General features: G+C 52.9%; 1 protein-coding gene and 1 long non-coding RNA gene across 2 annotated transcripts; both read left to right on the top strand.

Moving 5' to 3' along the window:
* Positions 1–48,790: 48,790 nt before the first annotated feature.
* Positions 48,791–49,428, top strand: LOC144246572 (uncharacterized). Its single transcript, XR_013340228.1, has 2 exons — positions 48,791–48,973; positions 49,226–49,428. It is a non-coding gene; the product is annotated as an uncharacterized LOC144246572 (long non-coding RNA).
* Positions 49,429–65,240: 15,812 nt separating this feature from the next.
* On the top strand, positions 65,241–113,959 carry TCERG1L (transcription elongation regulator 1 like). Its single transcript, XM_077784750.1, has 13 exons — positions 65,241–65,513; positions 66,962–67,096; positions 68,049–68,229; positions 76,888–77,049; positions 93,762–93,887; positions 96,683–96,780; positions 97,880–97,968; positions 98,993–99,147; positions 102,991–103,060; positions 104,324–104,459; positions 108,820–108,909; positions 110,763–110,881; positions 112,695–113,959. The coding sequence occupies exons 1-13, from the start codon at positions 65,241–65,243 to the stop codon at positions 112,849–112,851; spliced, it is 1,791 nt and encodes a 596-aa protein (XP_077640876.1). The 3' UTR covers positions 112,852–113,959.
* Positions 113,960–140,980: the final 27,021 nt, after the last annotated feature.

Genomic DNA, 140,980 nt, shown 5'->3' with positions numbered 1-140,980 from the left:
GCATTTTTCACAGGCACCCTGCTGTGGGGAAGGAGCCAGAGTCCCCCGGGCTCGGGAGAAGCAAAGGAGGGGATGTGACAGTGCTGGGAACGGGCAGTTTGGGGTTTGGCTCTATTTACGTATTAAATACTTTAATAATCCTGAAAAAAGGTGCTGGGCTGCTGCATCTGCTTTTGGAGGGTGCTCAGAGGCAGCTCTGAATGGGAATTCCATTTGTGGCACCTGCATCCCTCAGGGAACCTGTCCCCAAATGGGCACTCTGCCCTCTCCTGCCATCCCCACTGGGATAACCCATCCTGGCTGTGAGGAGGAGCAGGGAGAGCCCCATCCCATCCCCTGGGGGATCCCATCCCCATCCCATCCCCATCCCATCCCATCCCATCCCATCCCATCCCATCCCATCCCATCCCATCCCATCCCATCCCATCCCATCCCATCCCATCCCATCCCATCCCATCCCATCCCATTTCCTGGGGATCCCTCCCTGGCTCTCCCTGCCTCTCCCCAGCCCCAGAGGAGCACCCAGCGGGGCAGGTCCTGTCCTGGGGGCAGCAGCTCCTGCAGGAGCCCCGGGGGTGTCCTGGGGCTGCCGCTGGGCTCCCGGGCTGTCTCACCACCCTGGAACCGAGCTGCTGCCTTGCTCCTCAGCTTTACAACTGAAGGACATAAAATAAGTCTTTGCTGAAGTGGAGCAAATGTTTTGCAGCTCGTACAGCCCCCTGGGTTCAGACGCTGTGAGGCTGTTGATAATTCGGGTTCGTTTCTTATTGTCCTTGTACTGGAGAGCTCAGAGCCCTCTTAGTGGCTTTCAAGCACGAGCAGATGGAATGGTAAGAGTGGCTGTGGCAATGAAACTTATGATTTGTGACATAAAAAGGTGGCAAATATTCTTGTTCTGGGCATCTGATAATGATTAATTTATCCTGCTTTATTTTCTGCCTCAGCCCGTGGTGAGGGCTGTGTGAGGAGCAGAACACGCTGTGCAGCACAAAATCGGGTGTCAGGGGAAAAGGAGTGGAGCCTGAATCGTTTTGTACAATCACTTGATGGGGTCATGCTGTGTTAAAAACCCACACGTTTCATTCCCTATCAATTATTCAGGGCTTTAGCAGCCAAAACTCACGTGTAGGTGAGTCCCAGAGAGCCTGAGCCCCAGGATTTCCTCCTGCTGAGCCAGTGCCAGGCTGGCACCCCCCTGACACCCCCCTGGCACCCCCCTGGCACCCCCTGGCACCCCCCGGCACCTTTCTGTGCTCTCTGGGGCTGATGTGGGGTTGCTGCAGGGCAAAGCCACAGATGTGCCAGATGTGCCCCTCTGTAACTGCCAGGGACAGGAGGGGAGGGACAGCCCCAGCTGGGCAGGGCAGGCTCAGGGTGGAACCAGCAGGAATTTCCCCATGGAAAGGGGCTCAGGGATTGGCACTGCCCAGGGAGGGTTGGATTCATCCCTGGAGTGGCACTCAGAGCTGGGGATGGGGGCTCCCTGGGCTGGCAGGGCTTTTCCAGCCCCGGTGGCTCTGGGATAAAATGACTGTGAGTGATCCCAACAGGAGGCAGGGCGAGGATCAGAGTGGGGAGGGGTGCCCGCCTCTCTCCCAGCCCATCCCATAAGCTGCCAGCCCCTGGAAACTCCCAGGAGGTTCTGCCCTCCATCGGAGCTCCCCGTGCCAGAGCTGCTCAGGTTTTGGATCACACAACTTTTCCTGCTGCTGTTGAGGACAGGGAGAAGAGCAACGCTCCCAGTCCTGCCTGTTAGACCATGTTTTTCCTGACAGATACTTTGAGTTTTGACAAACACTGAAGGAGAAACAAGTATGGGCTCCCTTCCCACTTCCCCCAAAGATGTGATGTCTGCAGGATTCCTTCTGGGACTTGGTGTCACCAGCACCCAGCTGAGGAGTCTGAGCCTGCAGGAGGGAATGAAAACTTCACAGTGAATTCCAAGGGGCACAGGAGCTCAAAAACCATTGTCTCCCAGCTCGTGGCATTGTCTCCCAGCTCATGGCATTGTCTCCCAGATACTGGCAATGTTTCCCAGATACTGGCAATGTTTCCCAGATAAAGGCAATGTTTCCCAGATAAAGGCAATGTTTCCCAGATACTGGCAATGTTTCCCAGATAAAGGCAATGTTTCCCAGATAAAGGCAATGTTTCCCAGATACTGGCAATGTTTCCCAGATAAAGGCAATGTTTCCCAGATACTGGCAATGTTTCCCAGATAAAGGCACTGCAGCAGCTGAGGGGGGCGCTGCAAGGAGACCCCATCAGGAGGGGCTTCCCCACATCCCCCAGCCCGGGGTCACTGCACATAAATCACTGCACATCACCTGGGCCCAGGGCCATTGCTGGAGATGGATTGTCAGGATGTGTGGTGAGGGCTGCAAAAAACACAGGGCTGTTTTCTGCTCAGCTCCTGAAAGGTGAAATTGAGGTCCTGCCAGAGAGCTCCTTGAACAGCCAATCTCAGCACTGCTGCCGGGCTCTTGCCTAAAGATGAGAATTCCCATCTCGGCAGTGCTGGAAACTGGAGCTAAACCCGGGAGGGAGCTGGGGCTGGGGCTGCTCCTGCTGAGGCTGAGCAGGCAGGAATTGCCTGGCACAGCTCCCCAGGTGCTCTGCGGGCACCCCCGTGCAGCCAGGTCACCTCCTGGGCTGCCTGGGCTCCCTGCCTGCCCGAGGGGGTCCTGGGGTCCCGGGGCAATGGGGAGGTCCTGGGGCAATGGGGAGGGAGGGGAGAGAAGGTTCATGGCTCTCAGGTGAGGCAGGGCTGGCTCCTCTGGCAGGAGCAGCAGGTGAACTGGGCTTGTGCAGCCAGGACAGCCCTGGAAAATGGGTGGAAAATGGGAAGGGAGGGGAGGAGAAGGTTCATGGTTCTCACCTGAGGCAGAGCTGGCTCTCCTGGCAGGAGCAGCAGCTGAGCTGGGTTTCTGTGGCTGTGCTGCAGCCAGGACAGCCCCCATGGGACACTGAACCCCAGGGCCCCACGGCCACCCTGGGGCCACCAGAGCAGGGCCAGGAGGGCTGGGGAGTGTGGCAGTGCCAGGCTGGGCTGGCAAGCAGAGTCTTTGCTGTGGCCTGTGTGCAGCTGCTCCACACAGAAGGGACACAAAGCACAGCCGGGCTGTCTCAGGGCAAGGAGACACCAAAGTCACCCCGAGTGAACCCCTCAGGAGCTGCCAGATCCCCCCAAAAGTGAATGAAGCTCTGCGTGGCACCACGAGGAGCACGTGGGCTCCAGGCAGTGCTCTCTGCTCTTCATCCCTGGCGGTTCCTGAGCAGGATCCTGAGCAGGGCTTTGTGCTGATGGAGGGGCATGGAGCAGCCAGGCAGCAGGAGCGCCTCCATGCATTCTGGAGAGCTCTGCTGCCTCTCCAGCGTGGCTTCGTGCTCGAGCAGGAGTGGTCCTTCCCGGCCTCTGCAGGCTTTGTTCTGCGAGTTGTTGGTGCAATTTCGTGCCTGGCTGCAGGAGGCTCCTCTTGCCCCGCTGCCTTTGTTGCTGCATCCTCTCCCTCGCTGCTTTTCCAAGGGGGAAGATCTCTCCTTCCACAGGAGGGGCTCTGTGCCACCGCAGGGCAGGGGAATCTGGAATTGCAGGACGCCAGGGGTGGCTCCTCCATCTTTCAGCAGAGTAAAGCACCTCTGAAATGCCGTTTATTCAGGGCTGCCAGGGCTGCTGGTGCCTCTCCCTCCACCCTCACCCCAGTGAAAGATAGAGGCCATTTGGAGGTCTCTGCCAAATAATGCTCCCGCTGCAGTGGGGAAATAGACCTTTGACTAATGTGGCATTTCTCTGTGCATGTAAGTCACAGAAAGCTCCCCTCCCTGCAAGGCTGCTCAGGAGAACTCAAAATACCGTTCCTCTTTCCTGTAAATAAATGCTGCAGCTTTGACAGCCGTCACGGACCTGACTTGGAATTTATTCTTTGTATACACAGTTTATCAAAAAGGGTTAGAAACATCATTTAAAAACAATGCTTTGCTGCTCTCGGAAAACACAACGTGTAAATAATATTTCCTCAAGCATTTCATTTATACTTTGGCTTTGGAATCCAGCCTTTGGAACCTGACCTGTGCTGTAGCAGGAATTCATCTGAGGGACCTGAATTGCCTTTTTGTGCAGAGCCTTTCCTGCTCTGAGCGTCTGGGGAGCTGGGAGGAGGAGTGCTGGGGCTGGGAGAGCGTGGCTGTGCCCCCTCTCTGTGCCAGGGCAGGGCTGGTGCCCATCCTGGGGGATGCAACAGCTCTGGGCAGGTGCTGGCACCTGGGGACAGGGGCAGGGCTGGCCTGGGCAGGGCTGGGTGCCCATCCCTGGTGGCATTTCACAGCCCTGGGCAGGTGCTGGAACCTGGCAACACGGGACAGGGGCAGGGCTGGGTGCCCATCCTTGGGGCATTTCACAGCCCTGTGGATGTGGCACGTGGGGACAGGGCAGGGCTGGCCAGGCTGGGGTGGCTGTCTCGGAGGTCTGGGGGGATTTCCAGGCAGTTCTGTGGTTCTCTGTGCCGGGCAGCAGGAGCTGGCCCTGCTGGGGCTCCCTGCTTGCCTCGGGCTCTGTGTCTGTGCTGCTCCAGCTGCTCCCAGCCAGGCTGGGCAGGGTCTGCTGCTGCCTCCTCACGTTGATTGCAGTCCTGCCCTGACAGGGGCTTGCTTGGTTTAATTTATTTAATTTTTTAAATTTGCTGCATCAATACTGGCAGAGCTTTCCTGTTCTGTTCTCCCTGGGAGGATGCCTGGCTCTGCAGCAGCCCTGTGCCCCACCTGGCTGGTCCATGGGCAGCAGAGCAGCCAGGGACTGGGGCTTCAGCTCCTCCTCATCACCAATTTTTCAGCCACTGGAGCCCAACCTCCATCCCATGGAGCCACGATTGCTCCTGCTTTGACACGCCCCATCTATTAGCTTAATGAGAGAATAATTTCCTCCTATTTAAAATCACCTTCCCCTCTGCTCCCTTTCCTTCCTGAGGGATTTATCAGGTTTCCATGTGGCCTGCAGGGTGCTGGGTGTTGTGCTGGAGTCAGAAGTGAAGGGGTCGAGGGTGATGCATTTGTTTGATAGTGAGAGGTGAACACGTGTGGTATCACAAGCTGATGAAAGTGGCAAAAGCTGGCACCCCTTGGAGTGAGCAAACACTGGCAAAATGGCATCCTGAACCTCTGGCACAGGGTGATTCCCAGCGCTGGAAGTGCACGCTCCTAGCACCCCTTGGAAGAGAAACTTTGGAAGTTTGGAAGAATCTCCAGGTGTACTGACAGCTGTATCAATACTGCCCAGAATTCTGCTCTGGATTGCTCCCTTGGGATTTGTTTTTCTTCCTGTCGAAAGCAGCGGGAGCAGCTGCAGGGCTCTGGCTGCTGGGGTTGGGTTGTCCTTGTCTGAGGACAACTCAATCCCAGGAATAAAACCTGAGCTGGTTTTATTCCCAATGCCCTCAGGCCGGGTCTGGGGGCTCTCCCCGTGCCCTGCCCTGCTGCCAGCCCGGGCTGCGGGTGGTGTGCCCTGCCAGGACCCGCTGGGGTGGGTAAAACATTTCCCCCAATTGGGGCACTGGACTCAGGTCAGTGTGGTAGAACATACCTGTGAGCAATTTGAACAGAAACCAAGGTAATCAATTGTTTATGTTCCTCTCTGACTTCTCCCCAGGCTTAGCCTGGCACAAATCTCTCTCTTCTCCCTGACTGAACTGAGAACATCCACAAAGCCCAGGTGAGGCTGCCCTGGCCCACACCTTTATCCAGGGCTGGGTCTCCCTGGGCAGGGCTGAGCCTTTCTGGCCACCCAGGTCCCCCCGGGAGGTGGGAAGGGGCTGGAGGCCCAGCAGCTCCAGCACCTTCCCAGGAAGGCTCCTGTCGCTGTCCAGGCAGGACGGGAATGAGAAGACTCAGAAGGTTGTTGAGAGTAAAACTCCAATTTATTCAAAATACCCCACTCTTATACAGAGCTCCACAAGGACCAACTCCATTGGTTCTGAAGTGAAAACAACGCACAGCATTGGTGCAGAGTGCTTGACGCACAGTGATAGAACTTAACTATAAACAATGTGAAAAACAAGAGAGATAAAGAATTATTTACATTCTTTCCCAGCTCTTTCCCAGACTTTTGCCTGGCTAGAAACTCTGTTTCTTTCTTTGACTGAATCTGAGACCCACACTCCTCCCTAATGGTGAGTGTTGCCCTGCTTTTAAAAGTGTTTTCTTTTTCTTTTAGAGTTATTTTGAAAGTTTTGAAGTTCTTTTAAAAGTTTTCTATGCTTTCTGATGTTTACATATTTCTACTGGAGTTCTCACACAAGTTCATGTAAATAATTATGGTTTTGCATCTTCTCTGTGGGAGGAGAGAATTGATGGGCTGTTGGTTTGACCAGTGTGGTTGGAGACGTGGCACTTCCATCCTCCAATCCATTGTCACTTTTAAAATTCTATATATTGCGAGGTCAGAAACAAAATTCTCTCTTTTCCTCTTGTGAACTGACCAAGCTCTGAGCCCTCGTTTCGTGTCCCACAGCGCCAGGGGAGCTGGGCACTGAGGTCCCCGGGTGCCCCTCCAGCAGCAGGGCACTGTGCTGCTCTTCTCCCCGGGTTACAACAGAAGCTGCTTCTCCAGAGGTGCTGCCCTGCTTCCCCTCCAGCACCATGAACCCCCTGCCAGCCCCTTCCCTCTTCTGCGGTGCATCCCTCAGAAAATGCAGAATTGCCTCTGGGCAGCCCCTGGATGCAGGCAAGCCTTGAACATGTGCTGCCTCCTTATGCACTCTGGGGATAATCTGAAACTCGTACGCTTCTCCTGGCTCCAAAATTCACCCAGAAATTCAATGTAATCCCAAGTGCTGGTTATCTGAATCCTTCAGACATCCCTCCAGTCACACAGCTAATCAGCAGCGTTGGGATGCAGCCTTTAAGCATCCGAATTTCATTCAGTCAGGAAAAATGTCACTAAAGAATAAACCCCATTGCATGGCAAATCATCTGGATCCTTTTAGTAGGGTTTAACGTTCTCATTTGCTCTGTTTTAGCATTTTCCACTAGGATCAGTGAAAGGATTTGACTTGAGCACTCACGGACACCTCTCTGGCGAGGAGTGGCAATTCAAATCTGCTGCCTTCAAAAGCTGCTCCACAATTACATCGCCCCAAAGCCCTCTTGATTCTGAGCAGGGCTCTGGTTTCTGGGAGCTGATGGCAGTGGGTATTAGCAGGCAGACATGATCCCGAGCTGGCTCTGCTGACTGGCAGCTCATTTCACAGCTTGCTGCAGCTCTGTGAGCATCTGCCAGTGCCAGGGAGGGGCAGGGCAGCGGGCTGGGTGCCAGCTGCCCACAGTGAGGGACAAGCCCCTGCCACAGGGCCTTCCTCCCCCAGGGATGTTCCCACTGGGAGGAACACTTGGGGCAGGTGGGCACCCACCTGGGGCAGTGAGCACCCACCTGGGGCAGTGAGCACCCTCCTGGGGCAGTGATCACCCACCCAGGGCAGTGAGCACCCACCCGGGGCAGTGAGCACCCTCCTGGGGCAGTGAGCACCCACCCAGGGCAGTGAGCACCCACCTGGGGCAGTGAGCACCCACCTGGGGCAGTGAGAACCCTCCTGGGGCAGTGAGCACCCATCTGGGACAGTGAGCACCCACCTGGGGCAGTGAGCACCCACCTGGGGCAGTGAGCACCCACCTGGGGCAGGTGGGCACCCTGGTGGGGCAGTGAGCACCCACCCGGGGCAGTGAGCACCCTTCTGGGGCAGGAGGAGCAGCAGGCTCAGGGCTCAGATCTGTGTCCTGTGGTTTTGTGTTTCCCATGGACATTGCTCCAGGGCTGGAGCCCCTCTGGAGCCAGCCTGGCACACCTGGGGGCTCACCTGGGCAGGAGCAGCTCCAGGGAGAGCTCAGAGCCCTGCCAGGGCCTGGAGGGGCTCCAGGAGAGCTGCAGAGGGACTGGGGACAAGGGATGGAGGGACAGGACACAGGGAATGGCTCCCACTGCCAGGGGCAGGGCTGGGTGGGAGATTGGGAATTGGGAATTGGGAATTGTTCCCTGGCAGGACCCAGGGAATGGCTCCCACTGCCAGGGGCAGGGCTGGGTGGGAGATTGGGAATTGGGAGCAGGGCGTCACGGCCTCCGATGAGTGACGTGTGTGTGGAGTTTTGCTTCTCTTTTCCTCTCTCCTCCTCCCCTTCTCTCCCCGTTATTTTTGTGACAGGACCCCAGTGCTCAGCTGGGTTTTTGGGCTCACCTGGTGCTGTTGGAAAGCTGCTGCAGTGCCAGGTTCTGTCCCCTGCCCCCCAGGCACCGCGAGGCTCAGGAACTCACCTGGGCACACCAGCAGAGTTCTTTCTCTCCAGCACATCATTTAATCCAATTTCTCGTCTCTGTGTTTGCGAGGCAGTGATGGGAAGCAAGGAGCTGCAGATTGGAATAACTTAGAGGCATCACAGCACAGGAGTGCGTGGGGAAGGGGGGGACTTGCCCAGCTGTATTTTGCTGTCGTTTCTCTAATGATAACACTTAAATGGGCCCATTATCCATTCTGAAATGCAATTGTGGCGATGTACAATTTCCTGCTCCGCGCCGAGCCGGGGACTTGACCTATTTAAATCTCCGAAGGAGAGAAAGAAAATGATGGAGTGTCGTTCCCTGCACCCGGGACTTGCAGACTTGCAGAAACTGCTCCTGGCTGGGGCTGCTCCCATGGGCTCCCCCAGGGACCTGAGCCCCCTTGTTCCTGCCACGGGGAGCTCAGGCAGCCATGAAATGAAACAATAAGTGGAATAAATAAAGAGACTCCACAACTCGATGTAGTTCTGAAGTGGGTATGGATGTCAGTGCCCAGCACAAGGAGATCACCCTCCAAAAACTTGTGCCCCAAGCCTCAGTCTGACCCAAACCTTTATTCCCAAAGGTGTTCCATGTGCAATACCTTACACAACTTTTCTATGCATATCCAACCCCTGGTCCTGCCTGTCCTCCTCTCTCATGCTAAACAGGTTCACGCCCTTCTGGACATGCCTGGTTCTCTGTGGTGGTCCCGGGGGTCTCTGGTGGTCTCTGAGGCTGAAGATCGTGGTCTTCCTCATGGTTGAACTTTTGAGCTTTTCCTCTCTGTGCATGAGCTTTTGGTCCTTTGGGGTCTTATCTGAGTATGTCTGTTAGCCTTGACATGATTGAAGATTAGAGGGGTCTCCTTATCTGGGTTTTTTTCTTTCCAGAGACAGATGGGCCTTTGTCTGGGTTCTTTGCATTCCCTGGTTTTCCCTGGTATTGTCCTTTATGCAGGAAGCTCCAAAGATTTACGTTTCCCTCTGCCCTTTGTACCATGGCAGAGGTTTCTTTCGTGATACATTCATCTTGTTAGCTCAAGTGATCTCTGAAAATCTCTATTTCAGCCAAACCCCTTCCCAAAGGCACGGGGCTCTGCACTGCCCCAGGACAGGCCCTGGAGCTCCCACAGCTGCGATTCGGGGGGGTCGGAGCTGCAGTGGGGTGGGGCAGGAAGGGAGGGATGGACGGGATACTGGGATGCTGATTCAGAGTCGATATTGGGCAGGAATTGTTCCCTGGCAGGGTGGGCAGCCCTGGCACAGGATGGAATTCCCAGAGCAGCTGTGGCTGCCCCTGGATCCCTGGCAGTGCCCAAGGCCAGGCTGGACACTGGGGCTGGAGCAGCTGGGACAGTGGGAGGTGTCCCTGCCATGGCAGGGTGGCACTGGGGGGATTTGGGGTAGCCCTGGGTGGATTTGGGGTGGCACTGGGGGGATTTGGGGTGACACTGGGGGGATTTGGGGTGACACTGGGGGGATTTGGGGTCCCTCCCACCCAAACCTGGCTGGGATTCTGCAGCTGGGTGACATTTACAGATGTCCAAAGCAGCAGCTCTGTCCCAGGAGGGGCAAAGCTGCTGCCCCACAAAGGGAGGGCCCTGCTGGGTTGGGGGGGTTGGAGGGACCCCCTCTCTTGCCCCCTCTCCTTTTGGGAGTGTTCACAGGATCACAGCCTGGGCTGGGCTGGGACAGGCCTTAAAGCCCCTCCAGATCCACTCCCCCGTGCAAAATCTGTGTTTTCTGTGCATTTGGTAATGACTGAGACTTTATGGGAAAGAAAATGGGAATTTGTGAGGTTGTTTTCATGGGGAAGGGGGGGAGGGGGGAAGGAGGAAAAAGTGATTCTTAGTGAATATTCCATTATTAATTTTTGAGCTCCTGAGCAGAAAAGTCACATATTGCATAGCTCTCTTTGGCTCCAGCTGTTACAGCAGCATGGGAAGGTGGCAAATCTTTGATATTTGTGCATTCTGTGGCCTGGGTTCACCTTTTGCCAGTGTTCTAAGGGAAGATCATAGAGTGCTGAGCTCTCACCAGGAAATTTATATGGAGAGCTGGGAAGATGAAAGTGAACATTTGTGTGGTGGAGATAATCACATATGGGTGGGGACTCTGCTGCAGGATGACATGAGGGAGAATTTTGAAATCACATGTGTGTTAACAGATGGTTCAACCTGACACCAAATGTGAATTCCTCAGTGCAGAAACCAGCAAGAACAATTTTAAAATAATGGGTGTGTGGAATAATGAAGAAAACGACCCCATCCTTTAATCCCGGGTTATAAAATACCTAATTGGAAGGAATTAGGCTGTTTTGGAGTGCAGTGACCCCGGGAGCTGCACAGATGGTGCCGGGCTGGTCCCAGGGCTGGCCAGGGCAGCAGTGATGGGCCGTGCTGGGGTGTCACTGTCACAGCTCTGCCCTGCCCCTCGCCAGCATTCCACTGCCACAATTGCAATTTTAAAGTGTTTTTTTCCCCTAGCCTGGAAGTACAAAGATTAGCGCACAACGTTCACGGTGCGTTGTGGCTTTTCCTGCTTTGGAGATGCAGAACAAACCTGCTTTAAACCCAGCAAACACCAGCTGAAGGCTCGCATGGTTACACAGCCTAATTATAAACATTCCGCACATTCCAAAAGCACAGCGGAGTAAATAAATGCATCACCCAGCTGAAGAACGCATCCCTCAGTGTCAGACGGCGAGCACTTCGGAAAGTAATTAAAAGCAAAGTGTCCATCGGAGTTCTGCAGCTTAGCAGAAGTTCGGACTTCAGAAATTGGGATGGCGTGGAGGGCAGCCCCCCATGCAAACAATATCCATGAATATTCATGTCTCCGGAGCTGGAAAATGAGCGGTTTCTGCGAGGAGAGAAACAAAGTGGGGTTTTCGGGGTGCCTTTGAAGGGGAGAGGCTGCGTGCACTGTAGAATGTGCATCATGGAAATAACTCTGCTGTTCTGCTGCACAGGTCATTGCTCGGGCACGGGATGGGCACGGGCTGGGCACGGGCTGGGTGCCCCTCCCTGGAGCTCGGGGACTCCGGAATGCATCCATTCATCTCTGGAAGTGCGGCTGGCAGCTCCTGCCCTGCCCTGAGCAGCTCCGCCCGTTTTCCCTCTGGATCATCCTCGGTGCCGGACAAGGTCCTGAAATAGCCGGTGGTATCCCGAGAGGCTGGAAGGGTGTGAGACCCCCGGCTTGCTCTGGGGTCCTGTGTGCTGGAAAAGTCTCTCCTCCAGCCCTGCTTCCAAAGAAAGGCTCAGCAGTCTCTGTTGTTGGTCCCAAGGCAGTTTATTGCAAGTTATCTCAAAGATTTTCTCCTTGGGCTGCTGTGGTTTGCTCACAGCTCAGGCAGAGGCACACACACACCCTGACATCCTCTCTGACCCCGACTGCTTCTTCTCTCCCACCCAGGGCTGCTGCTCTCTTTTATACGATATATTACCTGTTACATGTTTAGTTTTCCCCAATGCCTATTACCTATATTAAATGGTGCTTTTCTATCTTTTATATGGTACATCACGTGTTACATGGTTACAGTTTTCCCCAATGCCTATTACCTATATTAAATGGTGATTTTCTACTCTAAACCAACCTGTGAGTGCCAACATCACCAAGAACATGGACGTGAGGAAGAAGAAGGAGGAAGAGCAAGATCAGCCCACTTTCCTCCATCTTAGAACTTCTGACCCCCATGTACAAAGTAAAAACCCCCTGCACAGGTGCTAAAAACCCCCTGTACAATACTAAAACAATTTCCCTCTGTTTTGTAACTACTTTTACTATCCCATCTAACCCTTTGTGACTGCTTGTTCCACCTCCAAAGTTGGTAACTCATTCCATGGCTCAAACCCAAAATCACAGCTGTTTGCAGCTGCCTGCCAGGGTCTAAAATGCTTCTGCCCAAGGCCTGGAACCTCCAAAAATGTCTGAGGGACATTTTGAGCAATAGGAGATGATAGAACCCGTTTATTTGGGTCTCTCCAGCTCTCCTGGCAGTGCAGTGTGCTCATCACCGGGCACCCGGCCTGGCTGTGCCACCCCGAGCCGTGGCTCTGCCTTCCTGCTGCTCTGAGTCCTGCAGAGCTGCTGGGCCACGAGGGCACAGCGTGGCATGTCCTGCCTCTGCTGGGGTGTACCTGCACTCCGTGTGCCTCAGGTTTGCCTTTTCTCTTTTCCAGGGTCTGTGCTGCTTTAGGTGTGGGTCTGGGATTTATACCAGGGAATGCTGAGCTCTGCACAGAGCAGGGACACAAAACAATTCCTGCTCCAGCTGGGCACCAAGGACAAATGATCCAAACCTCAGCCCAGGAGCACAAACCCCGTGGGCTGGAGAGAGAAAAACCAGCAGGGTGGGACTGCCTGGGCTGGAACTGGAATGGGACAATGAACTCCAAGGTGCCAATGGAGCAGAACTGATCCCAGGGAGAGCCCCGGGAGCGCTCGTGCATTTTGGGACCATTTTGGGTCATTTGGGTGCAGCCCTGGCTGGGCTCTGGTGCTGCCCAAGGTGGATCCATGAGGAGATCCTGGAATAAATCCCTGCTTTGTTCTGTGACTCTGCTGCAGGGCAGCCTCAAAGGCAGCAGCAGCACCCGGCTGTGCCCACCCTGGGCCGTGGTCCCCCCCATGCTGCTGCGGGCGGGGCAGAGCATCCCCATCCCCAAACCAAGGGCCCAGCCAGGCTCCCCATCCCTGCTCTGCCCAGGAGAGGGTTTGGCTCTGGAAAAGAGGATGTTTGGGATGGGAATGGCTCCCACCAGCCCCCTTTTGATTATGGAATGCCAGGAGCTGATTGCTGGGTGAGACCTTGCCCTGGCTGTGTTCTGGCTCTTTGGGAAGGCTGAGGTCACTCCTGGCCCTGCCCAGGTGTGGGGGCTCCTCCTGGCTTTGGAGACACCCCAAACCATGGGAGGGAAGGAAACCCATGGGAGGCCAAGCCTCCACCTGCCTTGGCCCTTGCCCAGCTCCCCTGGATCCCCGCACTGGGGTGGGGCTGGAGGTGCTGAAGAGCCAGGGGCTGCTGCTCTGCTGCCCTGGGGGAATTCCATCCCCAAACCACGCCCTGGGACAGCAGAGCACGGTGGTCACTGACACAGGAGGTCAGTGCTGGCCCCAGGTTTTCCCTGCCAGTTTTCTGTTCAGCCCTGCTCGGTGCTCGCCAGCGGCAGGGTTGGCATGGCAGCACAACCACCCCAAATCTGCCTTTAACAGCACAGAAATACCAAGCACTGCAGAGAGGGATGAGCACTTAATTAAAATTACAGCCCAAAGCCACCCACCTCCAGACTCTGAGCTCTACATGCCTCCATTTGTACCCAGCTCCAGAATGGAATGCATTATTTAGTTCAAATGGAGCCTCCTGTCAAAACACCTCCTTACCTGCTCTGGGGGAGTCTGCACGAGCTCCTCGTCCCTGACCTTTCCTGTTGCTTTCTGTAGCTAATGGTGCTTCTAACGAGTAGATTTTAATTGTTGCCGTTCGAGGCTGGGAAGAGATTTGTAGAGATGAAATTTGAAAGGCTGGGAAATCAGAAGACTTCTCAGAAGGGAAGTATCTCAAGGATGAGGCACGAACACCAGCCTGAGTTATTTGGTTTTTAAGCCATTTTCTGCCATTCTCCAGCCCATCCCAGGTTAAGCTTTCCAGGGCACGTCAAAGTGAATTGGCTCAGAAAGCAGACGGGAGCAGGGCTGGGGCTGCCTGGATGGTCCTGGTGGGTCCTTCCAGCTCAGGACATTCCCTGGTTCCATCGTTCAGTGCTTGGGAAGCAAAACCCCGTGGGCTGCTCCTGTCCTGAGTTGGCTCTTCCCATTCCACGCTTACCTGCACAGGCTCTGCTCCTGGCAGTGGGGCTGGGGGATCTGGGGGGCTCTGGGGGATCTGGGGGGCTCTGGAGGCTCTGGGGGGTCTGGGGGATCTGGGGGGCTCTGGGGGGCTCTGGGGGCTTGGGGGGCTCTGGGGGATCTGGGGGGCTCTGGGGGATCTGGGGGGATCTGGGGGGCTCTGGGGGATCTGGGGGGCTCTGGGGGGCTCTGGGGGATCTGGGGGGCTCTGGGGGATCTGGGGGGTCTGGGGGATCTGGGGGGCTCTGGGGGGCTCTGGGGGCTTGGGGGGCTCTGGGGGGCTCTGGGGGGCTCTGGGGGATCTGGGGGGCTCTGGGGGGCTCTGGGGGATCTGGGGGGCTCTGGGGGCTCTGGGGGGCTCTGGGGGGCTCTGGAGGCTCTGGGGGGTCTGGGGGATCTGGGGGGCTCTGGGGGGCTCTGGGGGCTCTGGGGGGCTCTGGGGGCTCTGGGGGACTCTGGGGGGTTCTGGGGGCTCTGGGGGACTCTGGGGGGCTCTGGGGGGCTCTGGGGGCTCTGGGGGACTCGGGGGGCTCTGGGGGCTTGGGGGGCTCTGGGGGCTCTGGGGGCTCTGGGGGCTCTGGGGGCTCAGCCCTGGCTCCACCTCAGCTGCAGGATTGTCCCGAGACCCCGCAGCCCTGAGAGCAGCACACGTTTCCCACGTTAAATGTTCCAAATACCGCACAGGTTCCCTCACCTGGCTGTGAAATTGCAGAAGAAATTGCAGTAATTACCTCAAAGTGCCACCTCCAACCATGCTGTGCCATGGATTTTCTTGAAGTAAATCTGTATTTCACTTTACAAATACCTATGAATGTTTTAATTCTCCCCTTCTACAAAAGAGACGTGTGGGCTGACAGAAATTATTCACCATTTGGGATTTCTGTGATCAGGCAAACTATTTAATTTTCCAAGTGTAGATTTGAGGTCTGACTTTGAGGAGGTGAAGTTTTAAATATTACATTATTTCTTTATTTTAAAAGTGCATGCAGGGACAGTACCACACTGCTGGTGAAAGCCTTCAGGACTTTGTGTGGGGGGAGTCTGCACTTGGCTCTAGGTTATCTTGGAGAAATTAAAACTTAATTAATTAATCCAGATATAGAGATATTATATATAAATATATGTATTGAAATATAGCTGTGTCCATCTGAGCTTCCATATCTGGCTGAACCAAGGCGGGCTCTGCAGGAAAACTCCTCCTAATTGTGCTGGATTTCTTTTCTCTGTCTTGCAATTCCATCAACCTGACAGAACATACCTGAGCCTTAATTGGGAATTTTTTTATGGCCTTGGGTTAAAAAACCTTTATGTGTTTTAGGAGGAATTTTTTTCCCCATGGAAAGGGGGCTCAGGGATGGGGCATGGCTGGGACTCCCTGGGCTGGGAGGGCTTTTCCAGCCTTAAAGGTTCTGGGATTCTGTGCTACAGTTTCATTTCTTTTTCCTCCAACCCACGGGAATTCTGTAACTCTTAGACCTGCTGGCTGAATAGTGTTGAAATTATGCTTTTATTTTCGAGGAGTTTTGCATCCTGCATCTCATTTTATTGTGAGCATACATCAGCTATTACAGAGCGTGACTCCAGAACTAATTTTTCTTCTGTTTTCCCAGTTTTTTCTTGCCTTCGTGCTGATTGTGTTTTCCAGCACACCTTGCTCGCTGCCCTTTCGTTATAATTTTAGGGGATTGTCACATATTTCACACTAACTTTCGTGGTGTTGCTGGAGAAAGGTTAAGTAGGTTCTTGATTACTGCTGTAGTTTTGGGGTTTATGGCCCTGTTGAATTAAGTGCACATGATTTGTGGCATGGCTAGAGCACCAAATGTATACATTGAGTTGTTTCTTTACATCTCATTGGAGCTGGCAGTATTCCAGAGGGTAAATATATATGCAAATTACCTATATTGAGAAAGCTTCCTACACTTTCTGTTTATAGAAGATGGATTTATTCCTTTGGAAATACATCAACAAAAAGACCCAAACCTTTCCAGTTTTTAGAAGCCATTCCAGAGTGCCAGGGGAGAGGGGCAGCTTTACAGCCATGGCAGAGGGTGGTTTACATGTGAGTCACTTTTTTTGTGTTATACTGAGCCCAGATACTCACACACGCTCTGATCCCTGTTCTCAGTTCACATATTTATATTTATTAATTATTTATGACGTTCCTTGTTACTGTGTGACTTTGTTCCTTGTCTTGCCTAATGCGCCTTGGCATGCCAGAGCTGTATTTTTATAAAAACCCCAAAATTCTAATCAGAAGATACTTAGTGTGCTGTGAAAATTGTGTTCCCAAGACAGAGGGAGTAGGGGGATGCTTTTTCTGGGCTTACAGGAGTTACAAAGCAGACTGGGTTGGCTTTTTAAGAATGCAAATGATTGCGTGTGAGCAAGATCCGTTGGTACCAAAATAAAATATTTCACATCCTGCTTGGGAAATAATAATCCATTTCCAAGCAACACGTAGTAGGTGGCTGAATAAGCCCCTGGCCTCGGCTTGCTGCAGAGCATGAGGAGCTGCATTCATTCGGCAGCGATTGAAAATCCCAGTGGCAGTGGCAGCCAGCAGAGCCACCTCTCCTTGCTGGGTGGATGTGCCCAGCTTGCTCTGGAAGCTCCAAATTCCAGGCCCCTTTTCCAGAGGTTCCCAGCACTGGAGTTTGAGCTGCTGTGTCCCACGTGAAGCATTTCCTCTCTACCCTGCTCTTGATGGATTTGGTAATGCACAGATTCCTGATTATAATGGAAGGGGTTTTTTAGTTCAAGGCAAACTTTGATGCTTCTTTAACTTGGGGAAGTGAAGGACTTGTTCCCTGGCAGGGTGGGCAGCCCTGGCACAGGATGGAATTCCCAGAGCAGCTGGGGCTGCCCCTGGATCCCTGGCAGTGCCCAAGGCCAGGCTGGGCACTGGGGCTGGAGCAGCTGGGGCAGTGGGAGAGGTCCCTGCCATGGCAGGGGGGCACTGGGTGGGATTTTGGCTCCTTCCAACCCAAACCAGGCTGGGATTCCATAATTCTGATCCCATAATTCTGTGGTTCCACGAATCTGATCCTAAGCCAGCAGAGCCAGTCTTTATTCCCATGAGGTTTGAGTCCTACAGAGGCCAATCCCCGTGTTTTTTACCAGCTGGAGAAAAGTGGTGAGAGCAGAGGTGGTGAACTCTGGGAGTCCCAGCCTCCATGCCAGGGTTCCTTGGGGTTTGTTGTCTCCGTTTCATTGCACTCAGCTCCCGTAAATCCACAGCTCCAGGGTGGAGAGCTCCGGGAGAACCGAGCTGTCCCTGAGCCGGCCAGGGCAGCTCTGCCGAGCCAGGCGGAGCCCTGGGGCTGGGCTGGGAGCCCTGGGCTGTCCCAGGAGTGCTGTCCTGGGGGATGGAGGGAGGGATGGATGGGTGAGGGATGGATGGATGATGGATGGATGGATGGATGGATGGATGGATGGATGGATGGATGATGGATGGATGATGGATGGATGATGGATGGATGATGGATGATGGATGATGGATGATGGATGGATGGATGGATGGATGGGTGGATGGATGATGGATGGATGATGGATGGATGGATGGATGATGGAGGGATGGATGGATGATGGATGGATGGAGAGATGGATGGATGGAAGGATGGATGGATGGAAGGATGGATGATGGATGATGGAAGGATGGATGGATGGATGGATGGATGGATGATGGATGATGGATGGATGGATGGATTGATGGATGGATGGATGGATGGATGGATGGATGGATGGATGGATGAATGGATAGAGAGATGATGGATGATGGAGGGATGGATGATGGATGATGGAGGGATGGATTAATGATGGATGATGGAGGGATGGATGATGGATGATGGATGATGGATGATGGATGATGGATGATGGATGATGGATGATGGATGAGGGAGGGATGGATGGATGATTGACGGACGGATGGTGGGACAGCTCGGAATTCCCAGTGAGCTGCCGCGCTCAGGAGCCAGGCTGGGAAGGGAATTAGTCCCTCTCCAGTCAAGGAAGGAAAGTGCCAGCTCTGCGTGTTGTTTTATAAATAAAGCCCTCACAGGAGTGCAGTGAGCCACTCCTTGTGTGCCGTTCCTCATGCACGGAGCACGGGGGGTTTATTATCATATTTTTGATGACTTGCCATTGTTCTCTGTTTACTTTTGCCCAAAAATATGTCCTTGCTCTGCTGTAGCAATTTCCAGGTTCCCTAATTTGTTTTGTTTGAAGTGTATTTCTCACAGTCACACACTCCAGCATAACGCTGGCGTGGAGCTTGTTATTTAGCAACTCATTTAAATGAAAATAGACATAATTTAAATAGACGGAAATGTCCTTTAATACTATTTTTAAAGACTAATGGAGGAGCTCTGCGGGCTGGCGCGATGCGCTCCGGAATACAAAATAAACAGAGTTGTTCAGATGCATTTAGATGATTCTTCCAGCCCTTCATGGGGTTGTTTCTACTGCACAGTGGTAAGATTTATCAAAGGCATTGGGAATCACTTTGATACAAAAGAGATATTTATTTCTCTGCGAGCTGGCGTTTCCAGGAGGTGATGGAAGGCTTTTCCCTTTTGTTGAAATATTGCTTCAGAAAATGCCAGTGGTGAGGATCCTTTCTGTGGCTGCAGCTTCTGCTCTTTCCTGTACAGTGCCCAAACAATGAGCGATGGTTTTAACTGGGGAGGTTGCTGGATTTCCCTGTGGGGTGGCTTGGAGGGGGGGCACGGCCTCAGGCCGGGCCAGGAGAGGTCTGGATGGGGTGTTTGGAATTATTTCTCCCTGGGAAATGTGCCCAGCCCTGGCACAGCCCTGGGGGATTCCAGAGTGTGGATGTGGCACCTGGGGACATGGGACAGTGGTGGCAGTGGCCCTGCTGGCAGCGGTGGGATCTGATGGTGTCAGAGGGCTTTTCCAGCCCCCCAATTCCCTGATTCCGAGCCAGGGAACGCAGCAGCAGCCAGGGCACTGTGCTGGGGGATGTTCCCAGGTAACAGCACCTGGCAGCACTGGGGCAGGCTTAGGCTGGCTGTGGGTTTTAGGGGTTGGGATTAGTGTCTCCAAATGCAAACAGACCTTTTACAAGCAGGGCTTTATAGATCTATTTCTATATCATGGAATAGAATGAAATATTTTTAATATATAATTGTTTTAATTTATAATATAGAATATTTTAAATATATAATATATATAATATATATGTTATATAATATATTTTATATATTATATATAAATACATTTTACTATATAATTTAATATAATGAAATATTTTTAACATATATATAATTACATATGTATATGTATTTGTATTTGTATTTTTTATTTTTTAATGTAAGAAAGGCTCCTGCTGTTTCTGGATTCAATGAATCTAACAGAGTATCTGGAGTTTCATGACTGAGCAGCAGAGTGCTGATGGGTGCCTTTGTTCTCTCTTCCCTCCCTCTTTCAGGTCTCAGGAGCAAGATGTGGTAAATTCAGGCAAGGAATAGAAAGGTTAAGCAAGGTTTGGGTGAAGTAGAGAAAAGAGTTCATGAAATCCAAGCCTTTCATTTCCTCCTTTTTGCTGAAATCAGTATGGCTGGGAGGGAGTTCACGACCTCTGTGCCTGAAAGGGATTTTTAAAAATAACTACTGAACTATTTTAAGTGAATGTCTGCATTCCAAGAGGAGGTTTCGGTGCTGTGCCATGGCAGGGACACCTCCCACTGTCCCGGGTGCCCCAGCCCCAGTGCCCAGCCTGGCCTTGGGCACTGCCAGGGCTCCAGGGCAGCCCCACCTTGTGCTCACCTTTGCCTCCCCATGGGGAGGAAATCTGTCCCACGCTGCAGACATGTCGTTGTTAAACCATGGCAGCTGTATAAATTCATTTTTATGACCTGCAGTATTTAATCTTATTAAATAATGACTTTAGAAGCCTGTTCCCCGGTGTAAGAGGATTAGGCTGCTCCACACTTTGTTTGTACTGCGGCGTGGAATCAGCTTAACACGAGTTCGATTGAATTTTTTTCCGGCGTGTCTTGGGAGAAGTGGCTAAGCAGAGCTCATTGCCAATTAATCTGCTGAGTTCGGGTGGCACGAGTGCTGCAGGGCTGGGTTGGTGCCCTGGCTGCTCAGGGCTGCCCTGGTCCTGCTGCCCCTCTCCTCACAGCGAGCATCTGCAGAGGGGCAGGAAAGCAAGAGAATTCCAGAGCGGTGTGGGTGGGAAGGGATCCCAAATCCATCCATGCAGCGACGTGGCAGGGACCCCTCCCACTGCTCCAGCTGCTCCAGCCTGGCCTTGGGCACTACCAGGGATCCAGGGGCAGCCACAGCTGCTCTGGGCACCTGTGCCAGGGCTGCCCATCCTGCCAGAGAACAATTCCTGATTCCCAATCTCCCACCCAGCCCTGCCCCTGGCAGTGGGAGCCATTCCCTGTGTCCTGTCCCTCATCCCTTGTCCCCAGCCCCTCTGCAGCTCTCCTGGAGCCCCTCCAGGCCCTGGCAGGGCTCTGAGCTCTCCCTGGAGCTGCTCCTGCCCAGGTGAGCCCCCAGGTGTGCCAGGCTGGCTGCAGAGGGGCTCCAGCCCTGGAGCAGCTCCGGGGACCATCTCCAGCACCTCCATGTCCTTCTTGAGTTTGAGGATCCTGGGCTGGCTGCAGAACCTCAAAGAGATGTCCAGGTGGACAGAACCTTGTTAAAGCCTGAGCAGGTGAGAGCCCTGGATCCCCCAATCCCAGGTGTGTGGGGGATCCCTGGATCTCTGCTCCCCAGGTGTGGGGGACCCCCGGATGGTATTTCTGGATGTGTGGGGGATCCCTGGATCTCTGCTCCCCAGGTGTGGGGGACCCCTGGATGGTATTTCTGGATGTGTGGGGGATCCCCAGATCTCTGCTCCCCAGGTGAGATATTTCTGGATTTCCTGCTCCCAAGCCCTGCCCTTCCCTGCGGCTCAGCACTGTGTGGGGTGTAGTGGGGTGCAGTGGGGTGCAGTGGGGTGCAGTGGGGTGCAGTGGGGTGCAGTGGGGTGCAGTGGGGTGCAGTGAGGCAGCTGGTAGGGAAAAAAATACTTAAAAAAACCCCAGAGGGAAATGGCATCAATTAAGAGACATTGAGAGCTCCCATTTCTTTATGCTCGTTGTTAATGTGACTTTCTGCGCTTCTTTCTGTCTAAACAGATTGAAATTTCTACCAGGGTAGTATTGGCATAATAGAAGGAAATCAAACTCTTTCAGCAAACTGTTGCTATAGAAAATTTAAAAGCAGGAAATTGATGTTCTTTGAAGTGTTGTAATTGTGATTAATAGAGGGGTACATGGGGGATTAAAAAATATATATTTTACTTACTTACTTTTTGCTCACCTGAATTCAGTTTTGAGGCTAAAAGCAAGACATTTAAAATTCTCTTACTGCCTCCAAATACAACCACTCCTCTTTGTATTTCTGGATCACACTCAAATTTGCTTAATTAGGAATAGAAATAGGGCTGGAAAATGGAAGAGACAGCAGCGTGAAGAAATTAACTTTTTCAGGTTGCAGCAGTGCTCTTTGTTCTCCCTGAAACTCAGATTTTAGGGAGCCTGGGATATTTTAGAGATTATTAGCATGGAGAGATTTGTTCATCAAAGGCATGTTTTAATTGAATATGTAGAAATATTGGACTGTGTAGATAAATAAAAATCAAAATTCAGTTCCCTGGGTGGGACATCTCAGCTTGCCCAGGGTGTGCTCAGGGCTTGGGCTCTGCCCCTGTTTGTGGAGCTGCCCCAGGGGAGCCAAACTGGGGGAGCCAGCCCGGCACACCGGAGAGGAGCCAGGCACAGCAATGACCTTGGCTCAGAGCGAGCCTGGGTGCATTAACCAGGAAATGGGGGATGGCAGGGAGCAGCCAGCTGCCCATTTTTCAAATGCTTCTCCCATTCTGTTTTGTAGATTTGTCAATTTATTGGCCATTCCATCCAGCCCCTGCTGGAGCACTTGCTGCCGAATCGATATAAAGATAATTTTAGTTTGCTTGCATGTAAAATTTATTCAAATATTGATAGTTCTCCTCACAATATGGCCCACATAGATTTGTCAGGACAAGGCAGCCTATTTCTGAAAGCGATGGCTAAAATTAACTTCAGGATTTCAGAGCTGGACATGCATTACTTGGAATCATTTTAGCACTTCAGGTTTAGAATCAGTAGCCCTGTTTATAACTTAAATAACCATAAGTAGAATTCAGCAATAAGCACCAAAGCGCCTTGGCTGATGTTGGAAAGCTCTGTGTGTGTCCCTAAGGATGGTCACCAGAAGGAGGCAAAATCCTCAGCTGTATTTGGTGTCCCTGTGCTTTCCTCTCCTGCTGTCTCAGATGTTTTTTCCTTCCTCCCTCCATTCCCGTGCTCCGTGCCTGGGGGTGGAGCGGGCTCTGCCCGGGTTTGGTGTGCCAGAGCCCCGGTGGCACAGAGCCCTGCCAGGGGCTGAGCCCACTCTCCCACCTGGCTTCTCCTCCCAGGGGGCTGAGCCCACACTCCCACCTGGCTTCTCCTTCCGGACAGGGCAGGCTGAGCCCACACTCCCACCTGGCTTCTCCTCCCAGGGGGCTGAGCCCACACTCCCACCTGGCTTCTCCTCCCAGGGGGCTGAGCCCACACTCCCACCTGGCTTCTCCTCCCAGGGGGCTGAGCCCACACTCCCACCTGGCTTCTCCTGCCAGGGGCTGAGCCCACACTCCCACCTGGCTTCTCCTGCCAGGGGATGAGCCCACTCTCCCACCTGGCTTCTCCTTCCGGACAGGGCAGGCTGAGCCCACACTCCCACCTGGCTTCTCCTGCCAGGGGCTGAGCCCACACTCCCACCTGGCTTCTCCTGCCAGGGGATGAGCCCACTCTCCCACCTGGCTTCTCCTGCCAGGGGGCTGAGCCCACACTCCCACCTGGCTTCTCCTGCCAGGGGATGAGCCCACACTCCCACCTGGCTTCTCCTCCCGGACGGGGCAGGCTGAGCTGCCCCAGGAACTGGATTTTGCACGTGGGCAGGAGCTGGTGGGCAGTGCAGAGGGCAGAGCCTGCTGGTCCCCGGGCTCATGGGCTGGCCTCTGCAGCTCCCAGCACTTCTTGGGGATCCCCTTCACCCCTGGGTAGGTGTGCTCCACAAAGCCTTGCCTGGGAGGAGAGCTGAGCTTTGTTATTTATCTGAGCATGAGCTGCTTCCTGGGACTTTCTGAAAGCATTGATTCCTTTTCTGGGCTTTACCTTTCAATTCCAGTTTCAGGTTTCACTGTGCCAGTGGGACAGGAGTGGATGATCCCATGGGATAAGGTTTGGGATAGTGGCTTTCCCAACGCTTCCCACCTCAGTCCTGCAGACACAGCCAGGGTTAGGTTTCAGGTGCTTCCTGAGACTGATTAGACAGAACCAGATTTATTTTTTTTCCTTTCCATTTCCTTTTATATCTGGAACAAATTCAAATGCATGAGAGGGAAAGAGGCACCAATCAGTATTAGATGTCAGATTAGAAGCTTGAAATAGGCCTGGAGGGGAGGCAGGAGCACTTACACAACTCCCTTTTTGAGGAATTCTCCTGGGAAGAAGAGAGATCCTCACACAGCATCACTCTGAAGGCAGAATTACCTTTTTTAGCTGGCCGATGAAAGCAGATGTGATGGCTAAAAAACCCTCTCCCCCCTCTCCAATGCCAATTAACAGCTGAACACAGTTCATATGGAATTTCCCACCTTGCAAAGACACCTCTTTGAACCTTCGGGCAAATGTGTTTTGAAGGGTTTTTTTGACCAACACTTAAAATATGTTCTTACCTGTTTTTCCCCCCAAGTCTTGGTTGGTTAAAGTGAAAATAACAAAAAGAAATGCTTAAACTCCTCAGCCCTTCAGGTGCCCTGTCCTGCACTGAGGGCACAGAACTCCTGAGCTTCCTCAGGGTGTTCATTTACTTGCCGAAGATCAAAAGGTCAGGCACTTCCAGCTCGGTGAAGCTTCCAGTGAATTACATCATGCATAAGAATTTGCTATTTCCGAGCTGCCCGAGCCCTCCTGTGAGGATATCTTGCTCGCCTGAGCAGAAAACAGGCTGTGTTAGCAGCTTTAGTGAGCGATGCTCTGCGCCAGCGCGGGGCCCTGCACACACCCTGGCTGCAGCGCTGCCCGCGGGGCCACCCACGGGCTTTTAATCCCATTTATTCTGCAGGAAGCCCAGGGAAACGGGCTCCCACCCAGAGGCGAGGTGGGCACAGCGAGGGCCTGTACTGAGCTGTGCACAAACAGCGTTTGAGCCTCTGCTTAAGTGCCCCAAACCTTCAGGAAAGGCTGGGCAGGCAGAGCCGGGGAATCATGGAAGTGTTGAGCTTGGAAAAGGCCTCCAAGATCATCAAACTCAACCTTCAACCCAGCCCCACCGTGCCCACCAGCCCGAACATCACACCCAGCTCTGATCCCGTGGGACCCTCCAGGGATGGGGGCTGGCAGCCCCTCCAAGGCCTGACCCCCTGAAGTGAGGAAATTCTCCAATATCCAACCCCGGCCTGCCTGGGGCACCTGGGGCCGATCCCCTTCGTTCCCTCTCTCCTCTGTTGTTTCCCTCACTGGGTTGTTCAGCGATGCCCTCAGGTGTGGCTGTCCCAGCCCAGCACCCAGAACAATCCTGAACCAGCCCAGCACCCAGAACAATCCTGAACCAGAACCAGCTCAGCACCCAGAACAATCCTGAACCAGCCCAGAGCCAGCTCAGCACCCAGAACAATCCTGAACCAGCCCAGAGCCAGCTCAGCACCCAGAACAATCCTGAACCAGCTCAGCACCCTGAACAATCCTGAACCAGCCCAGCACCCAGAACAATCCTGAACCAGAACCAGCTCAGCACCCAGAACAATCCTGAACCAGCTCAGCACCCAGAACAATCCTGAACCAGCCCAGAGCCAGCTCAGCACCCAGAACAATCCTGAACAATCCTGAACCAGCTCAGCACCCAGAACAATCCTGAACCAGCCCAGAGCCAGCTCAGCACCCAGAACAATCCTGAACCAGCTCAGCACCCAGAACAATCCTGAACCAGCCCAGAACCAGCTCAGCACCCAGAACAATCCTGAACCAGCCCAGAGCCAAGGACACGCTGCAGCTCCAGCCCCAAAAAGTGCAACCAGCAGGAATGGAGGAGAGCAGCCTGGGAGGGTGGGACTGCAGCACCTGGGGCTGGAATTGGGCACTGAGCCCGATGTGGGAATGGAGCAGAACTGATAAAAGTGTGAGAGCTCCTGGGCCGGGCTCCTGCAGGGCCCAGGGTGTGTCCTGGGAGGGCTTTTCATCAATCCCTGCTTCGTTCTGTGCCCGTGCCCAGCCCCTGGCACGGAGAGCTCCCAGGTATCAGCAGGACGTGCTGGGCACCTCTGCTGAGGGAAGGGAGCTCCCCAGGGCTCCTGGTGAGATCAGGGCTGTGCTGCTCCATGAACCCAGCCCCAGAGCAGGGGCTGTGCACGGCTGTGTTTGGGCAAGGCCCAGGGATTGGGGATTTTGTGCATTGTGGAAATCTGAGCATTCCCAGACTCGCATTTCCCATTATTGCCAAACTGCAAATCCACAGGAACTGGCACCCAGGCAGCACTGGTGGAAAAGGTGTGGGAAGTGCAGTGGAGGTGGAGCTGTGCTTGTGGCGCAGTCCTGAGGCAGGGAGAGCTCCCACAGCTGCTCCCAGGGTGATTTCCCAAAGCTCCCGCTGGAGCTGGGGCTCGGGGCAGCCTGGCACAGCAGCAGCCGTCCCTGCCCGTGGCTGAGCCTCAAGGTCCCTTCCCAGCCAGGCCATTCTGCTATCTTGTGATTCTGTGTCATTTTGCAAAGTCCTTCTGGATTCTGCAAATTCTGTCCTGAATCTAGGAAATAATTTTAAATTAATCCATTAAAAAATGAATTCTGATCAATTTTAAAAGGAAAAATGAGACTTAGCATGAAAACATCTTGAACCATAGCAACAGTATAAAAATTATATTTTGAGGGGGCTCTTTTACAACTTAATTCCATCCCTATTTTCTATTTTTAACCTTTAATCAAAGCCTCTGGCTTGTTGAGAAATACAAGAAATCTTTATATCTCCAAAGCTTTTAAAGTGTTCACCGTGCCTGCTGCTCTCTCTCTGACAGGAGATTATCCTTTTGAGTTAGAAACTTTCTATTATTTGTGTCTGAAACGCTTGAAAGCTGAAGTGGGGCCTCAGGTCCCAGGAACAGCAGCCCTAACGAAGGTGTGGCATGTGTGGAGGCTTTTCAAGGCAGGGAGAAAGTCCCACTTTTGTCCTATGGCTGCTTTTCTTTTTTGTTCCAGCCCTGCTGTCCTCTCCCAGCCCTGGCAGGGGACCTGGGGCTGTTTTCTGGGCTCCCCAGAGGTGCCTTCAGCCAGCGCTGAGCCTGCCTGGGTGTCCTGGCACGGGGACGGGTTCTGAGCTGGTGCCAGAGCTGGGCCAGCACCATCCCCACCCCTGAGCAGTCCCAGGGACTTAGGAACCACAGCGTGGCCGAGGAGGGGAGCATCCCAGGCCATCAGTCCCAAACTCCACCCAGATCCCACTAACACACCCAATAAACCCCAGCACAAAGTCCCAGCTCTGCCTGGCTCTGGAACACGTCCAGGGAGGGGGCTCCACTGTGGGTGCCAGGCCTTGAGTCCTTTTCCAGGGCAGGAATTTCCCCAGTATCCAGCCTGAACCTCTCCTGGCACAACTCGAGGCCGTTTCCCGTTCTCCTCTGCCTAGAGCTGGGACAAGAGGCCAACAATGGCATTAACTCCTCCCTAGTTCATTATTGATAAAAATGTTTAAAGTCATCCTGAGTCATTCATTTTAAGGCACTGAGTCCCAGGATTTCCTGCCTGACTTTTGCTGCTTGCTATTTCCCATCTGCTCAAAAGTTGCTCCAGGACTTGGGTTCCTCCTTTTTTTCCCCTTCCCACTTTTAAATGAATCCCTTGTGTGTCTCAGCCTGCTGGATGCCCAGAGGAGCTCCAGGAAGGAGCAGAAGCCTCCAGCTGCAGGAGGGCTCATCCAGCACCGTTTCCTTGGCTGGAAGTGGCGAGGTGGGGCTGCTGGAGCCAGGCTCTGGGATGGGGATTGACATTTGGGGATGGATGTGCTGCTGTGGGAAACCTCATCCAGGTAATCCCTTGTGGTGTTGCATTATTTGCTGAGACATATTCCTTTTGGGATGGCTGCTTTTTTCTGGAGAGCCAAATGTGAATAATGCAGTTATCAGGGCATTTCAAAGGATTTATCAGGGTATTTCAGTGCATTTTGGGATATTTTCAATGCATTTTTAGGGTATTCCAAGGCTGGGGCACTCCAAATGATCTCCAAATGATGGGAATCAGATCCAATTGTGAGAATTTAGAGAAGCTGCTGCAGCTAAAACAGGAGATTGTAATCCCTGAGTGAGCAGAACCATGGGGGGAGTGGGAGGACAGAGGCCCTAAGCTGCCTCTTGAGCCACGTTTATTAAATCACTTCTGTCACCTGGAAATTCCCATGGACGGTTCCCTGATTTTGTTAATGCTGCGCTTAAATTTAGCTTTAAACTCTTGTGACTGTCAAGCTTTGCTTACGGATTTTGAGCACATGTGAATTAATTTCAGGCAATTGCCTTAAAAGTAGGAAAGCACGGCATTTGTGCAAGGCTTCTACAGTATTTTGTTCTGAACTTAGATGTCTCACTGCTTCACACAGACATCAACACTTGGAGTGAGTAATTCTCCTAAAAATAACTCCTACCTGAGAGGAAAGTGAGTCACCTTTTGCGTGAGTCACCCGTGCACCTCGGAGCGCCCAGGATTTCCTGCTGGCAGAGCTGGGGCTGTGTCACAGTCCTGGGGAGATGGGGAAACACAACCCCAGCCTGCTGAGGGCTGGGAGGCACCTTGAGGGGCTGGAAGGAGCTCTGGAGGTGCCCAGGGCCAGGCTGGACGCTGGGGCAGTGAAAGGGCCCTGCCCGTGGCAGGGTGGCACTGGGTGATCTCCAAGGTCCCTCAGTGTGGCTGGGATTCTCCAAGGTCCCTCAGCAGGGCTGGGATTCTCCAAGGTCCCTCAGCGGGGCTGGGATTCTCCAAGGTTCCTCAGTGTGGCTGGGATTCTCCAAGGTTCCTCAGCAGGGCTGAGATTCTCCAAGGTCCCTCAGCAGGGCTGGGATTCTCCAAGGTCCCTCAGCGGGGCTGGGATTCTCCAAGGTCCCTCAGCGAGGCTGGGATTCTCCAAGGTTCCTCAGCAGGGCTGGGATTCTCCAAGGTCCCTCAGCGGGGCTGGGATTCTCCAAGGTTCCTCAGTGTGGCTGGGATTCTCCAAGGTCCCTCAGCAGGGCTGGGATTCTCCAAGGTCCCTCAGCAGGGCTGGGATTCTCCAAGGTTCCTCAGCGTGGCTGGGATTCTCCAAGGTCCCTCAGCGTGGCTGGGATTCTCCAAGGTTCCTCAGCAGGGCTGGGATTCTCCAAGGTCCCTCAGCATGGCTGGGATTCTCCAAGGTCCCTCAGCAGGGCTGGGATTCTCCAAGGTCCCTCAGCGTGGCTGGGATTCTCCAAGGTCCCTCAGCAGGGCTGGGATCTGGAACATGGAACTCCGACACAGTCTCGAATTCAGCATCGCAGCCCAACACTAACACAACACTTCAGCAAAAGAGGCAAACATGCAATTTTTGCAGCCTGAAGTCTGCAGAGCACACTCAGGACAAGCATGGGGGGATTTGGGAGGGGCTGGAGTTTGCTTTTGGTCTGTGCTGGTGACAAAGGCCTTGAAGTTTTCAATGTCACTCGGAATACTTTCAACGCGATTAATCAATACCTTAATGACAGCTGCCCCTTTGTGCCTGCGAGGTAATTGGGTTGAAATTCCCCAGCTGGCTGGCGCAGATGTCCCTGCCAGAGCTGGAGGGAAGAGGGAGAGGAGCAGCTGTGATTCCCCAGAGTGGGAATGGGCTCCGACTGGGAGCTCTGTTCCCAAAATACGGGTGTTGTCTCAGGTGTATGTAACGGAGTTTATTCGGATATCATGGTGGGACAGGGCACAGGGAACTGCCACTGCCAGAGGGCAGCATGGACGGGAGATTGGGAATGAGGAATTGTTCCCTGGAGGGTGGGAGGGGCTGGGATGGGGTTCCCAGAGCAGCTGGGGCTGCCCTGGATCCCTGGGGGGGTTTCATGGGGCTGTGCAGGGCCCGGAGCCCCACAGCTGCCATGGGAAGAGTGATTTGATGGAGATCTGACTCTTCCTTGGCTTCTTTCTGCGCCTCCAAAGCCTGAGCTCCATAATCTGGGTGGCTTTAATTTGATATTTAATTTGTGCTGATCGATACTGGTAATATCTGTTCATAGGGAGATTTTCCAGGAGCCAGGGCATTTGTTCCACACTCAGCCTAAGCCAGCACTGCAATTTTGTGTGGAGATTAACTTGAGGCTCGAGCCACACAATATTTTCCAAAGCCCAGCTCTGTGGAGCGTTCATTGCCTTTAGCCTGATATTGATCATTATTTTTATTATAATTCTTATCCGCAGCCTCGGCAGCGACCTGAGCTGGAAATCCCAGAGCCTGGAGGCCAGCTCCTGCTCGGCCAGCCCTGGGAGGCCGGGATGGACAGGGATAGGGATGGACAGGGGTCGGGATGGACAGGGATGGACAGGGATCGGGATGGACAGGGATCGGGATGGACAGGGATCGGGATGGACAGGGATAGGGATGGACAGGGATCGGGATGGACAGGGATCGGGATGGACAGGGATGGACAGGGGTCGGGATGGACAGGGGTAGGGATGGACAGGGGTCGGGATGGACAGGGATGGACAGGGGTCGGGATGGACAGGGGTAGGGATGGACAGGGATCGGGATGGACAGGGATGGACAGGGATCAGGATGGACAGGGATAGGGATGGACAGGGGTCGGGATGGACAGGGATAGGGATGGACAGGGATAGGGATGGACAGGGATCGGGATGGACAGGGATGGACAGGGGTCGGGATGGACAGGGGTCGGGATGGACAGGGGTCGGGGTGGACAGGGATCGGGATGGACAGGGGTCGGGATGGACAGGGATCGGGACTGGGAGAGCCGGGATGGGGACTGGGAGAGCCGGGATCAGGACCTTGGAGAGCTGCTCGAGGAGAGAGAGCTCCCCGCTCCATCCCTGTGGAATGGCAGTGTCCAAAGCAGGTTTTCCCTGCTCCATCCCTGTGGAATATCAGTGTCCAAGGCACATTCCCTGTTCCATCCCTGTGGAATGTCAGTGTCCCGGGCAGGTTTTTCCTGTTCCATCCCTGTGGAATGGCAGTGTCCCGGGCAGGTTTTCCCTGCTCCATCCCTGTGGAATGGCAGTGTCCCGGGCAGGTTTTCCCTGCTCCATCCCTGTGGAATGTCAGTGTCCAAAGCAGGTTTTCTCTGCTCCATCCCTGTGGAATGTCAGTGTCCCGGGCAGGTTTTCCCTGCTCCATCCCTGTGGAATATCAGTGTCCAAGGCACATTCCCTGTTCCATCCCTGTGGAATGTCAGTGTCCTGGGCAGGTTTTCCCTGCTCCATCCCTGTGGAATGGCAGTGTCCAAGGCACATTCCCTGTTCCATCCCTGTGGAATGGCAGTGTCCCAGGCAGGTTTTCCCTGCTCCATCCTCACACACTCAGGGTTGGGCAGGGTCACTGCTCCCCCTCCCAACAGCGGCGGTTCAGGTTGTGGAAAGCACCCTGGAATTGAATTTCCCTGCCACATAAATAATTGTGCTGCACTGAACAGCTACATTGGGAGCTGAAGTATTTCAGCAGAGACGTGTCCTCTACCTTGAGGAATTTGTTTTTCAAGTAGGAAATTTGCCTCTCCCTGCCCTAAATTATAGAAAGGAAGTATCATTGCCGAGGATAAATTCAAGTAATGACACTTTGTAAATCCCCAAGGCCGTGGCAGTCAATAAGGTGAAGGAGATCCTGGTTTTTGGGTTATTTCCAGCCCAGGCAATCTGACAAAAAGCTGCTCTGCAAGTTATCCAACACCTTTTCTGGGAGGTCTTGCAGAAATTTTGTGCTTGGCTGAGTACAGACATTTAAAGCTGTTAAAGCAATTATTTCTGGCTTTCCTCTATAACATGAAATCCTTACTGTAGCAATTCTGAAAAGGATTTTTTGTTATTTAATCCTGCAATATCTGAGTGGAATAACGGGGAGCTTTGGGGGTTTGGGGCACTAATTTTAGGTGAGCACCATTTGCTGCCAGCTCACAATCACAGCAAGGAGAGCTCATCACTGTGGCACCACAAAGTCCTCAAAACGCTCCAAGTTTGTGGGAACAAAGCTGGTTTTGGTGTGTCCCATTGCAGTGGGGTCTGTAAGGGGAGTAATACTGGTGAGGCTTGGTCGGAGGTCGGTAAATGGCAGAACAGAAATGCTGCCGTGCAGGGGGAGTTTGCTGCTGCTTCTAAAACCTCTGGAGGCCAGGAAATCACTTCTGGCGACAGGAGAGGGCTGGAATGATGCTGGAATGACGCTGCCATGGGAACTGTGGGCATTGCACGCTGGGGCTGAGGCTGGACCTGCTGGCTCAGACAAAAGCCAGAAAAGCTTTGGCTGGGGCTCTGTCCAGCCCCTTCCATCCAAGCGCTGAAAGTTCACCGCGTTTCTCCCAAACAGCAATTAGGATAATTATAACACAGCCACACGTCCCCGCTGCTGGCTGCAGACCATCCGCGCTCGTCCCATTACGATTCAAATGAAGGTAATTTGAATTTGGCGTTGTAATGCAGGTAAATAAAAGGAACACTGCGTTAGGTGGCAGCCCCCGCTGCTGCTAATGGGTTTGGCAATTACTGAGATGGATGCGGGGCTGGTTCCGCGGGGCTGGGCGTGCTGGCCTGCGGGATGCTGGCTCCGGGCTCCTGGCTGAGCCCCGCAGCCCCGGGGCACGGGGAAACTGAGGCAGGGCTGCCTCCTTCCCAGCTGGGCCAGCGGGCTGCTCCGGAGGGCAGGCTGGCACTGCCACCCCACTGCTCCAAAGGACAGGCTGGCACTGCCATCCTGTCTGCTGTGTCCCACACAGCATTTTCCTGGAGTGACCTGACCTGGCACAGCTGTGGCTGCCCCTGGATCCCTGGCAGTGCCCAAGGCCAGGCTGGACACTGGGGCTGGAGCAGCTGGGACAGTGGGAGGGGTCCCTGCCATGGCAGGGGGCACTGGGTGGGATTTGGGTCCCTCCCAACCCAAACCAGCCCATGGTTCCCTGACTGTGTGTGCCCAGGCTTCCCCAGGCAGCACATTCCAGCTCCTGGCTGGGTTTAGCAGGGCAAGGCCTCAGATCCAGGCTGCTGCCCTTTCCCCGAGCAGGGACACGGCCCTGCTGCCAAAGCAGGACCAGCAGCTCCTGGATTCCCTGCCCTAAGGAACTCCAGGATTCCCTGCCCTAAAACACCTCCAGGATTCCCTGCCCTAAGGAACTCCAGGATTCCCTGCCCTAAAACACCTCCAGGATTCCCTGCCCTAAAGAACTCCTGGATTCCCTGTCCTAAAGAACTCCTGGATTCCCTGCCCTAAGGAACTCCAGGATTCCCTGCCCTAAAACACCTCCAGGATTCCCTGCCCTAAGGAACTCCAGGATTCCCTGCCCTAAAACACCTCCAGGATTCCCTGCCCTAAGGAACTCCAGGATTCTCTGCCCTAAAACACCTCCAGGATTCCCTGCCCTAAGGGACTCCAGGATTCCCTGCCCCATTCCGAGCAGCCCATTCCGAGTGGGGTGAGCACCATCCCTCGTTCCCGTGCTCTGCTGTTCCCTTCCTGCAGCTCCAGCCCAGCCTGGCTTTTGGCTCAGCAAATCTTGGGTGGGGCTGGTTCAACCCTGCCTAACTCTGGAAACTCAATTGGAGGGAGAACTCTCACTCAGAGAGAGCTGGGTAAAAGTAAAATATTCTAGAGTGTGAGGATCTCCCCTGGGCAGTTTGTAGGGCTGGGGAATCCATTCAAAAGATGAATTATTTAATATTTATGAATGATTTAGTATTGACACCCCCCTCGCCCTACGAGCAGCAGAAGTGGGTGATGTACAGCACAGGCACGGGCTCTGCCCTCCCCTGCAGCCAGCACTGCCAGTGTTTATTTATTGCCAAAATCCTCAGCAACGCACGGGGCTGCTGCTCACAAAGCGCTGGGATGTTTCGAGATGAAATAGAAGATGGATAAAAAGGATCTTTATCCTGTCAGTTTGATGAATAATTACAGGATGGCAGCGACTGAAGAGCTGTGCTTGGTGCAGTTCCACCGTCAGAGTTAGGGCTGACAGAAATGGGGTTTTTTACTAGATTAACAAAGGCTGTGCTTACAATCCAAAAATTGACTGGATGGCCCCAGTCCTTTATAGGGGTATTAATGCACGTTTAATTCAAATATATGGCATTGATCTGGGTTGTGCTGAACGTAATGGAGCTCCCAGCACGATGGGCCTCTCGGAGAGCCTCAGCCTGCAAGCGCTGGCCTGGCTCCACGCCTTGCAAGTCTGTTTTTCTGCAATTAATGACAATCTCTGCGCTTCCCTCGGCGCCGGGGCCGTCATTGGAAATCAGTGCGGGTGATGAAGCTGTGCCACAGCACGAGAGGTCCCACTGGGGCTGCACCTCCAGCCTTTGCCGTGTCCCTGTGTGCTCCTGGAGCTCCTCTGGCTGAGTGAAGGTCCCGATTCGCACCCCCAGAGATCCCAGCTGGAAAAACAACCCTGGAGGTGAGCTTGTGTTATGGTTTGACACTGGCACAGTGCCAGCGCCCTTATGAAAGTGTAACTTGTTAATTGAATGTTGTGAAATGCGATTGAGAATAAAGTAGGTTAAACTTAATTATAATTGTCTACCTTTAATTAGTCACCCCAAGTGTCAGTATCCAAACCTAACCCCTAAATAAACTGACCTCTTCCTTCCAAGAAAATTCTTTTCCCGTGCCAAACCACAACAGCCTGGAACCCCTCGGTTCTGTAGGGAAGGGAGGAAAACCCCAGTGGTTTATCCCTGAGCCTGGAGGGCACAGGGCCACCAGGGGATGAGGGGGAGCTGAAGGAGGGCTGGGTCTGTATCCCAAAATCCTGCCCTGTGCCCTGGCACAGAGCAGCGCCGGGCACCCCCTGCAATGCCAGGGCCAGGCTGGGCAGGGCTTGCCCCAGCCCCAGTTTGTGTTCCTGAGCGCTCCGAGCCCTCGGCTCTCTGCTGAGCCCTGACTTTGCTCTCGGGGAGCAAGAAATGGGCAGAATGCCCCCGAAAGCCCCCGGGGTGGGTGGGCTCAGTGGGATGTGCTGATGCCTCCCGCTTCCCGAAGAACATTTCCTTTGGAATTTAGCCCGGACGGTGCAGCTGCCCCGGCAATGTACACCTCATTGGCTCAGCCTAAGGAGGGAGGAATTGCAGGTGATTAATTAAGGAAAAATAAATTAGTCTCGCTTTACATGGACTGCAAAGGCTGCTTTGCCCTGGCTCAGAAAAGCTCTCGGGGCTGTCTGGCCCTGGATCCCGGACCGAGGGGTGAGTGTGGGTGTGATGGACTGCCCGGGAGCAGAGCAGCGTTTGGCTGGGGAGGGAAAGGTGCAATACAGCTCTGAAGGGCTCTTCCCCCGTGCTGCCCTTTGTCTTCCCAAAAGGTTTTGTTCTCACTTCATTCTGTGCTAAGGTTGATGCTAAATTTGCTATTTTTGAGACATAAGAGTCTAAAGGAAAGTTAATCGCCCCTGAGAGTGGATAAAACCTTCCTGAAAGCATATTTATTTGGGGGTAAAAAAATTATCATCTGATGGTGTTTGTGCTCTGGGTGGGGATCCTGTCTTGGTGCTGGTGTAGATCAGGAGCAGATCAGGGCTGGTGTTCCAGATGAACACCAAACACCTTGATGATCTTGGAGGTCTCTTCCAAGCTCACTATTCTGTGATTCTGTGCTTCCCTGGGGAGCTCCTGAGGGGGATGTTCCCGCAGGGCTGTGTGTGAACACTGTTATAAATGAGAATTTATTCAGCCAGATTAAAAATAAAAATAATTTTATTAGCGGTCAAATTCTATCTAGCCAGCCACGGAAAAAGACAGAGCCGAGCCCGGGATCGACCCTGGGTGTGCAACAAGGAGTCAGCCTCAGGAGAGGTTTCCCCTATGCCCACACCTCCAGCCTGGCACAAGTGGTTTTTATAGGGAAAATTCCACCTGAGGCCAAGATTGCAGCAATCAGTCTTTTCTTCTATTCAGAGTCCATAGGTTGATAAGATTTTCCTTTTTTTTGGTGATGAGGAGGAATAATTCAATGTCTGGAGTAGGTGAATTCCTGATGAGATTTACGGGAAGGCTGCATTCACATGGATCTGTGTGAGGATTTCCGTGATATCCATCTCGGGCCGTTTATGGGATGATCAGCACCCGATGATCAACACCTGGAGCCCAGCCATGGCCCATCCCCATCTCCTGGCCCAGCCACATCCTTTTACTTGTGACTCAGTTTCCAACATACACCCAGTCTCGCCTGCAAGGGGGGAACTTATACGACGGGCATGATCTAAGAAGTATCCAATATTCCATATTTCATACAAGGAATGGCGTGAATTATATTTACTACACATAACACTCCGGTCTGCAGTTCCCTGATGCACCAGCCCTGCCTCCTCGGAGGTGAGGCTGTTTGGTTCTTCATCAAGCACTGCAGTCTTCTCGGCTTCTTTTACATTTTAATGGGGCTGGATTCTGTCCGTGGTTGGTTGTTCTGTGCCACTCATTACAGGGAAAAGCTCCTTTGGAGAATGCATCCAGGCTCTCCTTTGTGGGACACCAAAGGTTTGAGTTCATTTTGATACGTCAGAGTTAGGGGAAAAAAAAGAGTTCTAAAGATTAAAAGACTTATGACCATCTCCTTTGGACTTTGCTCTCCCTTCAGCAGCAGCATCTTTATCGGCTCCAGCAGCAGGAAAATATCCTCTGAGATAATGAGGCCGGCAACTTAAATCTAAATAAGCTTTTGCTGGGAGCAGGGCAGGGCAAATGTCGTCAGCTCCACTGCCTGACCTTCAAACTCACAGGAGAAATCCTCAAGGTCACCCTTGGGTGAGGATGAGCAAGGGACGGGGAGAGGAGGAAACGTGAGGCTGATGAAGCCTTTTGAAGTTAGCTTGGTTCTAGCCAGCCTGAAAGTTGTTTAAAACTCAGTCAATTAAGGTAATAGGCAGCACACTCGTGCTGGGGACAGCCATAAATGAGCAGCACAAGAGAATATTTCCTTCTGTGAAGCCACTCGGATGAACCAGATCAACAACGCACCTGTGGCAGGGGAGAACAGCCAGCAGCAGCTCAGAGCTCCGGGTTTGGACAGATCTGTGGGCACAGGGCACAGGCAGAGCTGCTGGAGCTGCTGGAGCTGCTGGAGCTGCTGCTGTCCCTGCCCCTGTCCCTGCCCCTGTCCCTGTCCCTTCCCCTGTCCCTGTCCTTTCCCCTGTCCCTGTCCCTGTCCCTGTCCCCTGTCCCTGTCACTGTCCCTGTCCCTGCCCCTGTCCCTTCCCCTGTCCCTGTCCCTGTTCCTCTCCCTGTCCCTGTCCCTGTCCCTGTCCCTGTCCCTGCCCCTGTCCCTGTCCCTGTCCCTGCCCCTGTCCCTGTCTCTGTCCCTGTCCCTGTCTCAGTCCCTGCCCCTGTCCCTGTCCCTGTCCCTGCCCCTGTCCCTGTCTCTGTCCCTGTCCCTGTCCCTTCCCCTGTCCCTGTCCCTGTCTCAGTCCCTGCCCCTGTCCCTGTCTCTGTCCCTTCCCCTGTCCCTGTCCCTGTCTCAGTCCCTGTCCCTGTCCTCTATCCCTGCCCCTGTCCCTGTCCCTGTCCCTGTCCCTGCCCCTGTCCCTGTCCCTGTCCCTGCCCCTGTCCCTGTCCCTGTCCCTGTCCCTGTGTCCCTGCCCCTGTCCCTTCCCCTGTCCCTGTCCCTGTCCCTGTCCCTGTCCCTGCCCCTGTCCCTTCCCCTGTCCCTGTCCCTGTCCCTGTCCCTGTCCCTGTCCCTGTCCCTGTCCCTGTGTCCCTGTCCCTGTCCCTTCCCCTGTCCCTGTCCCTGTCCCTGTCCCTGTCCCTGTCCCTGCCCCTGTCCCTTCCCCTGTCCCTGTCCCTGTCCCTGTCCCTGTCCCTGTCCCTGTCCCTGTGTCCCTGTCCCTGTCCCTTCCCCTGTCCCTGTCCCTGTCCCTGTCCCTTCCCCTGTCCCTGTCCCTGTCCCTTCCCCTGTCCCTGTCCCTTCCCCTGTCCCTGTCCCTGTCCCTGCCCCTGTCCCTGCCCAGCATCCCCACCCCAGCTGCTGGCACAGCCAGGGAGGGTGGCTGGGAAGGGGCACAGAGCCATGAGGAGCCAGGAGCCGTGTGCCAGGCCCTGGGTTTCACATCCAGCCCCAGCCTGGGGGTGAGGAGGGGCGGCTCCATCTCTCAGCACACCCAGCACTGCCGTGCAGGGAGCAGCAGCTCCGAAAATCCATCCCCAGCTGTCCCCTGCAAACCTGGGAACAGCAAGTGGGGCTTCCTTCAGGTGGAGGGGTCATTGCTCTGGCATTCCCGGGCATGGGGGTGCCAGGAGGACATCTGGGGGCACCGGGATGGTGCCAGCAGCCCCAGTTTGGGAGCATTTTGGGGGCAGTGGGACAGTGCCTGTGCTGCCGGGCTCTGGGGCTGTACCTGCCCCTCCTGCCAGGACCTGGGGCTGTACCTGCCCCTCCTGCCGGGCTCTGGGGCTGTACCAGCCTCTCCTGCCAGGCTCTGGGGCTGTACCTGCCCCTCCTGCCAGGACCTGGGGCTGTACCTGCCCCTCCTGCCGGGCTCTGGGGCTGTACCAGCCTCTCCTGCCATCTCCCAGGGTTTTCCTGCTGCAGGACCTGGGCTGGGAACGCTCTGGAGCGAGCAGGGGAGGCACAGGGGCTGCAGGAGGGATGGCAAAGCACCCAGGGAAGCAGAGCTGCCTTTCTCTCCTCTGCTCTCCAGTTCTTCCCAGGATAACAGGAGCTGCTGTTTGCAAAGCAAACAAGGGCTGGTTCAGGTGTGAGTTCCCTGTCCTGGGGCTGTGCAGCTTCACTCCCAGCCAGGCTGCAGAGGAGCAGCTCCAGGGAGAGCTCAGAGCCCTGCCAGGGCCTGGAGGGGCTCCAGGAGAGCTGCAGAGGGGCTGGGGACAAGGGATGAGGGACAGGAGGGTGTCCCTGCCCACAGCAGGCAATAGGTGACCTTAAGGGATCCTTAAAGGATCTCTTCCAGCCCAAGCCATTCTCTGGCTCATTTCCTTCTGCTCTGCAGCCCAACCTGAAGAGATGCAGCTCTTTTTCCGTCTGAGTTCTGCTAAATGAAATTTGATGGCAATAGTGCATCAAGAAGCTCGCAGGGTTTGTGCTGAAGATGCTTGGCAGAGCTGAGTGATTCCTTGGGGGGATTGCTCTGCACTTTGCAGCCTCCTCCATGAACCTCTCCTGGGGCTTAAAAGGGAGAAACAGCAAAGGGGAGGGTGGGATTCACCTATCAGCGACTTTATCACTTACTTCCAAAGCCATACAAAGAAATTGTTTTATGGGTGGCTCTGCTATCTGCTACTCCATCTTCTTATTACAAGAAATTTCTTAGCGGAATGTTTTAATACCACTTTTTCTTTGCTTATCAGAAAGCCTAACGCCGAGCAAACAGGCCCCAGCTGCTCGGTGGGGTTTATCTGGCCTCAGAAATGCAGTGTAATAACAGATCTTTAATAATGCAGCACAGGGCTGTGCCTGCCTGAGTGATGAACCTCGTCGCTGCAGCGAGTCCCGGCTAACGGGGATTTACTGCTCCCCCTGCACCAGCCACGAAGGGCTGAGAGTTAAAAGAGTCACCGTTTGTTTCAGCAGCCTTGGGACAAATCTGTCCTGCCCTGCCAGGGACCTGGGCACTGCCCGTGGGCCCAGAAATAACCCCAGGGCAGAGCAGCTCTGGGGTGTCTGGTCCGAGCTCAGCGCCCAGCACCCCTCGTGCCACCCCAAACCTCCTCCCTTCCCCACCCCAGCACCTGGGAACGGGGCAGGGCAGAGGGACACGAGTGCCAGCACCCTGGTGAGGCAGGAGAGGCCACCTGTGCCCTCTGTGTCTCTTGGCCGGGTTTGGCACCCTTTGGAGCCCTTCCGGAGCCGATTGCAGCCCAGGGTCTGCCCCAGGCTGGCAGCCCAGCGCTGACCCTGGCCGGGGCAGGCTTTGGTGGGCAGGTTCCACCCCTGCAGCTCCCAGGGAACACCAGCAGGGCTTTGGGGAGAGGCTTTGCAGCAGCTCTGGGAGGGGCTGGGAGGGATCTGAGGGGCCCTGTGGGACCCATCCCGCTCCAGCCTTGCTCTGATTCCACCTCGGCAGCGTTTTAGAGACCCTGGGTGCTCGGGGTGCGTGCAGCCAGCCGGGCTGAGCCCGTGGGACCATCCATCCTCCCTGTGCCACTGCTCCTGACAGCCCACAGCAGCTCCAGATGGCACCGGGGGAGCTCCTGCCCTGGAGTGGCAAAAAACCTGCAATATTATCTTTGAATGGGCCACATCCAGCCCTTTCAGGAGAAGGGTCGGTGAGGTGAAGGGGTTAAACCTGGTGCCAAACTGGGACATCTCAGGATCTTGGGCCTTTCCATCTGGAGGGGAAGGAAGGCTGCAAGTGGAGATTCAGGACCAACAAGGATTTGGGGGTTTTCCTGGAAGGAGCTTTTAAAACACCTTGGATTGTGCTAAAGCATTTGTACAAAGTGATGAGTGGGGAGGTTTGTCAACATCTTCAGTCTCAGCTGCCTTCAGAAACCCAAATGTCACAGCCGAGAAAAACACAGTGAGAATTGTCTGAAGACGCTGAACTTTTCAGGAGAAAGAAAGCAATGAGGACATTATCTACAAATTCCCCTAAAGGAGGTGTTCCCAGTGCTCGGGGCTCTGGAGGAGGAGGCGTCCCTGCACGGAGCAGAAGGGAGGTAACTGCTGAGGGGGTGACAGAGCTCTTAGACACACTGGGAGGAGAATTCTTCAGCACCTCTTTTCATTCCTCAAATGAACAAACGGCAAGGAACTGGCGTTGACACTGGCAGCCCATTATCCTCCCGCTGTCACTGCTGCCTGCTGGCAGAGCAGGGCAGGCTCAAAGGGCATCCTTTCATTCTGCTGCTCCTGCTGCCCTTGGAAGGCAGATAAGGAAAACGAAGCTTTCTTTTTCCCCGCGAATACCTGCTTGTCCTCGTTGGCATGTCTGCTCTGAGCTCTGGAAGGCGGTGGGAGGATTTCTCTCGCTCCTCCCGGGGTGTTGCACAAGGGAACGGTGGCAGAAGGCAGAGGGTTCTGGCACTGCCTCCTCAGCTCCGCGGGGAAAAATAGAATCCTGCAATCAGGGAGCTGGAAAAGACCCCGAGGATCATCACAAACAGGCAGGCTCCTGCGAGGGGGGTCAGGCTGAGCTGGAATTGGTGGAGTCATGGCATGGGTTGGGTGGGAAGGACCCCAAATCCACCCAGTGCCACCCAGGGACACCTCCCACTGCCCCAGGGTGTTCCAGCCTGGCCTTGGGCACTGCCAGGGATCCAGGGGCAGCCCCAGCTGCTCTGGGCACCTGTGCCAGGGCTGCCCACCCTGCCAGGCAACAATTCCCAATTCCCAAAATCCCATCTCAGCCCAACCTGTGGGTCACTCCTCCTCCGGACACCTTGCTGGTGGCTGTGCCAGCATTCCCTCAGGCACGTGCCCGCTCCTCTCCCTCCCCCAGCCCCAGACATCCCCCCTGCTCCTTGAAAAGCAGTTTTATACCCTTGGTTCCAGCAGGAGGGCTCATTCCCCCTGCTAGGCTGGCTTTTCTCTCAAATACATGGTTGAGAGCTTTAATCTGCTGCAAGCAGGTGCCACTGCAGGTGAGCTCTGCTAAGAGCATATGTGTAATTATGCTGCTGAAGTCAGAAAAAGCTGTTATTTTAAAAAACTTCCTTTAATAGTCTGGGTAAGCGTTGGCAGCCAAACATTCTCAGCTGCAGATGTATTCAGTTTATTATTCCAAAACAAATTTTAGACTTGCAAAAACATTGAAGAAGCTTAAGTACAAAGGAAAAATTAGAGAGGTTTCATTCAGGGAGCTGTGGTCGGCTCCCAGAATCCCTCAATTCCCAGGAACTGAACAGAGAAGCCTCAGCCCTGGAGGGAAATCTGGGATGAGAAGCTCTGGGTGAGTGGCTTTAAGAGATCAAAGAGTGAAGGGGTGTGTGCTTGAAATCCAAGAACGCAGGGACTCCAGGCGCCCCGGCACAGCTCTGCTGAGTCCCTCCAGGCTGGGGACTCCCTGCACCCTCCCAGTCTCCAGTGCAAAGCTCCGTGGCACAGCCCCAGGCTCTTCGGGAGCAGAACCCACCTGGCTGCAGCCTCCTGCCAGGAGCTGCTCTGCCAGGGCACCAGGGCTGGGGGCTCAGGGCAGCCCTGCACCCCAAACAACCGGGATTTCCTTGCTTTGCTGGGAAATCACAGCTCACACCTGACTCTCTGAGAAATGTGTGTCTGTGGCTCCCAGGCAGCCTTGGGAAGGGTCAGGGGCCTTTGGGAGGGGCAGAAGGAGCCTTTGGAAGGGGCAGAAGGAGCATTTGGAAGGGGCAGGGGCCTTTGGAAGGGGCAGAAGGAGCCTTTGGAAGGGGCAGGGGCCTTTGGAAGGGGCAGAAGGAGCCTTTGGAAGGGGCAGGAAGGAGCCTTTGGAAGGGGCAGGTGTTGTGGCGCGGCATGGGCCTTTGGAAGGGGCAGAAGGAGCATTTGGAAGGGGCAGAAGGAGCATTTGGAAGGGGCAGAAGGAGCATTTGGAAGGAGCCTTTGGAAGGGGAAGAAGGAGCCTTTGGAAGGGGAAGAAGGAACTTTTGGAAGGGGCAGAAGGAGCATTTGGGAGGGCCAGGAGGAGCTCAGGGAGGAGATGAGGGGTGAGAGGATGCGCTGGGTGGGGATGAGGGGCAGGAGGACTCAAGGAGGGGCAGGAGGAGCTCAGGGAGGGGATGAGGGGTGAGAGGAGCTCAGGGAGGGGATGAGGGGCAGGAGGAGCTCAGGGAGGGGATGAGGGGTGAGAGGATGCCCCGGAGGGGATGAGGCACAGCCCCAGCGAGGGAGGGTCTGACCCTCTGCACTGGGGTCGCTCACCCCAGCTCCGGGCAGTGCCCAGCCAGCAGCTCGGCTGTCGCTGTCGCTGTCGCTGTCGCTGTCGCTGTCGCTGTCGCTGTCGCTGTCGCTGGCACGACACGGGACTGCAGGCAGCGGCACAGCCGTGTCAACCCGGGATTTCTGGCCTCGGCGTTCTCTGGTCTGCGTTCCTCTGCCCCGCTCTGCAGACAGGGGGATCAGCGGCCCCACCGCGGACTCTGCAGGGTGCAGAATGGACCCGGAGCTCTCTGCGATCTCCGACCTCTGATCTCTGATCATCTCCGATCTCTGATCTCTGATCTCTGATCATCTCCGATCTCCGACCTCTGATCTCTGATCATCTTCGATCTCTGATCTCCAATCTCTGACCTTCGATCTCTGATCATCTCTGATTTTCAATCGCTGATCTCCCATCTCCAATCTCCGATCTCTGATCTCTGATCATCTCTGATCTCTGATCTCCAATCTGATCTCCGCTCTCTGATCTCCAATCTCTAATCTCCGATCTCTGATCATCTCTGATCTCTGATCTCCAATCTCTGATCTCTGATAATCTCTGATCTCTGATCATCTCTGATCTCTGATCTCCAATCTCTGATCTCTGATCATCTCCAATCTCTGATCTCTGATCTCCAATCTCTGATCTCTGATCATCTCTGATCTCTGATCTCTGATCTCCAATCTCTGATCTCTGATCATCTCTGATCTCTGATAATCTCTGATCTCTGATCATCTCTGATCTCCCATCTCCATCTCCATCTCCCATCTCTGATCTCCCATCTCCCATCTCCATCTCCATCTCCATCTATCTCCATCTCCATCTCCATCTCCATCTCCATCTCCCATCTCTGATCTCCCATCTCCCATCTCCGCTCGGTGCCTCGCTGCTCCTCTGGGGCTGGGCTGACCTGGGATGTGTGGGATGGTTTCCAGCCCTGCTCCGGGATGAGGGACACAAACCCCGTGCTCCTGTCCGTGCCCTGCTGCCCTCCGGGCACACCTCGGGCCGGCCCCATCGGAGCTGCGGGCTCCGGGTGGGATCACAATTGTGTGTAGAACCAGAGAACCCCAGCCAGGTTTGGGTGGGAGGGACCCCAAATCCCCCCCAGTGCCCCCTGCCATGACAGGGACCCCTCCCACTGTCCCAGCTGCTCCAGCCCCAGTGTCCAGTGCCAGGGATCCAGGGGCAGCCCCAGCTGCTCTGGGCACCTGTGCCAGGGCTGCCCATCCTGCCAGGGAACAATTCCCAATTCCCAGATCGTGTTCCTGCAGTGCCTCGGGGGGCAAGGGCCCCGTGTGCCCCCCCAGTGTCACCTCAGCTGGCAGCAGTGCCCGGGAGCAGGCAGGGCTGGAGCCTTTCAGCAATCATTCCTTTAAAGTCCAGCCTCTCCCTCCAAGGCAGGAGAGCCCGAACCAGATGGAAGCTGATGAGGTAAACATGGAAATAAAAAGCTCAGAAATGGCTTTAATGTTTACTTTGAAGCAAAGTTATTTTAATGAATTCCAATTACCATTTTTTTTAAAAAAAACCCACTTTTGCTGGATGGTCCCTATGGTTAACAAGGAATGCAGATGTTTTCTGCACTAATTGTTCTAATCTAAGTGTTTCCCTGCTTTGCATTCTGAGTGCACCAGCTCTCAGTGCCCCATGGTATTTAAACAGGAGAAAGTGATTCCATGATGCTTTATTTCCCCAAAAAGCAGAAAAAAAATCCTGCTATACTTTGCATTTCAACGCTATATGGCAAATTTGATGACCTTCTAATAAAAAAAAAAAAAAAAAAAAAGAGAGCCAGTATTTCAAAGCCCCTTTGCAACACAGTAACCAAGATAGTCCACTTTAGGATTTTGTTTACTGTCAAAATATTTATTTCAGCAAACTCTTGTCCTGTACCCCAAAAACTCCTCACCTGAATCTCCTGTTCAGTGAGGTTCCTCAAAGAGATTTGATGCAAAGAAAAAGTAAACTGGAGGTCTGGATCTCCAGTTGTTGAAAAGCCATTGTAGGTGGTTAAAGAATTGGACTGGGGGGATGTCACAGCCCAGCCCTGGCAGGGTCACCTCGCACGTGCCAGGCTGCTCCGAGCCCATCCTGCCCGGCCCTGGGCACTGCCAGGGGCCCAGCTTCCCTGGGAATTCCCCCCGGGGAACGATTCCATCACAGAATCCCATCCAAACTGCTCCCAGGCAGTCTGAGTCCCTGCCCGGGAGCCAGGAGCACCACGGCTGCTCTGGGCACCCGTGCCAGGGCTGCCCACCCTGCCAGGGAGCGATTCCTGCCCAAAACCCCACTGAAATGCCCTCTCAGGTGTGCAGCAGCGCCGTGTGCTCTGGAAGCAGGGAATGCACATGGAATCAACGTGAATTCCTGCTTTTCCCACTTCAGAGCACGGCGTCAGTGCTTGAGCTGCTGCCATACCCGGGAAAAGCTAAACCAGCTTGGGCTGGGCTTCTGCTGAGCCTCAACCCCTCCCGGAGCTCTCGGGGCCGGTGGGGCAGGGCTGGGAGCAGCTCTGGGAGGGGCTGGATGGGGTCTGAGGTGCCTTGGCAGGCAGGAGGCTGCGATCCCATGGGATCTTCCAGGAGATTCCATGGCTTTTTGTGACCCCATGGGATCTTCCAGGAGATTCCATGGGTTCTTCTCTGTGATCCCATGGGATCTTCCAGGAGATTCCATGGGTTCTTCTCTGTGATTCCATGGGTTCTTCTCTGTGATCTCATGGGTTCTTCCATGAGATTCCATGGGTTCTTGTGATCCCACGGGTTCTTCCATGAGATTCCATGGGTTCTTCTCTGTTATTCCATGGGTTCTTCTCTGTGATCTCATGGGTTCTTCCATGAGATTCCATGGGTTCTTGTGATCCCACGGGTTCTTCCATGAGATTCCATGGGTTCTTCTCTGTGATCCCATCGATTCTTCTCTGTGATTGCATGGGCTCTTCCATCAGATTCCATGGGCTCTTCCCTGAGATTCCATGAATTCCCTGTGATTCCATGGGTTCCTGTGATTCCATGAATTCCCTGAGGTTCCGTGGGTTCCTCGCTGCCATTCCAGGAGTTCCAGGCAGGCTGCCAAGCCCGGTGCCGCAGCCACCCGGAGAATTCTCTGAGCTGCGCCTCATTAGCAGCCGGCAGCTGCCGGCTCATCCCCAATTAACGGCAGGGCTAATTAATGAACACAGCCCTGCGGGAGGGGCCGGAGCTGCTGCGGCTCCCGGCCAGGGCTGGGCTGAGGTGGGGCTGATGGAAACCAGGGAATTGTCCATCAGCAATGCTCCAAGCCTGGGTCACTCCAGCCAGGTCATGGAGCTGATGGAAACCAGGGAATTGTCCATCAGCAATGCTCTGAGCCGCCTGCAGCTGGGAATTAATGCCACAGAGGAAACAGAGGCCATTGCTGGCGTGATTTCAAACACTGAAACCTCTGAGGTAGATATTTTTGTATATATTTATATGTATATATATATGATGCTGTTCATGCGTGAGACAACCTGACTCTGCTGCTGCTGCATCAAAATTTTGCCCTGGAGGATATTTGGGAAAAAAAAAAACCCAAACCCAAACCCATACTCTCCCAAAATGGAACTCACTTCATTTGTTTTCCACTTCTGAAAATACAGGAGAAGAGTTTACAAATCCTTAACCATTTTCCTGCCTTTTAGGAATTCAGAAGGAAACAGCAGATCTGCAGTGAGGGCGTTCATCGTGTTCCAAACCCAGAAAACATAAAAGCCAAGTATTTGCTGGAGGAAATGTGTTTTTCTACAATTTAGGATGTCCATACAAATTACAACTTCTGTGCAAATTGCAGTTTTAATTCACGTTACAAATATTTTGCAGAGATGAACGGTGCTGTGGATGAGGGGAGGGCAGGAAAAGCGAGCAGCAGCCCGGGGCGAGGGAGAGGACGGGAGGACGTGGGGCGGGCTGGGGAAGGAAGGAGAGGGAGCGTGGCGGGAGCCGGGCGGCTCCTGCGTTCATTCCGGCACCACGGAAAGGTTGGAGTGCCTCGGGAGGGTGAAACCAAAAGGTGGAAATGTCCTGCAGGAGGTTCTGGCCAGGTCAGGCCCCATGGGAGCACCCCTGCTCCTGGACAGACAGAGCACCAGGTCACACCGGGTCACACCGGGTCACACTGGGGTCACACTGGGTCACACCGGGTCACACCAGGTCACACCGGGTCACACTGGGGTCACACCAGGTCACACCGGGTCACACCGGGTCACACCGGGTCACACTGGGTCACACTGGGGTCACACTGGGGTCACACTGGGGTCACACCGGGTCACACCGGGTCACACCGGGTCACACTGGGGTCACACTGGGGTCACACCGGGTCACACCGGGTCACACCGGGTCACACTGGGGTCACACCGGGTCACACCGGGTCACACTGGGTCACACCGGGTCACACTGGGTCACACCGGGTCACACTGGGGTCACACTGGGGTCACACTGGGTCACACTGGGGTCACAGGGGGGTCACAGCCATGGGGTCACACGGGGGTCATACGGAGTCACAGCCATGGGGTCACACTCACAGGGGTCACGCTCACAGGATCACACTCACGGGGGTCACACGGGGTCACACTCACAGGGGTCACACTCACTGGGTCACACTCACTGGGTCACACTCACAGGGTCACACTCACAGGATCACACTCACAGGGGTCACACTGGGTCACACTCACAGGGATCACACTCACTGGGTCACACTCACTGGGTCACACTCACAGGGGTCACACGGGGTCACACTCACAGGATCACACTCACAGGATCACACTCACAGGGATCACACTCACTGGGTCACACTCACAGGGATCACACTCACAGGATCACACTCACAGGATCACACTCACTGGGTCACACTCACAGGGATCACACTCACAGGGTCACACTCACAGGGATCACACTCACTGGGTCACACTCATGGGCTCACATCACAGGGCTCACACCCCCGTGCAGCTGGCATGGCACCACTGTGCCCCAGGGCTGCTGCAAGGTGTCCCTGGTGCCCTGCCAGGCCCTTGGCGTGTGCCCCGTCCCTGCCGTGTCTGTGCTGAAGGAAACCTCCCCTGGCACGGGCCTGGGGGGTTCTGGCTGCTCAGGGGGTGCTGCTGCCTTCTCCTGGGGCTGCAAGGCTCCACGGCCTCATCAGCATCAGCTCCAGCCAAAGATTTATGCAAATGCTGGAGCAACTGATGAACTGCTCCTTGTTTTTGGTTTCAGGTGGGATAGTTATAAATACCCAGAACAAAAATAGGTTTATTACAAAAGCGCTGGGCTCAGTAGGAGATTCAAGGCTGAGTTGATTTTTCCTGTATTAACATATATTAACTTGTCTGGTTTCAAGGGTCCCCAGGGAATAATGTTATGGCTGGGCTTAGACTGGGGGTCACAAGTGATGGTGCTGGTGGAAAAACAACATTTTTTTTTACGTTGTTAATACGATAAAACATCAGAGGGAAATTTGAGCATCCAACGGGTTTTTATTTTCCTTTTCTGTAGCTCTGTGCCTTCTCCTGACTCTCCAAACCCCTCTGGTTTTGGGAGAGGGGGTGAGGTGAGGAGGGTCCTTTCTCAAGCTGGCTGTTTAAGCTTAATGGAAAATAAATGTTCCAAATGAGAATGGTCTTTGCAGTGCTCCAGGTGAAGCACTGACCCCGATGTACCTGATTTGATATTGAACAGTGAAAATGTGCTGCAATTCCTTTGCTGCTGCGTGTGGGGAGGAGCAGGGCTGCAGGACAGCAGAGGGAAGGGCAGGATGAGCCAGGGGGGCTCTTGGCCTCACTTCTGGCAGTCAAAATGATGATGTTTGGAGGGACAACACAAGGATGGTTGGGGTTTTATTGGCACAAGGCTGGAGCTGCCCATGTCAGGTCCAGCCCGGACCAGGCAGAGTGGGGAGAAGCAAAAAAATGTCAAAACAGTGAAAAGTTAGCCTGGGTCTGTGCTCAAGGGTGCAGGAGAGGAGCCCTGGCTCCCTGGCAGTGCCCAGGGCCAGGCTGGAGCAGCTGGGCCAGGGAAGGGTCCCTGCCATGGCAGGGTGGCACCGGGGGCTCTGAGCTCCCTCCCAGCCACAGCAGCAGTGAGATCCTGAGCCAGGAGCTGCTAAAGATGCCCAGGAAGTTTCGATTTGCCACTCAGAACTGGCACCTTCCCTCCCGGGCACAGCCGCAGTGCTGCGCTGCTGGGGCAGCAGGGCACTGCCAGCTGTGGCTTCTGTCTGCAGCCCCGGGTGCCCTCGTTTGCAGTGCCATCGCTAATTGGGCGTCCCGGGGTAATTATGGACAGGTGATTCGTGCAGCCGGCACCCAGAACAATCCTGAAGCAGCTCAGCACCCAGAAAAATCCTGAACCAGCCCAGAACCAGCTCAGCACCCAGAACAATCCTGAACCAGCTCAGCACACAGAACAATCCTGAACCAGCCAGCTCAGCACCCAGAACAATCCTGAACCAGCCCAGAGCCAGCTCAGCACACAGAACAATCCTGAACCAGCTCAGTACCCAGAACAATCCTGAACCAGCCCAGAGCCAGCTCAGCACCCAGAACAATCCTGAACCAGCCCAGCACCCAGAACAATCCTGAACCAGCCCAGAGCCAAGGACACGCTGCAGCTCCAGCCCCAAAAAGTACAACCAGCAGGAATGGAGGAGAGTAAACTCCCAGCCCAGCCACAGAGCAGGGCTCAGGAGCTGCTGCTGCCCCCAGCCCGGCCTGAGGGAAGGTGTGGATCCTTTCCCAGACAGGTGTGGTTCCTTTCCCTGGAAATGTGCGGTTCCTTTCCCCATTCAGGTGTGGCTCCTTCCCCATTCATGTATGGTTCCTTTCCCTGGAAATGTGGGATCCCTTTCCCTGGAAATGTGCAGTTCCTTTTTCCCATTCAGCTGTGGTTCCTTTTCCCATTCAGGTGTGGTTCCTTCCCCATTCAGGTGTGGTTCCTTTCCTTGGAAATGTGTGGTTCCTTCCCCATTCAGGTGTGGTTCCTTTTTTCCATTCAGGTGTGGCTCCTTTCCCCCGAGGTGTGGCTCCTTCCCCACCCACGGTGCCTGATGACCTGGCTCCTCTCACCCTGGCTGCAACCAGCTCTGCCCCCATGCCCGAAATGAGGGCTCGGTTCTCCTGCAAGCCCGAGATGTGAGCACACAGCTGCCAGCTGCCCAATGAATATTAATCTGCTCATAATAAACTGTCTCATAAATAATTCCAGCTTCACAAAACGAGGGAGTTTAAGATACTGCAAAGTTAAATGAACCATTAGTGATGTGTCTCTTAAAAGTACCGCCGGTGACTGGATGTTGTTTCAGAGAGTTTTCCATCATGTACTTTTATTCATTTATGAACATGTGACAAAGAGCCCTCAGCTTTTGTTCCTTATCTATCTTTTCATTGTTTCTGTTGAAAGGTGAGATGGATTTATTTGGATTACACCGGCTATGGCCCGTTTCTAAGAATGAAAAGGCTACAATGCTAGCAGGCAGTGAAGAACACAAAGCAGGAGATGGCAAAGCAGCTCCATAAAGCGAGGGCCGAGGATGTCAGAGTGGAGATGTTTAAATCTGGAATTTCCTGCCTTAGCCAGGACAAGAATTGCAGTCATCCTCAGCTTCCCATATGATAAACCAAGGATGCCATTCCCTATTTTGTTAGAGAAATCCTTTCCTGATGAGAATTCTCGGGCACGCCTGCCCTTTCTGCACGAGTGTGGGAGAACTCACTCAGGGGAGGAAGCTCTGTTGGCGTGATTTTATTAATACCAAAAAAATTGGCCATGTTAAATCAAATCAGCTTACATAAGTAAAAAAATTAAGTAAAAACCAGAATGGTTTGTGTTAGAAGGGACCTTCAGGAGCATCTCATCCCAGCCCTGCCGTGGCAGGGACACCTCCCACTGTCCCAGGAGCTCCAAACCCCAATGTCCAACCCAGCCTTGGGCACTGCCAGGGATCCAGCCCTGCCCTGGCAGCCGTGCCAGGCCTGGCCAGCCCTGTCCATGAGGAATCCTCTCCTGTTCTTGCCATGTTCCCATTGTTCTCTTATTTTGAAATAGAACATGTTGCTGTAGGTGAGCGTTGGGTGGGTGAGCGGAGGATTTGCCTTTGAAATCACAGGAATAGTCAAACCACATGAGCTTAATTATCAATCACTAAAACTGCAGAGGAAAATCTGTGGAACTGCCTCCTCCAAAATAAAAGGTCTAATAAACTGTGGAAAAAGCAATTTTAAGGGAAATGTTTATCGCAGTGAGATGATTTATTCCCTGGGAACCACTCTCAGCTTGACTTTTCTGAATCTCTCGGTACAAAACAATAAATTGCTACTTCAAGCCATGAAAAATTTGGAAGTAGACAAAGTCACAGTGACAGTGGCCAACTTTAATCTGCCATTTAAAGCTAATTAAAAGCTACCCTCTCAGTGGGTGTAGGTTTGAAAGCTGTTGGCATGTCTGCTTGTAGGAATGTCTCCAGGCCTGCTGGGATTCTCCCTTTCTCCTGTAGGGAGGAAAGGCTCCGGGTGGTGTTTGCAGGGCCTGGTGCTGATGTGGAGAGGGGTTGTCCTTCAGTGGGCACGGAGGTGCTGTGCCAGCTGTGCCAGCTGTGCCAGCTGTGCCCTTCCGTGCCGCTGGGGTTTCAGGGGGGCTCAGAGCCTGGCCCTGCTGCTCTCACACCTGAAGAGCTGAGGAGGGTCCATCAGAGCCAGCTGAGAACCTCGCCCTGATGGGAGGCAGCTGCCTGGTGGCCATAAATCCATTTCCTCTGGGAAACGAGGTGAGACACCGAGCTCTTGGCTCCCAGGCCGTGAGTGCTTAAGGAATTCAGTTATTTATGAAAATATGCAAGCTGTACCGAGGGAGATAAGCCTTGCTTATGAATAACATTAGCCTAAAGTGCTCAGCTGAGCTCTCATCCCTTCCCTGCCACTGCTCTGCAGATTGGGGAGGAGATAGCTGCCATCTGTGAGCCGGGGAAAGGCTGCTGGAAGTTACTCCAACTTTCCAGCCTGGCTGTTCTTTTCCCACTTTGTGTTGATTTGGGCCTGGCTCCTCCCGTCACTCTTGGGGGAAGATGGTGCCACACGCTGGGGGTGCCACGAGCCCAGTGAGAGACCCTGGGGAATTTGGGTCGGGGTCAATCCCTCTTTCCAGAGGATTAGAGCTTTATCCTCATTATTCCTCCCTGGCAGGGTGGGCAGCCCTGGCACAGGTGCCCAGAGCAGCTGGAGATTTTGGTTAGGAAAAGTTCTGGGGATTTTTATTTTTTGCATTCTTACATTTTCCCCCCCTCAGGAATTTTGCTCCTATTCTTTCCTTCTCACTCTGAAATTGAATTGTGTTCCTTACTAGCAATCCACATGGCAAAAATGGCTTTCAATTAAATTACTTTTTTGGTATGTTTACAAATACAGGTAATTCTGGATTATTTCAGGAGAGATGATGGTGCCTAGATGTGAAATTTGGATCTGCTGGCTTCTGGGGACACAGATCCATTGGATGGGTGAATAAAGCATCTCCTGGGCCTTGGGACACCAAATTTCCCTGAAGAAATGCAGCACGTAAAGACTCAGGGTGTCTCTTTCTCAGATAGCCTGGGAGCCTGAGCAGTGAGGAGTTCCTGCTGCCCCGAGCCCCGCTGTCATTTGGGGCTGAGCCTGCCCAAATCTGACTGTGCCCAGGGGATGGAGGGGGGAGATGGGCACCATCAGCCCCTCCCCACGGGGTGAAAAAGGGAATAAAGGAGCCCCAGAGCACAGAACACACGGATTTGGCATTTGGGGCCTTTCCTTATCGGGAGGAAATTCCAGCACAGGATTCTGCCCTGAGGTGGAGACACCCGAGCTGAGCTTTGGCTTTGAGCAGCAAGGACACTTCTGTGGGTTCCCTGGAGAGGTCAGGCCAGGCTGGGCACTGGCGCTGGAGCCCCTGGCACGGGGGAGGTGTCCCTGCCATGGCAGGGTGGCACTGCCTGGATCTGGGCTCCCTCCAGCCCAAACCAGGCTGGGGCTCCGGGGTTATCCCCTGGTGTTCCCAGTGGAGCCTCTGGCAGAGCTGGAACACCACAAAGGCTGCTCAAGCCAGAGACTTTGAGCAGCTTTTGCTGCCCTGAAAACCTCACCAAGACGTTTTGTCTCGTGGCAATCTCGAGATCATCCCCGTGAGATTGTGGAGAGACATTGCTGCATATCATTTTGATCCTGAGGACAGGCATCAGTTAAGAAAAGAAATTAAAAAACCTATCTAATAGCCTGTAATAACTCATGATGTCAAGCCCTAAATTGTGTTTCTGTGGCACGGAGATTGGCATTGACATTACACAAAGAGGCTCTGGGAGACTTTGAATATTCCATTGTGTTGATGAAGACAAATCCTCCCCGTGCTCAGCTGCGTTGGGTTCACGTCTGAGCGTGTTTCCTCAGGAAGATGATGATAAATGGAATGGGCTGCTGGGGGGCAGACTTTCTTCTTTTCCACCCTTTGTTAATTCAGATATCACACCACTCAAACCCTTGTGACCTGTAATTCCTCATACAAAGTTGGCAGCTTTTTCCACAGGCTAAAATGGAAGCCATGGGTGTTTTTATTTTGTGCCAGGGTCCCCGAGCCCCTGGCAGGCTCTGGGGGCAGCCAGAGGGATCCCTGGGCTTTGAAGCTGGGGCAGCCCTGGTGCTGCTCCTCTGCACCAGTCAAGTGCCAGTCAGATGTTCATGGACTCATTTCTCCTCATGTCATCTCCTGCTTCTGTAGTGCCATCAAAAGGAGAGAGAGAGGCAGAAGAAAGTGATTCAGAATGGGTTTGACTCAAGAGAATGCTGCTCCTGCCTCAACCACAGCTTGGCCATCTATGGAAGAATTATGATCTATTTAGTTTAATATTTCAGCCTTCTTCACTTCCAGCAAGAGCAGCAGTAATGAGTCACTGACCCTGGAAAAATATCACTGATTTGATTAATTAGCACTTAAAAAGGACTCCTCGGAAAGGCAACTTTCAAAGGTTGGCAATAATGCTGGTATTTTATTTGTCCTTTCATTAGCTGGAGCACTAAGAAATTCTGACAGGAGCTTTATGTGATTACTTTCCAGTTGGTTCAGTGCAACCCCTGAAATATTCCTACACAGAGATCAGAAGGAAAATTCAAAGGGAAGAAGGTTGAATTTCTCTTTAAACTCAACTTTTGAAAATGAGGAAATGGGATTATTCAGGGTGGGAAATGAACACTTTTCTGCTCTGCTGCCCCACCAGAGCTGGGGATTTGGAGTGTTATGGACTGGTTGGGGTGGAAAGGGACATTAAATCCCATGCAGTGCCCCCCTGCCATGGCAGGGACACCTCCCACTGTCCCAGCTGCTCCAGCCCCAGTGTCCAGCCTGGCCTTGGCACTGCCAGGGATCCAGGGGTGCCACGGCTGCTCTGGGCACCTGTGCCAGGGCTGCCCACCCTCACTGAAGAACCTTCCCTGGAGAGCCCCCAGAGAGGCTCATCAGTGGATACAGGTGGGACAGGAGCTGCGGTGCTGCAGGGGTGGTGGGACAGGAGCTGAGGTGCTGCAGGGGTGGTGGGACAGGAGCTGAGGTGCTGCAGGGATGCTGGCACAGCCTTTGGGGGGCTGTGGGGGGCTGTGGGGCCAGGGCTGCACCTGGAGGTTGGAATTGCCCTGAGCGTGGGCTGAGCCATCCTCCCCCATCTCTGCATGGAGAGGGAGCTGAGCTGCTGCACCTCCCGACTGCTCAGCCCCCAGCTGGGTGTGGAAGCTTTTCTGGATGGTTTTCCATGGATGCCTGGATCCAGGAGAGCTGTGTGTGCCCTCAGGAGAGCCCTGGCACACGGGGGGCAGGGGCAGTGTCTTCATCCTGCCTTTCTTCCATCCCTCTGCTGCTGTGGAGGGGCACTGGGGGTTAAATCCTGCACTGGAGCTGGCACCAAGCAAACCCTGGGGTTTGGCACAAAGCCTGGAGGGCCCCTCGGAGCTGAGCAATCCCGGGCCCTGCAGGGGTCCCAGAGCAGCAGCGGGCACGAGGAGCTTGGTGGGGTTTGCTGAGCTCCTGTGGAGTTTGGCTCTTGGCTTCGGGGCAGGAGGCAGGGCTGGGGCTCTGCCTGTCCTGGGCAGCCGAGCCTCAGCCAGCGTGGCTCTGTGCCTGGGGACAGCACCTGGGCCAGGGGAACACCTGGGGAACACCTGGGACAGGAGAACACCTGGGCCAGGGGAACATCTGGGACAGGAGAACACCTGGGCCAGGGGAACATCTGGGACAGGAGAACACCTGGGGCAGGGGAACACCTGGGATAGGAGAACACCTGGGATAGGGGACCACCTGGGATAGGAGAACACCTGGGGCAGGAGAACACCTGGGGCACATCTCCCGCAGTGCTGGGGCCCTGCAGATCCCAGCTCCGTGTGCTGCTGGAGTTCTGCTGCAGGAGAGCAGCTCCAGGGAGAGCTCAGAGCCCTGCCAGGCCTGGAGGGGCTCCAGGAGAGCTGCAGAGGGGCTGGGGACAAGGGATGAGGGACAGGACACAGGAATGGCTCCCACTGCCAGGGGCAGGGCTGGGTGGGAGATTGGGAATTGGGAATTGGGAATTGTTCCCTGGCAGGGTGGGCAGCCCTGGCACAGATGCCCAGAGCAGCTGTGGCTGCCCCTGGATCCCTGGCAGTGCCCAAGGCCAGGCTGGACACTGGGGCTGGAGCAGCTGGGACAGTGGGAGGTGTCCCTGCCATGGCAGGGGGGCACTGGGTGGGATTTGGGGTCCCTCCCACCCAAACCCATCCATGATTCTGTAGGTCTGGAGGATCAGAGTGAGCTGTGTGGAGCCCAGGGCTGAGCTGGGCTGCTCCACCACGGCATCCATCAGGATCAGCTGCTCCAGGGACACCCTGGCCCCACCAGGAGCAGCAGTGGAGCACTGGGGGCTCAAGGAGCTGGTGGGAAACCCTCCTGCTCATCCCCATTCCATGGGAAAGGAAAAATCCTCCATGTCCTCTGTGCTGGCCCATTCTGCTGCTGCAACAGGCAGTGAGGAGTTGTTTTTTTTAAAGCTTTTATTGGTATTCAACAAACAATAATAATGTAATCGCAGCGATCAAATCCTCAAGCACTGTCAAATTATTTCTGGGAGATGAAAGCATGAAATGTACTGTGCTCCTGGCAGCTTGTGCTACAGAACCTGAGCAAAACGGGGAGCTCCATAATGCATTGATGGCCCTGCCTGTGAGAGGAGCTGCCTGGACTGCCACGTTTCCCTGTCACGGGGGCACCGGGGGTACCTTCCTCCCCTTTGAGGAGTTGGGGTCTTCTCTGCCGTGTCTGTCACTGTCAGCCTGGCACAAAGCCCTGCACGTCCCCAGCAGGGCAGCAGCTCCTCCTGCTCCTGCCTGGGGCAGGCTGAGCTCACCAGAGCCTGGGCAGGTGCAGGAGCTGCCCTGGGTGACACCTGAGAGACCTGGGTGACAGGAACTGTGCTGTGGGTGACACCTGAGAGACCTGGGTGACAGGAACTGCCCCTGTGGGTGGCACCTGAGAGACCTGGGTGACAGGAACTGTGCTGTGGGTGACACCTGAGAGACCTGGGTGACAGGAACTGCCCTGGGGTGGCACCTGAGAGACCTGGGTGACAGGAACTGTGCTGTGGGTGACACCTGAGAGCCTGGGTGACAGGAACTGTGCTGTGGGTGGCACCTGAGAGCCTGGGTGACAGGAACTGCCCTGGGGTGGCACCTGAGAGACCTGGGTGACAGGAACTGCCCCTGTGGGTGACACCTGAGAGACCTGGGTGACAGGAACTGTGCTGTGGGTGACACCTGAGAGCCTGGGTGACAGGAACTGCCCTGGGGTAACACCTGAGAGACCTGGGTGACAGGAACTGCCCTGGGTGACACCTGAGAGACCTGGGTGACAGGAACTGCCCCTGTGGGTGACACCTGAGAGACCTGGGTGACAGGAACTGCCCTGGGGTAACACCTGAGAGACCTGGGTGACAGGAACTGCCCTGGGTGACACCTGAGAGACCTGGGTGACAGGAGCTGTGCTGTGGGTGACACCTGAGAGACCTGGGTGCTGAAAATGCCCTGTGGGTGACACCTCAGGAATTTGGGGGTGACAGGAACTGCCCCTCCTGGTGTCACCTCAGGAATCTAGGGAAGCAAGCCCCACTGAGGATAAATGCTTGGGTATTTTTATGGAGTTTTCTCTGAAAAAAACCCATGAAAACCCTTAAAGGAACCAAGAAACAAGCCCCAGCCAAAGCCCAGAAGAGCCCACAGAAGGCTGGGATACCTCAGGGACCTTCCCCCCACTTTCTCGAGGGTCACAAGACCCCAGAACTTCATTAGCAATACAATTCCCGTGGCAGATGGAAATGTCCTCTGCCAGCAGGACCCTCTGGAATTGATTCCCTTTTCCCTTTAGGACTTTGCTCGTCGATTGAGCTTCGCCTGCATTGAAAGACTTCTTTTTTCTTTCAATTTTCATCTGCTCAGAAATATCCTAAAAAGAATCCGAGTTGTTTTTTTTCCTCTGCAGTAGAATGGCACTACCAGCAGTTGCTCAGGGTATTTTTAAATTGAAGAGAGCAGAGGAATTTTCTAATAGGAAGGGAGGATTTCAGTGATTATCAGTCCTCCTTAAAGCCCAGTCCAGAGCAGCAGATTCCCCATCCCCAGCTGTTCCACCTGCAGAGGGAAGGGACAGGTCTGCCACAGCAGGCGTGGGGCTGGTTTGGGTTTGTGTTTTTGTTGGAAAGCTTCTGTCTTAGATTTGCAGTGTTCAGGGCTAGGGGATCCAGTGTTTGAGGACAGTGTTTGGCTGAGCAGTAATAGAGACTCTTTTAGGTGCCTGTGTCCCTGTGTCCCTGTGGTGTCCCCATGTCCCTGCAGTGTCCCCGTGTCCCTGCGGAATCTCCATGTCCCTGTGGTGTCCCCATGTCCTGCAGCCCACCCTGGAGCTCAGCAGCCCCTCCAGGACAAGAGAGCTGCAGCTCAGGAGAGTCCAAGGCAGGTCCCATCACAGCCCTGTCCATCCCTGTCCATCCCATCCCAGCCCATCCCTGTCCATCCCTGCCCATCCCTGTCCATCCCATCCCATCCCTGCCCATCCCTGTCCATCCCATCCCTGCCCATCCCTGCCCATCCCATCCCATCCCTGCCCATCCCATCCCATCCCTGCCCATCCCTGCCCATCCCATCCCATCCCTGCCCATCCCTGCCCATCCCTGTCCATCCCTGTCCATCCTATCCCATCCCTGCCCATCCCTGTCCATCCCTGCCCATCCCTGTCCATCCCATGCCATCCCTGTCCATCCCAGCCCATCCCTGCCCATCCCTGTCCATCCCTGCCCATCCCTGTCCATCCCATCCCATCCCTGCCCATCCCTGTCCATCCCTGCCCATCCCTGCCCATCCCTGCCCATCCCATCCCATCCCTGCCCATCCCTGCCCATCCCTGCCCATCCCTGTCCATCCCTGCCCATCCCATCCCATCCCTGTCCATCCCTGCCCATCCCATCCCATCCCTGTCCATCCCTGTCCATCCCAGCCCATCCCTGTCCATCCCAGCCCATCCCTGTCCATCCCTGCCCATCCCTGTCCATCCCATGCCATCCCTGCCCATCCCTGCCCATCCCAGCCCATCCCTGTCCATCCCTGTCCATCCCATCCCATCCCTGCCCATCCCTGTCCATCCCATCCCATCCCAGCCCATCCCTGTCCATCCCTGTCCATCCCTGTCCATCCCTGTCCATCCCATCCCATCCCTGCCCATCCCTGCCCATCCCTGTCCATCCCATCCCATCCCTGCCCATCCCTGTCCATCCCTGCCCATCCCTGTCCATCCCTGTCCATCCCTGCCCATCCCTGTCCATCCCTGCCCTGCCTTGCAGGAGAAGGACCAGGCTGAGGAACACCATCCCTGCCGTGGGGATGAGGCAGGCAGGGACGGGGAGCTCCATCCTGGAATTCTCCCGTGGGAACACAGAGCCCATTTCTGCTGAGTGCCTGTGCAGCCATCCCGGGTTTCAGTGCCGGGGAAATGCAAGGGGAAGGGCTCCAGTGCAATAATTACTGCTTGAGGAAATGCAAGGGGAAGGGCTCCAGTGCAATAATTACTGCTTGGGGAAATGCGAGGGGAAGGGCTCCAGTGCAATAATTACTGCTTGGGGAAATGCGAGGGGAAGGGCTCCAGTGCAATAATTACTGCTCGGTGCCTTGTTTGTAACCTGACACTGCTGTTGCCACCTTGGCTCCTGCGGGAAGTGTGCTGTGTGCTTTGTGGCCTGTCTCCAGCCCTGACCCCGGAGTTATGGTGATGTTACTTAACAGCAATAATCTGGGAAGGGAAATAATTAGGAAACAAAAGTGTATTAAAGTTACTGCGAAGAGGATAAAGCCCATAAAGCTGTAATTGCTCGGCTGATAAAGTGAAGTTTAAAACTTGCAATCAGCTTTGACATAATTGCGTTAATGTGGGGAGGTGAAACCACCTAATTAAGGAGCCAAAGCCATGTGTTTTACCTTGGGATAACGGATGAAATGCAGAGGTGGTGATGATTTCCCCCGTGTGAGACACCAGTGCCCATGAATCCTCTCCCTGCGCTCATGGGTTGAACTCCTGGGGCAGCTCTGGAGAGCCCTGGGGGGCTGGAGTGTGACCAGGGCAGGGAACGGAGCTGGGAAGGGGCTGGGAACTCCTGAGGGAGCTGGGAAGGGGCTGGGAACTCCTGAGGGAGCTGGGAAGGGGCTGGGAACTCCTGAGGGAGCTGAGGGGGCTCAGCCTGGAGCAAAGGGGGATCAGGGGGACCTTGTGGCTCTCACAGCTCCTGCCAGGAGGGGACAGCCGGGGGGTCGGGCTCTGCTCCAGGAGCAGGGACAGGAGCAGAGGGAACGGCCCCAGGCTGGGCCAGGGGAGCTCAGGGTGGAACCAGCAGGAATTTCCCCATGGAAAGGGGCTCAGGAACTGGAACTGCCCAGGAGGGTTGGATCCCATCCCTGGAGGTGGCACTCGGAGCTGGGGACAGGGTGGGGATGAGCACAGGGTGGACTCAGTGATCCTGAGGGCTTTTCCAGCCCCAGTGCTTCCAGAATTGTGATGACACGAGCATCCCTCAAGGCCCTGCAGTTCCTGTCCATACTGGGAACAGCAGGATGTCTGGAGCTTCTCACACAAACATTCTGCTGAAATTCATGAAGGAGTTAATTTCCAGACAAGTTATTTGGAGTGAACTCATTGATCTGGCTCCACGGAGAAGCTGCAACGCTCAGAATTTCTCCCTTAGCTCCCTGAGGTTCCTGGAATGCTTATGAGATGAGTGGTGGTGCAGAGGACCAGTTCTCCGGCTTCCAGGGACGGCAGAGGAATGAGAATGAGAGAAGCACCCCTGGAAACAGCCAGGGCTGAGGCAGCTGCAAACCTCCCCTCAACCCTGGTGCCACTCCTGTGTCTTGCAGGGCTGAAAGGTGCAAGTGTGAGGAGGCTGCACTTCTGCAGCGTCTCCTTGGAGATCCCGAGTCCCCAGACAGGCTGCTGGATCTGCCAGGGTGGAGATGTGTCTCCTTCTGCTGGGATCTGCCAGCAGAGCTCCCATGGGAGGGAGGAGTGCTGGTCCTGGGGCCCTTCTGCACCCCAGGGCAGCACATCCACGGAATGAGGGAGCCCCAGCCTGGTTTGGGTGGGAGGGACCCCAAATCCCCCCCAGTGCCCCCTGCCATGGCAGAGACACCTCCCACTGTCCCAGCTGCTCCAGCCCCAGTGTCCAGCCTGGCCCTGGGCACTGCCAGGGATCCAGGGGTGCCACAGCTGCTCTGGGAATTCCATCCTGTGCCAGGGTCACTGGCAACAGCAATGCCAGGGTTTGAGGGAGGCCCCCGCCTCCCTGGCATCTCCCCCTGGCATCACCAGGTGTATTTTGAGTCCCAGGAGGTTGGAATTGCCCTGAGCGTGGGCTGAGCCATCCTCCCCCATCTCTGCATGGAGAGGGAGCTGAGCTGCTGCACCTCCTGACTGCTCAGCCCCCAGCTGGGCATGGAAGCTTTTCTGGAGGGTTTTCCATGGATGCCTGGATCCAGGAGAGCTGTGTGTGCCCTCAGGAGAGCCCTGGCACACGGGGGGCAGGGGCAGTGTCTTTATCCTGCCTTTCTTCCATCCCTCTGCTGCTGTGGAGGGGCACTGGGGGTTAAATCCTGCACTGGAGCTGTGCTCCGGGAGCGGGTACAAAGCAAACCCTGCCGGATTGAGTGTGCTCTTTATTCTCCAATTCACAAAGAGAATGTTTCCAGCTTCTCTGGCTCTCATGCACGCACAAAAGATGCCTTTTTTTTGGTTTTTGGTTTTTTTTTTTGTTGTTGTTGTTGTTTTTTGTTTTATTTCTCTTGGTTTGAATGTTTTCTGTTTCTTCTCAGAGCTACTCAAAGTGATCTTTGTGTGTGCAAACCCTGCCGAGCCTTACCCTGCACCTGTGAAAGCAGAGAAGTGACTTCAACTTCTGCGTCCAACGGGATCAGAAGAATTTGAGGATCTGAGGGAATGGACTCAGATGCTCCCCAAGAGGCTGTGCCACCCCTGGATCCCTGGCAGTGCCCAGGGCCAGGCTGGACACCGGGGCTGGAGCAGCTGGGACAGTGGGAGGGGTCCCTGGTGGGATTTTGGGTCCCTCCACCCAAACCAATCTGGGCTTGTGTATTTGCCTGTGCCCCCTTGTCCTTTCAGCTGAGCAGGAACTGAAGGGCACTGAGCCCTCGTTTGTTTTTCCTTCCTAAATTACCAGAGTTTGAAGTTTTGGTATCAATAACTCCGACTTTGGATAAAACCAGCTTGTGAATATTGTATGAATACCAGAAATCATATTGATTGAGTCCAGTAGAAACTGATCTTCTACAGGGGGAATTTTGCAGGCGGAATGCTGCTGTCTCCTTTTCTCCACCCAGCCTGCCAGAGGTCACGTCCTGCCCGAGGAGCCCAAGGCCATCCCCACCATCCCCGAGCCTGAGAAGGGGCTCCTGGGCAGGCTGAAGTCCTGCAGCACACGGGAATCCCTGCCGGGATTCTTCACACGGGAATCCCTGCCGGGATTTTTCACACGGGAATTCCTGCCGGGATTTTTCACACGGGAATTCCTGCTGGGGTATTCCTGCTGGGATTTTTCACATGGGTATTTATTCCTGCCGGGATTTTTCACACGGGAATTCCTGCCGGGATTTTTCACATGGGAATTCCTGCTGGGGTATTCCTGCTGGGATTTTTCACATGGGTATTTATTCCTGCCGGGATTTTTCACACGGGAATTCCTGCCGGGATTTTTCACACGGGAATTCCTGCCAGGATTCTTCACACGGGAATTCCTGCCGGGATTTTTCACACGGGAATTCCTGCCGGGATTTTTCACATGGGAATCCCTGCCGGGATTTTTCACACAGGTATTCCTGCTGAGATTCTTCACACGGGAATTCCTGCTGGGATTTTTCATACGGGAATCCCTGCCGGGATTTTTCACACAGGTATTCCTGCTGGGATTTTTCACATGGGTGTTCCTGCTGGGATTTTTCACATGGGTATTCCTGCCGGGGTATTCCTGCCGGGATTTTTCACACGAGTATTTATTCCTGCCGGGATTTTTCACATGGGAATTCCTGCCGGGATTTTTCACACAGGTATTCCTGCTGGGATTTTTCACACGGGAATTCCTGCCGGGATTTTTCACATGGGTGTTCCCTCCCTGCAGGGTCACTGAGCAGCCCTGGGTGCTGTGCCAGCTGTGCCCACAGGAACAGAGCTCCTGGCACGGCTGGGCTGGATTGGGCTGGATGTGTGTCGCTGAAGGACATGTGAAAACACGATGTGAGCCGCTGCTATTGCAAAGGTGAAAAGGGGGAAGTTTATTTTCTGACTCCAGCATTTCTACTTTTCCAAAAGTGGATTGGAGGGTGAACGTGCCACCTCTCCAATGACATTGGACAAACCACCAGTACATCCAATTTCTCCGCCTCTATGGAGGAATGGTAAATAATAGATTGTTTACAGAAAGTTGGGTGAGAAAGTTCTCTACAAGAATGTAAACTCAGAAGGCTTTAGAAAATCTTAAGAATCAGGGCAACAGATGTGCTCACCCTTCCTCTCTTCCGCAGCATCGGCAGAGGAGATTCCTGTCCCTGCTGCTGCCCCGGGACTCTGAGGAGTTTATCCACTGGGAATTGGCAGTGGGATTTGTTCACTGGGAATTGGCTGTGCCAGGATTCTGGGTGGTGTTGGCACCTCCAGAGGCTCCAGCGTGCCACAGGTGCAGCTGTGCTCAGGGCATTCCACAGGATATCTCTGTATTGTAAATACAGGTGAAGCTGGTGGGAAGAAATGCTGATGTCCAACTCCAGTTCAGACAGCTGAATGTTTTTATTATAACTTCACTACAATACATTAATATACTACTTAAAGGAGATACTAAAACTACAAACTGACTTTTTCTAACTCCCATATCTGACCAACTCCCAACTCGTGCCCCTCTCTGAGAGCCCAGCCCCAGGGGGGTTGGATTGGATTGGATTGGATTGGATTGGATTGGATTGGATTGGATTGGATTGGATTGGATTGGATTGGATTGGATTGGACTGGGTTGGATTGGATTGGGTTGGATTGGATTGGCCACCAGGCTCAAACAATCCTCATCAGAAGGATCCAATCAAGCACTCACCCCAGGTAAACAATTCTCCAAACACATTCCACATGGGAAAACAAGGAGCAGAAACAGAAATTGTTTTCTCTTTCTTCCCTCTGTGCTTCTCTATAAAAAACCCTGTGGGAAAAAAAAAAAAAAGAAATGTGCTGCCACAGCTCTGGGTGTGCTGCAGGACCCAGGCTCCCGGGGCCACCACTCCAAATTAAAGGGACCCCCGGGGGTGGCTGCTGGTCCACATTCCCCTTTCCTTCGGTTGTTCGTGCATCAGCACCAGAGGGTTTGGTCATTACCCAGCATTGTCTCACCAGGCAGCCCGGCAGGAGGAAAAGTGGTGAAGAATGTCCTCAGGGAGAGAAATCCATAATGTAGATATTAACAAAAGGCATGTCTCTTCGGAGTGCTCAGACTCATTTTTCAGACTTAAAAATGAAGATGATGGGTCTAAACCTTTTATTTCAGTGCTAAATTGTCTTTTTGGCTGCCTAAAGTGCTCTTTGCAGTATTCAAGGGCCAAGGTATGCACCAGAGGTGACACTGATCAACTCTCAGGTGCCTTTTTCCCGCATTGCATGCAAACCCAGCTCCTCAAGCACCTCTGCATTTCATAGGAACAGACCCTTTCTGTTTGTTGTTTTCTTGCTGTTGATCTTGTCATTGTGTTTCTGTTCCTCTGCTCGGTCCCAATTACCAGGATGTGGTTTTGAGTTTTACAAACAGCCACACACTAAAACATTTAGCAGTGATCCTCTGTCCATCTGATTTCGGTCATTTTGTGCATTACTCCCATCTCCATCTCCCAGTGTCTCTCAGGGTAATTAGAAGCCATGTATTTCCCTGATCCCGTGTTTAGCCACAGATCATCATCATTTGATTCCAAAACTTCTTGGGGATTACCTTTGTTAAGGTTATTTGCTGCCATGGGAATCAAACTCCTCTGCAATGATTTTAAACGGTGAAGCTGAACCATTTGTGTGTTGTGTGAATTCAGGCTTGGCCCATTTTGCCATTATTCATTCCTTTAATTTTTTGCTGGAGCTGCTGGAAGCTGCGATGCCGTCAGCAGAGGCTTGCTCAGCTCCTTCCTTTCACAGCAGGGAGGAGATAGCAGGAGAAACAACCCACAGGTTAAAGGAGAAACCCACGGGTTAAAGGATAAACCCACGGGTTAAAGGAGAAACCCACGGGTTAAAGGAGAAACCCACGGGTTAAAGGAGAAACCCACGGGTCAGGGACAAACCCACGGGTTAAAGGAGAAACCCACGGGTTAGGGACAAACCCACGGGTTAAAGGACAAACCCACGGGTTAAAGGACAAACCCACGGGTTAAAGGAGACACCCACGGGTTGTGAAGGAACACTGACAGCCCTGGGGGCTCAGCCTGGAATCGCCTGGGCTGGGCTGGGCTGGACACAGGCGCTGCTCTCCGGCAGCAGCGGCCCCAGGCTGCTCTCTGCTTGTCTGCAGGAAATCAATAGGATCCCAGACTGGTGTGGAAGGGACATTAAATCCCACCCAGTGCCCCCCTGCCATGGCAGGGACACCTCCCACTGTCCCAGCTGCTCCAGCCCCAGTGTCCAGCCTGGCCTTGGGCACTGCCAGGGATCCAGGGGCAGCCCCAGCTGCTCTGGCACCCTGTCCCCCTGCTCCCAGGGAAGTCCCACCTAAGCCTGTCCTCTGGCGGTTTAAATCCGTGTTATTTTCCTTGCCGACGGAAGGGTCTCGGCTGAGGGGCAGCCGTGGGATAGCTGGGACACCTGAGCTCGCTGGTGCCGTGTACTCGCACGGCCTGGGGCAGGGGGAGACTGGGGGGCTGGGGAAGGTTTGGGGGCTGAGGCTTCTGGGGATGGCGAGGAGCTTGAGGACCTCCGGGGCTCGGAGGTGTTGGGGTGTCTGGGGGATTTTAGTGGTGAGGGGGGCTCCGGGAACCTGGGGGTGTCGGGGGTGCCCGCGGGCAGGGGCTGCCTCCCGCACCTGCGGCCGCCGGGGATGACCCGAAAATCCCGCCGGCTCCTACAGCGAACCCGCGCTCCCAGCGGGGGCTGCACCGAGCCCGCCGCCCCCTCCATCCATCCCTCCCTCCCTCCCTCCCTCCCTCCCTCCATCCGTCCATACGTCCCTCCATCCATCCATCCATCCCTCCATCCATCCGTCCGTCCATCCCTCCATCCCTCCCTCCCTCCATCCACCCGTCCGTCCGTCCGTCCGTCCGTCCCTCCCCTCCGCGGGGCGGCCCCGCCGCGCCCCCGCCCCGCTGTCCCCGCGCCGGGCGGAGCTTGCCCGCGGTGCGGCGGGCTCGGAGTTGCGCCGGGCGGCGGAGGCGAGCGGAGCGCGGCGCTCCCGGCCCCGGCGCCGGCCCGGGCCATGCAGGATGCTCCCGGCCGCCGCCCCGCGCCCGCCGCCGCTGCTGTGGGCGCCGCCCGCCGAGCCCCCCGCTCCGCCCTGGGCCTGGGTGCTGCCCGCGGCCGCGGGGCTGCTCCGGGTGGGCGCAGCCGCCGCCGGGGCTCCGCCGCCGCCGCCGCCGCCGCCGCTGCTGCTGCCGCCCCCCGCGCTGCTGCGGCCCGGGCCGGGCTGGCGCGGCCCCGCCGAGCCCCCGCTGCTGCCGCTGCTGCCCGCGGCCGCCGAGCCGCTCCTGCACGGCCAGGTAAGGGCGGAGCCGCCGTGCGGGCACCCAACTTTCCGGGAGCTGCCGCCCGGCGCCGGCCCCGGCACCGAGACCTCCGCCCGCGGCGGCAGAACGGACCCCGCGGGGCGCCGGGGGCTCCCCGGGCTCCGCATCCTCCTTTTCCGAGCTCCGCATCCTCCGCTTGCCGGGCTCCGCATCCCCTCTTCCCCGGGCGCTGCATCCCTCTTTTCCCGGCTTCTACAGCTCCCTTCCCCGGGCTCTGCATCCCCTTCTTCCCAAGCTCTGCATCCCCGCTTCCCAAGCTGTGCGTACCACCCTTCCTGGGTTTTTCATCACCCCCTTCCCAAGCTTTGCATCCCCCCTTCCTGGGTTTTTCATCCCACTCCTTCGGGGCGCTGCATCCCTCTCTTTCCCAGCCCCGCGCCCCCTTTCCCAGCCCCGCGCCCCCTTCCCCAGCCCCGCATCCCCCAGGCTCGCTCGCCGGTCGCGGTCCCGGTGTGCAGGAGCGCGTCGCTTCCCGAGGCTCTGGAAGCGTGAGGCGGGGATTTCTCCGGGAGGAGAGGGGCTGCCGGGGGGTCCCTCGGCTGCCGGGGGTCCCAGAGGGGCTGGGGGTCCCTCGGCTCGGGCTCCCCGCCGCCTGCGGGATGCGCTTTCCGCAGATGCGGCCGGAACGGGAGCGATGCTCCCGGCAGCCGGGGCGGCATCGCCGCCGAGCGTTCTGTGAATATTTATAAAGACGAAAGTTTTGAGCCGTGTCATTGGAACCAGCGTGTCGCGCCAGGGCTTTCCCTGATGAATATTTCAATTATTAATTGCTGCCGTGAGGCGGCTGGCAGCAGCGGAGCGCTCAGCTCGCCCCTCTCAGCGGAGGGGTCGGAGCCGTGCGCGCAGTTTGGCCTCGGCTTTATGGTTTTTGGTAGACAGAAGTAAAAATAAACGCGAGCCGCGAGCGCCGTGGCGTCCGCTCGATTCCGTGTGATGATTTCCAGCCTTTTCGAGCTCGAGCGTCTCTTGCGGTTCGCGAGAAAACAGTCGGCGCTGCTCTGATGAAACGGGAACATCAATTATTCCCCAGCGGGAGACGCTCCACCAACCTGCAGAGCTGCTTTTGCTGCGGGAGCCCGTTGGCCGGGCGACTTTAAGCTGAGCTAAAAACGTCTCTGCCGTTCGCTTGGGCTCTCCAGAGGCATTTCCAGGCTGTTGCCGGCGCTGCGAGGTCGCTGCGAGCAGCGGAGCCCCGGCTGCGGCCGCCGCGCCCCGCTCCAGCTGCGCCCCGAGCCGCTCCGAGCCGCTCCGGGCCGTGCCCGGCGAGCACCAGCCTGGCGGCTGAAGGGGCAATCCCGGCATCTGCCGTGCTCTTCTCTCGCGGAATTAGGAAATCATGGAAAGCATCGGTTACTCAGCGTAAAACCCTTCTAACTCCTCCTCTTCTTGTGTGTCTTTGGTTTTTTCCGGCCCCTCCGAAGTGGATATTTGGAGCTCATTCCCCGCTCGTAGGATTTTCCCCTTCTTCCAGCGTGGAATTCGTCCCGGTGCTCCCGCCCGCGTACTCAGCCGCGGTGCCGAAGGGCTGGATGGATAAAAGGCTGCCCAGCTGCAAAGTAAGTGCGAGCCTGGCGTGCTGAGGGCTCTGGGGGCTTTTTTTTGGAGTACCTGAGCTGCAGAGTGCTGTGGGTTTAGGGCTGTGGGAGGTCGCTGTTTGTCAGGAGAACCCTGAGGAGGAGGAAGGTTGGGATGCTGGAAGGGGCAGGTGATGGAGCAGCAGTTACAGCTTCACTGCTCCCAAATTTTAATAGGACTAAAATGTCCTTAATGTTTATTCCTTTGCGTAGAATGTGCTCGTTTGCCTCCCAGATGCGATCAGGGGCTTTTCCATCTTCCCTTTCTCCCTGGTTTTCCCACTGTTTGTCCCAAAGGGGTGCCACAGGTCAGTGCTGGCAGAGCAGTGCCACCGTGGGCACTGCCACATCCCTGGCGCCAGGGTGGCCCTCGGGGTCCCGTGTCCCCGTCCCAGCCCTGTTCCCCACATCTGCCCCTTTGCCAGCTGAGTGCTGAGCACCTGGCTGTGTGCCACTGTCCCTCAGCTGGTTTTGTACCTTTGTCCCTTCTGTCCCTCAGCTGGTTTTGTGCTTTGTCCCCTCTGTCCCTGAGCTGTTTCTGTGCCTTTGTCCCCTCTGTCCCTCACTCCCCTGTCCCCCCTGGCTGGGGAGGTGGCTGCAGTCCCTGGTGCAGTGGGGCCACTCGGGGTGGCTGTGTCAGGACAGGGAGTGGCTGTGGCAGCCCAGCCAGGGACTCCTTGCCTCCAGGACTCCTTGCCTCCAGGACTCCTTGCCTCCCGTGCAGCTGCAGCACTGATCAGTCGTGTTCAGTTCATTTTTAAGCGCTCACTTCAGCCTCATCAGCCCCGAGGTAGCAGAAACCCGCCTGGCTCGGGCAGTCTGTCCCCAGCTGAGGCTCTGCCTGTTGAAATGCCGAGTTAAAGACTCCTTCTCACTCGTGTTTCTGAGTCGGGGACCTCAGACTGTAACGTTTTCCTTTCTTTCTGCTGGACAGATCTACCTGAACAGCGCCTTTGCCCTGGACCCGGCCTGGATCCAGCCCGAGGAGCCCCGGCTGCTGCAGGGGGCTGAGAAGCCTCTGCTGCTGAGCAGCCGAGTGGCCCTGGCTGTGGCCAGGCCAGCTGCTGCCTCCAGACCACTGCCCACGCTGCTGCTGGCCCCTCAGCTCCTCCCAGGTCAGGAAATAATTACAGCACTCATTAAGTACTTGCCTGTTTCTCGGTGGTTTTCCCTTACTGCACGCCCCAGAAAGTGAAGATTGCCTTCCAGCCAGCTGCAGAGCCTCGATGGGCAGGTGCAGCTCGCCCTCTGAATGCCCTGGCAGGAGAAAGGGCCCTGTGTGATGGCAGCAGAGCGTGCCGGGCTGCTCTGTGGCTGCTCGCTGACCTCTGCCAGGAGGGGAGCAGCCACTCCCCACCCCTGAGTTTATTTCCCACGTGGAAATCTCCCTCAGCCTCGGGGACGCGACGGTTCCGTGGCACGGTCCGTGTGGGATGGATTCTGCTGGCTGCTCCTTTCCTGTGAGAACCCCCGGCTTGCTCTGGGGTTCCATGTGCTGGAAAAGTCTCTCCTCCAGCCCTGCTTCCAAAGAAAGGCTCAGCAGTCTCTGTTGTTGGGTCCCAAGGCAGTTTATTGCAAGTTATCTCAAAGATTTTCTTCTGGGGCTGCTGTGGTTTGCTCAGAGCTCAGGCAGAGGCACACACACACCCTGACATCCTCTCTGGCTGCTGTCTTCTTCTTCTCTCCCCCAGCCCAGGGCTGCTGCTCTCTTTTATATGATATATTACGTATTACATGGTTACAGTTTTTCCCCAATGCCTACTACCTATATTACAAAGTGCCTTTCTACTCCAAACCAATCTGTGAGTGCCAACATCACCAAGAACATGGAGGCAAGGAAGAAGAAGGAGGAAGAACAGGATCAGCCCACTTTCCTCCATCTTAGAACTTCTGACCCCCATGTACAAAGTAAAAACCCCCTGCACAGGTGCTAAAACCCCCCTGTACAATACTAAAACAATTTCCCTCTGTTTTGTAACTACTTTTACTGTCCCATCTAACCCTTTGCGACTGCTTGTTCCACCTCCAAACTTGGTAACTCATTCCATGGCTCAAACTCAAAATCACAGCTGTTTGCAGCTGCCTGCCAGGGTCTAAAATGCTTCTGCCCAAGGCCTGGAACCTCTAAAAATGTCTGAGGGACATTTTGAGTTCCTACAGTTTCCAGGTCTTGGGGGGATCTGTGCAGACAGCCAGCAGCAGAGAGGAGCACTGGATCCATCATCTCATTATGGCGCAGTCATTTGTGAAAGAAATTCCATTAATCTGCATAACTGAACAGAGGAACGAAAAGTTATAAATATTAACTGTGTAAATATTCTGTGATGCTTTAGGTAACTAAGATTTACTCCTGGAAAAGAGCATTTATCCTTGGACAAGAGCAGACAGTGCATTCCAGCAGGGCTGAATCTCTGTTTTGTGGCTGCAGGAGTAAATTAAAATAGCAGTTCTATACAGAAGGCTGAAGAGGAAAGTGTCTCTGATGTTTCAGCCCCTAATTACACCCCTAAAGTGGAAATTATAGAGCTGCTGGCTTGCACTGAGCTGTTCTGCCTTCCTCAGGGCAAAGGTGCTGTCCCTGGGGCTGAGAGCAGGGCTCCCTTGCCAGGGGCTCTCCCCAAAGGCAGTTTGGATTTGGGATCTGTGCAGCACCCAGGACGTCGTGTTTGCCATCAGGGCAGAGGTGCTGGGGGGGATCCTCGCTCCTGGGCTCGTTACCAGCCTGATTAATTAGCAGGGAGTGCCCTGGCACATGTCGGCCCCTTCAAGCTGGGTCTGGACTTTGGTGTTTTAGCAGAGCTGTGGCTCAGCCTTCCTCTCCTGCCAGCACTGCCTGGGGCTCAGCTGCAGGAGTCAGTGCTGTGGGGAAACCCTGGTATTAATTAATTTCTGTCTATTAGAGGATTTATTGGTATTTATTGCACATAAAAGCAGCTGTGTGCCTGGGGAATCCCAGGCTGGGTGTGCTGCTGAGGGAGGGGGTCTGGGCAGGGCAGCCACAGCCCCTCCTGTTTCTGCACCTTTAAAAGCCTTCCATGTTTTAAAATATTTCAGTATTTTACACGAGCACAGGTGTATTTTACCAGGTGCAGAGGGGCAGGTGTGAGTCAGGAGCGCTCCTGGGAGCAGCTCAGGGGCAGTGCCAGGCAGAACAGGGACACTGCCAGCCTGCTGCCACCTCGGTTTCCTCCCCTGGGCAGTGCCCACGGCTGTCTGCTCAGGAGCCCTGCAGCAGCAGGACCAGTGCTGCCTGCCAGCTCAGCTCCCTGGGCAGGAGAGGGGCAGGGAGCAGCTCAGATCCCCCCCAGGCACCTCTGTAAATAACGGGATCCCAGAATCCTGGGATGGTTTGGGCTGGAAGGATACCAAAATCCCCCCAGTGCCCCCCTGCCATGGCAGGGACCCCTCCCACTGTCCCAGCTGCTCCAGCCCCAGTGCCCAGCCTGGCCTTGGGCACTGCCAGGGATCCAGGGGCAGCCCCAGCTGCTCTGGGAATTCCATCCTGTGCCAGGGCCACTCAGGAATTCCTTCCCATCCTTCTGGAGCTGTTGCTGTGGCTGGTGCCAACCCATCTGGGACTCCAGAGCTCGCCAGGGACCCGTGGCCCCTCCTGCAGGGTGGCCCCATGCCCGTCCTGCTGCCCCAGGTGCTGTGGGGCATGGGCAGTGTGATGTGCCCTGTGTTGGGTGTTTGTGAGGAGAAGGGTGCCCTGTGCTCTGTGTTGGGTGCTCCTGGGGAGAAGGGTGCCCTGTGCTCTGTGTTGGGTGTTCCTGGGGAGAAGGGTGCCCTGTGCTCTGTGTTGGGTGCTCCTGGGGAGAAGGGTGCCCTGTGCCCCTGGCAGCAGTGCCAGGAAAGGAAAGGAAAGGAAAGGAAAGGAAAGGAAAGGAAAGGAAAGGAAAGGAAAGGAAAGGAAAGGAAAGGAAAGGAAAGGAAAGGAAAGGAAAGGAAAGGAAAGGAAAGGAAAGGAAAGGAAAGGAAAGGAAAGGAAAGGAAAGGAAAGGAAAGGAAAGGAAAGGAAAGGAAAGGAAAGGAAAGGAAAGGAGGAAGGGTTCATGTTTCTGTCTCCTGCGCTCTGTGGGTGAGCTCAGGGCTGCCCAGGTGCCCCGTGCCCGCTGTGTCTGTGCCAGCTGGGTGTCCTGCACATCCCTGTGAGCTGGGTGGGTGGCAGGACCCCGTGGAGGGGTTCCACCACTCATTAGGTGGAAGCTGGAGCCCTGTGGCACAGGACATTCACGGGTGTCATCTGGGGGTGTGCTGGGCTGTTTGGCACTCCTGGCCCTCAGGGCCATCGCCACCCGTGCTCCCTGGCCCAGGGGGTGTTCCTGTGCCCGTATCTGGGAAGGTTTTCAGGGAATTGGGGAACGGCTGGGGCAGGAATGGGCCTTACAGCTGATCTGGTTCCACGTGTCCCCTGTGAGGAGACCAGGATGTGGGGTGGGACATCCCGAGGAAGTCACATTTGGATCCTTCTCCTGCATGTCTTTGCTTTCTCCTGCTGGCAGTGCCCTTTACAGAGCCAAGGCACTGTCAGCACTGGCACTGGCATGCAGACACACATCCCTACACAGGCCCAGTTTGCTCGGTAATCCCAGTTTACAGACTCTGAATGAAATGGGGCTGCTCTCCTTGACATTTGGGTTCTGTTTTCTCGTGAAAGACACCACCCAGGACCCCTGACCTCCTGCGTTTCCTAAGCACGAGCTCTGTGTTCCAAGCACATCTCCATTTACAAGCACTCGGGTTTTGGCTTCCCAAATTGGATTATCTTGTATTTAAGTGCGTGTGCTGGGGCTCCCTGTTTGGGGACAGAGAATAGCACAGCAGGACCCCATTCATGTCCCTGAAAAGCCATCAAACCTCTCCTTGTTTGTGGAGCATTCAAGCACTGCCAGCCAAGTGCTTTATTAGGTCTGGGAATGCTTGGCTTTAACCACAGGCTTCACAAAGTTTTTGTTTTGCTCATTAAGTTTATCGTTTTTTTGGAGCTTTTCCCATTATCTCCCCAAAACAAGAGAAACTTCGAGTGAAGTTTGTTCTCCCACTTCAACTACAGAAATAAGCCCACGAGCAATGTCTTTATGCGAGGCTGCTGTCCTGACCTTTCTAGAACATCATCGCACCTGACCCCCAGAGCTCCGTGTGAATAAATCCAGCCCCGGGGCTTGCAGGGCTGTTTGTGAGCAGCCGGGGATTTCTATTTACTGCACGTGGGCAGGAAAGCCAGGGGGCTGTTCCTGGAAATCCCTGGGGGCTACAGAGGCAGTGCTGGGAGCTGCTCTCCCCCTTGGGAAGCAGGGACACCAGGGAAGTAGGGACATCAGGGAAGGAGGGACACCAGGGAAGTAGGGACATCAGGGAAGGAGGGACACCAGGGAAGCAGGGACATCAGGGAAGGAGGAACACCAGGGAAGGAGGAACACCAGGGAAGCAGGGACATCCCTGGCTTGGTTTGTTTCCAGTTCCAGGACTATTGGTGTGTTTGTCTTTGCAGGGACATCCCTGTGTGTGTTCCCTTTGCTCTGGGACATCCCTGTGTGTGTTCCCTTTGTGTGTTCCCTGTGCAGGGACATCCCTGAGTGTGTTCCCTGTGCAGGGACATCCCTGTGTGTGTTCCCATTGCAGGAATATCCCTGTGTGTGTTCCCTGTGTGTGTTCCCTGTGTAGGGACAACCCTGTGTGTGTCCCCATTGCAGGGACATCCCTGTGTGTGTTCCCATTGCAGGAATATCCCTGTGTTTGTGTCCTTTGCTCTGGGATATGTTTATTCCCTTTGCAGGATATCAGGCTGTTCAGAGTTTTTTTGGAACTCCAAACACAGGGTCAGGTTGAGAAGGAGACTTTTGTTCCACAGGAGGTGAAAGTTTTGCACAAATCCGAATTTGTGCTTTGGGATGTCCTCAGCCCCTTGTGTCCTGTACCCGTCACCTCCCTCCTGCAGAATCCTTCCACCTCTCCCGTGGCCCTGTGCCTGCCTGGCCCCTTTTGGGGTTGTAAAGCACAGAAGTTTCAGCAAACTGAGCAGCAGCTGCCTGGCACACCTGGCAACATCTGTCTGCACCCAGAAGGGGCTGAGGGTGACAGTGGCACCATTGGGCTCCATCTGCAGCTGAGGTCAAAGGAAGGGACAGCGAATTCTGCTTGAAGTCCTGGAGCTTTAAAATGAAGAGAATCCAACTTAAAAATAGTGAAAATTCTGCCTAAAGACTCAGAGCTTAAAGATGCAGAGAATCCTTCTTAAAAATCCAGAAAATTCTGCTTAAAGACATCAGAGCTTAAAGATGCAGCGAATCCTTTTTAAATATACAGAAAATTCTGCTTAAAGACATCAGAGCTTAAACATGCAGAGAGTACTTTTTAAAAACACAGAAAATTCTGGTTAAAGGCATTGGCTGGGCTGGGGGCTGTGGGGGCTGGGCTGGAGGCTGGCACTGCACTGGCACTCCTGGTGCACCAGGACTGGTGCCAGGTGTGCTGATGGTTTGGGAACAGGAGCACTGGAGCTGCCCAGGGAGGGTTGGGTCCCATCCCTGGGGGTGCCCAGGAACTCCTGGAGGTGGCACCCAGGACTCTGGTCTGGGGACAGGGTGGGGATGGGGCACAGCTTGGTGATCCTGGAGGGCTTTTCCAGCCCCAGTGACTCTGGGATTCAGAGAAGTTTGAGCCCCACTGCCAGGGGGTACCAGACCTGGCAAAAACAGAGCTGGGGAAAACACCATTGCTGGAAAAAATCCTGCATTTTCCCCCTCATTGCAGTATCACTGATGGTGTTTGACTCTTCTTCTTGTGGTGTTTGGCTTTCTAAATTCCCTCTGTGAGTGTGGGGTGATTAGTGGGAACTCTAAAATTCTTTCAAGGACTTTTAAAAAAACCTCGCAGCAAGATCTGGTTTGTTTGTGAGGAGAACTCCTCGGGTGGAAGCCCCCAACTCTGGGGGAGCCCTGGGCAGCTGGCAGTGCCTTTGGCAGAGCTGGGTTGTGTTTGAGGGGATGGGCAGCTGTGGGAACCAGGACACCCCTCGGGCTGCCCTGGCTGCTCCAGGCCCTGGCATGAAGTAAAAACACTCGTGGCTTCCATTTTAGCCCGTGATAAAAACTGCCAACTCTGTATGAGGAATTACAGACCACAAGGGCTTGAGTAAGATTTGATATTTGAACTAACACAGGGTGGAAAATTAGAAATTTTGGGTTTTAAAATGAGGTGTTAAGGGGGTCAAGATGGAGGGATTTGGGCGTGTCCTGTCCTTCTTCTTCTCCTTGCCCTCCATGCCTTGCTGTGCTGGTGACACTTTTCTGTTGGTTTAAGGCACAGACACACTGCCCAACAGAAATGACAGATATTGGCACGTTATTGCAAACATGGCACAGGCAGTTTTTGGTATAAAATGGTGACACCACCCCAAGGTGGGGGTGTCTGTGCAGATTGTCCTGCTGGACAGATCCAGCTCCTTGGGAAAGCATGTTGGAGATAAGAGAAAAGAAACAACCTTGAGAAGCTGACCCTGCTCATTTCAGACTCCTTCTTTGGCTGTGGGGCTGGAGAAAAAGACTTTTTACAATCTTGGGGTCACCTCCCAAGAGCCAGGGGATGTGCTGAGCCCCAAGAGCCAGGAGATCTGCTGAGCCCCAAAAACCAGGGGATGTGCTGAGCCCCAGGGGATGTGCTGAGCCCCAAAAGCCATGGGGATGCTGCTGAGCCCCAGGGGATGCTGCTGAGCCCCAAAAACCAGGGGATGCTGCTGAGCCCCAAAAACCAGGGGATCTGCTGAGCTGAGGCACGGCAGGACCCCGCTGACCCCTGCCCGTGCTCCCCCCAGCCCTGCACCCCCAGACATGGCCCTTCCTCCGTGGAATTCCTCTCCTAATCCAGGGGAGAAGGACAGAGAACTTCATCAAAGGAGGGGAAACCACCCAAAGTTGTCTCTGAGCCGAGCATGAAACTTTGATGAGGGGATTGATGCAAGTTTAATGAGGCAGCCCAGCTCGGGAGCCTGCCCGGGCTCACGTCCTTCTCCTGTTTCCTGCCCTCTTTGGGGAAATCACATCCTCCTCTCCAGAAGAAAAGACCGAAATGAGAAGTAAACAACCTTTCTGCTCGTGTGCCCTGCAGGAAGGCGCAGCAAAGCGGTGCTTGCAGGCAGCATTAGCTTTCACAGGAGCTGCAGGAGATGTTCTGTGGGCTTCTCCCAGCAGCAGGCAGCTGGAATTGCAATGAGCACAGGCTCTTGGAGGGCAGAGTTTGACCTCACTGAAGGATTGCTCCACTTCCCAGGTGAATGAACAGTCAGCTTGTATTTAGCACTTGGATTGGTTGGACGCTGACGGTATTTTATTTTCTGTTTTTTAATTTCCACTGTTGGTCTGGCAGAAAAATCTGTTTTCATTTATCCATTGCTAAGTGATCAAAACTTAAATATTTGTGGGGTTTGTTTGGCCTGAGTGACTGTTTCTTAGTGCATCTTGCAGGTGTTTCTTGTCATGGAGGAATAATGACTGTGGAAATAATGGACTTCTTTTGGTGACACTGAAAATGTTAAACTTCTGCTTTGCTAATGCAGGGCTTATTTTGTTGGGAAACAATTGTTTGTAAAGGGCTGGGACATAGCTGGGAGAGCTGGGGGGGCTCACCTGGAGAGGAGCAGCTCCAGGGAGAGCTCAGAGCCCTGCCAGGGCCTGGAGGGGCTCCAGGAGAGCTGCAGAGGGATTGGGGAGAAGGGATGAGGGACAGGAGATAGGGAATGGATTTAAGATGACAGTGGATAGATTTAGATGCCATTTTGGGAATTGAGAATTATTCCCTGGCAGGGTGGGCAGCCCTGGCACAGGATGGAATTCCCAGAGCAGCTGTGGCTGCCCCTGGATCCCTGGCAGTGCCCAAGGCCAGGCTGGGCACTGGGGCTGGAGCAGCTGGGACAGTGGGAGGTGTCCCTGCCATGGCAGGGGGCACTGGGGGGGATTTGGGATCCTTCCAGCCCAAACCATTCCCTGATCCCGTGATCTCACCCCAGGTCCCTGCTGGGGTTGTCCTGGCGTTGTTTAGGGGCTGCATCCCCACCCCAGAGTGCCCCTCCCCAAACCCCATCCCTGTTCTCCATGCTGGGATACGCACGGGGAGGGACCCTCGGGGTGAGGGAGGGCCTGGGGCAGGAGGGGATCAGCTGGGGCTTTGTGCAGCCTCAGGTGTCCCCAGTGCCTGCAGGGGTGGGGTGATGAATGCTTAATTTGGGAATGCTGAGCTCGGCAGGGAGGAACAGATGCTGTTTGTCAGATTTGCTCTGCTCCTCAAGAGTTTTATCACTCCTGTTCTTGTTTATTTAACATAATTAGCCAGGATTGAGCTCTGGAGGTCTTCCCTGCCACTGTCAGGCTGGGGAGAGGATGGTGAGGGGCTAAAGGGTGCTCAAGGGGCTTTTTGGGACATTCCCGGGTTCCATGGGCAGGCGCTGCCCAGGGGGGTGGCAGTGCCCATCCCTGGAGGTGTCACCCGGAGGTGGCACTCGGAGCTCTGGGCTGGGGACAGGGTGGGGGCTGATCAGGATTTAGACCTGATGACCCTGCGGATCTCCGCTGTGAATGATTCTGTGTTTCTGTGCTTCCTGAGCTCTGGAGCCCGGCGTGAACGCAATGATCCGATTTTTCCCACCTCACGCCTGCTCAGGCTCCGCTGTCTCTGCGGGGCCGGGCGGGACGAGCCTCATTGTCCCACCGCGTGCCCACGTCCCGGCGCCGCTGCTCTGCCCCAGCTCCCCCTCACACCTCTCTCTCTCTGTCCCACAGGTGGTTGCCAGAACAGCCTTAAGGCCGTGGGCGGCTCTCCGGGCCTGGCGCTGCTGGCCCTGGAGCCCGCGGCCGCCCAGGGCCCGGGGCCCGGCCCGCAGCCCTGTCCCCTCCTCGGCTGCTGCCCCGCCAAGGCGCCGCTCCTGCCCTCGCCCTGCCCAGGTAATGCCCGGCCGGGGCAGCGCGGCGCGAGGGTGTTGGTGGGTGCTTGTTGGAGTCTGACGTGTTCAAACGATCCCCAGATCGTAAAAGTCTCTGTCTTTCACCCTTACTGCCAAAGCAAAGCCATAATTGGTCTGTGCTGGTTTCCAGGTTGTTTATTCTGTTGATCTCTCACATGTTCTGCTGCCCTGCCCAGCTCTGTCCTGCAGGGCAGCGTGTGGGGCTCTGCCCTCAGTGGGATGTGACAAACATTAAATACCAGAAACTCCCTGGGCTGCATTTACAATAACGTGCCAATATCTGTCACCTACGTTGGACAGTGTGTCCCCAGCCTGAACCAACAGAAAAATGCCAACACCACAGTGAAACATGGAGGGCATGAAGGAGGAGAAAAAGGACAAGGCACACCCAATTTCCTCCATCTTGTCCCCTTTGGACCCCTCATCTAGAATCCTAAAATTTTACTTTTGCCCCCATGCCACACTTAATTATTACTGATATCAAACACTCAGAGCTGGTAATTGATCCTGTAAGGTTGAAAACTCTTTTCCATGGCCAGAGATCACAGCCAGTGTCTCTGGGGGCTCTGTCCAGGGGGGTTCCTGAGCCCTGCCAGGGTCCCAGACCTGCCAGGGCAGCCAGAGGGAAGCCCTGGATTCTGAGAGATGCTGGGCACAGGTGGCACTGCCAGAGGTAAATTGGGCATTTCTGGGGCAGTTTGGAGGTGTTCTCCGGGCTGTGTGTTCAGGATGTTTGTCATGGGTGTGTGCTGTGACATTTGGGGGCAGCTGAGCTGGTTCCTCCCTCAGCTGAGGGGGTTCTGTGGGAAAACCTCTGAGCCCCAGCAGCACGCTGTCTTGGTTTGGAAAGCCACGTGTCTGCTAAGGAAGGCAGGAGCCGCCCCTGAAATGGAAATGGAAACCCCCTTCCTCTGAATGGTTATAAATTTGAAATTAAAGGGGCCTCTCAGGCAAAAACATGGGAGCAGGAATAATATTTCTTTATTAGGGAAGAAAACACAGTCTAAAGCTATGTCAGAGTAGGTTTAGGTTGGATATTAGGAAAAAAAATTTCACTTAAAGAATAATAAAATACTGGAATTGTCTTCCCAGGGAGATGGTGGAATCACCATTTCTGGATATGTTTAAGAAAAGACTGGACTTGGCACTCGGTGCTACAGTCTAGTTGTGGCGTTAGGGCATGGGTTGGACTTGATGACCTCAGAGGTCTCTTCCAACCTCATTATTCTGTGTTTCTGGGATTCTGTGACTGAAAAGAAAATATAAAATAAACAATGCAGTGAACCAAAACAACACTGATAGTCAGAATACAGCCTGACAACCCGTTGGACAGGCTGTTGGCAGCAGTTTATTTGGGATTTGTGGCTGCAGTCCCTGGAGTGGCAGGTGTGGCTCTATTGGAGCAGTGATCCTGTAGAAAAGGGTATAGTCTTCCTGCAGTGGAAGGGGCAGCTGTTCCTCTGGGAAATCCAGTGCAGGAAAAGCCATGCTGGTGTCCCAAGAATCCAGATTATATCCAGGTAGAAATGCTTGGCTCCTCCCTCTGGGTGGAGCCTTCACAATGGGCTGTTCTAGTTCTTATCAGTCATGCTGTGACATTCAATGGTTCATTATCAGCAGATATCTCCCCGAGGGGAGGATTGGCTGTGGAAGAGATAAAGCAAACTGCCTGATTAACAGAGGATAAGTGCCACACCTCTAACAGATGGCAATTGAATAAACTTGCCTTGCAGTGCAGGACAAGCACCCTCAGGGTGTGGTGAGGGTTCCCAGCTGAGCCAAAATGCTCACGGGCACTCACAAGGTGTCTGCACAGCCTGGGACAGCACTTGGTGAAGTCCCAAGCAATTCTCTGGGTGGTTTTAGTTACAAACTCTGGGAGAGCTCAGCCCGGGTCCTTTCCCAGAGCTGAGGTGTGGTTGTCCTGGAGAAATCCCTCTTTTCTGGGTGTCCTGGAGAAACCCCTCTTTTCTGGATGTGCTGGAGAAATCCCTCTTTTCTGGGTGTGCTGGAGAAATCCCTCTTTTCTGGGTGTGCTGGAGAAATCCCTCTTTTTGTGTGTCCTGGAGAAACCCCTCTTTTCTGGGTGTGCTGGAGAAAAACCTCCTTTTGTGTGTCCTGGGGAAATCCCTCTTTTTGGGTGTTGAGTGAAACCTCTCTGAAGGTGGCAGCCCTGCCTGGCCAGGCAGGTCTGGCTGGTCAGGAGCCTTTGGGACAATGTTTGGAACTGCACCTGGGATGCTCGGGGCTATTTTTAGACCAGTTACCTGCCAATTAAGTTAAAAATGTAAATGAGGGTGCATTTTCCATCTTTTTGGTAATTGAAGCGCAGCACAGCAAGGCTCAGGGAGATGGAATTCTGCAGAAGGTGCAGTTCTGGGGTGGCCTTGGTGGGAGAGTTTAATGAGAGATGGATCCCAGGGATTCCTCCCTGCAGGGCTGGGGACGGGCTCAGAGGAGGGAAGGGGCAGGAAAAGGGGGATCGGGGGGACCTTGTGGCTCTCACAGCTCCTGCCAGGAGGGGACAGCCGGGGGGTCGGGCTCTGCTCCAGGAACAGGGACAGGAGGAGAGGGAACGGCCTCAGGCTGGGCCAGGGGAGCTCAGGGTGGAACCAGCAGGAATTTCCCCATGGAAAGGGGCTCAGGAACTGGAACTGCCCAGGGAGGGTTGGATCCCCATCCCTGAAGTTGTCACCTGGAGGTGGCACTCGGAGCTAATGACCTCAGAAACCCCAAAATGACATTTTTTCCAACTTCACTCTCCATGTTTATTGGTGCCTGGAAGGCTGAATTGTGTGTGTTAATTGATTATCCCCTGTTAATTGATTCTGTTTGAAATTAGTGTCCTGTTTCTACCTTGTGTAGTCCTGTGTCTGCAGTCACAGGGATTTGCTCAGTCTTAGGAGTGAATATTTATATTTTAGACCTGTGATTGTAGTCAGTTTTGCAGCCTTGCAGTAAATTCCTAATGAATACAGTTGGATTCCTAATGAATAGCTTTGGGAATAGCAGGGTGCCAACACGAGGTGGGAGCTGTGGGAAGGGCACAGGGCAGGTGAGCATCCAGGCTTTGCTGCTTTTCCATCCTCACAGAGGAAATTCCTTGGAATCCCTCAAAGCAAATCACCAGGAATTTCAGGGAACCGCGAGCGCGCACAATGCAGGGGTCACTTAAAAAAATTCGTTTTTAATACCATTTATCTTACATTTTGGGAAGGAAAATCAGAAGCAAAGCAGTGGGGGAGCAGAGGCTATTGAAGGAGTTTAAAGCCATGTGCAGCAGGAGGCTGTGAGGGATCCCGGCTGGATCCCTGGGAGCGGGGCTGGGCACGGGCTGGGAGGTGCTGGCTGCTGCAGGCTGCTGAGCTTGGCTCTGCATCAGGGCTGTCCTTGGGGATTGGTTTGTCACCGTGCTGAGCCGAGGAAAACGTGTAATGATGAAATAAACGTGTGGGAGAGAAGCAGCATAAAAGTGCTGGGTTTAATAGCAGCATAAAATGCTGTTTTATATGGAATAAAATATTGAAGCTTGAGGAACCTGTCCATGGAGTGATCTATGGCTGGAGAGGCTCCAGCTCAGGCTCTGAGCAGCGAGAGGGGCCTTGGCCCCACATTGCTGTGCCCTCTGCTCCCACCCCAGCGAGGTGAGCAGAGAAGCTTCCAGCAATGCCATTGCAGCCCCATTTCGGGTTACTATTGCTTTTATTTCCTTTCTTCATTTTGCATCTACTGCTGGTGCTGCTCGTGCATCTCCCAGGCAAATGTTCCCTTAAATATTTCATGGCAGCCTGGCTGTGAGCGTGGATTTTGTGCCAGGTTTAACATAAAGACTAAACAGGAGATGCAGCTCCTCGCTGTGCTGCATCTTCCTGGGCTCTGCTGGGGGAGGAAACTGCATTTCCCAGCACTGCCACGCAAGCTCTGAAATCTGCCTCAAAGGAACCCTAAATGCATTAAATCTGCAACCACCAGCACTTACCTGCAGTAATTAAGGAATGGGGTGTCTGGTAATCTCTAACACCCCTCTGCAGCTACTGCATAAAGAAGTGGGTGTTTATTTTCCTCACATGCAGGTTTTTAATGGTGGCAGTGAAGAAGGTAAGAGATGAGTCTGTGCTTATGGACTCTGTAAATTAGCAGCGAGCACAAATATTAAAAAAGGCACCATCTGCCATAGAATCCATCTGCCACCTGTTCCCTGGCTCTCAGCATTATTTAAGGGTTTAAATGTGGTGGTTTAGGCTGCCACGGAACAGCTGGGAAGTGACGGAGCCTTTTTCCTCTCTGCACCTCAATGCTGTGTGTCAAGGCCAGCTCTCGGTGCCAGCTTTGTGCCGAGCTCTGTCTGTGTCTGTCAGTCCCTCCTTGGCAGGGCTGCTGGCTGAGCCAGCTCAGGGCACGGCTGGAGATGGCTCCTGGGCTGGGAGAGTGCCGGAGCCCACCCTGGGTCAGGGGTGGCTCCGTGTGGTGGAAAAGTCTCTCCTCCAACCCTGCTTCCAAAGAAAGGCTCAGCAGTCTCTGTTGTTCGGTCTCAAGGCAGTTTATTCCTCTCTGGCTTCAGGCAGGAATGTGGCGTTCCTCTCTGGGTTCTGGGCAGGAACGTGGCATTCCTCTCTGGGTTCTGGGCAGGAACGTGGCGTTCCTCTCTGGGTTCAGGCAGGAACGTGGCGTTCCTCAGGCAGGAACGTGGCGTTCCTCTCTGGGTTCAGGCAGGAACGTGGTGTTCCTCTCTGGCTTCAGGCAGGAACGTGCCGTTCCTCTCTGGGCTCAGGCAGGAACATGGCGTTCCTCTCTGGGCTCAGGCAGGAACGTGGCGTTCCTCTCTGGGTTCTGGGCAGGAACATGGCGTTCCTCAGGCAGGAACGTGGCGTTCCTCTCTGGGTTCAGGCAGGAACGTGGCGTTCCTCTCTGGGCTCAGGCAGGAACGTGGTGTTCCTCAGGCAGGAACGTGGCGTTCCTCTCTGGATTCAGGCAGGAACGTGGCGTTCCTCAGGCAGGAACGTGGCGTTCCTCTCTGGGCTCAGGCAGGAACGTGGCATTCCTCTCCTCAGGGATCTTCCCCTGGCCCTGCTGGCTGTGCCCCGTGGGTGGCACTGGCACTGGCACGGGCTGGCCTGGCAGTGCTGGGTGGCTCCAACGAGCTCGCTGTAAATGATGTGCCCAGCTCTAATGCTGGGTAACGAAGCAAGTAATGAATGCTTATAGTTATTAAAGTGATCGCTGCCTGCCTGGGCTAATGTGCAGCACAGAATCCCCTTTTGGTTCCCTGTGTTGGCACACCAGAGGGAAGGTGAGGGGGTACAGGGCTCAAACAATGCACAGCACCCACTGAAATGGTTCCAATTCCCTCCTCCCTGCACGGGGAGTCCCTGCTGGAAGCTGGAGCTGCCCAGTTCGGACTCTGTCAGAAATGGGCTGGTGGCTCTCAGTGTGAAAATTCAGCTTTTTTGGGTTGCCAAGCAGGAGGAGGACGGGCAGGGTGAGGTCAGGCACAGCTCTGTGATACTGCACATTTCTGCACCACCCAAAGCCAGTCAGGGGGAGTTTATTGGTGCAAATCCCTGGATGGACCACACTGGGCTTATGGATCTCAGTGCACTTTGTACCAACAGGGGATTCCCAAGGCTTTGGGATGTCTGGGGAGCAGGGGCAGGAGCTGAGGGTCAGGCTGGGCACCAGGAAAAACCACAACCCCGTCCTGTTTAGGCCAGGTTCAGGGCTAGGCAGCTGCTCCCACGCTGTGCTCCAGGAGAGGCTCCCAGTGCCTGGGATGTAACTGCAGGTATTGACAAAAGGAAAAACATCAATACCCCAGTGGCAGCTACAAAAGACAAACAACCCAAATCCTCTCCGTGGCGCCCAGCTCTTGGTAAATGTCACGAGAGTCAGAGTTAATTTACTGTGTCTGTAAGTGCTTGTTAAGGCACTGAGCTGGGTTTTTCTGGGAGCAGTGCAGTGCTGTGCAGTGTTTCAGTCAGCTCCCAGCTGCTGCCCTGCTCGGAGCCCTGCCAGGGGGATCTCCCCAGCCCTCGGGGTCACCTGGCACAGGAGTTTTCATTTTCCCTGGGTCCCTCTGAGGGGCAGGTCGGGCTCTTTTCTTTCTGTTACAGACCCAGATTCACTGAGATTTGTGTAGCTTAAAAAGCCCTCGCTAAACTGGATATATGCCTTGTAAATGGAGCAGAAGTCCTAGAAGGAAAACCCAAACACAGAGAAAGAAAGGAATAAACCTTGGAAGGATAATGGGATCATTCCAGCAGGAGTCCTTGCTTGTCCCTCTCCAGGAGAAGATGAATGAATGAGAATTCCTGTGAGAATCCCGTGAGTTTTAATCAGGGCTGAGGGAACACCTTGTTTTGGTGGCTGCTGCTGCATCCTGAAATTTATTTATGCAATTAAAGCATTAGGAACTGTGCAGTGTGGCCAAGGCTTAGTGGAATAGTGCTGGGATGCAAAATAATTCCCAGGGGATGTTCAGGCCCAGCTTTTGTGCTGCGTGGGGGTGCCCAGCAGGAATACTGGGGGACTTGGAGCGGGCAGCAAGGCAGCAAATCCTGCTGAGGCCCCTGTAAAAGATGGGGGTGATGGTGCTTTGTGTGCCTTTGTCTTGCTTATTAGTGAGGGGGAAAAAAAAGGATTTTTTAAAAATTATTTTTTATGTGTTCAACTTATTATTCAGCTGTTTGGGAACTGGTTTTGATGCTGTAAAATGAAGCAACAGAGTGGATTTAAACTAATATATTCCCAATGTTTGGCCTGAATCAGAGCTGGATGTGGGGTAAACTCAGTGCAAAACTGGATTGATCTCCATTTTTAGGATTTGCATCTGCAGGGTCTTTTGCCTCCTGGTGCAATTCTGAGTATGGCGTGTTAGGGAAAGGATAATCTCAGCATTCCCTGGAATAGAAGGGGACCCTGGAATGCTCCAGACATTCTCTCTAAGGGGATTGAGAGCAGAGCAAACCCTGTGCCACAAAACATCCTGTGAGCCATTCAAATTGCTGCTACACTTCATCCTGGAAACTAAAATTAATACAGAAATACCTGACTGGGAGTTTATGATGAGGGAATAGAAATTCCAGGGCACCATGGCAGGACGTGGCGGGGGGGTGTCTCTGAGGCTGAGAGTTCAGGGTTTGTGGTGTAATTATTATTGCTATTATTATTTATTATTATTATTCCAGTCAAACAGCTATTGCTCTCCAGCCCCCTGCATGGTGGGAACCAAATCCACAGGGATTTTCCTGCTGTTGGGGTGTTTGCACCCCGTTTTGCTTTGGAGCTCTGGGTGTTTCCTGGTTGACTCCCCCATTCCTCAGCCAGGCCCCACTAAAGTGTAAAGAAATACGATGAGGTAAAATGAATCTTTCTTCTTGGCCAGAATATAAAATAGGGAAAATAATTACATTTCCCATCTTTAAGCGTGCCATAGGAGCTTCCCCAGAGTGCTAAATGGAATTTCATGGATTTTATTGCACTTGCAGCTCTGTTGGCACATGCAGTGTGTGGGGATGGTGGAAGGGGGAAAGGAGAAGGATTTGGGGCTTGGAGCAGCCTGGGATAGTGGGAGGTGTCCCTGCCCTTGGCAGGGCTGGGGTGGGATGGGCTGTAAGGTCCTTCCAACAGAAGCCAGGCTGGGATTCTGTCCTTCCCAGAAAATCCCTCCTGCCAGCCCCTGTTCCACTCTGAGTTCCCCCTGTGGTGTCCTGTGGGATCCCTTTGCAGGAGAGCCATTCCCACCTTGCCAGAGCAGCTCAGTGACTCAGAGCAACGTGTCAAAATCCCAAATAATGCCAGCAGCGTCCCTAAAGGAATGCTCTGTGCTCCCCAGGATAAATTCTGCTGCCTGTTGCTCTCCAGTCCCTCTCTGCACGCAGCGAGCTCAAGGAGGAGCCACCCCTGGGGCTCTGCAGGAAGGGGCTCACACTCCACATCAGGGCACGTGGAAATGAGTGAGAAAAGGGGAGTTTTACCCTGGGGTCATGCTGGAGCTCACCTCTAGGTCAGGGGTGGCTCCGTGTGGTGGAAAAGTCTCTCCTCCAACCCGAGCTTCCAAAGAAAGGCTCAGCAGTCTCTGTTGTTGGTCTCAAGGCAGTTTATTGCAAGTTATCTAAAAGATTTTCTCCTGGAGCTGCTGTGGTTTGCTCAGAGCTCAGGCAGAGGCACACACACACCCTGACATCCTCTCTGACCCCGACTGCTTCTTCTCTCCCACCCAGGGCTGCTGCTGTCTTTTATATGGGACATTACGTGTTACATGTTTACAGTTTTTCCCCAATGCCTATTACCTATATTAAATGGTGCTTTTCTATCTTTTATATGGGACATTACGTGTTACATGTTTACAGTTTTTCCCCAATGCCTATTACCTATATTAAATGGTGATTTTCTATCTTTTATATGGGACATTACGTGTTACATGGTTACAGTTTTTCCCAATGCCTATTACCTATATTAAATGGTGCTTTTCTATATTTATATGGTACATTACGTGTTACATGTTTACAGTTTTTCCCCAATGCCTATTACCTATATTAAATGGTGCTTTTCTACTCTAAACCAATCTGTGAGTGCCAACATCACCAAGAACATGGAGGCAAGGAAGAAGAAAGAGGGAGGACAGGGCAGACCCAAATCCCAAATCCATGTTAAAACCTCTGACCCCCATGTACAAAGTAAAAACCCCCCTGTACAGCACTCAAAAATTCTTCCCTCTGCTCTGTGACTACTTCTACTCTAATATCTAAACTTTTGTGACTTCTTGTTCTTCCTGCAAGGTTGGTAAATCATTCCATGTTCAAACCCAAACTCACAGCTGTTTGCAGCTGCCTGCCAGGGTCTCAAATGCTTCTGACCTGGGCCCGGAACATCCAAAAATGTCTGAGGGACATTGTGAGCTCCGACATCGTCGCAGCACATCCTGAGCTGGAGGGGCCCCACAGGGTCCAGGCCAGCTCCTGGCGTGGCACAGGCACCCAGCAGTCCCCCCAAACCCTCCCTGGCTGCTCAGCTTCCAAACCAGAGCAGGGAGAGGAAGCTTCCAGCAGGAGCTGCATTCCCAGCCTGTCACCCTGGTTCTTAGGATTTTTTAAAGCTTTTTGAGTTTACATTCTTGTAGAGGACTTTCTCACCCAACTTTCTGTAAACAATCTATTGTTTTGCATTCCTTCATAGAGGCAGAGAAACTTGATGTACTGGTGCTTTGTCCAATGTCATTGGAGAGGTGGCACCTTCACCCTCCAATCCACTTTTGGAAAAGTAGAAATGCTGGAGTCAGAAAATAAACTTCCTTTTTTCCACCTCGTGTGGTGCTTTCACGTGTCCTGCAGTGACATCAGCCTGCAGCTGTGGGTCTGAGCCCAGCAGGGTCTGCAGCAGGGCTCAGCTCAGCACTCACCCAGGGCCACGAGCTGAGCCCACGAGGATTTGCATCATTTGCTTTTCTAAGCAAGGCTTGAATGGGGTTTAACAATCCTGCTGTTTTTGTTATTCAACGTGTCAGGTTCAATTCCACCGTGGTGAGCCCTGCTCCTACAGCTCTTGTGATGAGAAATCTCATCAAAAGTTGGGAAATGCTTCCTGTTAGCTTCTGCTGCTCACAGGGTTCTTGTTCCACTTTGAACTTCTTTTTTCCCACTTAAAGCCAATGTTGGGATTTGGCACAAAGGGGAGAATTCCTGCCTGGGATCACAAGGGCAGCACCAGAGCTGGTCAGGGCTGGGCAAGGGATTGTTGGGATGGGCACAGGGCCTTGAGCAACCATTCCCCCAAAAAGAGAAGAAATGGGGATGATAAACCCTGTCTGAAGTGATTCCTCTGAGGAATTTTTAAGCTGGGACTCCCCAGGTGTCCCAAATGTGCAGCAGGGCTTTGAAGGGCGATCAGAGCTGTGGCTTCCCCAGGTTATCCCTGGCACAGAGGAGCAGGGCACTTCACAGGGCTTTGGGGGATATTTCATCCCCTAAACCCAGCGGTTTGGGGTGTGGGGCTCTGCTGGCGCTGTCACTCTCACAGATCCATGGAATAATTTGGTTTTGAGGGGCCCTTCAAAGGTCATCCAGCAGTGTCCCCTCCCTCGGGGCAGGAGCATTTCCCTGGCTGGATTTGCAGGTGACATTGCAAACACCCAGAGCACAGACAGGGCTGTAAGAAATGGCTCAATGTGACACTCCTGCTTTTAGGGGGGGTTGATTGGTTTGGATTTCACTTTGCTCTTGAAGCCTTCCCTCGTTTCGCTGCTCATTTGGTGGAAATTGCAAAAAAACAGGTTGTTAAAGGAGGGGAAAGCGGGGAGGGAAACACAGCACAGTTCGTTGCAGAAGGTGCTCATTGCCCTGACTCTGCAGATTTTCAGGAATTCTTGCTGACTTCTTCTCTCCCTCTTCCCTTCCCGCTCCAATAAGCAATTTACTCCAGCATGCAGCAGCTCCTGAGGTGGTTATGGCCATGCAGATTGAGATGAGAGCTCCAAACGACCCTGCAGAACAAACTCCTGCTCCGCTGGGAGGCTGCGGGCTCGGGCTGGGGCCAGCAGGAGCTGGGATCTGCTGGAGATCCACAGCCGTGGAATGGGCTGGGATGGCTCAGACGCCCTCCAGTGCCAGGGCAGGGACAGCTCCCACTGCCCACTGCTCCAGCCCTGGCCCTGGCCCGGGACACTGCCAGGGTGGGAATGTCCCACGGAACAGACCCGTGATGGCTCTCCGTAGTTTTGCTCTCTGTACACTGATTTAGCTGTGCATAAATCCTTCCCCAGCTGTAGTTCCGTGCCTTTTATTTATTAGTTCTGTGCCTTTTATTTTATTTATTTCATTCATGCTTTTATTTTTCATTTCACCTGACACAGAAGACCCTTCACTAATTTTCTGACCCCCTTCCAGGGCAATTTATTCGCCTGATGGAATCCTGTGGGGTGACTTGGCTTCTACACCATCAATTTTAAACTAAAAAAAACCCAAAGCATTTCTGTGCCAAAATCCTGCTTCTCCCAGCCCTGGTGGTGGCCTCGAGTCCCCTGTGCCAGTGCCAGGCTGTGCCATCCCTGCTCTGCCTTGCCAGGGACAAACATCCCTGCTGCTGTCACCCCTCACCTTCCAGCTCGGTGTTGTTCTCCGATGTTGCCCTGATTTTTAAGTGTTAAGTTTTCTTTTATAGCTTTTTTGAAAATCCTAAAATTCTCATAAAAATTCTTCAACCTTCTGATCTGTTTACATATTTCTACTGGAGCTCTCACACACTGTTCATGTAAATAATGATTATTTTGTGTTCTTCTTTGTGAGAAGAGAAAATTAATAGACTGTTAACCAGTGTGGCTGGAGAAGTAGTAATTCCATCCTCCAATCCACAGTCACCTCTGGAATTCTGTAAATACCAGAACACTCTCTTTTTTAGCCTTTAAATTTCCCAAGCATTTGTGTCCTTTGTACTTTGTGTCCAATAACAACACTCCTGTGCTCCACCCCAGGGCACAAATGGATTCTTTCTGTCACTTCCCAGGGCAGCAGGAGAGGAGCTCAGCTCTTCAGGAGAAATTTCCACTTCCTTTTTTCAGTTTAAGAATGGCAAAACCCAAACAAACACAAAGCACAGGATGGATGGATGAAGGATGGAGGGCAAAGAATTGGGCTCATTCTGCCCAAACCAGGGATGCTGCCAACGTTTCCAGGGTTGTTTCTGACTGGGGAGGAGACCAGAAAAGTCAGATTTATAAAATTCTCCTCCTTTTTCCTCCCTGCTGGTGGAAGTGGACTGTGGGTCCCTGGCAGTGCCCCAGGCCAGGTTGGACATTGGGGCTGGGAGCACCTGGGACAGTGGGAGGTTGTTGGAATCTGTGATATTTAAATGATATTTAAATGAGATTGTAGAAAGTCTCTGTCTCTCAGCCCCCCTGCCAAAGCAGAAGCCATAATTGGTCTGTGCTGGTTTCCAGGTCGTTTATTCTGTTTATCTCTAACATGTTCTGCTGCCCTGCCCAGCTCTGTCCTGCAGGGCAGCGTGTGGGGCTCTGCCCTCAGTGGGATGTGACAAACATTAAATACCAGAAACTCCCTGGGCTGCATTTACAAGAACGTGCCAATATCTGTCACCTATGTTGGACAGTGTGTCCCCAGCCTGAACCAACAGAAAAATGCCAACACCACAGTGAGACATGGAGGGCATGAAGAAGGAGAAAAAGGACAAGGCACACCCAATTTCCTCCAGCTTGTACCCTTTGGACCCCTCATCTAGAATCCTAAAATTTTACTTTTGCACCCGTGCCACACTTAATTATTACTGATATCAAACACTCAGAGCTTGTAATTCATCCTGTAGGATAGAAAACTCTTTTGCATGGCCAGAGATCACAGCCAGTGTCTCTGGGGGCTCTATCCAGGGGGGTTCCTGACCCCTGCCAGGGTCCCAGACCTGCCAGGGCAGCCAGAGGGAAGCCCTGGATTCCCACAGGAGGTGTCCCTGGATGGGATTTAGTGGGATTGAGGCAGCCCCCAGCAGCCTGGCACCCCAGGCTCTGTGCCTGGTGTGTCCCCTGTCCCAGGCCAGCCCTGTGTGCCCCTCGCCCTTGGGCTTGCTGCTGCTGTTCCCAGGTGGGCCGGAGCCCTGCCCATCCAGCCTGGTGCCCTGCGAGCCCCTGGGCTGGGTCCCAGCAGGAAGGGCAGGCAGGGATGGCCATTCCCAGCCCCATTTGGCTGGGTTTGGCTCCCAAAGCACTGCTGGGGCTCTCTCCATCACCCAGGGAGCAGCAGCTGGGCTGCAGCTCACCCCGGGGCTGAGTTTGGGCTGGCAGTGGGGCAGGGCAGCTGTGCTGAGCCCTGCAGCAGCTGTGCCAGCTGTGCCAGCTGTGCCAGCTGTGCCGGGATCTCCTCCCCAGCAGCCCCTGTGCAGGCACCAAGGGCAGCTGCTGCTCAGGAAGCACCACACGTCCCCAGCTCTGAGGCACAGGGAAGGGCATAATCAGGTTCAGAAAGTGCTGAATGTTTTTAATGAACCTGTCTGGGCCTGACAAAGGAACAGAGGAGGAAGGAAAATTTCTCAGAGGTGGCTCCTGGGCAGCCTCGTGTTTACCCAGCCAGAACTGCCTCGAGGAGGAGTGGGGGTGTCCTTGAGGGGAAGGGAGCAGAGCTGGGGGGCTGCATGGAGCTCAAGGATGCTGCCTGCTTGGGAAAAAGTCGATTTTATTTTTATTGCTGCTCGATTCTTCCTTTTTTTTTTTTCAAGCAGAGAGACTTCTCTTGTCTTTTGCAGAGAGGCAGGAGTGCCCCAAATGATCTCATCAGGATGGACTGTGCTTCTGAATGGAGCAGGTCCCTGGGGCCTGACCTGCAGCACCTCCTGGGCTCGGGAGGTGACAGCAGCACTAATAAAAATGTCTGGGTGCATTTCTGGGCCTGCCTGTCAGGACAGCAGCTGCAGTCACTGATTTCTCTGCCATCAGGCTGCCTGGTGACATCCCAGCATGTCACCAACTCCTCCTCCCCGTGCTGGGGACACTTGGGTGGCAGCAGGACGAGCCCTGGGGGCTCCTCTCAAGGGCAGGGCAGCCACAGCAGGGCAGGTTCAGCTCAGAATTCGGGGGAGGTTTTGTCAGGGAAGGGGTTGTAAAGCCCTGGCACAGGGAGTGGTGGAATCCCCATCTCTGGAGGGCTCCAGGGTGGATGTGGCACCTGGGGACACGGTTTGATGGTGACCATGGTGGTGGTGCTGGCTGCACTTGGTGGTCTCAAAGATCCTTTCCAACCATAGCTGTCACTACAGGACACACAATGAGTACACAGAAGCTTGGTGAGTTCAAAAGAGAAAAAGACCCTGTTTTATTCAAACATCTGCTATTTATAGAATTCTAAAGGTGACTGTGGATTGGAGGAGGGGATTACCACTTTTCTAAAGATCAATCAATCATTTCTCTCCACCCACAAAGAAATATGTAAACTATTCTATTTCTACATGAAATTGTGTGGGAACTCTAACTCTCAAATATGAAAACATTGTCATAAGGCTAAAGGAGTTTTATGAGAACTTCAAAACTTCCAAAAGAACTATAAAAGAAAACTTAACACTTTTAAAAATCAGGGCATCACGTAGTGACTCTGAGATTTGCTGATGCCAGCTGGTGCTGCTGTCCCCCACCAAGGGGCTGGGAATGGGCCAGTTCCTCCCTGGTGGTGTTCCAGTAGTGCCAGAATTGCATGAGGTGTGGATTTACCTTGATTGTCCCTCCCCAGCCCACCCTGCAGCCCGCTCTGCTCTGCCCAGAACGTCCCTCAGCAGCACCAGCCTGGGCCTGGCTCATCTCAGGAAGGAGTTTGTGCTGATGCCTCTGCCCGAGCTGCCTCAGCCTCATCACAGAGTGCTCAGGTTATTCCCTTCTCCTTCTCCTTCTCCTTCTCCTTCTCCTTCTCCTTCTCCTTCTCCTTCTCCTTCTCCTTCTCCTTCTCCTTCTCCTTCTCCTTCTCCTTCTCCTTCTCCTTCTCCTTCTCCTTCTCCTTCTCCTTCTCCTTCTCCTTCTCCTTCTCCTTCTCCTTCTCCTTCTCCTTCTCCTTCTCCTTCTCCTTCTCCTTCTCCTTCTCCTTCTCCTTCTCCTTCTCCTTCTCTTCTCCTTCTCCTTCTCCTTCTCCTTCTCCTCACACAGGGCTGGCAATTACAGGCACTCCTCACATCCCACAGGGCTGGGGAAGTGAGCAGCGGCTGGAGAAGGTGGCAGGGACAGCAGGAGGTGACAGGGACAGGGTGACAGGGCCAGGAGCAGTAGGAAGGAGGGGAGGCTGTGTTTGGGAGGTGCTGGGCAATGGCTGAAATGATCTCAGGAGTGGGCAGATGTTCTCCAGAGGCACCGCTGGCTCATCAGCCCGCCCTGGCTCTGCAACCACCCAAAACTCCACAGGGAACCACACTCTCCTCCTCCCTCCCCCTCCTCAGGGCTGTTTTAGAGTAAAATTGGCCTAAATTTAATCCCAACACACTCGGCGTGCGGGCTCACGCTCAGGTGGAGTTCCAGCCTGGGTTCTGTTCAGTTCAGGCTGATGTTGCATCGTGGCATTCAGCTCCAGCCAGGCTGGATTTGTATTCCAAAGCCATCCATTGCAAAGGCTGCTCTTCATAAGCACAAAGAGCTCCAAAGCATAAATATTTATTCCTTAAAGGTTAAGATTGCCTTAAATCATTCCAGCTTATTTGGTGAGCGGCAGTTATAATTAAAATAAGCACTTGAACTCGATCCGCATGTATGAAATGCATATATGTGTGTATATGAATATATATTTATATATACTTGACTCTGGTGCGGATGGAAGCTGTGGGATAATTGCTTCCATCACATCAAAAGATGCACTGATATTGTTCCTGGATTGGATAATAAATCAACATAAAGAAGCAGCTGAAATTATATAATGGCAAGTCACGTTTGAGCAGGCGGAGGAGCCGAGGTGGGGAATGAGCAGAGCTCGTCTCGAGTGCTGGGTGGAATTGCAGGGGATAATTACACAACTTATGGAAATTATTCCAGTTTTGGGTGCAGAGAATTCACAGAACCCAAGGACGGGGCTGGGAGCAGCCTGGGCCAGGGAAGGTGTCCGTGCCATGGCAGGGGTGGCACTGGGTGGGCTCTGAGGTCCCTTGCAGCCCACAGCAGGCTGGGATTCCACGTTCTGTGCTGGAATATTGTGCTGTGGCACCTGGAATTGCGGGGACACAGATCCGTGAGAGCGTTCAGAGTGTGTGAGTGGCTCGTAGAACAGACTGCAGGTTTCAGAAATGATCCATGTCATTCCAGGATGGGCAGAACTGGGATGGGAGCTGTTGGACAGCCCGTGGCAGCTGGTGAAAGGAAGGGACAGGAAATCCTGCAGCTTGGGCTGTGTTGGGAACTGTGTTATTCCCAGCCTGCCCTAAAGCAGGGATGTGATGCACAGCTATAAATACACAACAAACGGCACTGGCAGTGCTGGCTGGGAAATGGGACATGGATTTACCCTGCCAGGAGACGGGGCTGGGTGCCTCTTGTGTGGCTCAGCTGCTGAAAACCTCCCCAGTCAATCGGAAATGGGTGCTCCAGGTTTGGCCTCAGGTGGGGCAGGAATTAATCTGCAGGGCTGGGGAGCCTGCTTGAGCTGGCCTGGTTCTAGCAGCAACCCTGGGTCACTGATTGCTCGTGAATAATGCATGTGAGCAAATCAGAGAGTTTCTGCTTTGGGCCTTGTCCGAGCAGACTCTTCATCCCTGGAGAAAGCTGCACTTCTGAAGTGTTGGCAAAATCATTTCCCATGGATAGACTGGGACACCAAGAAGTTGTGATGAGTACCAGTGGAAACCATTTAAAATGAGAACACTGATCTTTCTGTGACCTGCTGGGAGGGCATTGATCTATCCTGGCAAATTCTTACTTAGAGGGCCACATTTTCATCAGTTTGAAATTTCTGGCGCTGTTTATCGGCTGAAAATCCATGGGCATCGTGGCCAGGAATCGAGCTGAACACAGAGCTTGCTTTAACCCTGCAGTGGGAGCAGGAGATGCGCTCAGTAGATGAATTCCCTGAATCACTGGGGTGGGAAAAGCTCCCTGAGATCCCCCAGTGCATCACCGTGCCACCACTGCCCATGGCCTCGAGTGCCAAGGGCTGGGCAGAAACGCTGGGGGTCTTAAAGGGAATTGTTCTTTAGCAGGGACAGTCCCACTGCTGCCTTGTGCTCTGCTCTCAGGCTCTGCCTCCAGGCTGGACACCGCCGCGGGGCCGCTGCTGCCAGCACAGGTCACCCGTGTCACCGCCGTGACCGCGCCCGCCGTCACCCTGCTGGCCACCAACCTGCTGGAGCCCGTGCGAGCAGGTGGGTGCTGGGCTGGCCTGGGCAAGGATTCAAGGAATGTGGACATTGATCCAGCACCGATATCCAGCTGTGAGGGACAAAACCTCTCTGACAGGTTAAAGTTAGAAAGTGAGTGTTTATTGGGTGTGGGATCGCTCCCAAATCCACACCGCAGCTTCCAGGTGATGACAGAGCCCTTTTATCCATACAGGTATTGAACACCCAAAATACAAATACTCATCATTTTGGTACATCCCATTCCACACCGCAGCTTCCAGGTGGTTACAGAGCCCTTTTATCCATACAAGTATTGAACACCCAAAATACAAATATTCATCATTTTGGTACATCCCATTCCCAAATCCACACCGTTCCTTCCAGGTGATTACAGAGCCTTTTTATCCATACAAGTATTGGAACACCCAAAATACAAATATTCATCATTTTGGTACATCCCATCCCTCACTTCCTATGCTAATCATTTCAAAAGCTATTAAACATTAAGTTTGTTCCTTGAAATGGGTCGGTGTCCCTTTCATGGGGAGGGGTCCCAAAATGAGGAAGTCAATGAAGTCTTCCTCATTCTGACCTTTCTACCTTTTCAATGCAAATATGACAAATGAACTCTTGGTAGAACTCCCATTTGTTGTCTTCAGTTGGTTTCAGAACAGAGGAGCCCCACAATTGTCTTATGTTCCTAAAAGCTCTTTATCAGTTTGTGTATTCTCCATTATAAACCCATCTAACTAAACAATGTGCTGACAAGAAATCAAGTATTAGTTAATTACTAACTCTTCATCAAGGCCTACTCATTTATTTCAATTAACTCTAGTAAGGCTTATCTCTAACTAAAATCTTAGCTCCTCTAAAATCTCTAAATTCCTTAAAGTTTGTGTTTCACTGGCAGCCAGGTGTGTCCTGTCCTGTCCTGCAGGTATGGGACCCCCAGACCTGCTGGGGTGGGGCTGGCTCAGGGTCTGTGGTGCTGGGACCAGATCTGGGATCCCACACCTGGACTGGGACCAGGACCTGGCTGGTGGGATCAGAGCTGGAATCCCACACCTGGATTGGGACAAGACCAGATCTGGGATCCCACACCTGGACTGGGACCAGGACCTGGCTGGTGGGATCAGAGCTGGGGTCCCACACCTGGATTGAGTAAGAGGCAGCAGAAGAGGAGCTGGGGGTCAGGCAGGGAAGGTTTTAGGCTGATCTCAGACACCAGAGACATGAGGCTGTAGGGACAGACAGAGCTGGCCTGGGGAGGTTCTGGGGGAGGATAAACCCCACAGTGTGGCATGTGTGTGCTTAAAAATCCAGTTCTTGGGAGCACTTAAGGGTCAAACTGTTAAACTTTTTTGAGATTAATGGAGGTTTGGCCTCTTACAAAACAAATGTTGACTATGCCTTGTCCACAGCTCCTCAAGGCATGAATCCATCTTCCCTCTTCCCCTCCCTCTCTAATTCTGCTCTTAAGGAGATGTTTGTGATCACACCCAACATCCTCTGTGCTATACCCAAGGCAGTTTTGCTGCTTCACCTTTCCTTGCCATCTCTGAATTATTCATGTCCCTGCGCTGCCTGGAGCCTGGGAGAAGCCTCTTCAATCAGGAGCCTTTATCCCCACCTCCTCACTTCCTCCAGCAGAACTCACCAGTGCTGGTCGTGCTGCTGAGTTTGGGGTGAAAAAGGAGCTGGAAATGTCTCGTGATGGCTTCAGTGTCTTGTGGAATCCATGGCTGCGTCTCAAGTCAGTGCTGGCTGTAAAAGTGCCAGCGTCACCTCTGGCCATTGCTCGTGCCCCTGGGGCACTGCTGTCCCCTGTGCCACCCCTGAGTGCCAGGCAGGAGGAGGCACCGACACCTCCCCGTGTCCAGAGGACCCAAGTGCCTGGGAGGGTTTTGATTCCCAATTACAGCTATGCAGGGAAGGAAGATGAATTTCGAGCCCCCTTTGATGTGTATCAGCAGCTCCCTGCTCCTGGCTCCTTTAATGTGGAAATTAATGGCTCTGGTTTGTAAATCTCCTTTTCTGCTCCCATAAAGCCATCTTCTGAGCAAAATGCCATGGATTGAATGTTTTATGATTCTGGGATATTCCGAGGGAAGCAGAGTCAGATGGGGGCCTGTTCTGTACCCCAGGGAGTTGTGAAATAATTGGAGTGGCATTTCTAGGTGACTCTGCCCCACGGAACCCAGAGCTCTGGGCTGGAATCCCATCCCGTGCCCCTCCCTGCCATGCAGGGACACCTGCCCTGGGACAGGGGCTCCAAGCCCCAGGGTCCAGCCTGGCCTGGGACACTTTGGGGGTCCGGGGGTAGCCAAGGACATGTAGCAGGGCCTGGGGGTGTACAGAGGGGTCACACACACCTTGTCCTCCCTGCTGCACGAGGGGTGGGCCAGCTCCCCCAGCTCAGAGCCCAGAGATGCGTTTAGAGAGGACAAGCAGACAGAAATCCCAGATTAAGACAACCCCACATTTCTGAACATCCTTTGGGGGGGTGTTGGCTCTGTCCCACGGCCGCTGCCTCCCTGCCCCTCCCTGCTGTGCCCCTGCTGGCACACACCTGCTGTAGGCAGCAGCCAGCTCAAGTTTGGGATTTCAGGATGGAGACAGCCTCTGTGCAGGGCAGGAGATGGGATTTCCCTGGTCCCAGTGGAAATGGACTGCCATGGGCTGCCTGGAGAGCAGCCCGGGCACGAGGGCTGTGAGCAAAGGGCAGGAGGTGGCAGGAGGAGGCTCTGGGGATTGTTCAGCAGTTTTGGCCTGCTGTGAGTTTATTTATTGCACCTTAACAGAGCTCCCTTCCCTCACAGAGCGTGGCAAGGAGTCGAGCAGAGCCGCCTGCCCCCCGACGCTGATCCTGCACACCACGGACAGGAAGAGTGTCCCCAGGGGCAGGGACAGTGGCCAGGTCTGTCCCGGAGCCCCCAGAGCCCCTGAGCTGCACAAACCCTCCTCGGGGCCGGGCTGCACACTCGGGATCCTTCTGTGTGGGGTTTACAGAGCCACGGATTGAATTTACCTTGGAGCTGGGCAGGAGCTCTGGCACTGTCAGGGGATCAGGGTCCCCGTGGAATCCCAGAGCATTTTGGGTGGGAAAGACTCTAAATCCACCCAGTGCCACCCCTGCCATGGCAGGGACACCTCCCACTGTCCCAGCTGCTCCAGCCCCAGTGTCCAGCCTGGCCTTGGCACTGCCAGGGATCCAGGGGCAGCCACAGCTGCTCTGGGCACCTGTGCCAGGGCTGCCCACCCTGCCAGGGAACAATTCCCAATTCCCAATCTCCCACCCAGCCCTGCCCCTGGCAGTGGAGCCATTCCTGTGTCCTGTCCCTCATCCCTTGTCCCCAGTCCCTCTGCAGCTCTCCTGGAGCCCCTCCAGGCCCTGGCAGGGCTCTGAGCTCTCCCTGGAGCTGCTCCTGTCCAGGTGAGCCCCCAGGTGTGCCAGGCTGGCTCCAGAGGGGCTCCAGCCCTGGAGCTGCTCCTGCCCAGGTGCCCCCCAGGTGTGCCAGGCTGGCTCCAGAGGGGCTCCAGCCCTGGAGCTGCTCCTGTCCATGTGCCCCCCAGATGTGCCAGGCTGGCTCCACCCTGGGATCATTTGGTGCCTCCTCTGGACCTCTCCAGCAGCTCCAGGCATTGTTTTGCTGTGTGATGGGGCCAGGCTGTCCCTCCTGCAGTGCTGATGGCCCCGGGCAGTCCCAGGGGAGCTGCTGGAAGGAGCAGGGCTGGCACAGCCCCCCAGCCCCTGCTGGGTGCCTCCCCCGGGGTTATTCCTCACCCGCTGTGCCACGGGAGCTGTTGGCACGGCCAGAGCTGCTGGGCTGCTTTGTCCTGCGTGCTGCTCTGAGTGGGGAGGCATTTCTGTAATCCCCACTCACCTGGGCTGTGCCAGGGGCAGCACGCTGTCCATAGAGCCCCTCCTGGCCAGAGGGTGCCCCGCTGCAGGTGGAGGGGGGCTGGTACCCCAGGAGCAGCTCTGTGTTTGTTAACTCACCCCCCTGTGCCTCCAGGATCACTCCTTCAAGCTCCTGCGTCAGGCTGACAGCGCTTCCAGCGGGAACAAGCCCGTGGCATCGGCCCCAGTGCCAGGATCGCCGTGGTGAGGAGCTGCCAGGGCCCTTCCCTGGGCCACCCCTTCCCCTGGGCCACCCCTTCCCCAGGACCCTCCCTGGGCTGCCATGGGGGCAGAGCACTGCACTTTGTGGCCTGAGTGGCTGATAGAAGGATTTTTATCTCCTTTACCCCTGCAATAATTAGTTTATACCTGGTTTAGTTTATTTGGTTTATACCTAGGGGCTGGCAGCCATGGGATCTTTGCTCCAAGTCCACACTGGGGTGTGCCTGGGTGTTCCTGAGTGTGCCCGGGGTATGCCCAGGGTGTCCCTGAGTGTCCCTGGGTGTACCCAGGGTGTGCCCGGGGGTATCCCTGGGTGGCCCTGGGGCACCCCTGGGTGTCCTTGGGTGTGCCTGGGGTGATCCTGGATGTCCCTAGGGTGTCCCTGAGTGTCCTTGGGGTGTGCCCAGGGCGACCCTGAGTGTCCTTGGGATGTGCCTGGGGTGTTCCTGGGTGTCCCTAGGGTGTCCCTGAGTGTCCTTGGGGTGTGCCCGGGATGTCCCTGGGTGTCCCTGGGGTGTCCCTGGGGCATCCCTGGGTGTCCTTGAGTGTCCTTGGAGTGTCCCTGGGTGTCCCTGGGTGTGCCCAGGGTGTCTCTGGGTGTCTCTGAGTGTCCCTGGGGCATCCCTGGGTGTCCCTGGGTGTGCCTGGGGTGACCCTGAGTGTCCTTGGGATGTGCCTGGGTGTCCCTGGGTGTGCCCAGGTGTCCCTGGGTGTCCCTGGGTGTGTCCGGGGTGTCCCTGAGTGTCCTTGGGGTGTGCCCGAGGTGTGCCTGGGTGTCCCTGGGTGTGCCCGGGGTGACCCTGATTGTCCTTGGGATGTACCTGGGGTGTCCCTGGGTGTCCCTAGGGTATCCCTGGGTGTCCCTGGGTGTGCCAAGGTGTCCCTGGGTGTCCCTGGGGCATCCCTGGGTGTCCCTGGGTGCTCCCCGGGGTCCCAGGGCCGCAGTGCCCCCTCTGCGGGCGGGTCCCTGCCGTGTGGGCAGGCTCTGAGGCCGGGTTGTCCCCAGGTGTGTGGTGTGGACTGGCGATGACCGCGTGTTCTTCTTCAACGCCAGCACGCAGCTGTCGGTGTGGGAGCGGCCGCTGGCGCTGCGGCACCGCGGGGACATCGCGCGGCTGCTCGAGGACCCCCCGCACAAGCGCAAGCTGGAGGCTGCAGCAAGTAACCAGAGGGCCCCGCTCCCCTCCCGAGCCCCCCGAGCCCCCCGAGCCCCGGGGCTGGCTGGGCTCGCTGGAGCTCGAGCTGAGTTAGCCAGGGATGCTCCCGACAGAGGCAAAGTGCTGTTCACCCAAAATCCCTGTTTTCCCTGGGATGCTGCAGGGAGACCGGGCCCCTCCGTGCTGGCAGGGCAGGAGAGGTGGCTCCCCAGAGCAGATGAGTTTTGGGGGCTGGTTTTTCTGAGTCCCCCTCAGAAGGCACAGCCCCAGAGCAGGCTGTTGTTGTTCTAAAATCTGTGATACAAAGATCATTTGTAATAATTTTTTAATTGTTTGAACTGACAGTATCTGAGAACTGTCAAAATTTCTTATGGGCCTCAAGGTTTCCAAGCAAGCCGAGAAAACTACAAAGCAGGCTGAGGCAAAACAAATCCTTAAATTCTGCCGATGAATAGGATGCCATGAACTACCTGGAAAATGTTCATAGAACATCTTAATATAACATAGTTGAGGAAAGTCTGTTCTAATTCAGTGAAGAATTGATGAGGAAGGTAGGTCAAACAGGCTCCAAAGGTGATCTGTCCTGCTCACCAGCCCAGCTGAGCAGAAATCCCAGCTGGGAGTGCCTGTGGCACTGGGGGCTCTGGGGCAGCTCTCCTGCTCCTGGCAGCTGCTGTGTGCCATGGCTGCTCCCGGGGCTCTGCTGCCTGGCACTGCTGTCCCGTGCTGGGACATCAGGCACGGCTCTCCTGGGGCTGCCCCCGGCCTTGGCCCTGCCGGGGATTCTGGAATTGTGCTGCTGTTGGTGGGGAGAGCACGCACTGTCCGTGCTGGTGGTGACAGAGCTGTCACTGTCCTCCCCTGCTGCCTCTTCTGCACTGGACAGGGAGGAAAGGCCAGGGGGAAGGAAGTGGGAGTTTTGTGCTTGTTTCCAAGGGCTGGGATTTATCATTGAGTCGGGCTGGTGGCACTGCCAGGCTGCTGCAGGACCTGCCCTGTCCCCCCGGGCAGCAGGGATGGGCAGTGGCTTTGGTTCAGGGGGGCAGCTGCCAGTGAACCCCTGCAAACCCCAAAGAACCCCTAATTAACCCCTGAAAACCACTAATTAACCCCTGCAAAGCCCAGTGAACCACTGCAAACCCAAATAACCACCGTAATCCCCTATTTAACCCCTGCAAACCCCAAAGAACCACTGCAAACACTTGCAAACCCCAAAGAGCCTCTGCAAACCCCAAATAACCACTGCAAAGCCCAGTGAACCACTGCAAACCCCAAATAACCACTGCAAACCCCAAATAACCACTGTAACCCCCAAAGAACCCCTGCAAACCCCTAATTAACCACTGCAAACCCCAAATAACCCTTGCAAACCCCAAAGAGCAACTGTAAACCCATAATTAACCCCTGCAAACCTCTCAGAACCCCTGCAAACCCCACAGAACCACCAGCCCCGTGCCTGCAGGGAGATAAAGTGAGCCACTTTCAGCTTGTCTGTCAACAGAAAAGCAGCTCCAAGGAGGGGTCTCTATCTGTGTCCTCCTGTAATTCCATTTTCCTCTGTGAATTTCCACAGCAGGAGCCTGTGTGTACATTCCTGTATCATTTTTGGGTATGCCTTGAAGAGCTTTAGCTGTGGATGAAATTCCTCCAAAGCCTATCTGCTGAAACTCATTCTTCAGGAGCAAAACAGAGCTTTTAATTGCAGGATCTGCTGCAAGCTCAGTGAATTCCTGCCAAGGGATGGCCAGAGACAAAGCTGAGGGTCATTCTTCACGGTCTCTAGCATTGTTCCTGCTCTGCAATTAATTAACACAAGAGTCTTAAGTCAGGGCTGAGAGGTGCCACTTCAAAAATCTATTTTTTGCTGCACTCCATCCTTTCTATGTATTATCTCTACCACAAAGATTTGATTCATGCTCCTGGTTTTTTATGGCCATGACTTCCATTGTTGTTAAATAGTCTTAATCCTCCCTGCTGTAATTGGGCCCTGTGGTTGCTGAGGCTGGAGCAGTTTATAATTAGTATAGATTAGCTCTGAGGTGAGGGGGATTATTTGTTACCTCTTCCCTTAGCTTGTAATCTCCAGTAAATAAATAACACAAACGAGCTCCGTGTCCCCAACAATGCTTCCCACATTTATTTAGCTGAGTGGCTGCTGCTGAGATTTAATTAGAATTTTCAAATCAAACATCTTAAAAAAAAAGAAAAAAATAGATGTCAAGCAAAGTTATCCACGGGATACTCTGAGTTGTGTCTGCTGAAGGATCGAGTGCTTTTTAAATTGGGGCATGAATGAGAAATTACTCGTTTCTGCATTTCTCCTCCTCCACCAAGTGTTTGCTGCAGGGGATTGAGGTGGCTCTTCCCTGGTGGGTTCCCATCAGAGCATCCCATGGGGCTGGAGAGGAGGTCCAGGGCCCAGAGCAATTGATCTGCTTCCATCCCTGCCTCAGCTGCTCAAGGGCCTGCCTGGCTGCCCGGGCTCAGGAAGCTTTTCCAGCTAATTAATGGAAAATGGACATTATGGAGTCACCCAGTCATGGATTGGTTGGCTTGGGAGGGACATTAAATCCCACCCATTCCCAGTGCCATTAAATCCCACCCATTCTCAGTGCCATTAAATCCCATCCATTCCCAGTGCCATTAAATCCCATCCATTCCCAGTGTCATTAAATCCCACCCATTCCCAGTGCCATTAAATCCCATCCATTCCCAGTGCCATTAAATCCCATTCCCATTCCCAGTGCCATTAAATCCCATCAGTGCCATTAAATCCCATCATTCCCAGTGCCATTAAATCCCATCAGTGCCATTAAATCCCACCCATTCCCAGTGCCATTAAATCCCACCCATTCCCAGTGCCATTAAATCCCATCCATTCCCAGTGTCATTAAATCCCACCCATTCCCAGTGCCATTAAATCCCACCCATTCCCAGTGCCATTAAATCCCATCATTCCCAGTGCCATTAAATCCCATCAGTGCCATTAAATCCCATCCATTCCCATTCCCAGCCCCAGTGTCCAGCCTGGCCCTGGACACAGCTGTAGAATTCCAGCTGCAAACCAGCGTTGATGGCATTTAGGGAATCCCCCGGGGATTTTGGGCCCTTTGGCCCTCGTGCAGGAGTCTGAAGCCCGTCCCTGGATCCAGCAGGGAATCTTTGCCAGCCTGTGTGGGATCCCTCCAGTGCAGGGATCTGACCTCTGTGTCCTTTGGGGTTTTGGTGAGAGTTGCAGCTGGCAGAGGTGCAGAGAAAAGCTTTTGGAATCCAGGTTTGTTTTCAGAGTCAGGATTTGCTCCCCTTGCCTGGGACTGAAAATCCAGGCTCGGAGCCCCTCAGGACCCATAGCCAGGGCAGAGCAGGGGTGGCCTGGCCGTGGAGCTGCTCTGCAGCCTCGGGAGCGTGGGGGCTGTGGGATCCCCCAGCCCTGCCAGCTGCTGCTGGAATTCCTGGGAAAGGCCCCTGAGACTGGCTGAGCCCAGGGGACAGATGGGACAGGAGGGAATCCTTCGGAAATGACTTTGCAGGAATGTCTTCAGCAGTTTTGAAGGGAAGGGAGGAGGGAGGAGCAGGTGAAGCAATAATAAGATTTAAAGCAATCATGTCATGAATGAAAAATGAGGAATTTTGCTGACTGGAAAGGGTCACTTTATTGCTGTCGCTTCCATTTGCATGAAGGCAATTCCAAGGATTTTATAAAATACTTGTTGTTTTTAAAGCCCTCTGTGGGGGATGAAAGCCAGGAAATACCTGAGCAGCAGAGACAAGGGAAGAGAAGTCAATCTGAGGAATTTGTATTCTCATTTATCTCGTTCAAGTCTGATAATGACTTCTTTCTTTTCAGCAGACAAGTGTGTTAGCTCTTGTCCGGGGGATGAAAACGATGAGCTGAGCATCAAAACCAAGAGAAATAAGTGAGTTCTGAGGTCTCCCTGTGTCTGCTAATGGTGGGAAGGGTTGGTACAAAGAGCTCACCATCCCCTGATATAAATCCAAGACCCACACACTAAAAAGAACCTGAAAAATAGAAAAGCCAAATCTGAGGCATCAGTGGATTATTACAGCTGTGCTGAATTGGATCCTTTAGTGATTTTTGGCATGAAAAATGACCCCTTGAAGGTCCCCCCTCCTTGGCAAGGGCTGTATGAAGCTGTCACTTGGAGTTCGGGTGTCAGGTCTCTCTGAAGGCCCCGAGTGACCGTCCTGCCTGGGCAGGAGCTGCTGCAGCCTGTTGGAAATGCAGGTGGGCTTGGGGAGAAATGCTGATGTGTGACTCAGCTCAGGATGAATGATTTCTTTATTATAACTATGCTATAACACATTAATATACCATTTAAAGGAGATACTAAAACTACAAACCGACTTTTTCTAACTCCCATATCTGACCAACTCCCAACTCGTGACCCTCTCTGAGAGCCCAGCCCCAGATGGGTTGGATTGGATTGGATTGGATTGGATTGGATTGGATTGGATTGGATTGGATTGGATTGGATTGGATTGGGTTGTATTGTATTGGATTGGATTGGATTGGATTGGATTGGATTGGATTGGATTGGATTGGATTGGATTGGATTGGATTGGGTTGTATTGGATTGGGTTGGATTGGATTGGATTGGATTGGATTGGATTGGATTGGATTGGACTGGATTGGATTGGGTTGGGTTGGGTTGGGTTGGGTTGGGTTGGATTGGATTGGATTGGATTGGATTGGATTGGGTTGGGTTGGATTGGATTGGATTGGATTGGATTGGATTGGATTGGATTGGATTGGATTGGATTGGATTGGATTGGGTTGGATTGGATTGGATTGGATTGGATTGGATTGGATTGGATTGGATTGGATTGGGTTGGGTTGGATTGGCCACCAGGCTCCAACAATCCTCACCAGAACGCAACCAAGCACTCACCCCAGGTAAACAACTCTCCAAGCACATTCCACATGGGAAAACAAGGAGCAGAATCAGAAATTGTTTTCTCTTTCTTCCCTCTGTGCTCCTTGTGAGAACTCCTGAAATAGAAGAATGTGCAGTGCAGTGCCTCCAGCCCGGCTGCAGCTCGGGGCGCTCCCCAGCTGTGTGGCAGCTCCTGGGATGTCCCGGGGAGGATGGAAGGATCTCAGGATGCAATCCCCGTGCCTGGGGAGCGTGGCTGACCTCCTGCCTCTCTTGCCCTCACAGGACAGAGCAGTGCCAGGCTGCGGGCACGGCTGGCGCTGAGGAGGAGCAGGCAGGGGAGGAAGGCTCGGCCCCGCGGCTCTCCCCGCCCCTGGAGGAGAGGATCACGCACTTCAGGGACATGCTGCTGGAGAGGGGGGTGAGGACCAGCCCTGCTGGGGCTCAGCAGCTCCTGGAGCTGTGCCCTGGCTCTGGCTCAGCAGCCAGCAGCGCTGGGGCTCTGTCCCTGAGCCCTGCTGGCACTGCTGCTGCCGTGTCCCCCCGCCACCCTTGGGAATGGGGACCCTTCCAGACAAACCCAGGGACATCCAGGGGCTCTCCCAGCACGGGCAGGGCTCAGGGGCACCTGGGGCTGCGGGCACTGACCTGTCCTGGCCAGCCCTGGGGTGTCCATCACCACAAACTCCAGCACTGGGGAGCCAGTGTCACTCACTGCCCATCCAAAATCGTGCAATCACCAGTGCTTTGGGTTGGAAGGATCCCAAATCCCACCCAGTGCCACCCCTGCCATGGCCCCACATCCCCAGGATCCAGCCTGGTTTGGGTTGGAAGGATCCCAAATCCCATCCAGTTCCACCCCAAATCCACCCAGTGCCACCCAAAATCCCACCCAGTGCCCCCCTGCCATGGCAGGGACCCCTCCCACTGTCCCAGCTGCTCCAGCCCCAGTGCCCAGCCTGGCCTTGGGCACTGCCAGGGATCCAGGGGCAGCCACAGCTGCTCTGGGCACCTGTGCCAGGGCTGCCCACCCTGCCAGGGAACAATTCCTGCCCGATATTCCATCTAAATTTTACCTTTTTTCAATTTAGCCATACTTCAGCATTTCAGGGACTTACCATTCTCAAGAAAACCACCGTTCTGGAAGCCAGCAGATCCAAATTTCACATCTAGGCACCATCATCTCTCCTGAAATAATCCAGAATTACCTATATTTGCAAACATACCAAAAAAGAATTTAATTAAAAGCCATTTTTGGCATGTGGATTGCTAGTAAGGAACACAATTCAATTTCAGAGTGAGAAGGAAAGCAAAGGAGCAAAATTCCTGAGGGGGAGAAAAGTAAGAAAACAATAAATAAAAAACCCCAGAACTTTTCCTAACCAAAATCTCCAGCTGCTCTGGGCACCTGTGCCAGGGCTGCCCACCCTGCCAGGGAACAATTCCCAATTCCCAAAATCCCATCTCCCCATCCTGTTGCAGCATAAAGCCATTAATGCTGCCCAGGCCCTTGGGAGGGATGTCTGGAGGTGGTTCCAGCTGTGCTGAGCTGCAGGCACAGGGAATGCTCTGGGCTGGGCTCCGTGGGCACAGGAGGTGTAAAATGAGCAGTGGGAGCAGATCCTCTGCCTCCCCCACTGCCACGGGTGCCCCGTGGAGGGAATGTCACTCCTGCAGGAAACACAGCCAAGGTGGCTCTTGTCAGGCACCAAAGCCTGTAAAATTTATCCCAGTAATCAGCAGGCTTTAAAGGGGGCTAATTAGAGCTTCAGCAGCTCAGCAATGAGTTATCCCCACGCCAGAGCTGCTTTATTAATGCTGCTCGTTATTTATGCTGCAGAAATGCAGAAGGGCCACGAAGGAGCCCTGGGTGAAGGCTTTGCTGCCAGATTGGAACTCGGGAGCAATAAGTCAGTGTTTGGAAGGATTAGGGGTGTTCTAGGACAGGATTCTCAGGTGTTTCTATGTAAGATTTGCTCCTAAAATAAAGAAATTTGGGAAATTCACTGTTTGGATTCGCTGATGTTTAAAAATAGGGAGAGAAGTTACTTTGCTTTTACCCTGACCATTTTCCAGCTGCCCAGCTCACAGCAGCTGCTCGGCGTGCCTGAAGCACAGGGAGACCATGAATGCCATTTAAATCTGATTATTTCATGACCATCCCCTGCCCTTTCCTCCTCAAGGAGTTGCTGGATGGGATCACAAAGAGCTCGAAGCAGATGGAGTTTGCCAGTGGAGTTCTGCAGCTTCCTACAGAAATTATGTCAAGAGAAGAATATTTATTGTAACACTTTAAAAATAGTGGGGCTTTGGGGGAGCTCCAAGATACAGGCATTCTTTATTCTCAAGTCTGGGGTGAGTTTTCCTCTATCAAAATGTAATCTGGATATTCTTCTGGAAGTTTCAGAGTTTCTACAAAATTCTAAGGGGAAGAGGAAAATTTAAGGTTCTTCCTGGCTCCCTCTCCCACCCTGCATCAAATATCCACATTCTAAGCCAGCATTTCCAGGAAATTCTTCTCCCTGCTGGGCTGCTCCCAAGGCTTCCATGGAGTGTTTTTTCTCAAGGTTTTCCCTTTTTAATCTTGGGGAGAGAGGGGGATTTGTGTGTGCAGTGTAGCTGGAGCGAAATCAGAAATACCAGGTTATTTTAGGTGATGTTTGCCAAATGTGCAGTGTAATAATTGCTAATCACAAAATCATCAGCTGGAATGATGATGTGATGAACTAGTCTGAGCTTAATTAGCCTTAGCTCAGGGTGGGATTTGTGCTGGGAGCAAAGCTGATGTCCAGGAGAGTGTGAAAGGCACCAGGAGAAGAGAATTCCTGGTGCTGCAACCCCCAGGGCTCAGGACAAGGCAGGGAGCTGGGGCTGTGGGACCCCAAAGGCACCTGAATTTAGGATTTTCCAGTGGCCTCAGATCCCAAAGGCAGCTGAATCTAGGATTTTCCAATGGCCTCACATCCCAAAGGCAGCTGAATTTAGGATTTTCCAATGGTCTCATATCCCAAAGGCAGCCTGAACTTGTATCCCAATGCCCTCAGATCCCAAAGGCAGCCTGAATTTCGAATTTTACAGTGGCTTCAGATCCCAAAGGCAGCCTGAATTTAGGATTTTCCAATGGCCTCACACCCCAAAGGCAGCCTGAGCTTTGCATTTTCCAATCTCAAGCCGCTCTCAGAGGAAAACGAGTCCACTTAAAGCCACTTTGCTTTATCAGAGCTTTCCTGCTGGAGTGTTAATTACTGTTTAATTCTACTTCACATCCTTTTTTTTTTATTTTTAGCGAATTCACTCCTTTGTAATTAGTTGGAGTGATTAGAATATTTTATTTCCTTCCGATTTTTCTGTCGCCAGTGAGTTAGCTGGGATGTTGTGGAAGCTTCTGAAGCAGTGGGATCGTCCCTGCCCAGGCAGGGGATGGATCTGGGTGGGCTTTGAGGTCCCTCCCAACCCAAAGGGCTCCGTGAGTGACTCCAGTGGCTGGATGTGACATCCCCACCCCAGTGCCTGTGGGGTGGGGCCTTGGGGATGTCACTGCCAGCTCTCCCTGTGCCTCAGCGGGGTCCCAGCTCCCCTCTGGAGCTGGAATTGTGCCTTTCCTGGGAATGGGTGCCTGTGCTGCACAAACAGCACCTGCTGCTGCAGGTTCTGAGGCAATACACGGGATAAATAACAGAAATAACTGCATATAAATAACAAAAAGACTGCACAGGCTGGGGTAGTTCTAGAGTGGGTGTGGATGGCAGTGATGGCACAAGTGAGATCCCTCTCATAAAAACTCCTGCACCAAGCCTCAGTCTGACCCACACCTTTATTCCCAAATGAGATCACTCCCATAAAAACTCCTGTCCTGAGCCCTGGTGTGACCCACACTTTATTACCAACGAGATCCCTCTCATAAAAACTCCTGCCCTGAGCCCCAGTCTGACCCACACCTTTATTCCCAATGAGATCCCTCATAAAAACTCCTGTCCTGAGCCCTGGTGTGACCCACACCTTTATTCCCAATGAGATCCCTCATAAAAACTCCTGTCCTGAGCCCTGGTGTGACCCACACCTTTATTCCCAATGAGATCCCTCATAAAAACTCCTGCCTGAGCCCCAGTCTGACCCACACTTTATTCCCAAAGGTGTTCCACGGGCAGCACATCTCACAACCTTTCCGTGCATGTCCAACCCTGGCCTCGCCCCGGTGCCAAACACAGCCTGGCCCTTCTGGGCACCGTGGTGGCCCTGAGGGGATCCCTCGGGGGTCCCTGAGGCTGAAGATCGTGGTCTTCCTCATGGTTGAATGTTTGGACTTTTCTCCTTTGTGTGTACATTTTTACGTCTGTCAGTCTTGATGGGCTTGGGGGCAGAGGAGCCCCTTTGGGCTCTTTGTGTCCTTGGTCTCCTCTGGTATTGTTCTTTATGCAAGGAGCTTAAGAAATTTGCATTTCCCTATGCCCTTTGTACCAGGGCAGAGGTTTCTTAAGTAAAAAAAAAAAAAATATTCAACACATAATTTTACAAGCTAAAATTTAAATGCTCCATTAATTTAGTTAACTCAAGTGAACTCCAAAAATCTCTGTTTCAGCCCCTTCCAGCACGGGTGGGGAGGGAGCATCTCCCAGAGCCTCACTGAGGAGCAAATCCATCCTGGCCGTGTGGGGCCACCAGAGCCCTGCCAGAGACTGAAATGCCCCTCGGGCACCCCCAGAACGCTGCCCAGGCTGCTCGGCTGCCCAGCTCTGGGACGTTTGCCCCTGCCCACGCCCCGTGCCCTGTCTGTGCCGCAGGTGTCGGCGTTCTCCACCTGGGAGAAGGAGCTGCACAAGATCGTGTTCGACCCGCGCTACCTCCTGCTCAACCCCGAGGAGAGGAAGCAGGTGAGTGAGCCCTGCCCAGCCCTGGCACAGCAAACGCCTCCCAGACCCACCGAAACCCTGCAGCAGCTGTCCTGGGAGGGTGAGAGAGTTCCACCAGCACAGCTGCTGGCTGGACACTCACAGGTTTGGCTCTGCCCATCGGGGGTGCCCACCAGGCACGGTGAGGGGTTTGGGGTCTGGAGTTGGGCTCTGTGGGGTTTTGGGGTCTGGAGTTGGGCTCTGTGGGGTTTTGGGGTCTGGAGTTGGGCTCTGTGGGGTTTGGGGTCTGGAGTTGGGCTCTGTGGGGTTTTGGGGTCTGGAGTTGGGCTCTGTGGGGTTTGGGGTCTGGAGTTGGGCTCTGTGAAGTTTTGGGGATGTAGGAGTTGGAGTCTTTGATCCCTGTGAGTCCCTTCCCACTTAGGATGATCTTTGGCTCTCAGGGCTCTCTCCTTGGACAATCAGGTGCTCCAAGGTCTGATCACAGGGAGCCTTGGGATGCAGGAGCAGCTCCTGAGCCTTGGAATCCTGGGAAAAGGGACTGGGACCTGGGAATTGGAATAGGGACTGGCTGTAGGGAGCTGGGAATGGGGACTGGGAACAGGGACCTGGGAATGGGGAGCTGGGAACAGGGAGCTGGGAATAGGGATTGGGAACAGGGACCTGGGAATGGGGAGCTGGGAATAGGGATTGGGAACAGGGACTGGCTGTAGGGAGCTGGGAATAGGGACTGGGAATGGGGAGCTGGGAACAGGGACTGGAAATCGGGACCTGGCTGTGGGGAGGGCAGTGGCCCCAGGGGAACGGTTCTAGCCCGGATTATTGGGACAGTGCAGACACTGCTGGATTTCCATGGTTTAGGACATTTCCCAGGAGTGTGGCAGGGTTTGGTGCTGGACAGAGCACTGAGACCGGGACAGGGACTCGTTTTGCTGGGGAGCTCCAAAGGGCTTTTGCTGCCTCGATGATTTTGGCATTAATTGTCACCAGGGGTCCCAAAGTCTGCAGATGAGTGTACAGAATTCAGGAGAGATGCAGGGATCTTGCAGAGAAGGTGAACGCTGCTGTTCTGTGGTCATTTCTCTCCCTTAAAAGTCTTTTGTCATCCTGCAGAAGGAATAATTTTTAATATGGAACGGTCCATTTTTAAAATAAACAGGATGAAAAATGAACTTATTCCATATTGTCCCGTGGCTCTCCAGAGAGCTTCCTGTAGGTATTTACCACAGGACTGGGCACATACATCTTCATTTGCTCCCTTTCCAATATCTCCTTTCCTAAGGAAAAAAAAGTGAAACAAAAATAATAAAGAAATGCAGGAATTAAAATGTATGAGGAGCTGCCAGGATGGAAAGTGCTGCTAAAGAGCCTGAGCAGGGAGTTTGGGATTTATTTCAGGGAATGGGCAAGGACAGCACCTGGATGTGATGAGTCAATCCGGACATACTCCTTGGAATCATGGAATCATTTCTTCAGCCTTGGAGCAGCCCGGGCCCGTGGGCCATGGCAGGGGTGGCACTGGCTGGGCTTTAAGGTCCTTCCCACCCAAACCAGTCTCGGCCTCTGGGATTAACATAAACATGGCTGCCCTTTAATTAATCCCAATTACAGCCAGGGCAAAGTGGCAGTCCTTGGAGGTGATGGAATAAAAACTCCTGGACACGTAGGGAGGGGATGAGGACTGCAGGCCCTGGGCTTGCCAAAACCCCCAAGGGCTTCACCAATAACTCCTTGTCCTGCTTCACCAGTAACTCCTTGTCCTGCTTCACCAGTAACTCCTTGTCCTGCTTCATCAATAACTCCTTGTCCTGCTTCACCAGTAACTCCTTGTCCTGCTTCACCAGTAATTCCTTGTCCTGGCTCCCTTCCCTGGCCAGATTTTCGAGCAGTTCGTCAAGACCCGGGTCAGGGAGGAGTACAAAGAGAAGAAGAACAAGTTGCTGTTGGCCAAGGAAGAATTCAAGAAGCTTCTGGAAGAATCCAAGCTATCCCCAAGGTGGGCGTTGCCTCAGGAAGGGTTGGGAAGCTCGGCTTTGTTATTCAGGCTGAGCTTTTCAGCCCTGAATTCTTCCTAGCAAGTGGAAGTGCCTCTTCCAATGCTGGGGTGGCATCTCTTCCCTGATATTTCCCAGTATTCTGTTGTGTTCCTGGGAGAGGAAATATTCCATCTGTCTCCCCTGTCCCTCCCCCTCTCCCTCTCTCCCTCAGAATGTGCAACACTTTTCACAGCACATTTATTTTATACTCCTGTATACGCTGGGATTATAGAACACACATTACTTATGGAAAATCAGTACCACAATGTTCATTCTCATCCATATTGCACATGCAGGTGTAATTACTCAGAAATTGTATTTAGTCCTGGGGTTTGGTGGAAGAGAAATATAATTTCTCCAAGTTCCTGTTAATGCCATGCCATTAAATTCATGGAATGTGTCCCTGCCCATGGCAGGGGGGTGGAACAAGATGATCTGTGAGGTCTCTCCCAGCCCAAACCCTTCTGTGACTCTACAATTCCGTGATTAAATTGAAATACAGCGTGCAAGGCACAATTTATGTCTTACCTTGTTTTTGTAGTGGTGGATCCAGACTCACACAGTGGCAGTGCTTAGGGCAGTGCTTTCTCATTTGTAAATTACATGAAAATAAAGGGGTTTATGTTATAAATATTGCTAAACTGCTGGAACAAAGAAATTACTGTTTTCTCTGATAAAACATGCAGATAACTATTCAGCACGACCTGCGTGGGCACACGGATCCAAACAGCACGTGGGGCTGTAATAATTGTAATTACAAGAAACGTTTTACAACAAAATCAGGAATATTCTGGGCTGATGTCCCACCCAAACCCTGCTTCCAGCACTGCTGTTCCCAGTCCCCAGGGGAAGAGCTGTGCTGGCCCAGAGGCCAGGAGCATTCCACGCCTGAAGGGTTTTGGGAGCTGACTGTGACACAAAGCACTGAGGAAGCTCCTTTCCCTGCCTTGATTTAGGCACGCAAGGAGAGGAATAAATCCCAAATATTTCCAATAAAAAGCAAAGAGTCACCTTGGGGAAAGGAGCTGGGCATGCAGCCTGGAAGGCAATGAAGGTAGAAAGCCCTGCTAGGAGAGAGCTCGCTGTGGAAATGCAGAGCGGGCAGGAGCTGGAATAAAAACTCCTTGTCCTGGTCAGTGAGGTGCCATTGGTGCCAGCCCCAATCCCTGTGACATCCCAGAGCTCGTCCCTGCTCGTTGCAGTGCTCCAGGTGTCCAGAGCCTCTGTGTGGGCTCACCTCCCTCCATCCCCCGTTCTCCATCCTGCTCTGTTACTCTGAATTCTAAAAGGGTTAAGTTTTCTTCTACAGTTCTTTTAAAAGTCTTAAAGTTCTCATAAAATTCCTTCAACCTTCTGATCTGTTTATATATTTCTACTGGAGTTCTCACACACTGTTCATATACATAATAATTGTTTTACATTCCTCTTTGTAAAAAGAGAGAATTAATCAACTGTTGGTTTAATCAGTGTGACTGGAGAAGTAGTAATTCCATCCTCTAATCCACAGTCACCTCTAGAATTCTATAAATATCAAATACTTAAATAAAATACTTTTCTTTTTAACCTTTAAACTTACCAAACATTTGTATACCTTTGTGTCCAATAACAGCATCTGGACTTAACACTTTTAAAAATCAGAGTAACACTGCTCCTGTCCAACATTGCCATGCCCTCATTTTTGGCGTGGGTCCAGGTGCAGGAGCCTGGGGGTGGCAGGTTCAGCCAAAATCTGACTTTCCACAAAGCAGCTTCCCAAAATCTGGTTTTCCACAGGACAACCTTCAAGGAATTCGCCGAGAAGCACGGCCGGGATCAGCGCTTCCGCCTCGTGCAGAAGAAGAAGGACCAGGAGCATTTCTTCAACCAGTTCATCCTCATCCTCAAAAAGAGGGACAAAGAAAACAGGATAAGGCTACGGAAAATGAGATAAGGGCAGCTGGAGCTGGCAATAAAGGCACGAGCCCGGGCTGGGGCCGTGGGAAAGGTTCCAAGGAAGGAGGGAACGCCCGGGGCCACCAGCAGCACCCGAATTCGGAGGAGCCAGGGAAAACCTCTGAACGGAGTCTGGGGAGCGCCCGCTGGATTTGGGAAGGCTGTGCTGCAGGAATGGGAAGGATATTTTGTTCTCAAAGAATTAATGTTTCATATTGAAGCTCTCTTTTGTACAACATCCAGAGTTTGATGCATTTCTAATTGCCATGATATGTCGATCCCTTAATTGTTTTAATTATGCAAATTACTTGTAATATACACAAGTTATGACTCCAATGCAGATTTATAATTAAGCAGAAGCAGATGCCATCCAGAGCAATCTCAAGGCATTTCCATCATTTAGGGGAATTATCTCAAGCGATCTTTTGGCAACTCTGCATCTCCACCAAGCGTGTGGGCTCTGGTGGTCTGCAGGATCCGCTCCCGCTGCTCATCGTCTGTCCAGTCCTGAGTAGTAGTAATCAGCTGTTAATTGTTGATCTTGGTGAAGAGTGTGAAAACCTTGGCACATGTTCCTTAGGAGAACTCTCCGACCCAGACCTTGCCGTGGGCGGGGTCCCCCTCAGCCTTCCAACCCCAGTTCTGTGCTGAAGCCATCCCAGTGGGACTTGGGTTCTGTTCCTGTGTGTGAAGAGTCTGCATGAGATTTTTCTCATCCTATTTGTATAAATAAATATTTAACTTTTGTAATTAAGAAGCATTTCAAGCCTGATTTCAGGGGCAAAACTTTTTTTGAAGAGTTTTTTGGGTTTTTTTTTGCCAGAACTCAAGTGGAAAATGCTGTGAGGGATGGGGGCAGGGGGTTGTTGGGATGTCTGTGCAGGGCCTGGGGTTGGACTGGATCCTTGTGAGTCCCTTCCAGCTCAGGATACTCTGGGATTCCAGGAAGTAATGTGGGCAATGTGAAGATGTACAAAGGATGATTTTGGGAGGTTTTGGTGGGTTTGGGATGGTTTTTTTCTCTGCGTTTTAGCCTCCCAACAAGGCTACAGATGTTTTGGTGGTTGAGCAAGAGTTAAAGCCATTTTGGCTCTCTTTTTGAAGTACTTTGTGACTACTGTTTTGTTTTTTTTAACTTAGTTCTTCACATTTTGCTTTCTTCGCTTGGGTTTGCTTTGGTAAATATTGTTTCCATGCCGCTCCCCTGGGAGCAGGTTTCCCTGCTGCTGTGAGCACTGCTGGGAGAGCTAATCCCGAGCAGAAATGGAGCCAGAGAAATGAAAACAAACCACGGCACAGCTCCCAGGAGATTCCGAGTTTCCTCCCCTGGATTCACAGCGAGATGCTCTGGGATTGCTTCTGCCAGCAGCTCCAGGTGATTTGTGCTCCAGTTGTGGTTGTGTTTCCCTGGCAGTGCTGCTGGCACTGGCCATCGCTGCCTCTCCCGGGCTCTTCCCATGGAATTCTCTTTCCTCGGAGCTCTCTTGGGTCCCGGCACTTTTCCGTGGGTTTCTTCCACCTGGGCTTGTTGTGTTTCAGTTCTCCACAATGGGAAAGGAAATGGGAGAGACTGGGAATGCAGAAATGGTGCTTTTCCTTGGAAAGGGGATGGAGTTTTCCCTTGCTGCAGAGAGAGACCTGGAGCTGGCTTGGAGGAGAAGTTCCTCTCAGGCAGGGAACTGGCTTCAGCCCTGACTGGATGCTTCCATTTGTCAAAATTGCTCTAAACTCAACCTTTTTCCTCTCCTTTGAGGGAGGAAGGAGCCTACAACTGCTTTTTGACCCGTTGTATTTCCTTATCCAGGTGCTCAGCAGGGCTTGGCCTTGGCAGAGAATCAAGGATTAATTTTTGGTTTTGTTTTTTTTTTTTTTTTCAGTCAGAGAACTGATCCGTTGCTCTCAGTTTCACTGCAGACCACAACCCCATCCCTTTTCTTTCTTCTTCTTTAATATAAGCAAATAATTTACCAATAAATATTTAACTCTGGGGATAATTTTCAAGGTAAATCATTGAAAGGTCTGGCTTGGAAGGGACCTTAAAGATGATCTCCTTCCCCCCAGTGCCTTCTGTAGCTGATCATTTTGGAGTTAGCTACTGATAAAAATGAAGGGTTTGATAAAAACAAGGCAAAGAAATCTTTGCCAGTTCACTGAACATTCTCTGAACACTCCTTTCTCAGCTTGTTATTTATTCCAAGAGAAAAAAAACTGCCTTTGTAAATTCTGCTTGCTTGAGCTGCACATTTTGGGCAGCTTTTCAAGGACACCAGGGTCCCCAGTTCTGCTGGGAGTGCTGGAAGGGCTCAGGGAAATCTTTCCAAATTAACTTTTCCACACTTACCTGTTGGAATCAATGTGGCCATCGCTGGTTTTGGAACAATGACACCAGGTGGGGATTAACCATTAAATTCCCAGAGCTGCTGTGGATCCCTGGCAGTGCCCAGGGCCAGGCTGGAGCAGCTGGGACAGTGGGAGGGGTCCCTGCCATGGCAGGGGTGGCACTGGGTGGTTTTGGGGTCCCTCCAACCCAAACCAGGCTGTTCTTAGGTCAGACTTTACCCCACGAAACAAAATATCTTTTTATTATATATTTCTCCTTTTTCTCCTTTGAAGAGAAAAGCCTTTCCCTGGAATCACAGCAAAGCTGTGCTTCTGCTTGGAACAGGCACTGCCTGCAAAACAAGAATTCATTTAACTTTAAAGAGCATTTTTAATAAAGACCTTCTCCATCTGAGTGGGCTGTGAGCGTAGGCACGGTAGGCTGAGACTTTCAAGGCCCGTGTTTTGTTTGTATTAAAAATAATTTTCCCCTCAGATGTGATGTTTTTCCTCCTAAAAGAATAAAATATTGATTTAATAATTCAGAAACAGTCAGCTGCAGGTTGATGTGTCTGCATCTTCTGCCCAGATCTCCTTACAAATTGCAGCGTGTGTTTTTAGGGTTTTATTGTGAAACAAACACTGCTCCTATATTCTCCAAAATACCCCGAGCAGCTGAGATGTTACAAAGGCAGGGGAAATCCTCTTCCTGCAGAGCCTGACCCTGCCCGGGGCTGGGGGAACAGCTCGGGGGGCTCAGGGGAGTGCCCATCCCTGGGGATAATTCATGCTTTGTCTATTCCAGCCTGCTCTTACAGGCTCTCAGAGACAAACATCACACCTTTAGTAGCTCAGCTACCTCAGGTGGCACAAAAGTAGCAGGATGGCTCCTGTGACAGTGCTGGAAACAAAAAAGTTTTAATAAAAGGCAAAATAAAAAAGCTCTTTACAGAGATAAACCCAACCAGGGCAAGAGGTTCTTGCTCCTGCTAGAACACTTCACAAAAAAGGTTTACTTATTTTGTTTTCTTCTTTTTCTAGGGAATTGCTTAGGTGGGACTTTTTGGCTCTCCTTACGTTTGGGGTGAAGTCCCCAAGGTGCCATGAAGTGTCTTTTAACCAAATTGAGGAGAGAAACATCTGGGCTTTTGTCCTTTTTAAGGGGACAGAGGGTAACTTGTTTACTCCTTCAACAGGGGACACGTTCCTACAGGTGACATCCCTGTGGAGGTGGCACTTGGGGACACACGGGGCAGCGATGCCCAGGAGCTCCCCGTGCCAGGGGCTGGGCACGGGCACAGAACGAAGCAGGGATTGATGAAAAGCCCTCCCAGGACACACCCTGGGCCCTGCAGGAGCCCGGCCCAGGAGCTCTCACACTTTTATCAGTTCTGCTCCATTCCCACATCGGGCTCAGTGCCCAATTCCAGCCCCAGGTGCTGCAGTCCCACCCTCCCAGGCTGCTCTCCTCCATTCCTGCTGGTTGCACTTTTTGGGGCTGGAGCTGCAGCGTGTCCTTGGCTCTGGGCTGGTTCAGGATTGTTCTGGGTGCTGGGCTGGTTCAGGATTGTTCTGGGTGCTGAGCTGGTTCTGAGCTGGTTCAGGATTGTTCTGGGTGCTGAGCTGGTTCAGGATTGTTCAGGATTGTTCTGGGTGCTGAGCTGGTTCTGGGCTGGAGAAGCCAATTTTATTTCTGACCTCTCAATATATAGGATTTTAAAAGTGGCAGCGGGTTGGAGGATGGAATTCCCACCTCTCCAACCACACTGGTCAAACCAACCACCCATCAATTCTCTGCTCCCACAAAAAATGCAAAACAATCATTATTTACATGAACATGTGTGAGAACTCCATCAGAAATATGTAAACATCTGAAGGCATAGAAAACTTTTAAAAGAACTTTAAAACTTTCAGAAGAATGATAAAAGAGAAGGTAACACCTTTAAAAATCAGGGCAACGGGCTCACTCAGTCAGTGATTGTGGCTGCTGGTGAAGAGCAGGAAAGGTCTCAGCACAGCAGAATTGATGGATTCTCTTCTCTGGCACTGACAGGAGAGGAGTCCAGGTGAGGCACTGATGGATTTGTGGCTTCTCACTAATTAAAAATGAGTAAATCTTTCAAATCACTGCCACTGCTTTCTGTTGCACTTCTGTTGGTGTCAGCAGTGAACAGAGAGAGTTTGTTCCACGTCAGCTTCTGAAATTGCTGCACCAAAACCTCCATTTCCTTGGGATACTCTGGGGAAAGCAGAGCAGTGAAGTGCTTAAAAATTAAAGTCTTTGCTTTGGGCAGTTTCTGAAAAAAAAAAAAAAAAATCCATTTTGACTTTTAATATTAAAAAAGCCAAAGGAAACTATAAATTCTAATGTAGAAATGAAGAGCTGGACTATCCTGCTCACTGCTTCCATGAGCTGCTGCATAGGTTTTTCTGTAAATTATTCTGTTTATTGGAAGTGCTGAGCCCAGACCTGGGGTCCTACATCAGAAGGATGTGGAGCTGCCTGGAGAGAGAAAAGCAACACTTTCCCCTCAGCTTTGCTGTGTCTTTAAGCATTCCACACCTGTCCTCTGCTTGGAGGGAAGTTTTGCCCAAGGGGAGATCCCGGGCAAAAGCAAAGCATGGAGCTTGGGATTATCCATGCCTGATAAAGCCTGTGCTGATTGATAAATAAACCCGTGCTGATTGATAAATAAACCTGTGCTGATTGATAAATAAACCTGTGCTGATTGAGAGCCTCGTGCTGATTGATAAACCCTTTGTGGTTTCCACCTGGAGCTTGCAAGGCTGGGCAGTGTGAAAAACGCCAATCACTTGGTTTTTAAAACTTCTAAAAGTTTAATAATAATAAAATGGTTATAAAAATAGTAATGCAATCAGAGTAATAAAGTTTAGAGTTAGGACAATTACAAGACAATAAAAAGCAAAGAATTACAGATGCTCTTGGACACTGAGCCATGAAAAGCATCCCTTGTGAACAAAGGAATCACCCCTAAACCAATCAACTTTTTGCATATTCATACATCCTTCATGGTTATGCATGAAGAATGCATATACATTCTGTTCTAAACAAGAAACTCTGTTGTATGTCAGCTGTTTCCTTAAATCCCCACTGTGTTTTCAGTCTGAGCAAGGCCTGAAGAAATTCGCTTCTTTTGATAAGAAAACTGTAAATTTGTCTTCTCTGGAAGATTTAGGTGTTCCTCGAAGTGAGTATCTCATTCCTAAAAAAAACCCCTTCATATAGCAGAGTTTCTATTTTAACATTATTTTGGAACCTAAAACTCTATTTAACACCCTACTTAAGAGAATTAATACAGCATCACTTTCTAACATCAGACATAAAATATTCACTGTAACATTTGCGAAAAGCCAACCATAAAATGTGCATTTTTCACAATGCTGGTTGCTGGAGAGGAGCTCTCCTCCACCCTGAAGCGGAGGGGGCTGAGCTGAGCCTGGGCAGGCTTGGCAGGGGTTCACCCCCCAGCCCTCAGTCACCGCTCTGCAGAGCCACCTCAAAGAAACTGGATTTTGTTATCGCTGAAAAGTCCCATTTTCGCAAGGAAGTGTCACTGTTAAAGGCTCTTTTTAGCAGGAGAAAACATTCCTCCCTGTTTGACCGTGTGGCTGAGCCAAGTCCAGGCAGGGGGGCAGACTTTGCTTGGTGGAAGGGATTTTTTAATCTTGGGCTGCTCGGAGGCTGCTGGGAGGGTGGCAGGGAGCAGCTTCATCCTGCTGGGTGCTGAGGGGTCCCTGAGCCTTTCCCGAGGTCACATCCCCAAATTCAGCTGCTCCAGTCCGAGAATCAGACAGAGAGCAAGCCGGGCGGTTCCTTCCGCAGCAGAGGCTGGACCAGGGCATTTCCCCAGAAAAACCCTCTGTTTCAGTGCCCAGCAGCACCGAGGGCTCTGTCCCACCTCCTGGGCTTATTTTATTTTATAATTTTATACTATTTTTATTTTATAATTTTATAGAATTGTATATTATTTCTATTATTCTGTATAATTTTCTATTATTTATATTTTATTTATATTATTTATATTTTAGTATTCTATTTTTATTATTTGTATTCTATTTTTGTTATTTATATTTTGGTTTTATATTATATTTTTATTATTTTATTAATTCTTTATTATGTTATTAATTATTCTTTTTATTATTTGTATTTACATTTATATTTTATGTTTTATATTTTATATTTTATATTTTATATTTTATATTTTATATTTTATATTTTATATTCTATATTCTATATTCTATATTCTATATTCTATATTCTATATTCTATATTCTATATTCTATATTTTATATTTTAATTTATATAAATTTATGTTTTGTATTTCTATTATGTATGTCTTATTTTTCTATTATTTTATATTATGTTACGTTATGTTTTTTATTACTATACAGTATTACAAGTACTGTATCCTGCTTATATACGGTAAAGTTCTATTACTGTAAATGAGCAAATGGGAAATAGGTTTAGTGCCCCTCCCCAGTGCTGAGTTAAGGGCACGTCTGGAGGGTCAGCAGGGGTCTGGCAATAAAGCAGATTTTCCCGGAGCAGTAAAGGAGTGTCAGCAGGGTCGGCGCTCCCCCAGCTCAGCAGATTGTTTAATTGATCCACAATTGATTGGGCGCAGCGATGGGAGCTGTGCCTTCCCCAACAGCTCCCCGTGGGCACAGGGGGATTTGGGGCAGGGCACGGCCAGCCCGGGGGTCCCAGCCGTGCCCACCCCAGCCCGGGGACACCTCAGGGTGGGATCCATTCCTCCGGGCAGTGCCAGTCCCCGAGCCCCGTTCCATGGATGTCCCAGCCCCGGGACACCTCAGGGTGGGATCCATTCCTCCGGGCAGTGCCAGTCCCCAAGCCCCGTTCCATGGATGTCCCAGCCCCGGGACACCTCAGGGTGGGATCCATTCCTCCGGGCAGTGCCAGTCCCCGAGCCCCGTTCCATGGGGGTACCAGCCCCGGGACACCTCAGGATGGGATCCATTCCTCCGGGCAGTGCCAGTCCCCGAGCCCCGTTCCATGGGGGTCCCAGCCCCGGGACACCTCAGGATGGGATCCATTCCTCCGGGCAGTGCCAGTCCCCGAGCCCCGTTCCATGGATGTCCCAGCCCCGGGACACCTCAGGATGGGATCCATTCCTCCGGGCAGTGCCAGTCCCCGAGCCCCGTTCCATGGATGTCCCAGCCCCGGGACACCTCAGGATGGGATCCATTCCTCCGGGCAGTGCCAGTCCCCGAGCCCCGTTCCATGGGGGTCCCAGCCCCGGGACACCTCAGGATGGGATCCATTCCTCCGGGCAGTGCCAGTCCCCGAGCCCCGTTCCATGGGGGTGCCCGAGCGCGCGGAGCTGGAGATGGGCACGGTGGGCTCCGGGCTCTGTCCTGCCCTGTCCTGCCTCCTGCCAGCCCGGGGCACTCCCCAGGGATAAATCCCAGTGTGGGATTGATATCTGACGGTGTGGGTTCAGTCAAAGAGAGAAATGGGAGTTTCTGGCCAGGCAGACTCCTGGGAAAGAGCTGGATGAAAATATAAATAATTCTTTATTTCTCTTGTTGTTCACACTGTTCATAGTTAAGTTCTATCACTGTGTGTCAAGCACTCTGCACCAATGCTTTGGGTTGTTTTCACTTCAGAACCAGTGGAGTTGGTCCTCATGAAGCTCTGTATAAAAGACCAGTGTATTTTGAATAAATTGGAGTTTTACTCTCACAGCCTTCTGATCTGGTCAGAGTCTCTTCATTCCCATCCTGCCTCGACAGCGACAGTCGGGATCCCACAGGACACGCTTTGTGCTTTGGGATTTGCCTCAGGTTTGGCTTTTCTCTTTTCCAGGGTCTGTGCTGCTTTAGGTGTGGGTCTGGGATTTATACCAGGGGATGCTGAGCTCTGCACAGAGCAGGGACACAAAACAATTCCTGCTCCAGCTGGGCACCAAGGACAAATGATCCAAACCTCAGCCCAGGAGCACAAACAGCGTGGGCTGGAGAGAGAAAAACCAGCAGGGTGGGACTGATGGGCTGGAGCTGGAATGGGACAATGAACTCCAAGGTGCCAATGGAGCAGAACTGATCCCAGGGAGAGCCCCGGGAGCGCTCGTGCATTTTGGGACCATTTTGGGTCATTTGGGTTCATTTTGGGACCATTTTGGGTCATTTGGGTGCAGCCCTGGCTGGGCTCTGGTGCTGCCCAAGGTGGGTCCATGAGGAGATCCTGGAATAAATCCCTGCCTTGTTCTGTGGAGGTTTGGAGTGCCCATCCCTGCAGGTGCCCAAGGAATGAGCTGCACTTTTTCCCCCCATTGGTGGGTGGGCAGATGCTGTGACACCTCTCAGGTAAAATCTGCTCAAAGCAGAACCTTTTGTTTATCCTTCCATCCTGCGATGCTCCTGGGACTCCCCTAAACCTGGAGTTCCTAAACCTGCTGGGTTGCTCAGCAGCCCAGCCAGCATTTTGGCACCCACAGCCGTTCCCACGGGCCTGACTCGTGCACTGCTGGGGGATCTCTGATCAAACCCTCAGCTGTGCTGAGCAAAAGCCTCTTAGCTGGGATTATTCCTTCCAAACCAATGAGTTCATCATGGAATTAGAGCCTGCAGGGCTTTGTCTGCTTAGCCCAGCCCAGCAGGCTGGGATATTTCATCCCAGAGCTGCCAGGGGATGCTTTAATATTAGCATTTATTTGGTCTATCTCGTGCAGCCCCCGTGGTGCCCTGCTCCAGAGCACCCCTGGGTGCCAGGCAGGTCCCAGGAAGGGAGAGGCTGCAGGCAGCAGGCTCCAGCCCCAGGATGCTCTGGCAGCTCCTTTTCCACGGATAATTCCCTGCTTTACCTCATGGAAGGCTGTGTCCTCAGTGAAACAAAGCAAGTCAGAAGGAAAATTAGTTCTGGGTTAGAAATCGGTGATTTATACCCAGCAAGAGATATCAAGTAGCAGGTTTGATGCCTCTTGCTCCTCTCTTTGTAATTCCACCAATCTCTACAGGATCCCCTCTCATTTATTTCCTCTTGAATAGAGCTAGCCCATTTCTTTGATTTCTCATCTCCTGGCTGATCACGACAACTTTCTGCCTGCCCAGCTCTTCTGAGGCCCTGGGAAACCCTCGCTGCATTCTCCACTCTGATTCAAATCCACAGATTTAGGCTGGGACAGAGATTCTGCCCCAGGTCGGATGCAGCCCATCAGTGCCACACGGGGAGCAAACGAGCCTGGGAATGATTCCCACATCAGCCCTGCAAGAAATCTCCCAAAATTGATATAAATTTAATATACATAAAGTTTATATATATTAAAGGTGTCTTGGGCAGGCTGGGCTCCTCCAGCTCCATCCTCCCACCTCTGAATGTCCTGGGTCTGCTTTCCCTGCCCTTTCCTGCTGCCACCTCCCTGACCCACAGGCTGCCAGGGCCTGCTCAGACTCTGGCAGTGGTTTGGTTTTTGTTTTTTATTTTTTTGGGAGGGTTTTTTTTTAATGTTTGTTGTTGTTGTTGTTGCTGTGGTTTTTTTTGTTTGTTTGTTTGGGGTTTTTTGGGGGGTTTTTTGGGAGGTTTTTTTTGGTGGTTTTTTTTTTTTTGTTGTTGTTTTGGTTTGGTTTTTTGTTTGTTTGTTTTTGTTTTTTTACTATTGCATTTGTATTTTTAATTTTCCTAGTACAGAACCATTCTTCCTCTTCCCACATCTTTGCCTCAGAGCCCCTTAATTTCAAAATGATAACAATCTGGAGGGAGAGGGTTTCCATTTTCCATTTTCCATTTTCCATTTTCCATTTTCCATTTTCCATTTCAGGGAGGCTGCTGCCTTCCTCAGCAGTCACCTGGCTGCTCAAACCCAGAGCTGGGCTGTGCAGGACTGCTCCCTCAGACACAAGCACCCAGCCCAGGGCCCCATCCCGCTGAGGGAGCTGGGCAGGTTCACATCAGGAAATCAGGGACATTAAAAGGGTTTGTTCATCAAAGCTGGTCCTCGTCACCAGCCCAGGGGGACGCTCTGAGGTCCCTCCCAGCCCCAACCCTTGAGTGGTTCAATCCCCTTCCCCTCACACCGATCTCCATCAGGCTGTCACTGCGCTGTATCAATGACTCCAAATAAAAACCCAATACAAATTCTCAGTGCCCTCAAAGCTCAGGAAATAAATCCATCACATTGAGCAGATGGAAAATTCGGGCAGCTCAGTGAAGGGCTGTGTAGCAACACAAGATCTATTGGCGTATTCCAATTTTCTCCTTGTTATCAGAGGCTATTTTGACTGGAAAACTCCTGACCCTTTGAGTAGAAACTCCTCTCGCAGCCATCAGAAATGTCACAGGGTTGTTTTTTTCAGTGCCCCCTGGGATGTGGGTGCTGGCAGTGCCCTGTCCCAGCTGGAGAGGGCTCTCATCCTTGCAGGATGGAGAGCCTGTGGAGAGCTCCTCTGCCAGTCCTCCCCTCCTGCTCTCAAGCAGTGCCTCCCACACGGAGAATCCTTAGCACCGTGTCCTGCCTGCCTGCTGCATCCCTTTTTTGGTGCAGCAAAAATCCAGCTGGGGTTTGCCTCTGGGCGCTTTCCCACTCGGACAGTCCAGCAGGGAGAATGCTGACTGTCCTGGTTGGAAAAGCAAAGCCAGCGAGGGGCTCTAAGTCAGAAATACAATTTATTAGGAAAAGGGAACAAAGAAGCAAATACATACAACAGCACAAAAGAAGAGCCACTGGCAGAGTCAGAGATACAGCCTGACACTCGCTGGGGTGGTGGCAGATGTGGTTCTGTCCAAGCAGTGGTGCTGTAGACTGATGTGGTTTCCCTCTGGAGGTCCAGTGCAGAGCAGGTCTCGGCTGTTCCTCTTGGAAAATGGGATTTACTTGCTGTTTGTACAACCCCGCTTATATCCTTGATGGCATCGTTTGGCTCCTCCCTCTGGGTGGAGCATCTCACAATAAGATCTCATTGCTGTGATCTTCTCAGCCATGTGGCTGAAAGAACAGGTCCTCCTGGAGGGACTCATCTCTGAGCCACCAGATAAGGAAAGAAAGGGATTGCAGCTCGAGGTGGTCATGGAATACACCCCAATATTATAACCTGGGACACTGACAGATCCCGTTTCTTCTCCCCCTGAAGGACAGCAGGAGGAACCTGGCCCAGCAGTGCAAGGTGAGGCTCCCCTGTCCCACTGATGCCATCTCTGAGCACAGGGAATAGTTTGGGGTTTGGGGTGTGGCAGCAGGGAAAGGTCCTGCAGGGCTCTGGGCTCCCTGTGCCTTCCCTGAAGTGCTGCCATGGGAGGGTTTCTCCTCCAGAAACGTCAAGGGTTCTGCTGTAACTGGGAAGCACGTGGAGTCTAAATCCCCACGTGGAGAACATTTGGTACCTGCTTTTTCCTCACGTGGTTGTTATATCTGGTGATGCCTCCAGGCTCCAAACCTGCACTTATTTCATGTGTTTTCAGCCCTGAACATTTACAGCCAAACTGCTCCAGGGAAGGTGCTTGGCTTCTTCTGGAGAGGTTCGACCTGAGCAGGACAGACCCAGTTCTCCTTCAAGGTGCTGCAAACACTGACCCTGGTCCCAGGAGCCAAAAACACAGAATCCTGGATTCCTTAGGGCTGGAAAATCCCTCCCAGCCCAGGGAGTCCCAGCTGGGCCCATCCCCACCTTGTCCCCAGCCCAGAGCTGTGAGTGCCACCTCCAGGAGTTCCTGGGACACTCCAGGGATGGGGATCCAACCCTCCCTGGGCAATTCCAGTTCCTGAGCCCCTTTCCAGGGGGAAATTCCTGCTGAGCCAAAGCTTTCCTGAGTTTTTCCTTATTACTGGCTGTGGGTACCAACCTTCCTAAAGCTCCCGCAGATTTCTGGTTACGAGCACCCATGCTGCTGCCCCATCTCAGCACCTTTTGAAGCTACAAAGGCTTTTCCCCACTTCCTCCCATCCTCCCAAAACATCCCAGACTTGTTCCCTTGCTGGCACAGGATCACCACCCCATTATCCCAGAGCTGCCAGTGTAGGTATCTCCCAGCCAGGGATGATAACAGCAAAAATAAATATGAAATCTGTCTGAATTAGCTGAATCCAACATTCCCAGCAACATCAAAGCAGGCTCTCTTAAAAAAGATTGTTTCACTTTAGTCCAAGGAGATGAGAGGGAATGAAATGGAAAATTATCAATCACCAGAATTTCCTTCAGAGCCTGAGAGTGAAATATTCCACGATCACGCTCCCATCAGAGAGAGAAGGCACAGGTTTAACCTGGCCAGAGCCAGGCCCAGGTGGAGCCGCACTTTGATCGAGGATTTCTTTTGAAGATCCACTGCTTGATTTGAGAATATCAGATGGAATAAATAACAAGAGCATCAGTCCAGAGCAGGAGCTGAAAGAGAAATGTCAGAGGGTGCAGAGGCTGAAACTGAGAGGAGTGGGACTGCTTTGGAACAGCAGCATGGAGAGGGTGGTGGCACGGATGGCAGGAGCCACCAACCATCCTTCTCTGTCACCAGCAGGGTGCTGTGGATTAACCTGCTCCCGATGCCACTAATTACACACTAATTACCCATTAACTGTGAGCATTAACCTGCTCCCGATGCCACTAATTACAGCCCTGCCATTAACGGTGAATATTAACCTGCTCCTGCCCACCACTCACCACACCCCGACCATCTCATGGAACATCTCATGGAACAGAACTCACCAGGGTGTCGTGTCCTGAAGGAGGAGGATGGAGCTTGGAGAAGGCAACCTGAGAGGAATCTGGGAATATTTTCTTTAGAACAAGCCCCTCATTCCCTGTGCTGGTTCCCCTGGAAAAGGGGACCTGCAGGAGCAGAAGGACAGCCAGGAAGCTGGATTTTGGTGGATCATGCAACTCCCCAGTCCCCTCTTTAAGTAGATTAAAAGCCCTCATTGGTTTCCCTGGAAAAGAGCTCAGGCTGCTTACAGAGCAAACAACAATAATTTGCTTTGCTGCACATGGGCTGGGAACGGGCCCGGCTTCTGCTCCTGCCCCTGCTTCTGCTCCCAGCTTCTGCTCCCAGCTCCTGGTTTTGCTCCTGGTTCTGCTCTCAACTTCTGCTCCAGCTCCCCACTGCTCCTGCATCTGCTCCCAGCTCCTGACTGCTCCTGGTTCTGCTCCTGCTTCTTCTTCTGGTTCTGCTCCCAGATCCTGGTTCTGCTCTCAAATTCTGCTCCAGCTCCTGGCTGCTCCTGGTTCTTCTCCTGCTTCTGCTCCTGGTTCTTCTCCTGCTTCTGCTCCTGGTTCTGCTCCCAGCTCCTGTTTTTGCTCCTGGTTCTGCTGCCAGCTCAGCCCAGGAGCTGGTTGGAACCCTTGGAGAATCCCTGAGCCCTGGGGGGTGAACTGGGGATGTGAATTCCCATGGGGATCCAGGGTGTGGAACCTGTGTGGGTGTCAGGGATGTGTCAGGAGGAGCCATCCCAGGTGGGGGAGCAGGGAAAAGAGAAGCAGGAAGCCAGTGGGGAGCCCTGAGGCGGTTTTCATCTGTGGATAAATCCTTCTGAGTGCTCAGGAGATCCCGGAGTCACTGCAGCTCCCGGTGCCTTTCACACAGCAGAATTTATTTCTCTTTCAGGATGCTGACAGCTCCAGAGGGCTGCTGGAGCCCCACATCAAAAGCAGCCCAGGAGCTGGGGATGGGCTGGGGAAGGCCCAGCGGAGCAGGAACAAAGCCACCAGCAACAGGAAAATGGAGGGGAGGTGTGGAAACAGAAATCCCTTCATTAACATTTCATTCCAGGGCCGGGGTGCAGTGCTTCATCCTCTTTTTGTGATGCCGGCTGACTCTTGCAGCTCCCAAAATTCACATCAGATAAATCCAGATCTTTTTTCCCTCAGCTGTTGCTGTACTCAGGGCTCCTCGGAACTTTGGATTTTCACCATTTTCGAGTGCAGGATTTTAAAGGAATGTTGACACACACCAGTTCCTCATCTATCCCAATGCTCTCTGAGGTGCTTTCACTTCTTGCAGGGTGATAAAATCTGCCCCAAGCAAAGGGAGGGGCTCCTCTCCCCATCCCTGCCTTATTTCCCCAGATGAGTGAAGAAAACCTCTTGGGTTTGTTTCCAGCCCTGAGACAGGAGGGTTAAACATTGGGTTTTTCTTTCTGGAGATTAAAACCAGAAGGCTCCTCCCTGTATTTTAAATAAATCAGAGTTTTACTTTCACAGTCTTCTGATCTGGTCAGAGTCTCTTCATTCCCATCCTGCCTCAACAGCGACAGGCGTGGGGTGCGTTTTTGGGTCCAGAGCATTTTTTTTGTTGGGACTGAAGCTCTGCCCCAGAATCTGCTGAATTTAACAGGAATTCCCAAGAAGGGGGCGGCTTGGAAGGAAAAGGGAGCCGTGGGGTTGGCATGCAGAGGGTGGGATGGGCTCGGGGCCACGGGGAGCAGCTCCTGCACGGGGAACGGGGCTGCCTCTGTTGGCTCTGTAGGAGCTCAGGGCTCCAGGGATTCCCTGGAGAAAAACTCAGGTGAGCTGTTGGAACCCACTGGGATTCAAAGGCGGCTTGCATGAGCTGCTGGGTGAAATCTGGGGGAGGGAGAGATGTGACAGCAGCCTGGGAGGGGAAATTCAACTGTTTGGCTTCAAAACGGGGCTGTTTTTTCCTGCCGCAGGTAAGGGGGGGACTCCTGGGAATTCCTGCCCTGCTCTCATCAGTGGGTGTGGGCAGGAATCGGAGTTATTTCAGCCCAAGCAGATAACAGCTCCTGAGTTCTTTTTAAAGCACAAAATCTCCCTCAGTAGCCACATAAACATGAGGCAGAAACAGGGAAAGCTGAGGTGGTTGGTGCCTCCAGATTCCCACAGACCAAATCATCCATCCTGTCTAACAGGCAGGAGGAACAGCCTTGGATCTCTAAAACACTTGGATTTATTGACTGACATCCTCCTAAGCAGCCCAAAGTTTAATTTGGAAGCTGTCAGGGAGCAGGGCTGAGTCCCTCAGCATCCATCAGACACAAACTGGCAGCTTGGCCCGAGGGACAGGTTTCTTTGGGACTTTCCTTTTTGGCTGCAGGGAAACTCTGTGCCCCAAATGCCCCCTGGGCGTGGGCAGACCCCTTCCCCTGTGGGGGCTGGATCCCTGGGAAGGGCTGGGGGGAATGGGGAGCCCAAGGCCAGCCCAGCTCTGGGCCCCTGGTGCTGTGACAAGGGGCAGGAGGTGCTGGTGGTGGCACAGTGCCATCGAAGGACTTCCTTCAGAACAAGCAATCCCATTTCTGTTTCAGCTTTGGCTCTCTCCCATCCCTTTCCTCCAATCTTTTGGGCTTGTTAAGGAGGCCTGGGAGGATTTTTTTCGCTTTTTTTGTCAGGCAAGGACATTTTGATAGACACTGAAACGCTCCAGCCGCAACGAAAATCGGGAGCATTAATGAGCAGAGACCTCCAGGATGACGGAGTCCAAGCCAGCTCTGGGATTTTGTGCCTGCCCAAGCTCTGGCCCTGCCTGGTTGCCCTTGCCCAAGCTCTGGAGCAGCTGACCCTAGGAAAAGGAGGAGATTCCTCCTCAGAAAGCTGCAGGGACTGTTTGCACAGAGCAGCTTTTACCTGCTACAAGCAATCCCATAAATCCTCTCCTGAAAATAATAAGAGCCAGTAGCACAGCGGTGCGAGGCGCACGGCTCCTGCCCAGGAGCTGTTTTCCATGTGAAGATGCTCAAAGCCCATCAAAGCCTCCGCTCCAGCTTTTGTGGGAAGTTCAGCGTCGTTTAACCAAGGATAACAACAGCAAATCCACCGAGGGGGGAGAGGCGGGTTTGCTGTGTAATATAAATTACCTCGTTGTGCAGGTAATTACCTAAATTACCTGCGCAATACAAATTACCTGGCGTGAATGATGCCTTCTAGCCTAATGAATGCCTCAGTTTACAGAAGATGTGGGATCTTTATTGAGTTGTGTCCCATCAGTCTCTGCCAGGCTGGGCTGTGCTGGGGTGGAACTGGGAGCTGCTCTCAGCACAGGAGCTCTCCTGTCCCACTTTGGGTTTGTTCTCTGCCACTCAGGGGATGTTCCCCCCTTGCTGTGGGCTTGTGTGGGCTGGATGAGGCAATCAAACAAGTGTTTACATCCAGCCCACACCCTTCCAGCACCAATTAACCCCATAATTAAATGAATTTATGGATAAGGCAATGCATACCTGCATTTTTATATACTTTAGTATATAGAATTGTATTCATTTATGTTGAAATGGATGTAATATATTTTTTATTCCGCTCCAAGAGCTCATCCCACCTTTGTCTCTGGGCACATCCTTACAGTAAGAAAATGATTAATCTGACACACAGGAGACCAGAAGAAAACAGGTAAATCATTTTGCAAAGGAATACCTCATGGTTTATGTATCTATTTTTTATATATTTCATATAAAATACCAGATCTAAACGCCCCAGTTTGCTGTGGGGCTTATGGAATGTCACTGATCTTTTTTTCCAAACCACATTTTAAACAGTTGTTTTCAGCAGGGTCCCCTGTGCCAGGGAGTGGGGTCGAGCTGCAGGTGGTGCCCTCGTTAACCTCATTTCTACAAAAAGGCCAGGAAAGAGGCAAAGGGGGCAGGAGGCAGCACAGGAGGGACGGTGAGCGGGGGTCCCTGCTCCTGCAGCCCCTCCACTCGGGTTTGGGGCACTTTGGCTCCAGAGAGTGCTGCAGGTCAGTTCATGGGATCCTGTTGGAATCTGTGGTATTTAAATGATATTTAAATGAGATTGTAGAAGGTCTCTGTCAGCCCCACTGCCAAAGCAGAAGCCATAATTGGTCTGTGCTGGTTCCAGGTTGTTTATTCTGTTGATCTCTCACATGTTCTGCTGCCCTGCCCAGCTCTGTCCTGCAGGGCAGCGTGTGGGGCTCTGCCCTCAGTGGGATGTGACAAACATTAAATACCAGAAACTCCCTGGGCTGGATTTACAAGAACGTGCCAATATCTGTCACCTACATTGGACAGTGTGTCCCCAGCCTGAACCAACAGAAAAATGCCAACACCACAGTGAGACATGGAGGGCATGAAGAAGGAGAAAAAGGACAAGGCACACCCAATTTCCTCCATCTTGTCCCCTTGGATCCCTAATCTAGAATCCTAAAATTTCACTTTTGCACCCGTGCCACACTTAATTATTACTTATATCAAACACTCAGAGTTGGTAATTCATGCTGTGAGATTGAAAACTCTTTTGCATGGACAGAGATCACAGACAGTGTCTTTGGGGGCTCTGCAGAGCCCCCAGAGACACAGAGATCTCTGTCCATGGGTTCCTGACCCCTGCCAGGGTCCCAGACCTTCCAGAGGGATGTTCTGGATTCCCACAGGATCCCAGCAGCTCTGGGCTTGGAAAAGCCCTCTGAGCCCAAGCTGTGCTTGTCCCCAGCTTGTCACCAGCCCGGAGAGCCATGTCCAGCTTTCCCTGCACACAACAAATGCTCAGTGTCCGTGATTTATTTCCATGGAAGCTGCTGCCGGTGCCTGGTGGGGCAGAGGGAAAAACTCTGCTGCAGGAAAAGCCCCCAGTCAATCCTTTCCTCCTGCTTGTCTCTGCTGGCTGTGCTCAGCGTGGAACAAACGCTCCAAATGTGCTCGTATTTAAAGCTGCTGTAAAATTATGTTTGCTTGAAAGGCAGAGCATATTAGCAAAGGGAAAAAACCCAAAAAACTCCTGCTCCTTAAGCAGTTTCATCTTTGTTGGCTTTGGTTTTTAAGGGAGCTGGTAGCACGGGGAGTGGCAGTGACAATTTGGGAACTGCTGCCTGGATTTTGAGCGATTTGGGTAAACCAGCTGCTTTGTTGATTTTCAGGGGCTGTGCCAGTTAACATTTTCAGCAGGGCTGCAGTGGGCTGAGGTCAGGGTGACACACGGTGCTGGCAGGCAGGTACAGAGCCCTTGGGCATTCTCAGCATCACTCTCCTAAGGTGACAAAGACATCGCTCGATTTGGCATAAAAAGCCCATCAGAGTTGTGGGAGATGAAGTGATATTCCTGCAGGCAGGCTCTAAAAGCCCGAGGTACTTGCCCATTGTCCACTTGCTTCCCCTGTAAAACACTATTTATTTATTCTCATTTCCATTTATTCCAACTGCAGCTTCCCCAGCTCATGGCTTTAGATGTCAAACTGCATCCTCGATGGGCACACATAAATCTCTTTTAGTGCCCCTTCCGTGCTGCTGTTGGAATTCCAAACACATTCCATGCTGCTCTGCCAGCACAGAGCAGGGGGGAGTTCCAGCTCCTGCTTCACCTCACAAGGAATTCGTCCTCAGCCAGGACGGCTGGGGCTGGAATGGAAACCCTGTAATTATCAATAATGCACTTCCAGACAAGCCCAAAGCCACTCGGTTTTTCTGTCTCATTGCCAGGCAGTTTTTGGGGGGAGCAGATAAAGCAGCGCACGAAAGGAAGGGATTTCTCAGATGGGGAAAGTGAGATAACTTCCTGAGCCTGATGTTTTTCTATTATTTGTGACTCCTGGGGTGATTTCCTGGAGAGTTAAAGGGAATAAAAGCTGGCATCAGTCACCAGAGTGGAATGAAGTGGGGCAAGGCCTCTCTGCACTTGCACACACCCATACATTCAGGACAGTGTGCACACTTCAAGATTTCTATTTCCAGCGAGAATCCTGCTGGAAATGCGTGTTGAAAAGACAATTCAGAGCTTCCACAACCTCTGTTGATTCCTAGAGCAGGCTGTCAGTTTGCAGGCAGACAAACCTGGTGACACAGGGAGGGAAAGCAGCCCCGGCAGGGAAGAATTGGGGATTTTCCCTGTCCCTCCAGGAAAAGTGTCTGGAGACCCAGCCCGGAGCTCGTGGCCAGGGGCTGCCAGGGCTGGGGCTGCAGGACCCGGCAGGGATCAGCCCCAGGACCATGGAATGCTTTGGGTGGTGTGAGAAACACCAGTCACTTGTTTTTAGGATTTTTAAAAGTTCAGTAATAATAAAATGGTTATAAAAATAGTAATATAATTAGAGTAATGAAAATTTAGACCTAGGACAATTGCAAGACAATTGAAAACTAAAGAATTATGGATATCTGGATGTTTTTGGGCACTGAGCTCCGAAAACCACGCCTTGGGAGCAAAGGAATAATCCTTAAAAGCAACAGCCTGTTGCATAGTCATATATCTCATGCATGGTGCATAAATTCCTTGCAAATTAAGATTTTTTCTGGTTTTTGTCAACTTCTTCCCTTAATCCTGGTGGTTCCATAAAGAAGGTGGAAGAATGTTTGTTTTTCCTGATAAGGAGGCTGTAACTCTTTAGGTTTCCTGTCGCTGTTATCTCTGTGCAAAGAGTTTCTTGATTATCTCATCCCTTTCTTGAGCTACTAAAAAATATCTTACATTGCAGACTTTCTATTTTAACATTGTGTTACAGCCTAAAACTGTATTTAACACACTGCTTAAGAGAATGAATATAGCATAACTTTCTAACATTACACATATAATATTCACTGTAATATTTGCGAAGAGCCAACCATAAAATGTGCATTTTTCACAGTGGGACAGGTCCCTAAATCCCACCCAGTGCCACCCTGCATGGCAGGGACACCTTCCCCTGCCCTGTGTCCAGCCTGGCCTGTCCAGCAGAGGTGTCCTGGACTGGGGAGGTGTCCCCGCTGCTCCTGCTGCTGCTCCTGGCTCCATCCAGGGCCATTATTTCACTTTCCTCAGAGCAGCGAGTGCTTTAAGGATGGAAAAGCAGGGTGGTTTTTCTTCTTCCCTGTGCTGCTGAGGGAGTCAATGGGGCTGTGAGCCGTTCCTCTGGCTCTCACTCTAAGAACCAGCGGGGCTGAGCTGGGGCACTGCAAGGGCTGGCAGCCAGTTGTGTTCACTGGTCTCCTCTCCCCTCGTTCACTCAGCGGCTTCCATGTCCCCAGGGATGGGAGAAGCCAGGAGCAGAAGTGGTCAGCTCCACACTGGCATCCCTGCAGGGTGCTGGGGGTTTGATTTCTCGGGGTCGGGGCAGCTGGTGGGACCCCAAAAAAGGGTGAAAGTCATTCCCAGCCCCGCAGCCAAAGGAGGAGCCTGGAATGGGTCTGGTTGTGTTTTCAAGGCTGTTTATTTCTCCTCATCTCAACATTCTCTCTCTGACCTGCCCAGCTCTGTCCAGAAGGAGGCCATGGCTTCTGGCGGCCCTGTCGGGCAGTGTTTGCATTTATATCAAAAGTTACAAACAGACTGTTCATAACAATGTACCCAAATCGATCATTTATGTTCATCATGCAGTATTTTTGAGAGAAAGAGGACACAAGTTATGAGATTTGAACTACTCCAGTCCTGGCCTCAGATTTGGGCCTTGTGAGGCCTTCCAGCCTCTGACGCAGTTAGAAATTAAGAGTTTGTGGCGGAGTTAGAAATGAAGAGTTTGTGGTGCAGTTAAAAATAGTATTAAGGTGTGATGGGGACCACTGGGCTGTCTGGGTGTGAATTAGTATAGGTTTATAGTGTAAGGTTTAGGCCACCTTAAGGAAAAGGTAAACAATGTTATCTTGCCAATCAGAGTGCCTTTGTTTTTGTAAACTATGTAGAAGCTGATATAAACTACCATCTTATCTCAAATAAAGGGAGAACGTTTGATTAACCACATTGGTTCAGATCTGCGTTTGTCCTGTCCAGCTTCACGTTTTCTGAGATTCCCTGGCTTTTGACAGTGTCTCTGTTGTCCTGATTCTCAGGATTTTCTAAAGCCTTCTTCTGAGTTACGTTCTGTTAGAGAACTTTCTCACCCAACTTTCTGTAAACAATCTATTGTTTACCATTCCTTCATAGAGGCAGAGAAATTTGATGTACTGGTGGTTTGTCCAATGTCATTGGAGAGGTGGCACCTTCACCCTCCAATCCACTGTCACTTTTGGAAAAGTAGAAATGCTGGAGTCAGAAAATAAACTTCCCCTTTTTCACCTCGTGTGGTGCTTTCACGTGTCCTATAGCGACATGTCTCTGCTTTAAACCAACAGAAAAGTGTCACCATCACACCAAAACATGGAGGGCAAGGAGAAGGAGAAAAAGGTCAGGACAAGCCCAAATTCCTCCATCTTGTCCCCCTGAACCCCATTCTAAAACCCTCAAAATTCAAATTTTCCACCTTGTGTTAATTCAAATATCACACTACTCAAACCCTTGTGGTCTGTAATTCCTCATAGAGAGCTGGCAGCTTTTTCCATAGGATAAAGTCGAAGCCACGGGTGTTTGTGACTTCGTGCCAGGGTCTGGAGGCAGCCAGGGCAGCCAGAGGGATGTGCTGGGAAGGACAGGACAGGACAGGGGTCCTGGAGAGCTCAGGGGGATGGATCTGCCCCTCCCTGCTCTGCCTTTCTCTTGTGCCTGCAAGGAAATGTGCAGCTCATGGATTACGTTTAATTTTATTTATCTGTTGTATGGAATGTAGTTTATGATCATGTATAATATTAGAATACATTTGATTGTATTTAATGGGAGTATTTGGCTGCAAGCTGGAGCTCTGCTGAACATGCTGTCACTGCTCTGCCCTTCCCGAGGGAATCCTAAGGATGATAAAACTTGGGAAAATACAACCTAAAACATTACAAAGATGACAAATGTTCCTGTTGATGATGATGAAACTTTAAGGGATTTTTGGCAGAAAATCCTGGTGGTGTAATTTTAATTTTTCATAAACTCTACCCTGGGTGCAGCTTCCTAAAGCAGCGTGTTCAAACCCCGCTGAGGTCTCTTCATGTTCTGCAAGCTGTTGTGGGCAACAAATAATATTAAAATTAATATTACACTTCTTTTGTTCCCCCTCTCCTGAGGGAGAGAACACATTTCTTGTTTCCTCCCGTATCAAAAGCTGTAATGTGAAATATTTCAGAGCGTGTGTGATGAATGGATTCCAGCTCCCAGCCCAGGACCTGCCTTGGCACCATCTGTGCAGGGGTTTCTCTGCAGGCTGAGGTTGCTGCTGCAGCAGGATCCCGGGGAAGTGCTGGAGTGCCCATCCCTGGAGGGGCTCAGACCCTGGCACGGGGCTCAGACCCTGGCACGGGGCTCAGACCCTGGCACGGGGCTCAGTGCTCACACCTGGGCCTGGGCTGGGCTTGGTGGAGTTTTCCAGCCTCAGTGATCCTGGGATTCCATTGACCAGGGACAGGAGCAGAGGGACAGCTCCAGGCTGGGCAGGGCAGGCTCAGGGTGGGCAGGAATTTCCCCATGGAAAGGGGGTCAGGGATTGGCACTGCCCAGGGAAGGCTGGATCCATCCCTGCAGGTGGCACCCAGAGCTGGGGATGGGGCACAGCTGGGACTCCATGGTCCTGGAGGGCTTTTCCAGCCCCAGGGATTCCCTAAGAGAATGCAAAGGATGCCCTGGGAAAGAAATCCCAGCTGTTCTCAGAGAGGGGCAGGAATTCAGGGCTGTGGTGAGGCAATGCCCAGCCCCTCTCGCTGGGTGCCTGCTGCGATGTGTCTCGGGGTTTAATTGCTGGCAGCAATCAGCCGCGGAGGCAGCTGTCGTTAATTATCCCTTGTAATGAGGCAGCCTGTCCTGCAGGCTCCTGCCATCAGCACCTGCACATCTGGAGCTCCCTGCGCACCTCTGCAGCTCCTGCAGCAGCTGCCTGCTGCAGAGGTGGGGCAGCCCCAGCTTCCCCAGACTCTGCTGCAATCCCCCCAGCACTCTCTGGGGAGGGTAAAACGCCTGGGAATCATTTCTGGAGAGCTGCAGGAGCTTTAGGGAGAGAGGGGAGGCAGCAGCACAGGCAGAGCTCTGCCAGGGGAGGGTTCAGGGCTGCAAAGGGGTTGTAGGAATGGCCCAGCCCTCCGTGCTGAGGATGTGTCACTTCCCCTAAAAAGTTCTGCTGTGATTTTTTGGCCTCTGAAACGTTTTGAACAATTTATTCTTCCAACACGGGTGATCTTTCCTTTTTGTGAGTTTATTCTGTGGAATTCTGGTTGGCATTTGTTGTGAGACACTGAATAACGAAGTTATATTTCCTGTAAATTGCCTTTGTACGCCCAGAGATCATTTGTTCACAGGAATGTGATTGAGGGAGATCTGTTCTCATCCCTTCTCAGAACCATTGTGGGAGTTAATGCTCTGTATCAGCGTGGTACCCCCAATCCCCAAACCAGCCATATCTGAAAATTATGTGTGTGTGTTTAACAGGTGCAACTAAACCTGCAAAAAAGAGAGGAAAATCCATCAGACCCATCAACCCTTCTGCTTTGTGAAGATGCTAAACAGAAGTCACTTTATCAAATCACAACAAATGGCATTTTCATAACAGAGAGTAATAGGGAATTATTTTATTTGCTGCAGGAAATGATTGCCCATCTCCTGCAGGAGGCTGGGAGCGATCTGGAGTTGTAGAACACCGAGCAGCCGGAGATACAATCACATTATGGGGCTTGTTGGAGCATTTGTTCCAATAAAAGCAGCGTGGGCTCCATCGATCACGGCTCCGAGCTCGCTGACACCGGCTCCTCTGTCACCTTTAGGCACAGCAAATAATGCTGTTAAAAGCTGCTGCTCTCTGCAGAGCTGGGCTTTGCTCTTCATTAGATCAGCTTTGCAGCTCAAATCCCCCTCTGCTGGCTCTGGGCTGCTCCGGGGGCTCAGGGCCCTTTGTGCCTTCAGTTCCACGCTGGGGATGGATCCTGAGCCTTGGGAAGTGCTGGAGCACTGCTGGGGAAACCTGGGATGCTGCAATGCCCCAGTTCCTTCCCAGAGCTCTGCCTGGGCAGCTGGGCCCTGTCCTCCTCCCCGTGGCTTGGGGAATTTGGGAATTGTGCCCGTGCCCAGGTGAGCCCCACCTGCAGAGCTGGCACACAGGGACCTGGAGCTGCTGCAGAGGATCCAGAGGAGGCACCCAGTGATATTGGTGCTAGATCAATGTCCACATTTCTTTAATCATTCACCTGGGGTTGGAAGGGACTGCAGGGACCTGGCCTTGCTCTGTCTGTGCCCCATGGTGAGACTGGGCTGAGAATCGCTCCTGGAGGCAGGCTGGCCATCCCACCCCACAGCTGGGCTGCTCCAGCAGAAATCTGACCCTGCCAGGGCTCTCTGAGCATTTCACATTGGGAATTTTGTGCTCTCACATCTGTCAGTGCAGGTCTGGCAGCCACACATGTGACACAGATCCCCACGTTAGAGCTCCCCAGTTCAATTTTTAATTGTGTTTTATGGGTAAAAGAAGCCTCTACATCAGTGCAGTCTAATAGCATTGATTTCAGCATGGAGTTATCAATTATTATTCAGAATTCTCTGTTATCTCGTTGCAGTTCTGCACCTGAGCTGATAATTCAATGTTTCATGTGATAGCCTTTAGCTACCATCACTGTCAGCAGCCAACGCCGGGCTGAAATCCCAGATTTTTCCTGCTCTGCTCCCTGGGTAAATAAGGCATTTTGGCTTTGACAGGGAGGTGCTGCACTGAGAACTCTCTCACTTGTGGTGGTGTTTGCAGAATCAGCTGATCCAGAAATAACAACTTTGAGCAGTTCTGGGTGCAGGAGGAGCGGCTGCCTTGTCAGGGAAATGGGAACAGCAGGGAACCCCACTGAGGTAAAGCTCCCCCTGAGGAGGGGGGAGTGCTGAAGGTGCAGGGCTGGCCACAAGGAGGATTGATCAGGGGTCATTAGCGCTGCTCATTAGCCCTGCCAAGGCTCTCCGTGGCTTTTGTTCTGTCCCACAGCACAGGAGCTGCAGTGGCAGCGGAGGTGGCACCTCCAGGCTCCATTAAAGCAGCCTCAAGGGAAATATCGTTATATAAAAAGGAGGAAACCATCATAATTCTGGAGCTGGGTGGATTTGTTTGTTCTTGTGTACTTGGTTATCAAAGGAGAAACACCCAGCAGAACCTCGGCAACTCGGAGAGAACCAATCCCCCAGAAGGAGCACTGTCATTTCCAGAGGGAATTGTGCCTTGCTTTGTGCACCAAACTCCTTCCTGGGGCTTGAGGCACCTTTGAATTCAGGCTTGTCCTTATCAGAAGAACTGTTTAATGTCCTCAAAATGAGAATTCAGGCTAGTCCTTATCAGAAGAACTGTTTAATATCCTCAAAATGAGAATTCAGGCTAGCCCTTACCAGAACTATTTAACGTCCTCAAAATGAGAAACAATTTTAAGCAATCACAACACACACATAGGGACAAAAGCCAGCATCTTTCTCCAGTCCTTTCAGAAGGAAACTTTCAGGAAGGAAGGTGTGGCTGCCCCTGGATCCCTGGCAGTGCCAAGGCCAGGCTGGGCACTGGGGCTGGAGCAGCTGGGACAGTGGGAGGGGTCCCTGCCATGGCAGGGGGCACTGGGTGGATTTGGGGTCCTTCCAACCCAAACCATTCTGTGATTGTGGGATCAGTGCAGCTCCTGGTTCTGCTGCACAGGGAGGAGCTGCTCTGTGCCAACCAGGTGACAGCGACACCAGCAGCAGCCCCAGGTGTCACTGTGCCAGGTGAGCTCCTCAACCCTTCAGTGCAGGAGGAGCTGGCAGCAGGTGACACAGAAATATCAGCATTCCTCAACCCTGGGAACAGCTCCTGTGCCTCCTCTCACCCCTGTGCTTCCCACAGCTCCTGCACCTTTGGGAATGGGTGAAGCTGAAATTCCTTCCTGGAGGGCTCAAGGGATTGCTGTGCTGGGCTGCTCGAGGCAGGGCACAGAATCCTGTTGGAATCTGAGCTATTGATGATTCTGAGATTGTAAAAGTCTCTGTCTTTGTGCCCCGCTGCCAAAGCAGAAGCCAGAATTGGTCTGTGCTGGTTTCCAGGTTGTTTATTCTGTTTATCTCTCACATGTTCTGCTGCCCTGCCCAGCTCTGTCCTGCAGGGCAGCGTGTGGGGCTCTGCCCTCAGTGGGATGTGACAAACATTCAATACCAGAAACTCCCTGGGCTGCATTTACAAGAACGTGCCAATATCTGTCACCTACGTTGGACAGTGTGTCCCCAGCCTGAACCAACAGAAAAATGCCAACACCACAGTGAGACATGGAGGGCATGAAGAAGGAGAAAAAGGACAAGGCACACCCAATTTCCTCCACCTTGTCCCCTTTGGACCCCTCATCTAGAATCCTAAAATTTCACTTTTGCACCCGTGCCACATTTAATTATTACTGATATCAAACACTCAGAGCTGGTAATTCACCCTGTAAGATTGAAAACTCTTTTCCATGGCCAGAGATCACAGACAGTGTCTCTGGGGGCTCTGTCCAGGGGGTTCCTGAGCCCTGCCAGGGTCCCAGGGCAGCCAGAGGGAAGCTCTGGATTCCCACAGAATCCCTGACTGGGCTTGGAGGGGACCCCAAATCCCACCCAGTGCCACCCTGCCATGACAGGGACACCTCCCACTCTCCAGCCTGGCCTGGGACACTGACAGGGAAAAATGCAATTATGTTTTTGCAAAAGGAAATTAAGGAAGGCCAGTTCCCAGATGGACTGTGTGCTGGGAGGGCAGTGAGTATTTCCTCTTTCCAGCATGAATTATTCCTTTCATTTCCCCCCTCCTTTCAATCTGTTATAACCATAACTTTATTTAAAAGCTGCTTTTCTTTCCAGTGTGACTGCAATAATTTCTTAAAGAACATATTTTAACAGCTCGCCTATATGCTCAGGATTTCTCTTTGCTCCCATAATTGCTCCTTAATTATTTTCCAATTGCTGAAACAACACTTTTCCCAGTTTATGAAAAAGCCTTTTTGAAAGCGTTCCCCCAGGGCATTGTCAGGCTTTATGGCTGTCCCTAAGAGCCAGAGCAAGTGAATAATCAGCACCAGGAATGGCCAGGCTCAGGTGGGGAGCACCAGGAGTTCAGGGCAGCTCCATGGCCCAGGCACTGCACCCCCCTGGCACACGGGGACGGGTCCCTGCCCCCGCTGATGCCTTTTTGGGGCTACCCAAAACCATTGGCCAGGCAGAATTAAGGGAATAAAAAGCAGTTGTATTTATTGCAGGGCCTTCGGGTGCATTTTGGGCAGGCAAAGCCCCCCAGGGCTACACCCAAAATGGACAAATGGGTCACAGGTTTTCATATATTTATCAATTTGGAATATTGGCATACTGGGGGTTGATCTTCCAGTTACAGCTTCAGCTGATGAAATCATTTACCTCGAGTTTGCTTCCCCCCAAAATGACTTTTGTTCCCATCCCTCTGGCCTGAGGCAGTGAGGTGTCCTTGGTTCCCAGGCCTGGAGAGGAATTGTTGTTTCTGCCCGAAATGGGGAAGCAGCAGCTCACACTGAGTGTGGAGTTTGGAGTTACACACTAAAGAACTGTGGAATTGGAAATAGATGAAAATATAAAAGCTCAAATGTTGCTATAGGACACGAGAAAGCACAACAGAAGCCACCACGATGGCAAGGTAAAAAAGGAAGGGCGTTTATTATTTTGATTCTAGGTTTTATTCTTTTCTAAAGGTGACAGTGCATTGGAGAGTGAACGGGTTACTTCTCCAAAGACATTGGATAAACTATTAGTATATTAACTTTCTCTACTTTCACAAAGGAATGTAGAACAATATGTTGCTTATAGAAAATGTGTGGGAAAGTTTTCTAACAGAATGTAAACTCAGAAGGCTTTAGAAAATCTAAAGAATCAGAGTTACACTCAAATCCTAAGGCATCAAAGCAGGGGTGGAATGGATGGGCTCCATCCAACCTTGGGCACTGCCAGGGATGCAGGGGCAGCCCCAGCTGCTCTGGAATTCCACCTCCACCTCCCAGGAACAATTCCCAATTCCCAAGACCCCATTTATCCCCTGGCAATGGGAGCCATCCCCCCGTGCTCAGATAGAACTTCCATCTCCTCTTAGGACTGTGCAGAGTTCTGAAGCAGAGAAACGAAAGGAGGGTCTGTAATTAGATTAA

The sequence above is a fragment of the Lonchura striata genome, chromosome 7 (genome assembly GCF_046129695.1).
Source record: "Lonchura striata isolate bLonStr1 chromosome 7, bLonStr1.mat, whole genome shotgun sequence".
Lineage (NCBI taxonomy): Eukaryota > Metazoa > Chordata > Aves > Passeriformes > Estrildidae > Lonchura > Lonchura striata.
This window is presented reverse-complemented; position numbering and strand designations above follow the sequence as displayed.

Coding starts and splice junctions, on each gene's coding strand:
- TCERG1L (XM_077784750.1), top strand. CDS start 65,241: ATGCTCCCGGCCGCCGCCCCGCGCCCGCCGCCGCTGCTGTGGGCGCCG. Junction 65,514..66,961: donor AGCCGCTCCTGCACGGCCAG/GTAAGGGCGGAG, acceptor GCCCCTCCGAAG/TGGATATTTGGAGCTCATTC. Junction 103,061..104,323: donor ATCAAAACCAAGAGAAATAA/GTGAGTTCTGAG, acceptor TTGCCCTCACAG/GACAGAGCAGTGCCAGGCTG.